Source organism: Pleurodeles waltl, chromosome 11 (genome assembly GCF_031143425.1).
Source record: "Pleurodeles waltl isolate 20211129_DDA chromosome 11, aPleWal1.hap1.20221129, whole genome shotgun sequence".
NCBI classification, from domain to species: domain Eukaryota; kingdom Metazoa; phylum Chordata; class Amphibia; order Caudata; family Salamandridae; genus Pleurodeles; species Pleurodeles waltl.
The window spans coordinates 34591857-34698293 of NC_090450.1; the positions used below are offsets into that span (position 1 = coordinate 34591857).

Sequence of the window (106437 nt, forward strand, 5' to 3'; positions counted from 1 at the left end):
AGTCCTGCGAGGCGCTGCACAGCCACCCCCCAGCAAATCAAGCCAATCCTGCGAGGCGCAGCACAGCCATCCCCCAGCAAAGCAAAGCTAGTCCTGCGATGCGCTACAAATCCACCACACAGCAAATCCAGTCCTGCGAGTCGCTGCACAGCCAGTGTCCTGCTCCTTAGGCGCATGACTGCTGTTCCTGCTTTCAGAACGCAGTTCTGTGACTGCTCTTGGGCACATAACACAGTCCATGCTTTTGGGGACACAGCCCCTGTTCCTGCTGCCAGAACGCAGTTCTGTTCCTGCTCTTGGGCATAGAACACAGCCCCTGCTCCTGGGGCTCATCTGCAGTCCCTGCTTTTGGGGCACAGCCCCTGTTCCTGCTTCTGGGCCGTAGGACAGACTCTTTGTTGCTGTGGGTGCTTCACCTGCCCGCGCCTACCTCTGCAGCACTTGTTCCTGCGGTGGCCGGTGACTTTAGTGTATGTCCCGGGGAGCTCTGCATCGAGCCATCCAGGTGTGCACAGGACGGAGGCGCCCAGCTCTCTAGAGGCAAGCCCCACAGCTGGACTGCACACATCCAGTGCACACTGCTCCAGTGCACAAGTCCAGGACTGCCTCCTCCTGGCCAGGCTGAGGGGGCGCCCCCGCTCTCTACAGTCCAGTACCACAGCGGGTCTGCACACACCCAGTGAGAACAGGGAGTACAAGTGCGCACTGCTCTAGTGGTCGGTGCACAAGTCCAGGACTGTCTCCTCCTGGGCAGGCTCAGGGGCGCCCCCGCTCTCCACAGACCAGTACCACAGCGGGTCTGCATACGTCCAGTGAGTGCAGGGAGCATAGGAGCACACTGCTCCAGTGATCGGTGCGGTGCACAAGTCCAGGACTGCCGCCTCCTGGGCAGGCTCAGGGGCGCCCCCGCTCTCCACAGACCAGTATCACAGCTGGTCTGCACACATCCAGTGAGCGCAGGGAGTACAAACGCACACTGCTGCAGTGATCTAAGTGCACAGCTCCGTGAACCCTGGGTCTCTATCAGCTGTAAACAGGACTGCCCCCTCCTGGGCAGGCTCAGGGGCGCCCCCGCTCTCCACAGACCAGTGCCACAGCGGGTCTGCATACGTCCAGTGAGTGCAGGGAGCATAGGAGCACACTGCTCCAGTGATCGGTGCGGTGCACAAGTCCAGGACTGCCTCCTCCTGGGCAGGCTCAGGCGCGCCCCCGCTCTCTACAGACCAGTATCACAGCTGGTCTGCACACATCCAGTGAGCGCAGGGAGTACAAACGCACACTGCTGCAGTGATCTAAGTGCACAGCTCCGTGAACCCTGGGTCTCTATCAGCTGTAAACAGGACTGCCCCCTCCTGGGCAGGCTCAGGGGCGCCCCCGCTCTCTACAGACCAGTACCACAGCTGGTCTGCACACATCCAGTGAATGCAGGGAGTATAAGTGCACACTGCTCCAGTGATCAGTGCACACGTCCAGGTCTGCCTCCTCCTGGCCAGGCTCAGGGCGGATGGGGCCCGGGGCACGACCCGCACGGTGTACACAGAGGATGGAGGAGGGAGGGCGACCCTGGGGGCTCTCCACCCGGATGCTGATGGGGATTCCCCTGCTGCTCGCCATGTGCTGGTACTGGGCGCTGCACGGAGGCGCGGAGGTAAGTGCAGTATTCTCACTGTAGAGTTTCTATGACGAACGAGGCGCCTTCGAAGCGCTTTCTAGACAATTGAGCAAACAGCTAGTCCTTTTTTGTGCTTGGTTGGTAGAATCTGTTTTCTTAGGTGTCTTTGTGGGATGTATTCTGGTGTCGTGCGTGAAGCAGAGAGATGCCAGGGGGCAGAGACACGTTTCCTTAGTGCTTGAAATACAAACAGTGCACGTACAGTGCGGCAATCCAGAGAAAGCCTAACCCCGCCTAACGTCGGTCCTCGTTATATGCTGAGAAATAGATACAATAAGAAACGTTCTAGTATCCTAAAACATATACAATCGAGTTGTACACTGCACAATTGCCATTCTGAAGCGTTGTAAATCACAGATGTCACTATTTCTCAGTCCAACAATATTAAGTTTGTGGCCTAATGCCACCCAGTTGAGTGGTTTTAGCACCAGGGATTGTTTCGGTTCCGAAAGCCCCCCACAAAGTATCCCATGAGGGAGGTGATGTACTGACCACATTCAGGGATAACGGGCCACCCGTGGGTTCCTGCGGGCGCTGCTGTTCGCAGTTGGATTACATCAGTCTTTCACACCTTCGTGAACTGGAGATTATCACAGCTGGTGAAAGAAGATGGAAATACCTAAATAATGGATCTTGTCTGTCAATAGATCCCAAGTTCACTGGGGGCACCAGATCTGGCCTGGCTGTGCCCTGGACTGGAACCACATTGTGGATGCTGGTGGCACTGAACAGCAGATGGGCATGTGGGATGACCTTAGTTGGAGAGGACGACAACTCTGGCAGAAGCAGTGGACTCAGGGGTGGACGCAGTGGGCTCAGGGGTGGAAGCAATGGTGGACTCGGGTGTGGAAGCAATGGACTCGGGTGTGGAAGCAGAGGACTCCGGTGTGGACTCAGGGGTGGAAGCAGTGGACTCGGGTGTGGAAGCAGTGGACTCGGGTGTGGAAGCAGTGGACTCAGGGGTGGAAGCAGTGGACTCAGGGGTGGAAGCAATTGTGGACTCAGGTGGAAGCAATGGTGGACTCGGGTGTGGAGGCAATGGTGGACTCGGGTGTGGAAGCAGTGGACTCAGGGGTGGAAGCAGTGGACTCGGGGGTGGAAGCAGTGGACTCGGGGGTGGAAGCAGTGGACTCGGGGGTGGAAGCAGTGGACTCGGGTGTGGAAGCATTGGACTCGGGTGTGGAAGCAGTGGACTCGGGTGTGGAAGCAGTGGACTCGGCTGTGGAAGCTGTCGACAGCAGTGGACTCAGGGGTGGAAGCAATGGTGGACTCGGGTGTGGAAGCAGTCGACGCAGTGGACTCAGGGGTGGAAGCAGTGGACTGAGGTGTGGAAGCAGTGGACTCAGGTGTGGAAGCAGTGGACTCAGGTGTGGAAGCAGTGGACTCGGGTGTGGAAGCAGTGGACTCGGGTGTGGAAGCAGTGGACTCGGGTGTGGAAGCAGTGGACTCGGGTGTGGAAGCAGTGGACTCAGGGGTGGAAGCAGTGGACTCGGGTGTGGAAGCAGTGGACAGCAGTGGGCTCAGGGGTGGAAGCAGTGAACTCAGGGGTGGAAGCAATGGTGGACTCGGGTGTGGAAGCAGTCGACGCAGTGGACTCGGGTGGAAGCAGTGGACTCAGGGATGGAAGCAGTGGACTCGGGTGTGGAAGCAGTGGACTCGGGTGTGGAAGCAGTGGACTCGGGTGTGGAAGCAGTGGACTCAGGGGTGGAAGCAGTGGACTCAGGGTTGGAAGCAGTGGACTCGGGTGTGGAAGCAGTGGACTCGGGTGTGGAAGCAGTGGAAAGCAGTGGGCTCCGGGGTGGAAGCAGTGGACTCAGGGGTGGAAGCAGTGGTGGACTCTGGTGTGGAAGCAATGGTGGACTCGGGTGTGGAAGCAGTGGGCTCAGGGGTGGAAGCAGCGGACTCAGGGGTGGAAGCAGCGGACTCAGGGGTGGAAGCAGCGGACTCAGGGGTGGAAGCAGCGGACTCAGGGGTGGAAGCAGCGGACTCGGGTGTGGAAGCAGTGGACTCGGGGGTGAAAGCAGTGAACTCGAGTGGAAGCAGTGGACTCGGGTGTGGAAGCAGTGGACTCAGGTGTGGAAGCAGTGGACTCAGGACTCGGGGGTGGAAGCAGTGGACTCGGGGGTGGAAGCAGTGGACTCGGGGGTGGAAGCAGTGGACTCGGGTGTAGAAGCAGTGGACTCGGGGGTGGAAGCAGTGAGTTGGGTGGAAGCAATGGTGGCCTCGGGTGTGGAAGCAATGGTGGACTCGGGTGTGGAAGCAGTGGACTCGGGTGTGGAAGCAGTGGACTCGGGTGTGGAAGCAGTGGACTCGGGTGTGGAAGCAGTGGACTCGGGTGTGGAAGCAGTGGACTCAGGGGTGGAAGCAGTGGACTCGGGTGTGGAAGCAGTGGACTCGGGTGTGGAAGCAGTGGACTCGGGTGTGGAAGCAGCGGACTCGGGGTGGAAGCAGCGGACTCGGGGTGGAAGCAGCGGACTCGGGTGTGGAAGCAGCGGACTCGGGTGTGGAAGCAGCGGACTCGGGTGTGGAAGCAGCGGACTTAGGGGTGGAAGCAGCGGACTCCGGTGTGGAAGCAGTGGACTCCGGTGTGGAAGCAGTGGACTCCGGTGTGGAAGCAGTGGACTCCGGTGTGGAAGCAGTGGACTCGGGTGTGGAAGCAGTGGACTCCGGTGTGGAAGCAATGGACTCAGGGGTGGAAGCAATGGTGGACTCGGGTGTGGAAGCAGTGGACTCAGGGATGGAAGCAGCGGACTCAGGTGTGGAAGCAATGGACTCAGGGGTGGACGCAGTGGACTCAGGGGTGGACGCAGTGGACTCAGGGGTGGACGCAGCGGACTCAGGGGTGGACGCAGCGGACTCAGGGGTGGACGCAGCGGACTCAGGGGTGGAAGCAGCGGACTCAGGGGTGGAAGCAGCGGACTCAGGGGTGGAAGCAGCGGACTCAGGGGTGGAAGCAGCGGACTCAGGGGTGGAAGCAGCGGACTCGGGGGTGGAAGCAGCGGACTCGGGGGTGGATGCAGTGGACTCAGGGGTGGAAGCAGTGGAATCAGGGGTGGATGCAGTGGAAGAAGCGGACTCAGGCGTGGAAGCAGTTGACGCAGTGGACTCAGGGGTGGGAGCAGTGGACTCAGGGGTGGAAGCAGTGGACTCAGGGGTGGAAGCAGTGAGCTCAGGGGTGGAAGCAATGGTGGCCTCGGGTGTGGAAGCAGTGGACTCGGGTGTGGAAGCAGTGGACTCCGGTGTGGAAGCAGTGGACTCCGGTGTGGAAGCAGTGGACTCCGGTGTGGAAGCAGTGGACTCCGGTGTGGAAGCAGTGGACTCGGGTGTGGAAGCAGTGGACTCCGGTGTGGAAGCAATGGACTCAGGGGTGGAAGCAATGGTGGACTCGGGTGTGGAAGCAGTGGACTCAGGGATGGAAGCAGCGGACTCAGGTGTGGAAGCAATGGACTCAGGGGTGGACGCAGTGGACTCAGGGGTGGACGCAGTGGACTCAGGGGTGGACGCAGCGGACTCAGGGGTGGACGCAGCGGACTCAGGGGTGGACGCAGCGGACTCAGGGGTGGAAGCAGCGGACTCAGGGGTGGAAGCAGCGGACTCAGGGGTGGAAGCAGCGGACTCGGGGGTGGAAGCAGCGGACTCGGGGTGGATGCAGTGGACTCAGGGGTGGAAGCAGTGGAATCAGGGGTGGATGCAGTGGAAGAAGCGGACTCAGGCGTGGAAGCAGTTGACGCAGTGGACTCAGGGGTGGGAGCAGTGGACTCAGGGGTGGAAGCAGTGGACTCAGGGGTGGAAGCAGTGAGCTCAGGGGTGGAAGCAATGGTGGCCTCGGGTGTGGAAGCAGTGGACTCGGGTGTGGAAGCAGTGGACTCGGGTGTGGAAGCAGTGGACTCGGGTGTGGAAGCAGTGGACTCGGGTGTGGAAGCAATGGACTCAGGGGTGGACGCAGTGGATTCAGGGGTGGACGCAGTGGGGACTCAGGGGTGGACGCAGTGGAAGCAGCGGACTCAGGTGTGGAAGCAGTCGACGCAGTGGACTCAGGGGTGGAAGCAGCGGACTCAGGTGTGGAAGCAGCGGACTCAGGCGTGGAAGCAGCGGACTCGGTGTGGAAGCAGTGGACAGCAGTGGGCTCAGGGGTGGAAGCAGTGGACTCGGGGGTGGAAGCAATGGTGGACTCGGGTGTGGAAGCAGTGGACTCGGGTGGAAGCAATGGTGGACTCGGGTGTGGAAGCAGCGGACTCGGGTGTGGAAGCAGCGGACTCAGGTGTGGAAGCAGCGGACTCGGGTGGAAGCAGCTGACTCGGGTGTGGAAGCAGCGGACTCGGGTGTGGAAGCAGCGGACTCGGGTGTGGAAGCAGCGGACTCGGGTGTGGAAGCAGCGGACTCGGGTGTGGAAGCAGCGGACTCGGGTGTGGAAGCAGCGGACTCAGGGGTGGAAGCAGCGGACTCAGGGGTGGAAGCAGCGGACTCCGGTGTGGAAGCAGCGGACTCGGGTGTGGAAGCAGCGGACTCGGGTGTGGAAGCAGTGGACAGCAGTGGGCTCAGGGGTGGAAGCAGTGGACTCAGGGGTGGAAACAGCGGGCTCATGGGTGGAAGCAGCGGACTCGGGGGTGGAAGCAGCGGACTCGGGGGTGGAAGCAGCGGACTCCGGTGTGGAAGCAGCGGACTCGGGTGTGGAAGCAGCGGACTCGGGTGTGGAAGCAGTGGACAGCAGTGGGCTCAGGGGTGGAAGCAGTGGACTCAGGGGTGGAAGCAATGGTGGACTCGGGTTTGGAAGCAGCGGGCTCAGGGATGGAAGCAGCGGGCTCATGGGTGGAAGCAGCGGGCTCAGGGGTGGAAGCAGCGGACTCAGGTGTGGAAGCAGCAGACTCAGGTGTGGACGCAGCAGACTCAGGTGTGGACGCAGCAGACTCAGGTGTGGACGCAGTGGACTCAGGGGTGGAAGCAGTGAACTCAGGGGTGGAAGCAGCGGACTCAGGGGTGGAAGCAGCGGACTCGGGTGTGGAAGCAGCGGACTCAGGGGTGGAAGCAGCGGACTCAGGGGTGGAAGCAGCGGACTCAGGGGTGGAAGCAGCGGACTCGGGTGTGGAAGCAGCGGACAGCAGTGGGCTCAGGGGTGGAAGCAGTGGACTCAGGGGTGGAAGCAATGGTGGACTCGGGTGTGGAAGCAGTGGACTCAGGGATGGAAGCAGCGGGCTCATGGGTGGAAGCAGCGGACTCAGGGGTGGAAGCAGCGGACTAGGGGGTGGAAGCAGCGGACTCGGGTGTGGAAGCAGCGGACTCGGGTGTGGAAGCAGCGGACTCGGGTGTGGAAGCAGCGGACTCGGGTGTGGAAGCAGCGGACTCGGGTGTGGAAGCAGCGGACTCGGGTGTGGAAGCAGCGGACTCGGGTGTGGAAGCAGCGGACTCGGGTGTGGAAGCAGCGGACTCAGGGGTGGATGCAGCGGACTCAGGGGTGGATGCAGCGGACTCAGGGGTGGAAGCAGCGGACTCCGGTGTGGAAGCAGCGGACTCGGGTGTGGAAGCAGCGGACTCGGGTGTGGAAGCAGTGGACAGCAGTGGGCTCAGGGGTGGAAGCAGTGGACTCAGGGGTGGAAACAGCGGGCTCATGGGTGGAAGCAGCGGACTCGGGGGTGGAAGCAGCGGACTCGGGGGTGGAAGCAGCGGACTCCGGTGTGGAAGCAGCGGACTCGGGTGTGGAAGCAGCGGACTCGGGTGTGGAAGCAGTGGACAGCAGTGGGCTCAGGGGTGGAAGCAGTGGACTCAGGGGTGGAAGCAATGGTGGACTCGGGTTTGGAAGCAGCGGGCTCAGGGATGGAAGCAGCGGGCTCATGGGTGGAAGCAGCGGGCTCAGGGGTGGAAGCAGCGGACTCAGGTGTGGAAGCAGCAGACTCAGGTGTGGACGCAGCAGACTCAGGTGTGGACGCAGCAGACTCAGGTGTGGACGCAGTGGACTCAGGGGTGGAAGCAGTGAACTCAGGGGTGGAAGCAGCGGACTCAGGGGTGGAAGCAGCGGACTCGGGTGTGGAAGCAGCGGACTCAGGGGTGGAAGCAGCGGACTCAGGGGTGGAAGCAGCGGACTCAGGGGTGGAAGCAGCGGACTCGGGTGTGGAAGCAGCGGACAGCAGTGGGCTCAGGGGTGGAAGCAGTGGACTCAGGGGTGGAAGCAATGGTGGACTCGGGTGTGGAAGCAGTGGACTCAGGGATGGAAGCAGCGGGCTCATGGGTGGAAGCAGCGGACTCAGGGGTGGAAGCAGCGGACTAGGGGGTGGAAGCAGCGGACTCGGGTGTGGAAGCAGCGGACTCGGGTGTGGAAGCAGCGGACTCGGGTGTGGAAGCAGCGGACTCGGGTGTGGAAGCAGCGGACTCGGGTGTGGAAGCAGCGGACTCGGGTGTGGAAGCAGCGGACTCGGGTGTGGAAGCAGCGGACTCGGGTGTGGAAGCAGCGGACTCAGGGGTGGATGCAGCGGACTCAGGGGTGGATGCAGCGGACTCAGGGGTGGATGCAGCGGACTCAGGGGTGGAAGCAGTGGACTCAGGGGTGGAAGCAGTGGACTCAGGGGTGGAAGGCCAATTAAGTCTTCAGATACCCTAGTGGCAGGAGAACGGCCCCAGATGGAGCAATAGGATTTCCATCACTATGGGCCTTGGCTCCACAAAAATGAGTGCAAGGACCTTGAAGGGAAAGGGGGATCGGGCTGCGAGTCGCTTTCAGCAGCGACATGCCCTGTACCCGATATGCCTCTTGTGGGAACATGTGATGCTTTATGCGGGTGCTCATGTGGTGCAACGCAAGACATTGTCTAGATTTACTCACCATCACAAAAACCTGCGGTAAATCTAACGCATCTTAGTACATCCAGCCTCTGGTGTTGTACACGTTCTTAACGGAGGCCAGGGCGATCTGAGCTGCTGCAGGGACTTGTGCCATGGCCTCTCACAGCAGTGGGAGGGTGGGGGAGTGATCTGTTCTCAGGAAGTGTCATCTCATGATGACCTGATTTCTACGGTCAAGCGGTGCGTCTGTACTTTGTATTGTTGACTATATGTTTACTTGACTGACTGTTTCCATACATTTCCTACAATTCACATTCCTCGATATTCACTGCTCGTGGTTCTGACTGTCCCTGACCCGCTACTGTTCTGCTCGGTCACTGCCTCGGTCTATGCCATCTCAACCATCCCTGAGCCCCCATCACTGCCTACATCTGCCAAACCATCACTCCTTTGCTGTCTTGAAATGATTCTGCTGTGCACCTCACCTCTGTTCTCTTTATGGTACCCTCACTCCATCCATGCCTACGACTAGCTGATCTCCGAGTGCAATGGCTACATTCAGTGGTGAGTCCCATCGCTCGCTGTGTCATGGAAACTTAAGATGCTCTTAAAAAAGGAGGCCCGATCAGGCCACCTTGGTTCTTGGGCTGAAGCAATGTGGACTATCAGGTCAGACTGTATCCTCCTTTCGTTGAGTTGCATATACTTGCTGCCTCTCTGTTATGCCCAAATAAGCACATAAGGATAGAGCAGAATGTGGCCCAGAGAGGTTACACGCGATTGACTGTTTCAAGCATTTTCAACCATCACCAGAGTCTCTGGTACAGGCTGGGCCTAGTCTGTCTCAACATCCATCAATCGCATATTGAACATTTGGATACAGCTACTACTGATTCTGTTTGTACATACCTAGAATTGTCAACAATACAAACAAATATATTCTATATCTAAATAACTCTTATTTCCAATTTTTTTCTTTACTGTTTTTTTTCTGTGTTGGTATCGTCTAGTGTTATCTTTTAGGTTGATATTTTGTAATTTACAGTAAATACGAAATAGGTACTTAAAACTGGAAATAAGAGTTATGTCTATTTAATAAATCTGTATCTATTCATGTGAAAATTGATTAATGAATGAGGCTGAGCTGAGGTTGCCTTGCATACAAATAACCAATTTGGGCTCACAGGACATTTTCCTGCCATATGCATTTATAATATATTTATTTATATTGTTGCCAATTCTAGGTATGTACACGCAGAATCAGTAGTAGCTATATCTACATTTTAAATATGCGATTGGTTTCCCTGGAGTAGCTACTTGGACCCTCGATATTAGTTGGTCAACATCCATCAATGACACAGTCTTGTTCCATGATTATCTTTGAAGCATAATTCCCCTCTTCTTGCTTCCTACTGCCTTTCTCTATGGTCATCACAATACTATGGTTTCTCATACATTACTATTGAATCCATCTACCTTCAGACCAGGTTCCCGGATGCTTCAAATATTCATAACTCTCAGATCACCTTCCATCACTAACTCATTATATGACCAGACCATTCAAGCTCTGGTGTAACCCATGACAGACCCTTCCATTTAACCATTTTTTGTTTAACTTTGTAAAGTGAGGCTATATATTTGGAAGACTAATTTGTTGAATGACGCAAACAAGCCATGCTTTAAAGAACAGTGTTTATCATCTTCTCAATCCATTACTCGATCACTTCTTCTGTTGCAGAAGAGAAGGACCACTGTCAATATGGAGCTTTTGGCGACATCAGATCACAAATCAGGACTTCTACCACCTAGAATGAAACGATATGCCATCAATCCCTTAGGATACAAGTGGCACCATCTAAACCTCACATACAAGTAAGTACGCATCCACCCTGGCGCAGGACACTGCAGTTAACTAGAGAAACATGCTGTACTTTCACCCATAAGCACTGTGGAGATCTCTCCAGAAGTGACAGCCCATGGGGGTCAATAGAAATGCCGCCCTAATTTGATCAAGTAACAGAACGAAGAGCACATCAAATGAAGAAACTGATCTAGTGCTGGAACTCGCAGCTTCTGAAATGAAATCCAGAGTTTTTACAATCCCTAAACTCCTTTACAGGAATGACAAATGCTACATTCCCATTTCTCAACACCACATCACCCGGGGAACTAGATCGACCAGGCTGCTACCGCACGTTTGACAACAAAGACACCATACCTCCAACAAGAACCCAGTTTCTGTAACTGTCCACAAGTCCCTGCACAAAAATACTCCTAGACCTGACCACCTTTCCTGCAACAAGCCCATTTCTGCAGATAGGCCAATGCCGCGCCCAACACGCCCAACACGCTCCAGTTCTGCACTTTTATCAAAGCATCACACTCTCCTCCACCCATTTGTTGCAGTTCAACTTCTGGACTACACTTTGTGTCACAGGCTATGCCTGCCGATATAGGACAATGACTTCTGATGCTCAGCCATACTTACTATCCCTGGGCCATGCGTTTAACAACTACGCCACGTAAAATGGAAATAAACAATTCTATCTTTCACTAATCCATAAAAACTGGACAACGAATCCAACCTGTAATTGAAATCTCATGAGTGAAGAACACACCCCTTTCCACAAGGGAGTGCCTTAAACTTGACCGCATTCCATGCAAAAAAGCCATTTAATCTTGCAGGAATGCCACACATTTCCTGCAGGGAGATCACATCTGCAGCCACAATATAGCATCTCCTACAGTTAGACCACGCATTCAACCACCACACCTGCTGCAACTTAACTATACCTCTGACATCAAGACCACACCTATTGGACACAGACAACTCTTTCTACTACTAGACAACATCTCACGTCCTTAGACGCGCCACCTGCTACTAGTTTACACTTGTGTCATTACGCAACCTCCTGACATTCAGCCACGCCTGGTGCTGCAGAGATCACAGCGCTTTCAACCATTCAAATTAAGGCTCAGCAAACAACTCCACCTGATACCAGACTGTGCCTACTACGCACTCGATCAAACCCTAAGCACGTGTTCTATTCCTACTGCCACTAGATAATGGATCATATCACCACACTAAACCCCTTGCGTGTAGAACACACCTCTATTAGACATGACATTCTTCTAGAGAACAGATTCAAATGGAACACAGCTCTAGACAATAACTTCTGTCACAGACCATGAGTACCACGTTCCGACCGCATTCCCGATTCACTAAACCACACCTTCATACACTGAATTTACATGATCCCTGATTCTATAGATCTTGCCTTTACGGCTCCTTGCCACCTGACCATACCTGTTGGCATTAGGCCAGACCTTCCACTACGAAACCAGCTTCATTGCCACTAGACCACACCAGCCCCTATACCATTAGTAACTACGACGTCATCATATCTACATCCACAAGACCTGGCAGGTCACTGGCCAATCTTATATTCTGGTTTCATTTTACCACATCGAATGCCACTCCATTGACTCACTACGACATGGAATCTTCAGCACAGACTTACTGCTACATTCTTCAGATATGTGAATAGTATAATTGTCCACTACACTGACCAGAGCCAACCATATCCCTTACTTTTACCATGATCGTGGCCCTCGCCCTATTTTGTATCCTAACCCTAAAACTAGACAATACCCATTGCCACTAAACCACAACAACAGCCAACCGACAACACGTACCATCACCTGAACACGCCTGATGGTACTGGACCATACCTATGGCTTACTAAACCAGGCTAATTGCCACCAGACGGCACCACCTGCCACTAAACAATACGTAATCTCACTGAGTCATTCTATCTACTAGACTATACTTAGTGCCTCTAGAACATATCTAACACATGTAGACCATACATGCCTACTGCAGCTAACAGTAGACATACCCAATGCCACTTGATCATACCTACTGCCACAAACACCACACCACCCACACTATACCATTCCTTACTACCACTAAAGCACAAGTACAGTCACTAGACCATAGCCACTGCCACTAGACCATATAAAGTGCCACTGAACCACCACAACTGCTAACAGGCTATAAAAACCATAACTATTGCCTATAGATGACACTTAAGGCCACTAGACCACATTCAGTGTCACAAGGTCATTCATGCTGCTACTTTATCCTACTTACTTCCACTAGATCAAACCTATTGCAATTAGACCATATCTTCTCAGACTAAACCACACTTATTGCCACTGGACCACATCCCCTGCCCCTACATCATATATACTACTACACTATACCAAGAGCCACTAGACCATCCCTACAGTCACTAGATCATATCCATTATAATACACCACACTAACTGCTAACAAACAGTATGTACTGTCCCTAGACCTTACCTATTGCCTCTAGATTATAATTACTGCCACTAGATCACATTCACTGCCACCAGACCATTCTTGTTGCCACACAACATTACACACTATCAGTTCCCCATATGCGCTGCTTCTAGATCGACGTTACTCAAAGTACGGCCCGCGGGCCGCCAGCGGCCCCACGGACCTACCTTGGCGGCCCGCGGACACGTACAGGAAACGCCATATAATAATGGCCGCAGTATATAAACATAGAAGAGGGCCGCGGGAGCATGCGCAATCGTGGCTTCTTTGCGCATGCTCCCGTGGCCCTCCTCTATGTTTACCTACGGCGGCCATTATTTATGGTGTTTCCATGACGATCCTGGAAGCCAAAGCCTCATAAAAGTCAGCGCTTGCAGCTAACTTTTACGGGGCTTTTTCGTCTGCTTCCTGTCACCGGCTCCACGTCTGCTGCCCGTCTGCCTGCCTGCCGTTCTACATTTGTGGCATCTTTACAGTGCTTTATTGAGGCAGGTAAGGCTCTTTGGTTATTTATTTATTTGTTTTTAATGTATTGTGTGTGTTACTGGGGTAGGGGTGAGAGCAGATTGCGCTGTGTGTGTGCGCTGTGTGTGTTTGTTACTGGGGTAGGGGTGAGAGCAGATGGCGCTGTGTGTTTGTTACTGGGGTAGGGGTGAGAGCAGATGGCGCTGTGTGTGTGCGCTGTGTGTGTGTTACTGGGGTAGGGGTGAGAGCAGATTGCGCTGTATGTGTGTGTTACTGGGGTAGGGGTGAGAGCAGGTGGCGCTGTGTGTGTGTGCACTGTGTGTGTTACTGGGGTAGGGGTGAGAGCAGATGGCGCTATGTGTGTTACTGGGGTAGGGGTGAGAGCAGATGGCGCTGTGTGCAGATGGCGCTGTGTGCAGATGGCGCTGTGTGTGTTACTTGAGTAGCGGTGAGAGCAGATGGCGCTGTGTGCAGATGGCGCTGTGTGTGTATGTAATGTTTTGAAAAAGGGGGCGCAGTGGTTGTGCCCCTATAAGCCCCGCCCCCCTCCACCCCCGCTGTCACTTCAGTGCGGCCCTCGGCCGCAAACCATACTGCAATTTTGGCCCCTGAGAAAAAGTTTGTGAGTACCCATGTTCTAGATCATACCCCTCGCCACTAGACCACACTAACAGGCAATTAATCCTGTCGATAGACCACACCCATTGACGCTAGATTATACTCACTGCCGCTAGGTCACATTCACTGGCACCAGATCATTCATATTGCCCATAGATCATACTTACTGCCACTAGATCATAGCTAGTTCCACTGAAACAGACATATTGCTGCTAGACTAAACATAAATCCACCTATATAAGACCAACTGTCATTATACCACACCGTCTGACACTAGACCACACTTGATGCCAATGGAGCATGCCACCACTCACTGGTCCACAGGACAAGGCAATGGGCCATTCCCACTCACTCTAGACAACACTGCAGTGTATCGGTCAACAGATCCTGCCATTGAATAAACGCTTGTACCTGTAAACTGAGACCTAGATTCACTACGATTTGATTTCACACCACGTTGTGCAGCAAGGAAATGAGTTGCATTGTGTTGCATGAAAGGGAGAGAGCAATCCCTAGTACACTTGTGTCGGCCTAGCAACAATGCAAGTGCCTTTGCATCATGCTGCAAGGGTGCCTTTGTTTTGGTCAGGACGGAATACCTACCTGCACAAAAACTATCCTTGGAGGCTTATTCCTCCAGGTATGTTTGCTGCAGAATACAGCACACACCACACGTGCAAAGAGGAAGCATTGAGGAGAAATAAAGATATTTATCCTTGTTGCGCCAGCCTTGGGTAGACATACCGTTTTTGGCGTGAACACATGCTTACAAATCTTTGTAAATAAGGGTTTGTGTCAAAATACATGTGTGGTTGCATGGGGACATCCATGTTCCACCCAAGTAACACCCACCACATTATTTCTATTTTTTACAAAGCCACGCAAATAGGGGTTTGTGTAAATTCCCTTGTGAATTCCAAACTAGATTTTGTTTCGGGCTGTGCTGAAAAAAGAGATAAATGGAAAACATGAGGCTGTGACGACTGCTAAAGCTGTCTCTGTGCTATACCTAACAAGCATTTACAATGCAACGGGTCTCGCGTTTGCTCATGTTTGAGCTGATCGCGTTGTAAACTCCTAACCCGACTTTTCACCTATCGGGCAAAAGTGCATTTATGTACATAACCCGAAAAAGTGAAATTAACTATGTTAAGCGCTCGACTTCTGCCAAGCGAGATCGTGATCGTAAATTAGAGAAAAAGAAGTCCACGAGCCCGATGGAAAACAGCGAGCCTCGCATGTTTTCTGTACTTGGTCGCTGCGCTCGAGGAGGGCTAGCCACCGGAAAAGGCAGGACGTATGCGTGCCTTCAACTAATGAAAGCAAGCAGATTTTATTAGGCAAGCCCACGAACCAATAAAAAACACTGATGTGAAGTTGACAGGGCTCCGAGCCCTTTTCTAAATACAAAAGCGTCTCGCTGCGATACGCATGCGCGAGCGCATGCAACGCAGGCTCGACCCTAAAAAGGTGGGGACCCTGGGCAAAATGTGGGGAGTGTCCATATAATTTAATTTAGGGTAGCTATGTCACAGGTATACAAAGCACTATGCCTAAGTGGGCACTCACAAGGGCTTTAGCCACCTTGCTGCAAAATCTGAAGAGGGCCCTCTAACATTTCACTGAAAATGCCTCCTGCACAGATGAAAAAAAGAACTGCCTCGAGCAAGGATGCCATAAGTGGTTCCCCCCGCCCACCCCCCACACTGCAAAGACAGCAGAGGCCCTTTTTATTATCCTTCTATGCACATATTTGCCAACCAGAGATCTGAAAGTTAGCACACCTGTTGTATTGGCTTCTAACTGAAAGTGCCTATTCAGCCACTGGTCAGTTAAGGCACTCGATACAACATAATTCATGCACTGTCACTCATCCTTATACTCATGCATCCATTCATCTACCCAGAACTCATCCCTACATTCACTTTCCTACCCGCCCTCTATGAAACACACATAGAAACTCAACAAGCACATGCAAGATACATTAAAAGATGAAAAGTAGAAAAAATAAAACATGCTGCTGCCTAAATATGGCAGGCATATGCTTGCAATAAAAAATACATTAAACATAGCAGTAGGCATCCGTCTTGCGATGGTGTTCTAAATTGTGTATTCTTGTTTTAAAGTTTCAATGTGGCTTTCAAGTTTAGAAGCAAAACATTTGCCATCTTGGAATGATAAAACACTGAAACACTGTGGAGAATATCATTTCAAGATGGCTACCAGTTTAGAACTAGTGGCCATGAGGGATGTGGCACAGTGCAGATGTAACGAACAGCAATGAACAGCCCCATAGTACTGTCTGAGAAGCTGGTGTAGAAAACAGAACATAAACAGGAAGGAAATAAGTGGAGAGATAAAAAGGGCCAAATGGAAAACTGTAGGACTACCCCGCTAGCCCTGGCACAAAAGCACACTCATTGTCAGAATGCTTTTGCTCCGCGGGCAACAGAGACAATGGCTTATATGGGCTCCCCCATTCCAATATGGAGTAATGGGTGGAAGCAGAATGTAAACGACACTAAAAAAAAGGGCCAATGACAGAAGAGCACAGATCCACAGGCCTTCTATGTATGTGTATGTATGAATATGTATGGGTGAGTTTGTTTTATTATAAGAGACTGGCAGACAACTAGATCTGTCAGGTTCTCCCGAGAGGGTCTAACAAGGAGTATCAGACTGCAAATTCTCTACCCCCAGGGTTTGTTAACGGAAGCGACTATGTAACACCAAAACCTAATCTGTGAAAGTCCATGTTAGAAAACAACTGCATACACGTGTTTACATTGTGTATTAGCAGTCCACTCTTGAAGACTTTTTGGCTTTAACATATGGCTTTTATAATAAATAAGTCATACTACAGCATTTGTTGGGACTTTTCATATTAAACAGAGCATACCTACTGCACCTTACATGTCTTTTGCCAATGAGCCAATCGCGTGTAGCCTTTAAAATTGGCTTGTTACTATAACAAACTTAAGCCTTCCCTCAAGGCAACCGTCAACCATAAAGGCATAACATTTTAACAATGGACCGAGTTATAGTTGATAAAACAATATTCGATCACTCTAAAAGTGCAAATCTTCTACCCCCAGGTGTTCTGAGATGGGTAACCAACACCAAACCCTTGCCTACTATGGTCATCTGTATCATGGGTCTGATAAGCGATGTACACTGATGTCAACTCCAAGCCCTTCTCGCCAGTCTCAGTGATATTAGAGGAACACAAATTCCACCAGAGACCTCAAGTCAGAAAAGGGGAAAAGAAAGAGACAAAGAGAAAAGCTGCCTCGAACTTGTCCTTTCAGACTGGAAATTTGGTTGCAGAGAGTCTCTTTCTCAGATTCTGGAGGCTGAGTAAAACCTTTGCGTAAGATAGAGAGTTTATGGCTAAGTGCTGAAAGGTATCTATTGAGTTCCTTAAAAAGTGTTCATTCACAAAGGGGTGGGAAATGAACAACATTTGGAGTCATTGCCTGTTCAAGTGAAACCATGAGATTTATGATTCTGGAATTTAAGATATGCCCCAAAATGGCTATTCAAATGTTGCATTTTTTATACGTTTTTGGAAGTGAATTACCACAGTGGGAGCTAAAAAAAACGTTGTTTAGAGTAATATATGCTCTCAATAGCCAAATCACAAGATTTTTAGTAGAAATCTATGAAAGTGGCTGATTTGATCCGTTTGAGGGCCTAAAAAGTCTTCATTTATTACAGGCTGTGAAATAAACATTTGGAATAATTTTCTGTTCTAGCCAAAACGTGTACTTTTACCCTGAAAATCATTGAAAGTGTACCTTAAGAAGTGTCTCAAAATTGCCAGAACTAGTTTATTTTCAAATACTGCCTCTTTTGAGTAGTTATTACTTTTGCATGTGGATCAGCACTTTTGGAGCTAAAACAACTGTGTTGACAGTCATTTTCATGCTCAGACGTCCATGAAAATGGCTTATTTGGTTAGTTTGAGGAGTTAAAAAGTGTTTATCCATGGCTACGTGAAAAATAAACATCTTGAGTTATTTTCTGTACAAGCAAAATGTATGATTTATGATGGAAATTGCTCATCAAGGACCTTTAGAATTCCTGAGAATAGGCAAAATTGTTTGTTTTCAAATGGTGCATATCTAAAGTATTTATAACTTTTGCCTGTGGATCAGCACTTTTGGAGCTAAAAGATCTGTCTTTACAGGCGTTTTCATATTCTGAATAGACCGAAACACAACATTTTGAAAAATATTTAAAAATCTAGGCAAATGGCTTACTTAGTCACTTTGAGGACTTAAAAAGTGTTCATTCATGACCAGGTGTAAAATAAACATTTAAAGCAGTGTTTCCTCAACCTTTTTACTTCTGTGGACCCACACTTTATCATTACTGGAACCCAGGGACCCCCACTGAATCATTATTGGAATCCGGGGACCACCCACGGAGTCATTACTGGAAGCCAGGGACTCAGGCCTAAACATTGCCAATGATTTGAAATGTAAATCAATACACAAAAAATATAGAAACATGCATTCCAATAAACACATACATATCTGATAACACATTGCATTTAATTTGCAAATAAATATATATGTTTGTTAAATTTAATGGGAAGCTTGAAGCTTTTCCAAATTCATTTAAAGCCACACATCATCCATACTATGTTCTGTTTGACGCACCTTTACTGCTCCCACAAATCAATCTGAGGGTACTAATTTAATTTTTAGCCTCCAACTTCAAATTCCTTGACATTTACAGTACGTTTTAACAATTTCAATTCTACATTTAGCCTCTTTAGTTATATACTCTTTATTAATCTGTTAATATTAGTTAATTTTCTAAGCAGTCATGGACCCCCTAAAGAGGTTTTGCGGACTTCCTGGGACCCCGGACCACAGTTTGGGAACCACGGATGTAAAGTAATTTTCTGTTCAAGCAAAAATGTCAGATTTTATTTTACGGAAATTGCTGAACTCTGAAAAAACGGAAGTCCTCATCCTCGGCAACACCCCGTCCGCCTGGGACGACTCCTGGTGGCCCACGGCCCTCGGCACCGCACCGACCCCCGCAGACCACGCCCGCAACCTCGGCTTCATCTTGGACCCTCTTCTCACCATGACCAAGCAAGTCAACGCCGTGCCCTCCGCCTGCTTCCTCACTCTCCGCATGCTCCGTAAGATCTTCCGCTGGATCCCCGCCGACACCAGAAAAACCGTGACCCACGCCCTCGTCACGAGCCGCCTGGACTACGGCAACACCCTCTACGCCGGGACCACAGCCAAACTCCAAAACCGCCTGCAACGCATCCAAAACGCCTCGGCCCGCCTCATCCTCAACGTACCCCGCAACAGCCACATCTCCGCACACCTGAGACACCTGCATTGGCTCCCAGTCAGCAAAAGGATCACCTTCCGTCTTCTCACCCACGCACACAAAGCCCTCCACAACAAGGGACCGGAATACCTCAACAGACGCCTCAGCTTCTACGTCCCCACCCGCCCCCTCCGCTCCGCTGGCCTCGCACTTGCTGCCGTCCCTCGCACCCGCCGCTCCACGGCGGGTGGGAGATCTTTCTCCTTCCTGGCGGCCAAGACCTGGAACTCCCTCCCCACCAGCCTTAGGACCACCCAGGACCACTCCGCTTTCCGGAGACTCCTAAAGACTTGGCTGTTCGAGCAGCGATAACCCCCCCTTACCCCCCTAGCGCCTTGAGACCCGCACGGGTGAGTAGCGCGCTTTATAAATGTTAATGATTTGATTTGATTTGATTGTAGACCTTAAGAAATTCTTGAAAACAGCCGAAAATTGTTTGTTTTGAAATGTTGCGTCTTACGATTATTTATGACTTTTGGATATTGATCATCATTGTTGGAGCTAAAATAACCAACATATCAACAAGTGTGACTTACTAGGCATTCATGCACTGGAGCATGACCCATCCTCCTAGAACCTGCTAGAAGCCATTACACCTGTCTCAAAATAGATTAAATTGTTATGTGTTTAGGGAAGGAAACTGAAGAGGTTATGCAGAATGCACTTGTAGAAAATACTAACACCCAGGGAACCGGGGTATGAAGTAAAATAAGAAAAGACCACGCGTGAAACAGATCACAGGGATGCTTTAACAGACGCACCAGGGCCAGGTAAAGTCTCAGAGTCTGACTCATGGTTAAAAATGGCTGCCATTGCTCATACCCTAGAAGTGAACTAGCTTAACCTGGATGTGTTCTGTAAGAGCACTCACCAAAACATCAGACCGCTCCTAGACATTTTCCAATGTGCCATGTTTTTGTGTTCCATAAGCACAACGATTGGTGTCTGGGAGACTGGAAAGCTGTCACAACCTCTCTTAGCCCATGCCGTACATATTGCTTGATAACATGATGATCAAAGTCTCGTCTTCTGAATCCCTTAAAATTGGCAATGTCTAAGATTCCATTTAACAAAATACCTGTCCACACTGTTTAAACGATGTAATACCAATCCACAGTTAAAGGTCTGTTGACTTTAACAGATGCTTTTCACCAATAAGTAAGGCCTACTCATTTTGTTGGGAATTTTCTTTGTATACATATCTGACCTGTGGCATTTGACATCTTCCCAATGAACCAACTAAGCCTAAAGCCTTGTCACCCTAACTAATGCAGGCCTACAGAAGTGACCACAAGCTTTCCCACAAGGCAACCATCGGAAGTAAAATTCTAACATTATGTACAAAATAACAGTTCGCAAAACAAAATACAACCCATTATAAGAGGGCCTGACAAAAAGTATCACATGCAAATCTTCTGTAGTGGTGTGTCAGATGGGGTAACCAACACTAAAATATTTGGTAATACATGAGATTCCACGTAACAGTACACGTCTACACCGTTTACCAAGTTTAATACCAATCCACCTTTAACGGCTATTAGCTTCAATTAATGCTTTTGACAACTAATGGGTCAGGCCTACTGCCTTCGTCATAACATTTAGTAATGAAGAGATCAGTCCTATGGCATCTGACTTTACAATTGGCCAACAAATACACAAGGCTCCCTAAGAAGGGTTATAGATTATTGCTGCGCACATCTTCTATACACAGGGTTTTCAGACGGGCAACAACTTCAAAACTCTTACTTACTAAGGTAGTTTGAAATTCCACATAAAATTTAGCGGGCTTCAGCAGAGTGTAACATGAATGCACCCTTAAACATATATTGGATTTAATATATGATTTCACAATGGATGTGTGTGGCTTACAGCCTACATTTTAACTTTTGATTATAAGTAGATCAGGTCTATAGTCCTGATCCTTGGCTTGCCTCCAATAGCAGCACAGTCTTGCAGGATTAAGCAGAACCTTTCTTACAAGGCGAAATGTGCAATACAGTTACGCTTTTCAGTGAAAGTACACAGCTTCTGCCCACTCAAAGGCTGTATTTGAAGAGAATCAACATTTGGGCAGAGCCAATGCCTTTACTCTCAGTAGTGCTTCTCAAATATATTGTTTGCTCTTGATCACCTAAGATCTGGGCAGACCTAATAACAGCATCTTTTTCAAGAAACACCTTCCCTTGTCTCCTCCAGTGTGTTTTGCAAGCTTTTGTTGCTGGATGTGATTGTAAGAGAAGGACAGCACAGAAAAAAATAGGATTGAATGGGACAAGGGGAGCTGAGGATGCAGATTGAACACATCAGAAGGAATAAAATGAAGTACAAAGATAAAAGGAAGATAACAGCAATAAAGGGTCACATGCAGGTGCCTATTGTAAGAAAAGGAATAGCATGGGAGAGCTATGTTTTTGATATAACAAAAGCAATAGGAAGAAAGACAATGTGTGGAAGGATGATTGCAGGCAAGACTTTGCTGGAAGATTCAATTTCAGAAGAGATGTAAGTATGGGTGGCTGAGAGACTAAGACTCACCATAGTACCTCCCTTCTGTGGCTGTCAGAGAATAGGTGACAAAGGATGGATATATGTGCAACACAGCTGAAGTGTCATGGACCAAGGATAGAATGAGCTTCACTGGGTGTGTTCATAGCTTATGTTTCCAATGCCACTCATTTTTGCCAGATGGTCCTACACAACCTGACACTGCTTGTCACCATACCTTAATGCTCCAAGCTATTTTGATCTTCTTTTGTTTCCAGGATCGTCCAGTACCCCAGCACTCTGAACAAAGACGACACAGACAAAGCTATTGCCATTGCCTTCAAGATGTGGAGCAACGCCTCGCCTCTAACCTTCAGGCATGTGCCGTCGCAGGAGGAGTCTGATCTCAAGATAGGTGAGCGAGGGCTCCAAAGTGCCAGGGCCCTAAGTATTTCTCTTGAGGCTAGGGCAGCTTGCATCACAAACTGCCAGCGCACTGCCAAATACCAGTGCAGAAGCTACATTCTACAAATGGGAAAGTTTGACCTGCATGTGCTGCTATTACTGTTTTTAAGGTACATAATTAAACTCATAAATTGTTAAACAATCTGCTACTATGCTGTGCTCAAAAACAGGTAGACAATGCCACCCTGTGGTGGACTGTCATAAATAAGTGCTGGTGTTAAGAATTAAGTCCCAGTGCCAATCACCGGCAAACACCAGTACAAATTAAACACTGACTAGCAGCTAAAAGGCAGCCCAGGAACACGTGTTGATACGAGTCCTTAATGTATCAAGTATAACTAGTGTGTCCAATCAACTCCAGGTGGAATCAAGGGGGGAGGGCAGCAAATTATATACATATCTGCAACAAATTTATGCCCATATATATATACTTTTTTAGCGCCGCATTTGCGTCATTTTGTTACGCAAAAGCAGTGCAAACTTACAAAATACAATTGCATTTTGTAAGTTTGCGCCAATTTTGCGTAAAAAAACTACGCAAATGCAGCGTAAAAAAGTATAAATATGGGCCTTAATATGTCTCTCTCAGGGCTATTTACCAGGTTGGATAGCTGATCTGTCCATCCAGCCTAAGTGCAAGCCCCTTCAGTCTCGGCCCACTTGCGGTTTTCCAAGTGTCCACATGAGACCAGTCCAGTTCTGAAGGGCTCTCCCTGGGTGTCCATGTATGGACAGCAGTTTTACCCATTGTTCTCTCGCCGTTCTCCTCTCTCTGGTTTAGAGGAGGCTTTAAATGAGGAATTGGCAGATGGAGGAAACTGGAGGGGGGGAGCAAAACTTACCTAGCTTTGTGAGGCCTTTGTTACTACGCTCTACTCTCCACCTCGTCACACCCTACAACATACAACACTGAACCACACCGCACTGCACTACGCACTAGTTTACAGAATAACAAACACTACCAAAGCCACAACATACCACATCACATGAAATGACACTTCACTGGTTCACTCTGTACCATACTACACAATTTAGTGCCTCATAACAACATACAACAGCAATTACCCTTCCTCACCACTCTACTTAGCACCACATCACACTGCTTCACAAGGCACATAACCACAATCCACTATACAACATCACATCAGACTACCCAATTCTATCTCGTCACAAACTATGCCATGTTTTACAACATCACACCATTCTAATAATACAACATACCACACCATAGCACACAACACAATGAAATATGTGCTAAACCTGACCAAATCACATTGTATCAATTCAGAACACATAACACAAAGAACATCCTCCATAACGATATCCAGGATTTGTGAAGAGCAGCAAATCACCCGTGAGGGTCTAAAGGCACTGAATTGTAGGGCCAGGGAAATTAAGTAATTTGCCCAGAATCTCAGGATGTTGAGCTGAGACGGGAACTTCGTTCCCCTCAGCTCCAAAGTTGGCAGGTCTGGCCCTTAAGCCACACCCTCTCATCACACAATAACCATCACCACATTATACCACCCGCATCACTGAGCACCACTGTGGAGCACATACCTTACATATCCCATCCATACTGCAACATATCAACAAGATCCTACATTATCAAACACCACTTCACACTATTAAATATCACGCCAGACAACATCACATTACATTGTACCACCTCATAGAACATCACACTACTTCACACCGTAACACACAACTTCAGCCCGACAACCATGGAACAGCTTGCAACACTACACAAGACTGTAAAACACCACAACATAGCACCTAATATTATACATACCATGCACCACATTACATCCAACCTCAGCACACACCACCATATTACTCCAAACCTTGAAAGCCAATGCTATATCACTCCTTACCACAATAAATCAAATAACACTACAACAATAAATCCATCGGTAGATTGGTAGAGCACTTGTCGCCCGTGAGGGTACCCAGGAGCTGGCAGGGTCCAGAGATTAGCCAAATAGCGAGGTCTTCAGGGACTTTCAGAACTCTGGAAGAGATGGGGAGCTCCAGAGGTGAAAGGTTAGCTAGTTCCATTTCCTCGCTTCTACACACCATACAACACACCCCTAGTCAAACTATATTACAGCGTGTCATTCCATCAGCACCACAACTCTCCACAACAAATTGCAGTGTCCAACAACTTTCACACTACAACACAACTCTGGGCCACATTGCATCATATCTCAGGATATCACATCACACAACGGCCTATGCCACCCAAATATATGACCCCATATCTTGAAACATCATGTCACTCTGCATCACACAAGCAACACATCACACTCTGAAAATAATCACTCTGCCACTTCACACCATACCACAATATCCACCAAAACACGACATGCCTACCCCATCCAATTCCAGTGCACACCACACCATCCCAGCAGATTGGTCTAGTACCATAATATTGTCTGACATAAAAAATCGAGTCCTAAATATTGTTTAGAAAAATATCACCCAACTGGAGTTAATAACAGAAAATCGAAACCCAAGGGGATTGTTTTTTTTGTTAGCGATGTACAGGACATAATATGTATGTCAGACAATACTTGTGTATACAGTTATCAGACAACCCACCCACACACCACTCCATATGATGTGGTAGGCAGACGTAGGAAGGTTGATGGTGTGCATCACACCAACATCACTGAGGTTTCTTAAAATTCAAAATGTTTAAATTGTTTTGAAGTCTACTTTCTGTTGTTGTTTACATACTTACAAGTGATTTAGAGTGACAATTCTCCTGATGAAGAGCTCAGTCCTGAAATGGCGAAACATTTTGAGAAGAGTTTAATATGAATATGACTCAATTTACAAACTTTCTCAAATCTTTTTCCAAGGAATGCTTCTGAAATTACAAAAAATCATCAAAAAACACATTTTGTAAAAAAAATTCAAACAGAGTTAGCCTTCTATTTAAGGTGTGTGGCACTGCTAAACAAACCACACACTCCTACTTTCACAATCAAATATATCCTGGAAGAGAGGATTGTTTCAGGAACAGCAACCTGCCAAGTATATAAAAACATCGGTGTGCAAGGCCAAAAAATAGAGTGATATCAGTGAAAAGTGTGCTTTAGTTTAGCAGCTCTTCTATCATCATCTGCCAGCACTAGGACCAAGTGAATCTCATTAGAATCACACTGCATATGACATACTCAGTACTCCAGGCTGAAGAACAAAATGTTCCACAATCTGTAGATCATTTTCTCTACATCCAGAAATCCTTACGTCACCTTCCTGCGGCCCACCACCCACCACTCCTTCCCCTGTAGTTATTCCATTGTTTTTCAGCTTTTGAATCATCCTGTCCCCCTTCTCTGATGTACCATCTCTATGTTACTTCTTTTCCGTATTGTCTCTCCTTTACTTCCCCTCCATGTTTTACCTCGAGTTATCTTTATTGCTTCTCTTTCTGCCATACTTTTCTCTATTTTACATTACTGTTTTATTCACTTCTTCAATCACTTTAACTCTTTGCTCCCTGTCCTAACTCTTCTTCGTCCTCTGTAGTGTCTTACCTATCTCTTACCTTTTCTCTGCTATCTAAAATCACTTCCTTTGACCTTAACTCTCCCTGGTACAAGAGCACATGGGCGGATGTCAGTAAATCCATAAGGAAGATGTAATGACAACATAACACAAAAAATAAAATGCATAGATGTACGAGAAATTATTGGGGGTTGACTGCTCTTAATTCGTGCTCAAGTACTCTAATTTCCTTACTGTAATCATGTATAGTTTATTACATGCAAAGTATAACGATCAGGGTCGTGTATTTAAGTTGATGTGTTTTAGCTTATCAGTCCTATATATGCTCCACTTGTTGCGGCCAGCAGGCTTGGTGCTGCTCATATAATAAACAATACGATAATGAACAAGTACTGGCAAAGTCAAAAGGTCTTGCTTGCATTTTCAGTTACAAGCCACATAAAGTGCCATCAGGTGTACTGGATATGGGCTCAGCACAGCTTGGTGGAAGTTGTTCAAATACTGCTGTGTGAACACCATCTTATTAGCAGCCCGGTGGCTTACTGTATTTGCAAGCGACTGTAAAGAACTGTCCCTGTAATGAAAAGAATTAGTGGAATGGGGCTGTGGTTTCCTAGGAATTCATTATTTTACCGTGGAGTGAAATAATATGTCTTGCAGTGAAAAAGATTGATTTTTGTTTAGTGCATGAATGAGATAAATAATTGACTGTGTCAAGAAGTGTGAAGATTGAGTGTACTTTTCAGTTGTAAAATAGTCCTGCATGCATATCAATAAAAGCACTTCTTGGGAAGTGGAAGGATACTCCTTTTAAGTTATCCAAGATAAGATTGACAGTGCCCCCCTGAAGGCAAAGGATGCAGAGACTCAACCAAAAAAGCACAGTGGTTCAAGACGTGGGCTTTTGTTTTGTGCTGGTGGTAAGATATTCGTGGTGGCCTGGTTCAGGGGTGGAGTGTTTGGGCTAGGGAATGGATGAGCAGCTGCAGGAGGGGGGCAGAACAGCTATGAGGCTCCAGTTTGTGGGGTGATTTATTTGGAGCAGTTTTGGATCCCATCTGGGAAACGGTTTCAGTTTAAGGGAGTCAGGAGGCTTGAAGACAGAATCTTGAGGAGGTGGTCGGTGGTATGTAGGGATTAAGCCAGGTGTGAAGCTTTTGAAAGAGTTGCACCAGGAGGTATGTGTGTGAGGTATGTAGGAGTCTCTGCCTGGAAGGTCTTGAAGACTCTGGTCAGCAGCTGTATAACACCTTGGGCCATATGTACCAACGCACTTTCCCATAGACACAGAATGGGTAAAACCCTTTGATACATCTGACCCCTTATTTTTAGCCTCTGGAGAGGTAGTGAAGGGTTTCTGTTATTAAGAGGTGCAACTACATATTCAGAAAGGCAGATGGGGTCATTGTTATATCAACCAGTTTTGCTTGTTATTTTCTCAACTCTTTTTCAGTGTGCTGTGGGCTAATCCTGCATATCGCCCACACATTGTACCTCGCTGTGGTGCCTACAAAGGTTTCCAGGCGCATACTGGGGTTGTATGTTGCATTTAAGGCTTCTCTCTATAGGGACTGTATAAAAGAGTTAGGACAAATATCCTCTATGATCTCCAATTCAAACTGAAGACTGAGGAACCTTAGAAGAACCCGGTCCTTCCTTGTTGACTACCACATGAACTAAAGCCCATGTTCTCACTGCCCATTTTGAACAAGGACCATAAATCGCAAGAATTTATGCACATTTTGGATAACCCTCACCAAGAGTGCTTGTTCTGCAGCGTCCCCTTTACTAATATCTTCAATGAATGATAAGTGAGTCAAGTGGGAAGGGTGCAACGCCCTGGTGTGTGATCTGAGGTGTGAGTGAAAGAAAATAGTCTAGCCCTGTCTCCAGCTGGCTGGTCTCAGTCCCTGCCAGTGGCTGAGATTAACTCAAGCTTTCCACCTGTCATGTTTTTTGTTTTTCTAATTGAGACCCCACCGCGTGAAGGGCATGCACAGATGTGGCTCCTGTACCTTTCTGTGCCATAGAACTCAAGCTGCACCTCACTGACGAGTTTGAATGAGGCGGATGTCAGGTCTGGGGTTGTTCGTGTCCTCGTCTAGGGGGAATTTGGCCTGGCAGTTCGGTGTGGACCGATGTTTATGGAGCAGGACCACAGCTAATTTGTGTGTGGCCATGGCTTTCTGGAGTACAATAAGAGGCAGAGCCTCTGGAATTATGCCATTGTGTGGCTGCTGTGTTTTTCCGCATAATTATAGATTTGCCACATAATCCACCATCTGCTGCTTAACCTGCAGATTTTAACAAAAAGATTGTTTCTAGCTCAAACGGTTCAAAAGTGACGAAGAATTCAGCAACACGTGCTGCAGCAGAGTGGAAATCCCATAGCAAAGGTTGACTGGTCACCCTTCTGTTATTTATTGCTGCATTTTGGATATTAAATTGGTTCTAATAAAGTGCAACCAATACCCACACAGTGCAAATATTACAAATGAATGAAGTAATGCTACCACAAAATGTGCTGCATTACGCAGCATAAATTGCCTTGTTTTGCCCCATAATTTACTCATCTCTGCCACATAATTGGGCCATCCCCTTCCGCATAAATCCAGTGGCGGACGGGAAGGTTGCCCTGAGCAAGTAATTATCAGTGGCTAAGAATGATTCAAACATTCAAAAATCCACTTTTTATTGTTCCTTGTCATACCAAGGTCATTCATTAATTTGACATCCAAGAAATGCTTAAATAACAGGCAGGGTCATTGAAACCAAAGCCGATGGAACTCAAACCTTCTGCCCAGGCCCCAATCTCGAGACCGGAAAATTCATACTAAAGTTACAAAATACAGGACTTTTGGGATATACTGCGGTCCCGTCGAACCTGCAAGTCTGCTATAGAGATGATGGCTCCAGATCAGACAGAGCTTCTTTCAAAGCCCCCCAGGCGCACACCCAGCCTCGCTGCGGGGGGGGGGGGGGGGGGGGGGGGGGCGGCCTCACATACCTCGGGAATGGATTCCAGAGATCCGCCCCGGAGCCGCCTCAACAGCAACTCTGCAATAACAGACCGCAGACACCTCCGGGCGCGGAGAGAGCTCCCACTGGCCAAACCGAACCTTCCAGGAAACAGCGAAACCGTCCTGCCTCCCTGACCTCGTGGGAACTGTGAAACCAGGCCTCCTGCGCCAACATCACAGTGCCTAGATACAGCGCTGGCTGCCCTTAGGCGCTAGAGTGCCAACATCGCACGCAATGCTGTTTCTGCCTACAGTTTTACATCCTCAGGTTGCATGTCCTCCTCCAAGGACATTCCTAAAGCAGTTCAAATCACAGGCCTTTGATTAATAAGTCCAATGGCTCCCCTCTCCTGCCTTTCCAGCTTACCTCCTCTCTCTGAGTATACTCTACTCTATGTCATGGACTCTAGCTTATCGCCTATTGTGGTATTTCTCTATACTGCCCGCATCTCATTTAATAGATCACAACATCTCCATCTTTGAAACCCTCTGCCCGCATCCTCATACCTCCTCCCAATGATCAACTGCTATTAATGCAATTACCACCAAGAAACTGGAATACATGCATGAATTATTTTTTTTACAGCACTGACCTTAACAAATGATAACTAAAAAACAATGGATTATCCACTAACCTTGGGTAGAGGAGTAGCACGCTACTGGCAGTAAAGCGCTACAGCGCCTAGTGACAGTTCCAAAACTATATACAATCAATTACAATTACAGTTTAATATCAACTCACTCGTGACAGTCATCCCAACTAACATGATTTCTTTAAGATTGTCAACCTTCTTCTTCAATTGCTTACCACTGGCTTTGTGGTTTGTAACTCACATTTGCTTGCTTGCTGTTTGCTCGCTCTATTTGTTTGAGGCTGTGCAGCTTCAGTTTTAAATGTGTGCAAATGAACTGTGCGGATATATCAGAATTAAAAAAAGCACACATGAAGCACATTTTTTGATAATTCAGAGGTGTGGTGGAAACAAATATTTCAATACAATCAATACAAATCAATGCATTGGGTGATGACATTTTCACATATTATATCTGCGCTGTGTACTTTTATCTGTGCAAATGTAATGGTCATTTCAATTGAAATGTGTTGTCTATAATGGCAGTGTGCTTGCACACCATGCGTACTCCACTTTACCCCACTTCCGCCTACTCTGCAGCACTCCACACTCCTTCACTGCACTCGGCTCACTCTCTTCCACGCCACTCCACTCTGCGCCACTCCACTCTGCGCTGCTCCACTCTGCGCCGCTCCACTCTGCGCCACTCTGCGCCACTCCACTCTGCGCCACTCCACTCTGCGCCGCGCCACTCTGTGCCGCGCCACTCTGCGCCGCTCCACTCTGCGCTGCTCCACTCTGCGCCACTCTTCCCTATGCCACTCCACTCTGCGCTGCTCCACTCTGCGCCACTCTTCCCTATGCCACTCCACTCTGCGCCACTCCACTCTGCGCCACTCCACTCTGCGCCGCTCCACTCTGCGCCACTCCACTCTGCGCCACTCCACTCTGCGTTACTCCACTCTGCGCCGCTCCACTCTGCGCCGCTCCACTCTGCGCCGCTTTTCCCTATGCCACTCTACTCTGCACTCCATGCCTGTCCTCTCTATGCCATGCTAAGCTACTCTGCTCTCTACGTTGCTCTCTACATTGCTCTACATTGCTCTACTCTACACCACTGTACTCTACCGTGCACCACTCCACTCTACTCTGAAATAACAATCTACTCTGTGCCACTGAACTCGGCACCACTCCACTCTTCTGTGCCTCTCTACTCTGCTCCGCTGCACATCTCTACTCTGCTCCGCTGCACTCTGCTCTTCATCACTGCACTGTACTTTGCATCGCTGCACTCTACGACAATGCACTCTACACCACTTTATTAAAAAACCCAATAAATTCTACCTCACTGCATTGAATGCCAATCTAATGCCACTACTGCACTCTATGCCCCTATACTCAACTCTGCAACACTTTATGCCATTGCACTCTATGCCATTGTACTCTGTCACCGCAGTCTACAACACTCTATTCTACTCTGCACCACGGTACTGTATGCCACCGCTCTCTATGCCACTCTACTCTGCACTACTGCTCTCCACGCCAATGCACTCTGCACCACTGCACCCTACCAAAGTCTACTCTGCAACACTGCACTCTCTGCCACTCTACTCTACGCCACTGCACTCTAGGCAACTACACTATACACCACTGCACTCTACCCTGCACCACTCCTCTACTCTGCATCACTCCACTCCATGCCATTCTTCTCTACACCACTGAACTCTATGCCACTGAACTCTACTCTGCACCATTCTTCTGCACTCTACGCCAATCCACTGAATGCCACTACACTTTACGCCACTCTACTATGCATCGCTCCACTCGACACCACTGCACTCTAAACTACTCTGTGCCACTGCACTCTAGGCAACTACACTATACACCACTGCACTCTACCCTGCACCACTCCTCTACTCTGCATCACTCCACTCCATGCCACTCTTCTCTACACAACTAAACTCTACTCTGCCCTACTCTATGGCAATCCGCTGTATGCCACTATACTCTATGCCACTCTACTATGCATCGCTCCACTCTACACCACTGCACTGTAAACTACTCTGCCCCACTGCACTCTACACTGAAACAATCTAGTCTATTCCAATCTGTGCCACTCCATTCTATGTCACTGCAGTCTACCCTGCGCCACTTGATCCCACGTCTTTCTGTTCTATGCTGCTGCACTCCATGTCACTGTACTCAATGCCAATGCTCTCTATACTACTTTACTCAAAACCAAGGCACTCTACGCACTGTACTCTATGCCAATCTACTCTGCACCACTGCACTGTATGCCACTATACTCTACTCTGCAACACTCTACTCAACACCATTTCACTCTGTCACTGTACTTTGCACCACTCTATGCCACTGCACTCTATACTACTGCACCCTACACCACTGTACAATATACCACTGCACTCTACAACATTCTTCTCTGCAACACTGCACTCTCTGACACTCTACACTGCACCACTCTATGCACCACTACACTCTACTCTGCACTACTCTATGCAAATTCACTCTACGCCATTACAATCTACGCCACTCCAGTGAAACACTGCACTCTATGCCACTGCACTCTACGGCTCTCTACTCTAACCTGCACTACTCTACTCTGTCAGTGCACTCTGTCCCATTCTACTATGCACCACTACACTCTACACCACTGCACTCTACACTACTCCAGTCTAGGCCACTCCACACTCTACGCTGCACAACCCCACTCTACATCACTGTACACTATGCCATTGTACGTTGCAACACTGCACTCTACACCAATACTTTATGCCACTGCACTCTACCCTGCACTACTCCACTCTACCCTGCAACAAGCTACTCTATGCCACTGCACTCTATGCCACTCTACTCCTCTACTCTACTCCGCACTACTCTACTACACTGTGCACTACAACACTACTCATGCCACTGCACTCTACCTCGCACCACTCCACTCTACCCTGCACCACTCCACACTATGCCCCTTCAGTGCACTCTGAAACAATCTACTCTACTCCACTCTGCACCACTGCACTCTATGCCTCTGCACTCTACACTGTGCCACTCTACTGCGCACCACTGTACTCTGTCACTGTGCTCTACCCCACTCTAGTCTAAACCACTGCCCTCTACGCCAATGCACACCACACCACTTTACTCAAAATGAATTAACTCTACGCCACTACACTATATGCCAACTCTCTGCACCACTGTACTTTATGCCACTATACTCCACTCTGCACCACTGCTCCCTGAACCACTCTACCGTACCTCACTCTACACTACGCCACTGCACTCTACAACACTGCACTCTAGGACACTCTACTCTGCAAGACTGCACTCTTTGGTATGGAACTCAGCACCACTCTTTACCTGCACGACTGCACTCTATGGCACTGCATACTACACCACTCTAAACCGTTGTGCTCCAAGTCACTGCACTCTGTCACTCAATTCTACCCTGCACCACTGTACTCTACACCACCACTCTGCGCCACTCTGCTCTATTCCACTGCACTCTACTCTTCACCACTCAACTTTACACCACTTTACTGCACACCTGCCCCTATGCACTCTATGCCACTACATTCTGCATCACTCCACGCCACTGTAATCTATTCTGCGCCACTGCACTCCATGCCACTGCACTCTACATTACTCTACACCTCTGCACTCTACCCTGCACCACTCCATTCTCCTGTGAATCACTTCATTTTACACCACTTCACTCAATGCCACTCTACAGGAGTGCACTGTACGCCAATGCACTCTACACCACTCTACTAAAAACCAATGCACTCTATGCCAGTGGTTCCCAACCTTTTGACTTCTGTGAACACCAATTTTATCATTACTGGAACCCACGAACCCCTACTGAATCATTATTGGAATCCAGGGCCCCCCCCCCCCCAAACTCACAGAGTCATTAGTGGAAGCCGAGGAATCAAGACTAAACATTGTTAGTGATTTCAACTGTAAAACAATACACACAAAATATAGAAACAAGCATTCCATCAAACACATACACATCTGATAACACATTGCATTTGATTTGCAAACAAAAATATGTTTTTAATTTAAATAGGAAGCTTGGAACTTTTCTAAATTCAATTGAAGCCACGCATCACCATACTACATTCTGTTTCATGCACCTGCGCTGCTCCCACGTATCAATCTAAAGATACTAATTTAATTTTTATCCTCCAACTTCAAATTCCTTGACATTTAGAGTTCGTTTTCAAATTTTCAATTGTACATTTAGCCTCTTTATTTATATACCCTTTATTAATCTGTTAATATTAGTTAATTTTCTAAGCAGTCACAGACCCCATGAGGAGGCTCTGCAGACCCCGCAGGGGTGCCACTGCACTCTATGCTAGTCTACTCTGCACCACTGTACTTTACACCACTTCACTCTAGGACCCTCTACTCGACTCTGAGGCACTCTACCATACCACACGCTATGATGCTCAAATCTATGACGCTCTACTCCATTAAACTAGACTCCAGTCTGACACTATATTGCACTTTGTCACTCCACTCTACAACACTCTACTCCACTTTATGCCACTCTACACTACCCCAGGTTACAGAGCTCTACGCAACTCCCTCTATGCCACTTTACTCCACTCAATTCTATGACACACTACTTTACTCCACTCTACGCCACACCACTCTATGACACTCTGGGCCACACCACTCTACTCTCCTACACTACTCTACGACAATCTACTCCATTCTATGACACTCTACAACTCTTTACTCAACTCGACACAACACCTACCAACACCTTCTATGTCACTCCATTCTGCTCTATACCACTCCACGACATTCTATGCCTCTCCACTCTACTGCACTCTATGCCCTTACACTCTGACATTCTACTTCCTACACAACACTCCACACAACTCTACACCATTCCACCCCACTCCATGAACCTCCACGCCAATCAACTCTACTCCTCACCACTCTACGCTTCTTCACGCCACTCCACGTTATAGCATTCCATGCCACTCTCCTTTACCCCACTAACTTTTAGCCATCTTGAGGAGCAGCCACGCAGGTGTACAACATGGCTGAAACATATTGGCAAAACCAACAGCTCTTGCATAGGTGAGATGTACTGGCTTTGCCAATGCTTGTTGAGCATCCCTCATACTCCAGAGTTCTCAAAATAACATTGGCGACAAGGTTGGTATACGAAACTGTGCATGTAGTTCATGTTGTTGAGCAGTAGTAATACACTACATACATTTGATACAAGATCACAGGTGGCTCGTGCAGGTCTACCATTGCGGGGGATGCATCAAATTATGTCTCAGCATCTTCCAAAGGTCTAAATCTTCTTGTAACTTTTCATCAGTCCTACTCAGTTTCACTTTCATCTCTTTTGATAATATCCATTCAGGAGTATCTCGAATGTAGTTTCCCATCTCATATCCCCTGATTCCCAGCCAGTTAATTGCAATATGTATATTTGGCAATGGTAGCGTGAACCGTACACATTTCCTTCCTCCTTTATATTTTGTTTTAATTGCATCTATGTTCACACAGCATGTCTACTGGCGGAGAGGTATCAGGATCGACACACACAGCTCTCTATATCTTCACACCACTCTTTCCCGTAATCTGTTCCAACCAAGTGACAATATGTAGCTTCCAGCTCGCTGCACTTAGGACAAAGAGCTGGTGGTCTGGGGTTAAGTCTGTGTAGTATTGCAGGGGTCATATATGTCCTATGGACGTAATTGAAATGCAGCAGTAGGATTCTAATGCTAAGTGTGTTTTTCTGTTGATTATCTGTAAACTCTAAATTACAATCTGTTACCCATTATGTGTGAGTGTGTAGGGGAGGAGTGTGGATATCCTTTCTTGTGGCCGTATAGTATTAAGTAATAATCTCTTATTTACTAACCGCGAAGGCTAGCAGTAGTAGGGTACTGGACACCTTTGGGGGCATCCTGTATATTGTCCTACAGTTGGCACGCGGTACCTCACATGATCTGGTATTGTAAGAATTGACCTGCAGCAATCTCAGACAGCTCTCTAGCTATATTGAATGAGGATAACGCATTAGTCTCCCACAGGTCACCCAGGGTAACACACTCTCTTCTTTTCCACCCCAACATTTCCATGTTACAATCTAAGGGCCAGATGTAGCAAAACTAGGTTTTGCGACTCGGAAATTGCGACTCCGAGCGACTCGCAATTTCCGAGTCGCAAAACCATATGCAGAAAGGTGTCTCAGACACCTTCTGCGAGTCGCTATGGGGTCGCAAAGACCCACCTCATTAATATTAATGAGGTGGGTCGCAATTTGCGCCCCCATAGCGACTCTGGGCACTCACAGGGATGGAGGCCTGCTGGGAACAGCAGACCTCCATGTCCGTGACTGCTTTTAAATAAAGCAGTTTTTTTTTCTCCAAGTGTAGCCCGTTTTCCTTAAAGAAAAACGAGCTGCACTTAGGAAAAAAAACTGAAACCTTTAGTTTCGGATTTTTTCAGGGCAGGTAGTGGTCCCTTGGACCACTGCCTGCCCTGAAAAAATAATTTTAGGTCAAGTCACAAAGGGGAAGGGGTCCCATGGGGACCCCTTCCCGTTTGCGAGTGGGTTACCATCCACTTCAAGTGGATGGTAACTGCGACTCCATTTGCGACCGCATACGCGGTCGCAAATGGAATTGCATACCACTGCGACTCGCAAATAGGAAGGAAACACCCCTTCCTATTTGCGACTCGGAAATGCATTTTGCGAGTCAGTTCCGACTCGCAAAATGCATTTCTGCATAGCAAACACGCGTTTGCGACTCGCAAATGGCGATTTTCTCCGTTTGCGAGTCGCAAACAGTTTGCTACATCTGGCCCTAAGTGGCCAAAGTCTGGAGGATGCCATAGTGGTGAGTCGCATGCATATGGTATTTGGTTGCTCCATCTGGACCTGTCACTTTTCCTTACCAAAGACCTATCACTCACTCACCAGCCGGGGTGTGTCACCGAATGATTTTGCATCCAGAAACAAGTATTTTGACAGCTCTTTGCCTTTTAATAACTCAACCAGCAGATTTTTATTGATACTGTCGTCTGGGTCGAATCAGTCGGCTACAACTTGCAGCTGGGCAGCCAGGTCGCGGATTTCCATAACTGATATACGCAGTCCCCCGCCTCATAAGTGCATGTGAGGGTACCCATTTTGACCCTACTTCTTCACTTGCCCCATACTAACATATTTAACAATGACTGTAGATGCAAGATGTGTTTTGGTGGTATCATGGATAGTCTGCATTAAAAGACGAAGAGGCACCTAGGTAACACCATCATATTTGCTGTTCTCCCAGACACGAATCTACTGTAGGATATTCAATTCATGCCACTGAGCTTCGGAGTTTTACCATTACTTCCAAATATCTAAACATATCTGGTACCCAAGGCACCTCTAATGCTGGCAGGTTCTGTCTCGGTATATCAGATAACCTGGCTAGTGGGTACACAAGTGATGCTTGTTTGTTAACACAGATGCCCCATCCTTTCCCAAAGTTGCCCAGGATGTCCATTCAGAGTGGCACATCGTCAGCTGTTTTTATTTTTTGGATACGGCAATTAGTCATCCGTGCAAAAAGAGACCAAATGTTTGTTCCCCTAGCTCCATTGCCCAATTGTCTAGAGAAGCTCTAAGGTGGCATGCCAGTGGTTCTTCTCCTTCAAAAAGCAATGGGGGGGCAACAAGCACCCCTGATGTGGGCCCCTTTCCAGCTCTCATTCTGCTCAGATAAACCTATTTGTTTTCACTCTGGCTAGTGGACTTTTGTACAGTAGTTTGATCATCTTAAGAAAGGCAGGTCCAATGTTCATAGCTGCTAATAGTGCAAACAAATAGTGCCAGGATATAGGGTCAAAGGCTTTTTCAGTGTCCAATGGCGCTAAAACCAGTTGTTCCTCATTCCTTATTTCACACAAAACATCTTAATCTTCTAATGGTAAGCCATGTCCGCCTACGAAGTATAAAACCACATTGGTCACCTGCCACCAGATTTCCAACAAAGCTTTGCAGTCTTTGAGATAGAGGTTTGCCCAATACCTTATTGTCTGTGTTCAAAAGTGAGAGCCGGAGACGATTTCCATAGTCCAGTGGGTCTTTCTCTGGTTTCGGAATGACTATAAGTAATACCCCTCTAATAGGATGTGATAAGGCACCATTGTGTATAGCTTCTTGGTATACGTGCACTAGTCTACTAGAAAATTGACTATTATATATTTGATAGCATTCTTTTGTGGTGGCTGGTGCTAGGGTTTGTCCACTTTTAATTCATCAATAGCTTCTGTTATTTCTTCCAGTGTAACTGGTGTCTACAATTGCTGCTTCCGCCTCTGGATTCACTTGTGCAGGCCCATTTCTGATGGTATTGGGTACAACAAGGTGTCACTATTATATGTAGCTTCTTGTATAAGAGTTTAGAATATATTTAAAAAGACTTCATTTATTCCTTCCTGGGTATCCATGAGGGTACCTTGTACGTTTCTAATGGCATTTATACATATTTATGCCTGTTCTGAACAGCTGGAGGTAAATCCAGGGAGGTAAAGGGCGTGCCCCACCCTATGTATAGTACACTCTACGTCTGTATGTGCACATCGTACAACTTCCCGAGTTGTTGGCAATATAGAGTCATATTATTTCATTAATTCTTTGTAGAGGTATTTTCAGAATACTCTGGGTTATTTATTTACTTTTGCATCACTGATGCTTCTCTTTATAACTGCAGGCACCTGTCTCTTCTTCAGAATGTCGTGGATCGCCAGTGAGTCAAGCAAATTGTTTGTTCTCTGATGTCGCCCGGAGCATCTAGCCAGTCCCGTGCCTTTGTTGGTTCGGTAAAAAGTGAGCTCTTCCCTCATGGATAATTTTAAATTCCGTAGGATAGACCGTCAAATAGTTCACATTCTATTCTCTACATTTCTTTTTCTCACCTTTAAAAGTGAAGTGGGGCTTTTGCACCTCTCACATATAGTCCAGAAACAGCATTACACGTGCATCATTGATCTGTAGTTAACCTGCCTGTCTTGCTGTGTGTAGTAGCACATTATGTTTCTATAACTGAGCAGATGAAATATGATCATCTCAGATGCGCACTGAGCAGTGGGGAGGCAGCCAGCATCCTATTTGCTCTTTCGATTGAGAAGCAGGGCAACAAGCCCTTGGATTTCAACGTTCCCGTTTTCCACTCTTCCAGATAGAGTTTCAGACACTTTCCCTCCATTTTCTCAGGCAGGACGATCAGGCACACATTGTTTCTGTGTGATCTTTCCTCTCCGTCCTCTACACAGACTTCCAGTATTTTAGTTCTGCCTTGTTTTTTTCTATGCTGATAAACATCTTTACGCATCTGTCATTTTTTGTTCCTTATGTGATACTCGTTCTGTGGCGTTTCGCAGATCCACTTAGTAGGTTCAAATCTACAGCTGCTGCATCTATTTTGTATTCTAATGAGGTCCTCGTTTCTTTTACTGTTTTAGGACCATCTGACAGCATTTGTTCCTGTTCTTAGTGTTCCATTGCTTTTTCTTGTTCTGTACATGCTAGCTGCCTGGAATATTTATTTATATTAGCCTGGGCTGCTGAGATTCTCACTACTTTACTTTTCATCATGTTGGCTTTGTATGGTTTGGTTAGGAGCTCCGTGTGAACAGTCATTCCTCTCACCATTTCATGAATTTTTGCCACACACGTGGTGATGTTTCACCATTTAATTTCCAATAATCTTCTAAATAGCAGATTTATGAAATATGATTCAAATGTATTGCAGCACAGATATTGTTTTTATGTTATCATATTTGTTGAAGGTCACTCCCTGAAGGTGGTAGTTGTTAAGGGTGATGAGATTTCTCCTTGATAGGCTGAAACCCCTATATAGATCTCTGTACAATGGAGGAATTTCCCTACTGCACCTGAGGGCATTTTACTGGGCCTCCCAACTTCAGACTATTAATGACTAGGTTCAAGCCCCAGCAGGTGACTCAGAGGACCAGCTGGACAGATGTGCCATGTTGAACCCACATGGGAACACTACTTCTATGATGGTAAAGACACAAGGTTCCTTCCTACCTCTGCCCAGCTGCACTGGTGGTCTGGGACAAGGCACACATACACAAGGGATGGAAAGGGAGGGTCACGACTGAAACCCTGCTATGGGTATATGCACTGCTCAAAGAGGTGCCCAGATGAAAATGTTTGCCTTGTTGACCTGATTGGGATCTCCAATATACAGGACGTCATAGAAGACAGAGCGGTCAGGTATTTGTGAGCCTACAAGTGGAATATGACCTTTTGCACACTCAATTTACAAATACACACAACTTAGGCATGCCTTCCATGCTGAAGGGATAGACTGGTGCAACCTACTTGAGTCAGTTCCCCCAGAGAATCTTCTGCTAAAGGAGCCATTGGGCAGGGGCACAGTTTCCACACTCTACAAGGTCATCATAAGCAATGTCCCTGACAACCTAGGGAGCCTGTGTCAGAGTTGTGAAGTGACCTGTGAGAGATTGAGGATGTGAACTGGGAGACTGCTTTGATGCATCCGAGGATGTGACCATAAGGGCGCAATTCTGCCTGATTGCGGTGAAAAGCCTACATTGGGTTATTTGGATAGGTCCAGGCTTCACAGATGGGGAAGATCCTCTCACCTGCCTGTTTTTGATGTTGGGCCAGAGGGCTTATTCTAGAACACTTTATGGGAGTTTACGGTGACCCAGAGCTACTGGGATATGATACTGCGGGAACTTGGCACCGTCCTTGGCAAAGAGACACCGCACAATCCCCAATTTATACTGCTCGGGCTCCCTGGGGACATTTGACCTCTGGAGAAAAAAGCTGGTATGGTGCACACTTAGGTTGATTGTGGTGAAGAGAGACATCACACACAACTGGGGGTCATCCACTGTACTAATAGTCAGTGGCTTGCAGGGATGGATGGGACTATGGGTGTGTAGAAAGTCATATATGCAGCTAGAGGTTGTCCCAGAAAATTTGATTGGGTCTGGGGTATGTGCAAAGAGCATTATAGATTGGAAGTTACTGGCCAGCTAAGTCCTGTGGACTGACACAAGACACAGAACACTAGTATCAAATACACTCAACCTCCCAACAGGAGTATTGGGATTAACATGGGGGAAGTACAGATGTGAACTAAATTCTGGAGGTTGGGGTGGAATCTCCAGGCTCCCACGAGAGGTTTCGATAACCCGGGTCTGTAACCTTAGCTAGACATCTTCTCAGTGTATTCATAATGTATGCTTTCAAGCCGTCAATGTACACGTGAGGTTGTAAGCTCGCATTGTATATTACATGGGAAAATGCCAATAAAAATACTTTAAAAAAAGTATGATGAGATCATTTGCCTCAGCTGCAGTTCATAGGTGACCCAGTCCAGGTGCATCCACAAGTGAGGATTGTATTGGGTACTTTTCTGTCCAAGTCGTTGGCCCCAGAGAAGAGAGCATGATCACATAGTTTCTCTATCACTGGTGTGTGCGCTCAATTCATTATATAATTTGAAGGCATCAGGCTCGGATGGTAGTATGGTAGTTTTACGTCTATCACACCCATAGGCACCTGCGAATGGGCCTCGATCCGCTCCCACTTTGGCCATGGACACACATGCAAGTGTCGCTACTGCTTCTGCCCCATGTATCTGGTCTAGTTATTAGCCATGGTCTGTATTAGTCCTGACTGGGGACTCTGCTTTCACAGCTTGGGACAGTTGTGTAAGCTTTTTTCCTGATGACCAATCTAGTCCGCAATATCTGCATGCCTCTCGATCTCAAGCACCTGTTTCAACTAGGGCGTGGTGGCTTTGCAGGCAATTTACCTCTCCAGTGCCACAACATAGTAGGCCATGGTGGTGGCATGTGTTCTTAGATTAATCGGTCAGCTTCCAGAGCCCAAGAAGTGTTGCTGGGCACTTTTCTGTGGATAGGATTGCTTCCTCTACTCTATCTGTGTAAGCTGCCCACACCTCATTTCAAAGATCACAACCTGTCCTTTAAAAGTCATATAATCTAATGTTCTGTAGGTCATCTATTAATGCCACGATCCATTGCATGTATTCATACATCCTCTCTCCCACTACATATCACACATAACTCCTTTTAATTTAAACTATCACATAGAAACTGGGTGAATGCATGGCATGGTTTCCATAAAAGCACCAGACTAATCCCCGGTGCTTAATTTGTAAAAACAAAAAAATTAGTGCTGGTGCCCAAAGCTCTGCTCAGAAACCCGCTGCTGATGCAATTAAATGCCGACATACCAATGCTGTGTAGTGTTACAACCACTTCATGCATTTTGAATCCACTACCAGACACTCACTGCCCCTTTATCTTATTTTTGCAGGTTCATGCTATCTCTCTTGGTGATGGTTTTTCCATCTTACTTTTCCTCTGTCTTTCCATTCAGTGTGTTTTCCCTTCTCTTCATCTCTGTTAATGTCCGATGCCGAAAAATAAGCGCCAGTCCCCATAAATAAATGCTGATGGACCCCACCGGCAACCAGCCACTCAAATTGAGCACTGCTAATCCCAATAACCAACAGTATCCAAAAAAAACAACTACTAACCCTGAGTCCTGGAGCAGAGTGATGCCCGGTGTACAGCACTATAGAATCTTGTCAGGACGAGTAAGTGCTATATAAATGCAACTGCAAAACAGTACAATATAGAACCCACACTGATATCGACACCATAACACTGGGTGGCTGAGCAGTCAATTGTAGTTCATACAGGATGCATAATAATTCACTTTTACTCACACAAGATAATAACTGCGACGGGCCATATCCATCACTCAGTACTGTATCAGTCCCTAGCAAATAAACCGCATACACTGAAAACGTTTTTTGACATCTCACAATTGTAATAGCATGTTCGATGGCATCTGTCGCTGTAGATACGCATGTTCTGCAATAGCTCGCCATCTGGTGTTGGGCCGGAGTGTTACAAGTTGTTTTTCTTCGAAGAAGTCTTTCGAGTCACGGGACCGAGTGACTCCTCCTTTTGTCTCCATTGCGCATGGGCGTCGACTCCATCTTCGATTGTTTTTTTTCCGCCATCGGGTTCGGACGTGTTCCTGTCGCTCCGAGTTTCGGAACGGAAAATTAGCTAATTTCGGAAGATTTTCGTCGGTATTGTTGCGTTCGGGATCGGCGTACTTAGATTCCACACCGCATCGAAGATCGAAGAGCTCCGGTGCCCTTCGGGGTAGTTTTTCGATCCTCCGTCGGGGCCTGGTCGGCCCGACCGCGTGCTGAAGAACGCCGATGGAACGGACCCCGTTCCGTTTCTGCCCCAAATGCCACAATAAATACCCCTACACAGACCAACACTTGGTCTGCAACCTGTGCCTGTCACCTGAGCACAGCGAAGACACCTGCGAGGCCTGTCGTGCGTTCCGGTCCCGAAAAACACTCCGAGACCGTCGAGCCAGAAGACTTCAGATGGCGTCTGCACCGACAGCCCAACGGGAGTTCGAGGAACAGGAAGAGGAAGGTACCTTCTCGATCCAAGACTCAGACTCCGAAGGATTCGACGATACACAAACCGTGAGTAAGACGTCGAAATCCACTCAGAGGAACATTTACAAGGCCCAGGGGACGCCACTGCCACCAGGCCATGGCTCGACCCATAAATTCGGTGACCGACCGTCGGCACCGAAAAAGGCCCAAACAGTGCCGAGATCGTCCGACTCCGGTCGAGACACCGGCACGCAGCCTTCTCGGGACCGAGAAAGTGCTGGAGACAAGCCTCGACACCGAGATGCCGGTGTGGACACGGCTCGACGCCGAGACAGCGGCACCGAAACAGATCGACGCCGAGAGGTTTCGGCCCCGAAAAGGAAAAAAGTCACCTCGGAGCCGAAAAAACACGCAGACAAAGTTTCTATGCCGAAACAAACTGCAAGCGACCCAGCTTCAGGCTCTTATACAGAAGAGCACTCGCTAACCTCCCAAATGCAAAAGCATAGGTTTGAGGAAGAGCTACAAGCAACTGATGTGGACCATACGCAAAAGCGTATCTTCATTCAGCAGGGGACAGGAAAAATAAGCACCCTTCCCCCCATTAGGAGAAAGAGAAGGTTGGAGTTCCAGACGGAACAAACACCACAACCAAAAGTGGTGAAAAGAGTTACCCCACCACCCTCTCCTCCGCCCGTGATTAACGTTTCACCAGCACAAACACCATCACACTCCCCAGCTCACACCACCATGAGCCAGGGTGACCAAGATCAGGACGCATGGGACCTATACGACGCCCCAGTGTCAGATAACAGTCCGGATGCATACCCTACAAAGCCATCTCCACCAGAAGACAGCACCGCGTACTCTCAAGTGGTGGCTAGAGCAGCACAATTTCACAACGTAAGCCTCCACTCAGAACAGGTCGAGGATGATTTCTTATTCAACACACTCTCCTCCACCCACAGCTCATACCAAAGCCTGCCTATGCTCCCTGGTATGCTCCGGCACGCAAAAGACATCTTTAAGGAGCCGGTCAAAAGTAGAGCAATCACACCAAGGGTGGAAAAAAAGTATAAGGCGCCTCCTACGGACCCGGTTTTCATCACTACACAGCTGCCACCAGACTCTGTCGTTGTAGGAGCAGCTAGGAAAAGGGCAAACTCTCACACATCTGGAGATGCACCACCCCCAGATAAAGAAAGCCGCAAGTTCGATGCAGCTGGTAAAAGAGTCGCAGCACAAGCTGCAAACCAGTGGCGCATCGCGAACTCCCAGGCACTACTTGCGCGCTATGACAGAGCCCACTGGGACGAGATGCAACATCTCATTGAACATCTGCCCAAGGACTTACAAAATAGGGCAAAACAAGTGGTTGAGGAGGGACAGACCATCTCCAACAACCAGATACGCTCCTCCATGGACGCTGCAGATACAGCTGCACGGACAATTAATACATCTGTAACTATCAGAAGGCATGCATGGCTCCGAACGTCTGGATTTAAACCAGAGATTCAACAAGCAGTTCTCAATATGCCTTTTAATGAAAAAGAACTGTTCGGTCCAGAAGTGGACACAGCGATTGAGAAACTCAAGAAAGATACGGACACTGCCAAAGCCATGGGCGCACTCTACTCCCCGCAGAGCAGAGGGAATTACAGCACATTCCGTAAAACGCCCTTTCGAGGGGGGTTTCGGGGTCAAAGCACACAAGCCAGCACCTCACAAGCCACACCGTCCAGTTACCAGGGACAGTATAGAGGAGGTTTTCGGGGACAATATAGAGGAGGGCAATTCCCTAGAAATAGAGGAAGATTTCAAAGTCCCAAAACCCCTACTACTAAACAGTGACTCACATGTCACTCACCCCCTCCACACAACACCAGTGGGGGGAAGAATAGGTCATTATTACAAAGCATGGGAGAAAATCACTACAGACACTTGGGTTCTAGCAATTATCCAACATGGTTATTGCATAGAATTTCTACAATTCCCTCCAAACATACCACCAAAAGCACAAAATTTAACAACACACCATTCCAATCTCCTGGAGATAGAAGTGCAGGCACTATTGCAAAAGAATGCAATCGAATTAGTGCCAAACACACAAATAAACACAGGAGTTTACTCACTGTACTTTCTGATACCAAAGAAGGACAAAACACTGAGACCAATCCTAGACCTCAGAGTAGTGAACACTTTCATCAAATCAGACCACTTCCACATGGTCACACTACAAGAAGTATTGCCATTGCTAAAACTACACAACTACATGGCAACTTTAGACCTCAAGGATGCTTATTTCCATATACCAATACACCCATCGCACAGGAAATACCTAAGGTTTGTATTCAAAGGAATACATTACCAATTCAAGGTACTGCCTTTCGGATTAACAACCGCACCAAGAGTCTTTACCAAATGTCTAGCGGTAGTCGCTGCACACATAAGAAGGCAGCAAATACATGTGTTCCCATATTTGGACGACTGGCTAATCAAGGCCCATTCGTTCATACAGTGCTCAAATCACACAAATCAGATCATACAAACCCTCTTCAAACTCGGGTTCACCGTCAACTTTACAAAATCCAACATTCTGCCGCGCAAGGTACAACAATACCTAGGAGCCATAATAGACACATCAAAGGGAGTAGCCACTCCAAGTCCACAAAGAATTCAAAATTTCAACACCATCATACAACGCATGTATCCAACACAAAGGATACAGGCAAAGATGGTATTACAACTCCTAGGCATGATGTCTTCATGCATAGCCATTGTCCCAAACGCAAGACTGCACATGAGGCCCTTACAACAATGCCTAGCATCACAGTGGTCTCAAGCACAGGGTCACCTTCTAGATCTGGTGTTAATAGACCGCCAAACTTACCTCTCGCTTCTGTGGTGGAACAACATAAATTTAAACAAGGGGCGGCCTTTCCAAGACCCAGTGCCACAATACGTAATAACAACAGATGCTTCCATGACAGGGTGGGGAGCACACCTCGATCAACACAGCATACAAGGACAATGGAACGTACATCAAACAAACCTGCATATCAATCAACTAGAACTTCTAGCAGTTTTTCAAGCACTAAAAGCTTTCCAACCAATAATAGTTCACAAATACATTCTCGTCAAAACAGACAACATGACAACAATGTATTATCTAAACAAGCAGGGGGGGACGCACTCCACGCAGTTAAGCCTGCTAGCACAAAAAATTTGGCATTGGGCAATTCACAACCAAATTCGCCTAATAGCACAGTTTATACCAGGGATCCAAAATCAACTCGCAGACAATCTCTCTCGAGATCATCAACAGGTCCACGAATGGGAAATTCACCCCCAAATTCTGAACACTTATTTCAAACTCTGGGGAACACCTCAGATAGACTTGTTTGCGACAAGGGAGAACGCAAAATGCCAAAACTTCGCATCCAGATACCCACACAAACAATCCCAAGGCAATGCCCTATGGATGAACTGGTCAGGGATATTTGCTTACGCTTTTCCTCCTCTCCCTCTCCTTCCTTACCTGGTAAACAAACTCAGTCAAAGCAAACTCAAACTCATATTGATAGCACCAACTTGGGCAAGGCAACCCTGGTACACAACGCTGCTAGACCTATCAGTGGTACCCTGCATCAAATTGCCCAACAGGCCAGATCTGTTGACACAGCACAACCAAAAGATCAGACACCCAGATCCAGCATCGCTGAATCTAGCAATCTGGCTCCTGAAATCCTAGAATTCGGGCACTTACAACTTACCCAAGAATGTATGGAAGTCATAAAACAAGCCAGAAGGCCATCCACCAGGCACTGCTATGCAAGTAAATGGAAGAGGTTTGTTTGCTACTGCCATATTAATCAAATACAACCATTACACACAACTCCAGAACATGTAGTGGGTTACTTGCTTCACTTACAAAAATCTAACCTAGCTTTCTCTTCCATTAAAATACACCTTGCAGCAATATCCGCATACCTGCAGACTACCTATTCAACTTCCCTATATAAAATACCAGTCATTAAAGCATTCATGGAGGGCCTTAGGAGAATTATACCACCAAGAACAATACCTGTTCCTTCATGGAACCTAAATGTTGTCCTAACTAGACTTATGGGTCCACCTTTTGAACCCATGCACTCCTGCGACATACAGTTCCTAACCTGGAAGGTGGCATTTCTCATCGCCATTACTTCCCTAAGAAGAGTAAGCGAGATTCAGGCGTTTACAATACAGGAACCTTTTATACAACTACACAAAAATAAAGTCGTCCTAAGGACCAATCCTAAATTTTTACCAAAGGTTTTTTCACCGTTCCATCTAAATCAAACAGTGGAACTTCCAGTGTTCTTTCCACAGCCAGATACCGTAGCTGAAAGGGCACTACATACATTAGATGTCAAAAGAGCATTGATGTATTACATTGACAGAACAAAAAACATCAGAAAGACTAAACAACTCTTTATTGCATTTCAAAAACCTCATGCAGGAAACCCAATTTCAAAACAAGGTATAGCCAGATGGATAGTTAAATGCATCCAAATCTGCTACCTTAAAGCTAAACGACAGCTGCCCATTACACCAAGGGCACACTCAACCAGAAAGAAAGGTGCTACCATGGCCTTTCTAGGAAACATCCCAATGCAAGAAATATGTAAGGCAGCCACATGGTCTACGCCTCACACATTCACCAAGCACTACTGTGTAGACGTGTTATCCGCACAACAAGCCACAGTAGGTCAAGCTGTATTAAGAACATTATTTCAGACTACTTCCACTCCTACAGGCTGATCCACCGCTTTTGGGGAAATAACTGCTTACTAGTCTATGCAGAACATGCGTATCTACAGCGACAGATGCCATCGAACTGAAAATGTCACTTACCCAGTGTACATCTGTTCGTGGCATCAGTCGCAGTAGATTCGCATGTGCCCACCCGCCTCCCCGGGAGCCTGTAGCAGTTTGGAAGTTACCTTCAATTATTTATATATGTGTCATCTCAACCTTAAATAGGTGCATACTTAGTCACTCCATTGCATGGGCACTATTACTACAATTCAACTCCTACCTCACCCTCTGCGGGGAAAAACAATCGAAGATGGAGTCGACGCCCATGCGCAATGGAGACAAAAGGAGGAGTCACTCGGTCCCGTGACTCGAAAGACTTCTTCGAAGAAAAACAACTTGTAACACTCCGGCCCAACACCAGATGGCGAGCTATTGCAGAACATGCGAATCTACTGCGACTGATGCCACGAACAGATGTACACTGGGTAAGTGACATTTTCATTATATAGCGCTTACTACCCATGACGAGGCATCGAAGCGCTTTTCGGTGAGTAGCACGCTACTCCGGAACCCAGGACAATCAAGCACACAATTACTAGCAAAGTCTATTTCAGTGGAACCCTCCACAATTTCTCTCTTTAGCATATGACTCAAGATCATGATTTTTAAACAAAATGTCTCGGAATTGAGAGCCCAGTGCAGTAACAAGCTAAGTGGGCTATGGATATACGAAATACCATAAAAACCTGCAGAGCTGCTGAAAGCTGCCAGCTTACTGAAAACCATGACCTGTGCACCTCCCTGTCACACTTGTTCATCCGTCACACTGCTAAGCACTGCGTCCCATAACACGATAACCACACATTGATGGTCCTCACGCACAACATGGAAACACTTCCAACACAGGATCAAAACAAGGACAGCATCCTTCTAACCACACGCCCTACATGCTGTAGCGTGCTACCCATATAGCAAAGCGCCTCAGCGCTCTACATTGGGGTAGTAAGCACTATATAAATGTTGTACTACAATACAATACTGTGTGTCCTTGGCGGGGGTGTTATGGTAGGAAAGAGGACTCCCGGGAGGGCAGATAAGGCTCCTTCTGTGGGCTCCGACAGCATGCGGAGTGGGGGTCGAGGGTGGGGCGCAGGAAGCTGGGGCCCTTCATCCTTTGCCAACACAGCCCTCCCAAACTGTGAACGATGTGAGAGGCAGGAAGGAAAGGATCAGAAAAAACACTCGTCAGCAGGTGTGAGCCACATGTGCAACTGCACACTCAGCAAAGCCCAGAGCACGAGGCGGAAACTGGCTTTAGAATGACATGGAGAGCTGCTGGTATCATACCTCGACGGGGTAAGGGAGAGCTGCTGGTATCATACCTCCATGGGGCAAGGGAGAGCTGCTGGTACCGGCCTTCCAAGGGGTAAGGGAGAGCTGCTGGTACCGGCCTTCCATGGGGCAAGGGAGAGCTGCTGGTCCCCGCCCTCCATGGGGTAAGGGAGCCCTGCTGGTATCATCCCTCCATGGGGTAAGGGAGAGCTGCTGGTATCATCCCTCCATGGGGTGAGGGAGAGCTGCTGGTATCATCCCTCCATGGGGTGAGGGAGAGCTGCTGGTACCGACCCTCCATGGGGTGAGGGAGAGCTGCTGGTATCGGCCCTCCATGGGGCAAGGGAGAGCTGCTGGTACCGGCCCTCCATGGGGCAAGGGGAGAGCTGCTGGTACCGGCCCTCCATGGGGCAAGGGAAAGCTGCTGGTCCCCGCCCTCCATGGGGTAAGGGAGAGCTGCTGGTACTGGCCCTCCATGGGGTAAGGGAGCCCTGCTGGTACCGGCCCTCCATGGGGTAACGGTGAGCTGCTGGTACCGACCCTCCATGGGGTAAGGGAGTGCTGCTTGGTACCAGCCCTCCATGAGGTTAGGGAAAGCCCTCCATGGGGTAAGGGAGAGCTGCTGGTACCGTCCCTCCAGGGGGTAAGGGAGTGCTGCTGGTACCGGCCCTCCATGGGGCAAGGGAGAGCTGCTGGTACCGGCCCTCCATGGGGCAAGGGAGAGCTGCTGGTATCGGCCCTCCATGGGGCAAGGGAGAGCTGCTGGTACCGGCCCTCCATGGGGCAAGGGAGAGCTGCTGGTATCGGCCCTCCATGGGGTAAGGGAGAGCTGCTGGTACCGGCCTTCCATGGGGTAAGGGAGTGCTGCTGGTAAGGGCCCTCCATGGGGTAAGGGAGAGCTGCTGGTACCGGCCTTCCATAGGGTAAGGGAGAGCTTCTGGTACCGGCCCTCCAAGGGGCAAGGGAGAGCTTCTGGTATCGGCCCTCCATACCGTAAGGGAGAGCTGCTTGTACCATCCCTCCATGGGGTAAGGAAGAGCTGCTGGTACCATCCCTCCATGGGGTAAGGGAGTGCTGCTGGTACCATCCCTCCATGAAGTAAGGGAGTGCTGCTAGTACCATCCCTCCATGGGGTAAGGGAGAGCTGCTGGTACCAGCACTCTATGGGGTAAGGGAGACCTGCTGGTACCGGCCCTCCATGGGGTAAGGGAAAGCTGCTGGTACCGGCATTCCATGGGGTAAGGGAGAGCTGCTGGTACCCGCCTTCCCCAGGACACAGAGAGCTGATGGTACCGGGTTTCCATGACGAGGATGCTGTTATGAGAAGCCTTCCCGAGGACAATAGAGCTGCTGGGTACCCTCATTCCCCAGGTTAGGGAGATCTGCTCGTAACCTAATTCACCAGGCAGGGAGAGCTGATGGTACCCACATGCCCCAGGACAGGAGAGATGCTGGTACCCTCATTCCCCAGGCAGAAAGAGCTGCGGGTACCCCCATGCTTCAGGACAGGAGAGATGCTGGTACCCTCATTCCCCAGGCAGGGAGAGCTGCTGGTACCCACATGCCCCAGGAAAGGAGAGATGCTGGTACCCTAATTCCCCACGCAAGGAGAGCTGCTGGTACCCACATACCTCAGGACAGGAGAGATGCTGGTACCCTCATTCCCCAGGCAGGGAGACCGGGGGGGCACCCACATACCTCAGGACAGGAGAGATGCTGGTACCCTCATTCCCCAGGACAGGAGGGCTGCTGGTACCCTCATTCCCCAGGACAGGGAGAGCTGCTAGTACCCACATGCCCCAGGACAGGAGGGCTGCTGGTAACCTCATTCCACAGGGCCAGAGAGCTGCAGATATTTGTCTTTTTTGCAAGAGGTAGTAAGAATAAGGGGCGACCCTATATGCCAATGAATCAAGTGCAATTTTAAAGGGCCTATTTATGGAAAAGTGGCGCATCATTCATGATGCACACTTTTCTAGCGCCACATTGCATCCCCCTAACAACACCATGTGTGCGCCATAATTACAATACTGCACAACATGGTGGTCGTGTCCACTTTAGCATCATAATTTATAGCGCTAGTGTGCCGCTTTGCTGGTTTAGCACCATACATTATGGTGCTAATGCAGCGAAGCACAGGGAGGCCCATTGTTTTCAATAGGAGCGTCATCTTAACACTTTCCTTTGGCAGGCATTAATAATGATGCTAAAAATGGCGCAGTAAAATCTAGCAAATTTCACTGCGTCTTTTTTCTAGACCTCCCTACATGGGAACGCCTCCCTTGCATACATGATGCCTGGTGCAGGCATAATGTGGCACAAGGGATTACAAAGTGTCTCCATGCTTACATTGCACCACTTTGTAAATATGGTGCATGGGCAGTGCCACTTTAACACCATGTTTGCTTAAAAACAATTACGCAAATGTGCCCCATGGCATATTTATGATGCCCCTAGTGCCACCTTGCGCCACATTTGCGTCATTTCTTTATTTTTTTTTACACAAATGTGGTGTTAAGGTGGCATTGCCCATGCGCCATATTTACAAAGTGGTGCCATTCAAGCATTGCGCTATTTTTTAAACCCTTGCGCCACATTATACCTGCATCTCTTTGCAAAGAGGTAACCTTGGTGCTGGCTTTTCCTAGGACAAGGATACCCACAGGTACAGAGCATCTTGAGGACAGGGGCAACTGGTGGTACTACCCTACCCAAGAACAATGAAGAGCTGAAGTTACTGGCCTTTCTCAAGAGCGGTGGCTTTTATTGTTGATGATCCTCAGATCGGGACAGCTGCTGTTTCCAGGTTTCCCTAGGACAGGGAACTGCTCTTACTGGACTTCCTTGGGACATGCAGAGCTGCTGGCACTGGACTTGCCAGTAAAGGTAAGAGCTTCTGGTACAGGCCTTCCATGGGACAGAGAGAACAGCTTGTACTGAGCATCCCCAGCACAGGGAAATCAGCTGGTACCTTCAAGAGGGAGCAACCAGCATGGCTAAAAGGATAAAGACCGAAGTCAAGGTAATATTACTGCACTTCTTTGTTAAGTCACTAAGAGGTAAAGCCCTGGCCCAAATACAGCTCACAGGATGGGTTGGTAGAAAGACACCGACACTACTACCAGACTACGGCAGAGCCTGCGGATATTTAGAAATCTCAACCAGGGTGAGAATGCTGGAGTAGATTCCACTGGTTGTTTTTGCTCCGGATATATTACTTCCTACACAAACTGGAGAATTTTCCATCACAACTAAACTCTGACACATGCCCTTAAACAGAAAGACCTGCAGCCTTCATGGGCAATGCCAAACTCTTCTGGTTCCTATTCACTTCATCAGGTGTTGAAAAGGTGCATTAGTAAAAATCCCTCTTGGACTCTGAAATAAGAGCTAACAATCCTTGTTCTTCTGATACAGGCTTCTACACCTTCAACCACACCGACTGCTGGTTCTCACCTCTGCACCCATGCTTTGACGGCTTAGATGGAGAGCTGGCCCATGCCTTCCTTCCCCCGCGAGGAGACATCCACTTCGACAACCATGAGTTCTGGATCCTGGGACGTTCCCGCTTCAGTTGGAAACAAGGTAATTAGGATCTCTTTGTTGCTCTCTGGGACAGAATTTGAATGCATTTTTTAGGTGCTTCCAGTAACAAAACCTGCCTTTCGCACAAGAAATATAAACATCACATTAAAAAAAAGGAAATGTGTAGACATTAGGAGGTCCAAATCATTTCTCTTACTGCAATCCGTTAATTTGAGAAGCCTCCTCGCCTCAACTGAGGGTGGGCAGGTCTTGGTCTGATCTGTCATGACAATTGCTTTTCACACAAGAAATATCAACAGAGCATAAAATAAAATCAAAAGTGCACACATTCGGAGGTCCAGATCATTTTACTTGCTGTAACAGGACTTTGATGATCTTGCAAAAAAGGTGAGTCTGCTCATCTCATTTGAAGTTGGGCAGATTTGTAATTAAAGGTGCAGTGAGGCTGTCCTTGATGACTCATCAAGGCGCATGGCTTCTGTTGATCTGATAGGTTCTTGCTGACGCTCCAAGGCCGTCTGAACTTCTTTTTATAGATTCTTTTCTCTTACGTCTCAGGTTTTGATGAACGACCTTGCTGTGCATTTTGTTAGCTCCTCTGAGATATCATTGAGCGGGAAGAAGACACGTTCTCGGGGACAAGGCAGGCAATCACTGATCGAACCAGAGTTGAGCTATACTCCCTTCAGTTCTCTACATAGTTTTGTCAGCCTTTCAAGCCACACAAAGGGTTCTCCCTCAGCAGTAAACCAGCCTGTCATAGGTTCGCCCCATGCTTAACTTCCACGTCTCAGTTTCCATAAAGTCCCAATAGCGGGAGCATCCCTACAATTAGTTCACTAGAACAGAATTTTAGTATCATTATTTTCCCCATGGTTTTATCCTGACTAGTATTGATTCCCAGAGAGTTTATCTAACCTACCATTTGTTTCCGGAGACTACAGCGAAGCTGCAGTTGGTAAGCCCAAGATTTGGCATAAAGTGAACTTTGTTCCTCAAAAGGATGACTGGGACTGTCATTCCCCAGGGTAGATAGACTACCATCGCTTCCTGCAGGGTTTAACTAGACTACCTTTGGTTGCCTCACTGCTGCACTGGGCTATTCTGAGTTCTCCTGAAGTAGAGACAGATTACATGGGATGCATTCATGGATTGCCGGTTTTAGCTAGATTACTCGTGGTATCTCTAGGTTTTATTTACATTACCATTAGGTGGGGTTACTGTAAGGAAATGCCTCCTTGGCATGGTTGCCCCCTGACTTTTTGCCTTTGCTGATGCTATGTTTACAATTGAAAGTGTGCTGAGGCCTGCTAACCAGGCCCCAGCACCAGTGTTCTTTCCCTAACCTGTACTTTTGTATCCACAATTGGCAGACCCTGGCATCCAGATAAGTCCCTTGTAACTGGTACTTCTAGTACCAAGGGCCCTGATGCCAAGGAAGGCCTCTAAGGGCTGCAGCATGTCTTATGCCACCCTGGAGACCTCTCACTCAGCACAGACACACTGCTTGCCAGCTTGTGTGTGCTAGTGAGGACAAAACGAGTAAGTCGACATAGCACTCCCCTCAGGGTGCCATGCCAGCCTCTCACTGCCTATGCAGTATAGGTAAGACACCCCTCTAGCAGGCCTTACAGCCCTAAGGCAGGGTGCACTATACCATAGGTGAGGGTACCAGTGCATGAGCATGGTACCCCTACAGTGTCTAAACAAAACCTTAGACATTGTAAGTGCAGGGTAGCCATAAGAGTATATGGTCTGGGAGTTTGTCAAACACGAACTCCACAGCACCATAATGGCTACACTGAAAACTGGGAAGTTTGGTATCAAACTTCTCAGCACAATAAATGCACACTGATGCCAGTGTACATTTTATTGAGAAATACACCACAGAGGGCACCTTAGAGGTGCCCCCTGAAACTTAACCGACTATCTGTGTAGGCTGACTAGTTTTAGCAGCCTGCCACAAACCAAGACATGTTGCTGGCCCCATGGGGAGAGTGCCTTTGTCACTCTGAGGCCAGTAACAAAGCCTGCACTGGGTGGAGATGCTAACACCTCTCCCAGGCAGGAATTGTCACACCTGGCGGTGAGCCTCAAAGGCTCACCTCCTTTGTGCCAACCCAGCAGGACACTCCAGCTAGTGGAGTTGCCCGCCCCCTCCGGCCAGGCCCCACTTTTGGCGGCAAGGCCGGAGAAAATAATGAGAAAAACAAGGAGGAGTCACTGGCCAGTCAGGACAGCCCCTAAGGTGTCCTGAGCTGAAGTGACTCTAACTTTTAGAAATCCTCCATCTTGCAGATGGAGGATTCCCCCAATAGGGTTAGGATTGTGACCCCCTCCCCTTGGGAGGAGGCACAAAGAGGGTGTACCCACCCTCAGGGCTAGTAGCCATTGGCTACTAACCCCCCAGACCTAAACACGCCCTTAAATTTAGTATTTAAGGGCTACCCTGAACCCTAGAAAATTAGATTCCTGCAACTACAAGAAGAAGGACTGCCTAGCTGAAAAACCCCTGCAGAGGAAGACCAGAAGACGACAACTGCCTTGGCTCCAGAAACTCACCGGCCTGTCTCCTGCCTTCCAAAGATCCTGCTCCAGCGACGCCTTCCAAAGGGACCAGCGACCTCGACATCCTCTGAGGACTGCCCCTGCTTCGAAAAGACAAGAAACTCCTGAGGACAGCGGACCTGCTCCAAGAAAAGCTGCAACTTTGTTTCCAGCAGCTTTAAAGAACACTGCAAGCTCCCCGCAAGAAGCGTGAGACTTGCAACACTGCACCCGGCGACCCCGACTCGGCTGGTGGCGATCCAATACCTCAGGAGGGACCCCAGGACTACTCTAAGACTGTGAGTACAAAAACCTGTCCCCCCTGAGCCCCCACAGCGCCGCCTGCAGAGGGAATCCCGAGGCTTCCCCTGACCGCGACTCTTTGAATCCTAAGTCCCGACACCTGGGAGAGACCCTGCACCCGCAGCCCCCAGGACCTGAAGGACCGGACTTTCACTGGAGGAGTGACCCCCAGGAGTCCCTCTCCCTTGACCAAGTGGAGGTTTCCCCGAGGAACCCCCCCCTTGCCTGCCTGTAGCGCTGAAGAGATCCCGAGATCTCCCATTGACTTCCATTACAAACCCGACGCTTGTTTCTACACTGCACCCGGCCGCCCCCGCGCTGCTGAGGGTGAAATTTCTGTGTGGACTTGTGTCCCCCCCGGTGCCCTACAAAACCCCCCTGGTCTGCCCTCCGAAGACGCGGGTACTTACCTGCAAGCAGACCGGAACCGGGGCACCCCCTTCTCTCCATTCTAGCCTATGTGTTTTGGGCACCACTTTGAACTCTGCACCTGACCGGCCCTGAGCTGCTGGTGTGGTGACTTTGGGGTTGCTCTGAACCCCCAACGGTGGGCTACCTTGGACCAAGAACTAAGCCCTGTAAGTGTCTTACTTACCTGGTTAACCTAACAAATACTTACCTCCCCCTAGGAACTGTGAAAATTGCACTGTGTCCACTTTTAAAACAGCTATTTGTCAATAACTTGAAAAGTATACATGCAATTTTGATGATTTGAAGTTCCTAAAGTACTTACCTGCAATACCTTTCGAATGAGATATTACATGTAGAATTTGAACCTGTGGTTCTTAAAATAAACTAAGAAAAGATATTTTTCTATACAAAAACCTATTGGCTGGATTTGTCTCTGAGTGTGTGCACCTCATTTATTGTCTATGTGTATGTACAACAAATGCTTAACACTACTCCTTGGATAAGCCTACTGCTCGACCACACTACCACAAAATAGAGCATTAGTATTATCTATTTTTACCACTATTTTACCTCTAAGGGGAACCCTTGGACTCTGTGCATGCTATTCCTTACTTTGAAATAGCACATACAGAGCCAACTTCCTACATTGGTGGATCAGCGGTGGGGTACAAGACTTTGCATTTGCTGGACTACTCAGCCAATACCTGATCACACGACAAATTCCAAAATTGTCATTAGAAATTGAATTTTGCAATTTGAAAAGTTTTCTAAATTCTTAAAAGACCTGCTAGGGCCTTGTGTTAGATCCTGTTTAGCATTTCTTTTAGAGTTTAAAAGTTTGTAAAAGTTTGAATTAGATTCTAGAACCAGTTGTAGATTCTTAAAAAGTATTCCAACTTTTAGAAGCAAAATGTCTAGCACAGATGTGACTGTGGTGGAACTCGACACCACACCTTACCTCCATCTTAAGATGAGGGAGCTAAGGTCACTCTGTAAAATAAAGAAAATAACAATGGGCCCCAAACCTACCAAAATACAGCTCCAGGAGCTTTTGGCAGAGTTTGAAAAGGCCAACCCCTCTGAGGGTGGCAACTCAGAGGAAGAGGATAGTGACTTGGAGGAAAATTCCCCCCTACCAGTCCTATCTAGGGAGAACAGGGTCCCTCAAACCCTGACTCCTAAAATAATAGTCAGAGATGCTGGTTCCCTCACAGGAGAGACCAACACCTCTGAAATCACTGAGGATAGCCCCAGTGAAGAGGACATCCAGTTAGCCAGGATGGCCAAAAGATTGGCTTTGGAAAGACAGATCCTAGCCATAGAGAGGGAAAGACAAGAGATGGGCCTAGGACCCATCAATGGTGGCAGCAACATAAATAGGGTCAGAGATTCTCCTGACATGTTGAAAATCCCTAAAGGGATTGTAACTAAATATGAAGATGGTGATGACATCACCAAATGGTTCACAGCTTTTGAGAGGGCTTGTGTAACCAGAAAAGTGAACAGATCTCACTGGGGTGCTCTCCTTTGGGAAATGTTCACAGGAAAGTGTAGGGATAGACTCCTCACACTCTCTGGACAAGATGCAGAATCTTATGACCTCATGAAGGGTACCCTGATTGAGGGCTTTGGATTCTCCACTGAGGAGTATAGGATTAGATTCAGGGGGGCTCAAAAATCCTCGAGCCAGACCTGGGTTGACTTTGTAGACTACTCAGTGAAAACACTAGATGGTTGGATTCAAGGCAGTGGTGTAAGTAATTATGATGGGCTGTACAATTTATTTGTGAAAGAACACCTATTGAGTAATTGTTTCAATGATAAACTGCATCAGCATCTGGTAGACCTAGGACCAATTTCTCCCCAAGAATTGGGAAAGAAGGCGGACCATTGGGTCAAGACAAGGGTGTCCAAGACTTCAACAGGGGGTGACCAAAAGAAAGGGGTCACAAAGACTCCCCAGGGGAAGGGTGATGAGACAACCAAAACTAAAAATAGTAAAGAGTCTTCTACAGGCCCCCAAAAACCTGCACAGGAGGGTGGGCCCAGAGCCTCTTCACAAAACAATGGGTACAAGGGTAAAAACTTTGATCCCAAAAAGGCCTGGTGTCATAGCTGTAAACAGCATGGACACCAAACTGGAGACAAGGCCTGTCCCAAGAAAGGTTCCACTCCAAACTCCCATCCAGGTAACACTGGTATGGCTAGTCTCCAAGTGGGATCAACAGTGTGCCCAGAGCAAATCAGGGTCCACACTGAAGCTACTCTAGTTTCTGAGGGTGGGGTGGATTTAGCCACACTAGCTGTCTGGCCGCCTAACATGCAAAAATACAGACAGCAACTCTTAATTAATGGGACTAGAATAGAGGGCCTGAGGGATACAGGTGCCAGTGTCACCATGGTGACAGAGAAACTGGTTTCCCCTGGCCAATACCTGACTGGAAAAACTTACACAGTCACCAACGCTGACAATCAGAGAAAAGTACATCCCATGGCAATGGTTACTTTAGAATGGGGAGGGGTCAATGGCCTGAAACAGGTGGTGGTCTCCTCAAATATCCCAGTGGACTGTCTGCTTGGAAATGACCTGGAGTCCTCAGCATGGGCTGAGGTAGAACTAAAAACCCATGCAGCAATGCTGGGTATCCCTGAACTGGTGTGTGTGAAAACAAGAGCACAGTGCAAGGCACAGGGTGAACAAGTAGAGCTGGAGTCTGGAAGAATGGCCCAGCCTACCAAGAGGAAAGGAAAGTCAGTTGGGAAACCAACTGCAACACAGCAAAAGAAAGGGAACCTCTCTTCTCAGGAAGAAGTTCTGCCCTCTGAGGGAACTGAGCCTTTGGAGCTTGAACCTTATCAGGTTGAGCTCTTAGGCCCAGGGGGACCCTCAAGGGAGGAGCTGTGTAAGGGACAAGAAACCTGTCCCTCTCTTGAAGGCCTTAGGCAGCAAGCTGCTGAAGAGTCCAAAGGCAAGAAAAATGGAACGCATAGGGTCTATTGGGAAGATGGACTCCTGTACACTGAGGCCAGAGACCCCAAACCTGGTGCCACTAGGAGAGTGGTAGTGCCTCAGCTGTTCAGGAAGTTCATCCTAACATTGGCCCATGACATTCCCCTTGCTGGACATTTGGGACAAACCAAGACGTGGGAGAGGTTAGTCAACCACTTCTACTGGCCCAATATGTCCAACATGGTTAAGGAGTTTTGCCTCTCCTGCCCCACCTGTCAAGCCAGTGGTAAGACAGGTGGGCATCCAAAGGCCCCCCTCATTCCACTTCCAGTGGTGGGGGTGCCCTTTGAAAGAGTGGGTGTGGACATAGTTGGTCCACTAGAACCTCCCACAGCCTCAGGAAATATGTATATCCTGGTAGAAGTGGATCATGCTACCAGGTATCCTGAAGCTATTCCCCTTAGGTCGACTACTGCCCCTGCAGTAGCCAAGGCCCTCATTGGTATCTTTACCAGAGTGGGTTTCCCTAAGGAGGTGGTGTCTGACAGAGGTACCAACTTCATGTCAGCATACCTAAAGCACATGTGGAATGAGTGTGGAGTGACTTATAAATTCACTACACCATACCATCCCCAAACTAATGGCTTGGTTGAGAGATTCAACAAGACATTAAAAGGCATGATCATGGGGCTCCCAGAAAAGCTCAAAAGGAGATGGGATGTCCTCTTGCCATGTCTGCTTTTCGCTTACAGAGAGGTGCCACAGAAGGGAGTAGGATTCTCACCCTTTGAACTTCTGTTTGGTCATCCTGTAAGGGGACCACTTGCCCTTGTTAAAGAAGGCTGGGAGAGACCTCTCCATGAGCCTAAACAGGACATAGTGGACTATGTACTTGGCCTTCGCTCCAGAATGGCCGAGTACATGGAAAAGGCAACCAAAAACCTTGAGGCCAGCCAACAGCTCCAGAAGTTTTGGTATGACCAAAAGGCTGCACTGGTGGAGTTCCAACCAGGGCAGAAAGTCTGGGTTCTGGAGCCTGTGGCTCCCAGGGCACTCCAGGACAAATGGAGTGGCCCTTACCCAGTACTAGAAAGGAAGAGTCAGGTCACCTACCTGGTGGACCTGGGCACAAGCAGGAGCCCCAAGAGGGTGATCCATGTGAACCGCCTTAAGCTCTTCCATGACAGGGCTGATGTGAATCTGTTGATGGTAACAGATGAGGATCAGGAGGCAGAGAGTGAACCTCTCCCTGATCTTCTGTCATCAGACCCAAAAGATGGCACAGTAGATGGAGTGATCTACTCAGACACCCTCTCTGGCCAACAGCAAGCTGATTGTAGGAGAGTCCTACAACAGTTTCCTGAACTCTTCTCCTTGACCCCTGGTCAGACACACCTGTGTACCCATGATGTGGACACAGGAGACAGCATGCCTGTCAAGAACAAAATCTTTAGACAATCTGACCATGTCAAAGAAAGCATCAAGGTGGAAGTCCACAAGATGCTGGAATTGGGAGTAATTGAGCGCTCTGACAGCCCCTGGGCTAGCCCAGTGGTCTTAGTCCCCAAACCTCACACCAAAGATGGAAAGAAAGAGATGAGGTTTTGTGTGGACTACAGAGGGCTCAATTCTGTCACCAAGACAGATGCCCATCCAATTCCAAGAGCTGATGAGCTCATTGATAAATTAGGTGCTGCCAAATTTCTAAGTACCTTTGACTTGACAGCAGGGTACTGGCAAATAAAAATGGCACCTGGAGCAAAAGAAAAGACAGCATTCTCCACACCTGATGGGCATTATCAGTTTACTGTTATGCCCTTTGGTTTAAAGAATGCCCCTGCCACCTTCCAAAGGTTGGTGAATCAAGTCCTTGCTGGCTTGGAGTCCTTTAGCACAGCTTATCTTGATGATATTGCTGTCTTTAGCTCCACCTGGCAGGATCACCTGGTCCACCTGAGGAAGGTTTTGAAGGCTCTGCAATCTGCAGGCCTCTCTATCAAGGCATCCAAATGCCAGATAGGGCAGGGAACTGTGGTTTACTTGGGACACCTTGTAGGTGGAGGCCAAGTTCAGCCACTCCAACCCAAGATCCAGACTATTCTGGACTGGGTAGCTCCAAAAACCCAGACTCAAGTCAGGGCATTCCTTGGCTTGACTGGGTATTACAGGAGGTTTGTGAAGGGATATGGATCCATTGTGACAGCCCTCACTGAACTCACCTCCAAGAAAATGCCCAAGAAAGTGAACTGGACTGTGGAATGCCAACAGGCCTTTGACACCCTGAAACAGGCAATGTGCTCAGCACCAGTTCTAAAAGCTCCAGATTATTCTAAGCAGTTCATTGTGCAGACTGATGCCTCTGAACATGGGATAGGGGCAGTTTTGTCCCAAACAAATGATGATGGCCTTGACCAGCCTGTTGCTTTCATTAGCAGGAGGTTACTCCCCAGGGAGCAGCGTTGGAGTGCCATTGAGAGGGAGGCCTTTGCTGTGGTTTGGTCCCTGAAGAAGCTGAGACCATACCTCTTTGGGACTCACTTCCTAGTTCAAACTGACCACAGACCTCTCAAATGGCTGATGCAAATGAAAGGTGAAAATCCTAAACTGTTGAGGTGGTCCATCTCCCTACAGGGAATGGACTTTATAGTGGAACACAGACCTGGGACTGCCCATGCCAATGCAGATGGCCTTTCCAGGTTCTTCCACTTAGAAAATGAAGACTCTCTTGGGAAAGGTTAGTCTCATCCTCTTTCGTTTGGGGGGGGTTGTGTAAGGAAATGCCTCCTTGGCATGGTTGCCCCCTGACTTTTTGCCTTTGCTGATGCTATGTTTACAATTGAAAGTGTGCTGAGGCCTGCTAACCAGGCCCCAGCACCAGTGTTCTTTCCCTAACCTGTACTTTTGTATCCACAATTGGCAGACCCTGGCATCCAGATAAGTCCCTTGTAACTGGTACTTCTAGTACCAAGGGCCCTGATGCCAAGGAAGGCCTCTAAGGGCTGCAGCATGTCTTATGCCACCCTGGAGACCTCTCACTCAGCACAGACACACTGCTTGCCAGCTTGTGTGTGCTAGTGAGGACAAAACGAGTAAGTCGACATAGCACTCCCCTCAGGGTGCCATGCCAGCCTCTCACTGCCTATGCAGTATAGGTAAGACACCCCTCTAGCAGGCCTTACAGCCCTAAGGCAGGGTGCACTATACCATAGGTGAGGGTACCAGTGCATGAGCATGGTACCCCTACAGTGTCTAAACAAAACCTTAGACATTGTAAGTGCAGGGTAGCCATAAGAGTATATGGTCTGGGAGTTTGTCAAACACGAACTCCACAGCACCATAATGGCTACACTGAAAACTGGGAAGTTTGGTATCAAACTTCTCAGCACAATAAATGCACACTGATGCCAGTGTACATTTTATTGAGAAATACACCACAGAGGGCACCTTAGAGGTGCCCCCTGAAACTTAACCGACTATCTGTGTAGGCTGACTAGTTTTAGCAGCCTGCCACAAACCGAGACATGTTGCTGGCCCCATGGGGAGAGTGCCTTTGTCACTCTGAGGCCAGTAACAAAGCCTGCACTGGGTGGAGATGCTAACACCTCTCCCAGGCAGGAATTGTCACACCTGGCGGTGAGCCTCAAAGGCTCACCTCCTTTGTGCCAACCCAGCAGGACACTCCAGCTAGTGGAGTTGCCCGCCCCCTCCGGCCAGGCCCCACTTTTGGCGGCAAGGCCGGAGAAAATAATGAGAAAAACAAGGAGGAGTCACTGGCCAGTCAGGACAGCCCCTAAGGTGTCCTGAGCTGAAGTGACTCTAACTTTTAGAAATCCTCCATCTTGCAGATGGAGGATTCCCCCAATAGGGTTAGGATTGTGACCCCCTCCCCTTGGGAGGAGGCACAAAGAGGGTGTACCCACCCTCAGGGCTAGTAGCCATTGGCTACTAACCCCCCAGACCTAAACACGCCCTTAAATTTAGTATTTAAGGGCTACCCTGAACCCTAGAAAATTAGATTCCTGCAACTACAAGAAGAAGGACTGCCTAGCTGAAAAACCCCTGCAGAGGAAGACCAGAAGACGACAACTGCCTTGGCTCCAGAAACTCACCGGCCTGTCTCCTGCCTTCCAAAGATCCTGCTCCAGCGACGCCTTCCAAAGGGACCAGCGACCTCGACATCCTCTGAGGACTGCCCCTGCTTCGAAAAGACAAGAAACTCCCGAGGACAGCGGACCTGCTCCAAGAAAAGCTGCAACTTTGTTTCCAGCAGCTTTAAAGAACCCTGCAAGCTCCCCGCAAGAAGCGTGAGACTTGCAACACTGCACCCGGCGACCCCGACTCGGCTGGTGGCGATCCAATACCTCAGGAGGGACCCCAGGACTACTCTAAGACTGTGAGTACAAAAACCTGTCCCCCCTGAGCCCCAACAGCGCCGCCTGCAGAGGGAATCCCGAGGCTTCCCCTGACCGCGACTCTTTGAATCCTAAGTCCCGACACCTGGGAGAGACCCTGCACCCGCAGCCCCCAGGACCTGAAGGACCGGACTTTCACTGGAGGAGTGACCCCCAGGAGTCCCTCTCCCTTGACCAAGTGGAGGTTTCCCCGAGGAACCCCCCCCTTGCCTGCCTGTAGCGCTGAAGAGATCCCGAGATCTCCCATTGACTTCCATTACAAACCCGACGCTTGTTTCTACACTGCACCCGGCCGCCCCCGCGCTGCTGAGGGTGAAATTTCTGTGTGGACTTGTGTCCCCCCCGGTGCCCTACAAAACCCCCCTGGTCTGCCCTCCGAAGACGCGGGTACTTACCTGCAAGCAGACCGGAACCGGGGCACCCCCTTCTCTCCATTCTAGCCTATGTGTTTTGGGCACCACTTTGAACTCTGCACCTGACCGGCCCTGAGCTGCTGGTGTGGTGACTTTGGGGTTGCTCTGAACCCCCAACGGTGGGCTACCTTGGACCAAGAACTAAGCCCTGTAAGTGTCTTACTTACCTGGTTAACCTAACAAATACTTACCTCCCCCTAGGAGCTGTGAAAATTGCACTAAGTGTCCACTTTTAAAACAGCTATTTGTCAATAACTTGAAAAGTATACATGCAATTTTGATGATTTGAAGTTCCTAAAGTACTTACCTGCAATACCTTTCGAATGAGATATTACATGTAGAATTTGAACCTGTGGTTCTTAAAATAAACTAAGAAAAGATATTTTTCTATACAAAAACCTATTGGCTGGATTTGTCTCTGAGTGTGTGCACCTCATTTATTGTCTATGTGTATGTACAACAAATGCTTAACACTACTCCTTGGATAAGCCTACTGCTCGACCACACTACCACAAAATAGAGCATTAGTATTATCTATTTTTACCACTATTTTACCTCTAAGGGGAACCCTTGGACTCTGTGCATGCTATTCCTTACTTTGAAATAGCACATACAGAGCCAACTTCCTACAGTTACCTATACCAGTATTTGTTCTTCCAGGGTGTAGCTAGATTGAAAGTTCAGTTGAACTACATTTGGTTCTCAAAGGATTTTACTGAGCTTTTGTAGGACCACAAGGTTTAGCTCCACTGTCACTGGTTCCAACAGGTTTGCTTAGATGATATTTAATGGTGGCCTAGCTCACACCAGAGTGATCTAGTTTCCCAAAAGTTATGGGTAGATCGCTATTTGTGTCCAAGGGTGTAGTTGCATATGGGTGTTTCAGCGTTGATTTCAGTACTTTTGGTTTATCTGGGACTCGGTTGAACTTTCTCTGCTTCTCCCCCTACTAAGTTGGGCTCCCACAAGTTACCCAGGACTTGGGCTCTGTCAGTGTCACCACTGTTGAGCTAGTCTACTTCATGGTGAACTGGGATACCACAAAACCCCTTTGTTGATCTGAGTGTCGGTATGGACATAGGCCATGGCTAGGCTTCCAAATTCTCCCTCTATGTTTGATGGGTTGCCAAGTATCGTAGGGAAGTAAAACACGGCCGTCATTCCCTTCCCATCGGATGTTCATTTTGTGTTGTATTTCTGTATTAGGAATCTTGCCAGAGGCTCTAGATCAGTAGTTCCCAACCTTTTGACTTCTGTGGACCCCCACTTTATCATAACTGGAATCCGGGGACCCCCACTGAATTATTATTTGAATCCGGGGACCCACTAGTGAGTCATTACTTAAGGCTGGGGACCTAATCGGTTAATATTATTTAATTTTCTAAGCTGTCGCGGACCCCGCCAGGAGGGACCATAGGTTGGAAACAACTGCTCTAGATTAATGTAGCCAGCCAGCATTTCGCTGGGGCTAAAATGGGATCATTGGATATGTCCTGGGACTGAGATAAATTGCCTGGGATTCTCCCAGATTAGACAGGTTGTTTTAGGTTTCCCAGTACTGATATCACCTGTCATCTGGTTCCTTGGGATTGGTTACTTGTCAGTGTTTTCACCTGACAAGGAGGTTTACCAAAGTATTTAAGGGATGAACTACATTGGCCATGTTTTTTTTATTTCAGGCATGGGCTCCCATATGATCCTGTGGGAAGAAGTAGTCTGCCACGTGTTCCTTGATATTTCAAAAGACTATCAATATTTTTAAAGGCTTAGCCAGGTAGATATGCAAAAAAATGTTGTTCACTGAAACAGACTGTTGTGGAGACTGTAGCAGTTGCCCTGTAACAGACTTTCATATGCTGTTGCAACAGATTAACCTGGGGGTTACAGGTTTAAGGATCATGTACTGCTGTTCTCTCTACTTGAAGTAGGCTGACGTTTGATTGAACGGTCAGGATTGCGAAGCAACAGGTGCCTGCTGAATGTTGTGGTCTTCCATAGATTTTACCTGGTTTTGGTAGATTGTTAGGGTTTTCTTGGTTTGTTAGTTTATTTGGTTGGGTGGCCTTTATGGTGCAGGCTTCAATGAGGTACCAGAGAGTTTAGAAGGACTAGGATGTGATCACTGTTAACCAGCTTGCCATAGACGTGTTGTCCAGGTTGCTATGATCCTCCAGAGAGATCTCAGTTGTGGAGATCCTATGTACTGTAGACATTTCAGTGTCTCCACTACTCTCTGCAGGAAAAGGCTCTGGCTTGAGATTGTGTCAAGGCACACAACCCCCCGGTTCGGGTGAATGTCTGCTGAGGATATTATGGTTTGCTGTATGATTCCTAAGGTGGGGAAAGGGTCAGGGCGGACTCACTCTGGCTGATAGCTTGCACTGGTTGAAATATAGTCTGTGAAAGAGGACATCTGGATATCACATGGGTGGGAAATTTACCAAGACCATCAAGAGTTTCTAGTACACAATGTTTCTTATGCTTTCCAGCTTACCTTGAAGTCCACTCTCTGTTATCTATGCGAGGGGCACATCCCATGACTAACCCAAAACCTTCGAGTCATTTTTCTAAATCACCTTTACAGAGGCCCAAGCCTGAATTCCTGCCCACAAGAAGCATGAAGGGCTGCCCAGTGCAGAAAACTCTCCATGTCCATGGGAGCATTGCCCTTCCCAGTTTGTATCCAGCACTGTCATGCCATGATATATAAAATCTGAAGGTGATGCTAAATATTCAGTGATCAGTTGTTTTAGCTTCACATACAGTTGAATCTCACATTTTGTCTCTTTGATTCTGAGTTCCATCTATTTTGTATTTTTCTTCCTTGACCTTTGTCTTCCATCTCTTTTTTCTACTCTATCTTTGTTACTCTTACCTTTTTCTCTTTAGTTTTCTCTGCACTTGTTCCTACCTTACCACCTCCTCTCCCCTCCCCTATCTCCAGCTCACTCATCTCTTCTCCCTACAGTGATCCTCCATCTGTACCATCTTCTTTTCCTCGCTGTCTCTGCCCTGCACTACCTTCCACATTATTTCTCTTTTTCTCTTCCAGGTGTTTGGTATAATGACTTGGTGCAGGTGGCGGCCCATGAGATTGGACATGCCTTGGGGCTATGGCATTCCCGCGACCCCAGAGCGCTGATGCACCCTAATGCCACCTACACAAGGACCCGCCACATCACCCAGGATGACATCTGGGGGATTCAGCGTCTCTACGGTAAATCTTAGATTCCTGATAAATCTAAACTTTTTGGGCATTCTGAGAATCGGATGAATGACATAACTAGCTTTTTCAGTCTCCAACAAGAATGGATCTGTCTTTGCTTTGCCAATAAGGCTTCCAGGAACAAAAAATCAAAATGTCATTCTCAAAAAGATTAATTAAATCTTTTGGGATCTCTGGTGAAAAGATGAATATGGAGTGATGCATGTGATCTACTTATCTTTCAGTAGAGCCTTACCTCTGTTTTGTAACGAAACATTGTACGCAAGAAAAACAGCTTAGGAAAGTGGTGAGGTTGGTAAATTGGGTTAAGGACTATGACAGAGTGCTCTAAATGAGGCACATACTGGAAAATAGATGGCAAGAACCAGCTAGGGTCAGAGCTTTCCACAGATTACCTAATTTAGGCATTGGTGAAGGACATGCCGTAAGGCGTGAGCATCTGAGTCATTACCTGCGCTGACCCAGCACGAGTTTCCCCACTCTGTTTGCAGTTTTTTTCTGGTGAAGTCGTTCATACCTCCAAGGCAAGAAGCCGCATTGGTGAAGGAAAAAAAAGGATCACAGGTTCAAGATGCCATAGTCAGATGGTGGACCTGTCCGCTCTTTATATGGTCTCCAAAGACATAACTCCCAAAGTCCAAGTTTGCTTTCAGAAAATAAGAATATAATGTCTGTCACATACTATGAGGTTTTTACCCTGTGTATGGGGCATTTCAGATTTTTTTTATTCCTGTACGGGACCACCATGGTGTACATGGCAGACCTGGACAGTAAAAAGCAGTGGACACACAATGCTTCTGACTTCTGCGTCAATCAACACATGCACAGTACAACTAAAAACCAGGGGTAGGTAAGTTATGACAACCTATATTTCAAACGTCCTAACGTGGAATCAGCAGCTGAAGTTCAAGATAGCAAAATGGAAAGTTGTGGCATCTATAGTAGACAAATCCTGAATAACAGTACAGGGCAGGAAATGCTAATTTAATAGCTATCAAAAAGAAGGTTGTGTGACCTGTTGTATGTGATTAACCTCAATTGACTAAACAATGCAACATATTAATTCTGAATATGGCACTACAATGTGCCAGCATTGTTTTGAATAAGGTGTGTGCTGCAGAGCCTGTTACAAACACAAATGTTCTAAATGTCAGCTCCAAGAGATTACCCTTTCTCAGAGTGGATATTGTGTGGCAAGTCCTTTGAACTAGCAGTCCCAACTTCTCTGAAGGTGTAAAGTAGGTGCAATCTTGGACTTTGCAGACCAATCTGAGATGAGATCTAACTGGTTGGTGGTAACTCGGTATTACAAATTTAACTTCATAACCTGTCATCTCAGACCAGATGTACATTTACACTCCACATTTGATGTTAGTAGCACTTTCCTAGATGTTAAATTTAAGGTTTCGACATATTCACACAGTTGGAGCATATCCTGCAGCGCAGGGTGCTTAGAAGATACATGAAAGGTTGTGCTTTAGGTGTAGATGGGTAAAATATTTCCTTCTCTCCTGCATCCCATATCTTTTTTCTGTACAGTTGCAGAGGAGCCCAACTCATTGTTAGCTTATTATAGTGACAGTTATGGCCAGCGATCAAAACACAAAAATCCAGAGAAAAAAGGAGAGGACCATGAGAAAAGTATATATTTTCCTACACTGCCCAAACCAGGATTTTAATTGGTCTGGCCTGAAGAATCTAGCAAAGCCATTTGTCTTTGGGATAGGTGCCAGCTTGGTGTTCCACTGTAAATCCTATGCCATGTAGGGTGATGGACCAACAGTTTGAAATTCTTCCCAGCATTATAACAACCTCCGGCACCTTGTTGTCCACTTGGACAATGAAATGAGTCACAAGGGCTTGGTCCTTGTTTTCTCCAAGACCACACAACCACCAAAGCCTTCTTTTCGACTGTGATACTACAATGTTCCTTGGGTATCAAACATCTAGAAACTATTATAGTGGGCTGTGTTCCCATTCTTTCCTTAGCTGTGTCAGAACTATTGCCCATGAAATGTCCATGCACTATGAATAACTTGTAGCACTGGGACTAAGCAGAGTGCTTCCTTCAGAAGTCAAATCCTTTCTAGCACTCAGCTAATAAGCTTGGATTGTTCCTGAAGGTTGATTTTGTTAAGGGCACCAAAATGCTTAGGTGCCATCTCATGAGCCTCCAGTAATATCCAGTGATATCAATAAAGGCCCTCACCTTGGTGTGGATCTTCAGACATTCCCTGCCAAAAGTAGCCTGGGTTGTTGGCTATATATGCTCTATATGACTTCTGTCAACCCAAGGTGAACATCTACCATGGACCTGTGCCTTATGTGGTACTCATTTGCCTTATCAGAGCCCAAAGCATTTCCTCTAGATCAATGGTACTCAAAGTACGGCCCGCGGGCCGCCAGCGGCCCCACAGACCTAGCTTGGCGGCCCGCGAGACGCACACCAAACGCCATATCATAATGGCAGCCGTATGTAAACATAGAAGAGGGCCGCGGGAGCATGCTCCCGCGGCCCTCCTCTATGTTTACATATGGCGGCCATTGTTTATTGCGTTGCCCTGACGATCCTGGAAGCCAAAGCCCCATAAAAGTCAGCGCTTGCAGCTAACTTTTACAGGGCTTTGGTCGTCTGCTTGCTGTCACCGGCTCCACGTCTGCTGCCCGCCTGCCTGCCTGCTGTTCCAGATTTGTGGCATCTTTACAGTGCTTTGAGTCAGGTAAGGCTCTTTGGTTATTTATTTATTTGTTTTTAATGTAGTGTGTGTTACTGGGGTAGGCGTGAGAGCAGATTGCGCTGTGTGTGTGCGCTGTGTGTGTGTGTTACTGGGGTAGGGGTGAGAGCAGATGGCGCTGTGTGTGTGCGCGCTGTGTGTGTTACTGGGGTAGGGGTGAGAGCAGATGGCGCTGTATGTGTGCGCGCTGTGTGTGTTACTGGGGTAGGGGTGAGGGCAGATGGCGCTGTGTGTGTGTGTTACTGGGGTGGGGTGAGAGCAGATGGCGCTGTGTGCAGATGGCGCAGTGTGTGTTACTGGGGTAGGGGTGAGAGCAGATGGCACTGTGTGTGTTACTGGGGTAGGGGTGGGAGTAGATGGCGCTGTATGCAGATGGCGCTGTGTGTGTTACTGGGGTAGAGGTGAGAGCAGATGGCGCTGTGTGTGTGTGCGCTGTGTGTGTTACTGGGGTAGGGGTGAGAGCAGATGGCGCTGTGTGTGTGCGCGCTGTGTGTGTTACTGGGGTGGGGTGAGAGCAGATGGCGCTGTGTGCAGATGGCGCAGTGTGTGTTACTGGGGTAGGGGTGAGAGCAGATGGCGCTGTGTGTGTTACTGGGGTAGGGGTGGGAGCAGATGGCGCTGTATGCAGATGGCGCTGTGTGTGTTACTGGGGTAGGAGTGAGAGCAGATGGCGCTGTGTGTGTGCGCGCTGTGTGTGTTACTGGCGTAGGGGTGAGAGCAGATGGCGCTGTATGTGTGCGCGCTGTGTGTGTTACTGGGGTAGGGGTGAGAGCAGATGGCGCTGTGTGTGTTACTGGCGTAGGGGTGAGAGCAGATGGCGCTGTGTGCAGATGGCGCTGTGTGTGTTACTGGGGTAGGGGTGAGAGCAGATGGCGCTGTGTGTGTTACTGGGGTAGGGGTGAGAGCAGATGGCGCTGTGTGTGTTACTGGGGTAGGGGTGAGAGCAGATGGCGCTGTGTGCAGATGGCGCTGTGTGTGTTACTGGGGTAGGGGTGGGAGCAGATGGCGCTGTGTGCAGATGGCGCAGTGTGTGTTACTGGGGTAGGGGTGAGAGCAGATGGCGCTGTGTGCAGATGGCGATAGGGGTGAGAGCAGATGGCGCTGTGTGTGATAGACCGGACCCTGCAAGGGTAAGAACTGTGCTGCTGTATCTTTGTCTTGTAATGCTTAGGCACCAAGTTAGACCTTTGTTTGTGCAACCTCTAAACAATAATGCTTACTTTTATAACCCATACCCACTAACCCAGTACAGCCAGAGAGAAACCACCCACCCATGAAAACTACCAAAAATCAGATGACAATCCCAATATAAATCAAACCATTTGTGAAGTGTCCAGTGGGGTACACTTTGTGTGATGGGCAAACACCTTCAGCTTACTCCTCCTCCCAGGGGTGCGGATGATAAATGGCTGCTGCATCTAATTAAATGTCTCTTGTGATTAGGATAGGGATATACTCTGGAACATTCCCATTTGGCTCTTGTGATTAGTGTAGGAATATACTACTAGAGCTGGGCTGTTGAAAATGTCTTACAATAATACACTTTTTTTTATCTGGCCCCTGGCATTTCGCGCACATTTGATTTCTATTGCTGTGTGACCCAGCATGCTGAAAAAAAACAGTTTCTAAAAAGAGGCCGGTATACCATTCATTGGCCTCATTATCACTCTAGTATTCCTAGCAGGTTGCAAGCATAATTGCAAAAAATACTTTTTATAACATGGTCCTCTGGGAATCGGCAAAGGCCAGCATGTGTGTTGCCAATTGTTAGATCACGGTATGCTTTGTTTCCTTTTACACATCACTTTATATTATTTTGCTGTTGTGCACAGAGGTCTGTAGCGAGACGCAGTGTTGGTCCATTGGTCGTGAGGTGGTGTCGGTCCATCGGTCGCTCGTGAAGTGTTGTCGGTCGTGAAGTGGTGTCGGTCCTTTGGCTGTGAGGGGAAAATCTGATTCCTGACCCTTGAAAATCATTGCACAAACTTGCTGAGACCAATGGCCTACAGTCCAGTTACCAAGCCTTGCAAACGACCCAGATCCATACAGAATGAACACAGATCATTCCAGGCAGCATGGGAAGAAGAGTACTTGTTTGTTGAATGGCCAAAGGAGAAAGCTACCTGTTTGCTTTGCAAAGAGAAAGTAAATGTTCTTAAGAGATATAACCTGGAACGGCACTACAAAACTCGACACGCAAGTTATAGTGAGAACTTCCCATTGCACTCACAACTGCGTTCAGCAAAAGTGGCATTGTTAAAGCAAACACTTCTTTCCCAGCAGAAGCTCTTCCTTTGCCAAATGAAGGAATCTGAGGCTGTTACAGAAGCATCATTCAAAATATGCTACCTGCTTGCCAAACATAAGAAGCCATTCACGGAGGCAGAGCTGGTGAAGAAATGTTTCCTTTCAGCAGCTGAAATTTTGTTTGAGAACTATAGCAACAAATCCAGCATTTTAAAAGAAATTGGTGCCTTACAGCTATCGGATTCCACTTGTGCACGCAGAATAGAGGCAATGGGTGAAAATATCCAGGAGCAGGTGATCAAAGCTGTCAGAGAGTCACCGTTCTTCAGCATTGCCATGGATGAGTCCACAGATATAGGCGATGTGGCCCAGTTATTAGTTTGGGTGAGGTATTTGGACCAATCACTTCATCCCAAAGAAGAGCTCCTGTGCCTTCTACCACTGCACGGGCACACAAGAGGAGAAGATATTCTGGACAGTATCTGCAACTACTTCGAAACACATCACATACCACTGGACAGTCTTGTTAGCATCACAACAGATGGCGCGCCTGCTATGGTAGGCCATGACAGAGGCTTTGTATCTTTGCTTAAAAAGAAGCTCACTGGACAGCCTGTAATAGACTACCACTGCATTATTCATCAGGAAGTTCTGTGTGCAAAATTAAAGCATGGTGAACTGAATAACGTCCTAAAACTTGCAGTGAAAATTGTTAATTTTATTCGTGCCAAAGCCCTTAACCATAGACTTTTTAAGGCTATGCTGCAGGATTCTGAAGCTGAATATACAGACCTCTTGATGCACACTGAAGTGCGATGGCTAAGCAAAGAGAAAGTTCTGGAGCGGTTCATTGCTTTGCTTCCTGAAATTGAACACTTTACAAACAGCAGAGGTCAAACATTCCCAGAACTAAAGGATGTGAAATGGCTTTTAATGGTCCATTTTCTTTCAGATCTATTTTCACACTTCAATGCACTTAATTTGATGCTGCAAGGCAAACAACAGCTTGTGTGGTCCATGATGAATGGTATTTACTCATTTGAAAGTAAGCTTGTGCTATTCAAAGAACAACTGGATGTTGCTGACTTCACCCACTTTCCAAAACTGTTGGCTGTGACTCAGAGGTTTCCAAATGCACAAGAAATGCTGCCAACGCTAAATCTTGGTGCATGTCTTGAGGAAATTTCTGGGGAGATCAAAAGGCGATTTTCTCAATTCAGAACCCTCACCCCCCTATTCAGGCTGGTTGAAAACCCCTGGATGGTGAGTGCACGAAATCTTGATGCTGTTGAACTTATTGGCGTGAAAAGACCGCAAGCACAAATGGAGCTGATAGACATGCAGCATAACTCAGCTCTTGAAGCATCTTTTTTGGGGCAGGCACCAGAAGAATTCTGGAACACTGTGCCTTCTGACAAATTTCCTGTTCTTTTTACAGTGGCCCAGAAAATAATTTGTATGTTTGGGTCAACATATGTTTGCGAAAGTTCGTTTTCCACTATGGGACTTTTGAAGAGTAAATTCAGAAATAAGCTAACAGACTTACATCTGGATCAGCTCTTAAGGCTTGCCGTTTCAGACATAATACCATATTACAGAACACTAATAAGAGACATGAAGTGCAAAATAAGTTCGTAGTATGTCTTCCTTTGACATACCTATTTTCCAGACTCAGAGAAAACTGTGCTGCATTGGGCCTGTGTTGAATATCCTGTTCACAAGAATTACCATGCCATGCCTCTTAAGATTACTATTGTCTGATAATAAAAATGTTTTTCAAAATGTCCCCTTTGTAGGTTTGTAGTTATACCTGGATTCAAAATACAGCATTGTTTAGCATTGTTTTGAAAAAGGGGGTGGGGTGGTTGTTCCCCCTCTAAGCCCCGCCCCCTCTAAGCCCCGTCCCCCGCTGTCACTTCAGTGCGGCCCTCGGCCGCAAACCATACTGCAATTTTGGCCCCCGAGAAAAAGTTTGTGAGTACCCATGCTCTAGATGCAGCAAGTGATCCTCCCAGTTGGAGTTGCAAATTACAATGTCATCCAGGGAGGCAAAACTAAAGGGTCACCTGCATAGACAAGAATGACGGCCTATTGCCCAAATAGGACTTGGTAAAGAACGTCAGGAAGATGTCTATGGCAATATTCAAAACAAGGGCATCACTTTGAATTGAAAGTGGCCTGTTGGGGACTAGTCTCTTTTGCTCTGAACTTCCAGGTATTTTGTAATCAAATTAAAGTTACCCAAAAACATGGCAGCCTCCAAAGAGCTTATCAGCTCAATGGACTGGCTGAACCTCAGTCTTGGCAACTACGGTGGTATCACTGTGGTACACCAAGAACCTCATCCCTGAGAAACCCCTTCCCAGCTCATGCCCAACCTCTGGGTAGCATTTGGCACCACAACTGTTAGAAGGACTGCTGGGGGCTCATTCCTCTCTGAGGCTCCGCATTTTCAACATTTCCTCTTTCATGCTGGCCCTCGCCTTGTTCAACAGTTTGTCTGTTATTTGTGATAGAGGAAGTGTCTTAGAACTGTAAGTGTTAGCAGCCCTTGACTAGGGGTGAACTTATAAATGAAAAGACGTAATTGATCTGGAAGGTGATAAGGTGCGGTCTTTAATGGTTATGGGATATTGAGACGTCAATTGAACGTTGTACGCTGATGAGTAAAGACTTTAATTATGAGTTTCGTGTGGGGTGTGTTCTTACACATGCTACCGGGCTGGGGAGGGCGCGACAACACACATGCTGCTGCTAGTGTTTATGTCATGAACACACGTCAGTCAGTCAGTCTAGGTACCTAGGAGTACAATCAGAGAACTGGCAAACAGCTTTTTTGAAATGGATTACTAGTCTGAACTATGTACCCCACTAATCAATTTTAAACTAAATACAACCTCTACGTGCTGTCTTGGTGTGTCGTCTGTACCATGAATACAGCCCCATTTAAAATAACTAGCTGATAGCATGAAAATGCATAACAGTCGCAAGTCCCTATATTGCCTGTAGGTTAAATCTTGTTAAATCAGTTGCCCGCAGATTTATATTTCACTTTTTAAAAAAAACTTAACATAGCGAAGTGGAAGCATGCCCCTGGTGAAGCACCTGTGATGGATTTGGGAGCAGGAACTGGCTGGTCATTAGTTGGCTGTGTTTTGTGGTCATGGCACTGGCAGGATTGCCTTTCAGTGGTTGCACAAGGTACAGAAGGAGGTGTTAGGCACCTGAGTGGTAGGGACATGTTGGCTTCTCAGTGGCTGTGTGAGATAGAATGGCAAGGGTTGAGGATCAATGATCATGTGAGATGGCGGTCCTGGGTATAGTCCAAGATTTTATGGCCGTGCAAGGATCATTGTTATTTTGCTATCTGCTGCAGGCTGTCTGGACCGAAAGAGGCAGTGTGGGTCCTGGTCTGAGCTCGGCTTCTGCGACACGCGACGACTTTTCATGAAGAAACACTGCCTAAAGACATGTGATTTCTGCTCCGGTGAGTGACTTGTGAGTCAGTGCTGCATGCTCACGGCTCTCCCTTTTCACACCCAACCCTCTCCCCCAGCAGCGTGCATTCCCAGTTCATGGTGTCCCCTCTAAGTTTTCTTCTGCTCTTTCCCAACATTTCTCGATTATTTCTATATTCCTGTCTAGGGTTCTCTAACAGGTCTGTGCTCTTCTCTCTATCTTGCACAACTCATCTTTCTCTAACCCCTCTCACTCCATATATGTATGCTAGGATATTTTTAATGCTCAAAATTTCAAACATATTTTTAAACCAGGATATTTCAAAAGCCTAAAGGTCTCTCCATGGCTTGTATGCTGTCAATACTGAGATATTTCTAATTCTGAAATTTACCCCCAAGGTGGCCCTGTCCATCCAAGTTTTACTAAACTGAGTCCAGAACTAAAACCAACAGATTACAATGTGAAAGGCCAGGTTTCAGTTACTATATTTTTGGGGGCCTTTCAACGTTGCCAGAAGATAGTTTTGTAGTTCAAGATAAAGCTATTCCTGTAGTCTAAATGGAATGAAATAGAAGCTGTTACACCAGGATACTTTGGTGAAATCACTGCCACGCATTATAAATCCTGTTCCTTTCATTCCATTCCACAATTCCTATAGGAAGGGCAAACATGAAAACTATTTTTTTATTTTTAAAGCAATGGCTCACCAATTTCTGATTTGTAGAGGAATATCTAAGAAATTAAAGTTGTGAGTGGAGGCAACTAAGGCAGGCACCCACTGGATCGGATCAAAACTTTCTGGACCTAAGATCTGGCAGTTCAAACAACAATTGGTACCTCTAGTTTTGAGTCATCTTTATCCAACTCTGTCACATTTTAAACTAAACTAAAAAAAAACACCGGATTTGGTCCAGAATGCTAATTCATTAAAATCTTTGCCAACTCGAAACAGTCCATAAAAAGTAATTCAAAGGGTTGAGTCAACCAACTTCTGTGGCATTCCCCTTCAGTCCTCACCCTTGGGACATGTTTAGTTCCTGTGTGTGACCTGTGACCTAGGAATCCATGATGATCATCACTTCTTTCTAATATTTCAGGTCTCCTCCATGGTCGAAAATTGCTTTTTTTAACTTAGAAACATTTGCAGAATCTCCGCTTTCCTTGTTACCCAGGTGCCTGGGCTTTTCAAAATCCTTTACAGGGTATTCTAACTTCTAAACAGAATCAATGAATACAGAACATGTCCACCAGTCTCTTTACACAAGCTGGTAAAAGAGATCATATTACCCCTTCCCTTTGAGCCCTCATCTAGATACCAACCAGCAAAGGTTTGCAATTGGAGACCATAAACAACCATCACCTACAGTGCCTTTTACAAAGAAGGAACCACCTTTCACAGCTCTAAATTCAAGCTTACTCTGCTGACTCCATCATGTTCTCAGTCTCTAAAGATCCAGCAATACTTCCTCAATTTTGAGAGCATGACATGGCATGACTCTCCAGGAGCACCACGCAGAGGGCAAAATAGAACACTCGAAGGTACAAGGAAAAAGTATAATAGTCTGGCTTCTAACCGTTAAAAAAGAGGCACACCTGCAGGTGGTATAGGTCTTTTGAAGATGTATATAGGGCAGGTGGTGGTTTATTCATAGCTGCTGATAGACCCTGCATAGTCAAGAAAGAGAGACTGTGCCTTAGTATATAATCAAAAAGAGATGCGGAAAAGGATGGCTTAAAATGCCAAAGGGATCTATTGATGTATGTAGTTGTTCCGTCTCAGCCCATTCTAAAAACTCATAAAGGAAAGAATTGAGACAGACTAAACATTGACAGTATCTGATGGATCAAGGGAGATTTTCTTTAGGCATGGTGTAGTTTTGGATATTTGAAGTAAACGGAAGCAAGCAAAGAAACATAAATTAAGCTCTTCTATACCTCACCCCACTTTCTGCTTATCACCCTTTCCATATATCTGCCTACTCACCTCATCTCTGTACTGTCATTTTGTACTCCTACTCAACTTGCTTCTTTCATGCCTCCTTCTTCTTCATTTTCGTGTGGTTGAACTTCATACCTTCTATCTCCACTATTTTTTATTTGACCTTTTTTGTTAAATAAATAATTTTAACCAGTTTCAAGGATATGATCTTTGCATTTTATTGAGACCGAAAAGCCCGTAGGACTCATTTCACTCTTGTTTTTATAGTATTGACTGAATTTCTACTGAACTGTGACATTTTTCTCCCCACATAATTTCTACTGAAGAACTTGGTATTCTCTATGTTTTTGTTTTGATTTGGTTAGGCATGGTATTCTATTACTCATACTGCCCTATCAAGTACACAGTGTACCTCATACTCCAATGTACCTCAGAGTCTAGATGTTGGACTCCTTCAGTGGTATTCATGCAGACCTGTATCCATGAGGAAAATATGTAGGATGCTTTCCTGGACGAACACACACATATTCTGCAGGCATTGCACATTTAAGCCCTCCTCCTGAACTCTAGTGCAATTCAGATAAAAAAGGCTCTATGAACCAGGTTGCCAAGTCTGATATGCCTGAAGCTGCCTTGACACGGGCAAAGTGTGTGAAAGAATATGGCAGTAAGAGTAGGACAAAATTGCCTGTGTCGAGCTCTTCTCACAAGAAGTCTCTAGGAACCAGGCATGGGCAAAATTCGAATGTTTTGTTACACCCACATAATTCTGCGTAATTTGTGGCATTTCACATTTCTTTTGTAAAATTCCCAAAATTATGCCACATTGTGTAATTTCAAGTTTGGGTACAAATCTTAATGCAGGAGTGAAGAAGCAACACGAACTAACAGAAGGTGAGTGGCTGTTGTTCACGCCACTTGTGTTTTTTTTGCGCTTTCTTAGAGCAAAATGCATCACTGTGTCTAGCATGGATACAAGTATGCATTTCCCAACAAGATATACTGCTAGACCAGATTTGCATTTCATGCAATTTTTCCGAAATGTTTGATAATTACACTGAAGGAACCTGTACACATTTTGCATACCACTTAAAATCCTTTCACTATAATCACACCTTGCAACCCCTGAGCCATAAATAAGGAAGAACACTGACTAGCTCCCTACAAAGGATGAGACGTGTCAAAAATATGCACCCACATGAGGGATGGACACATGGCATGGACATGCCGGCTTGGTACCAGGCATACACAGCTCTGTTGGAGCTAAGAAAGCCATCTGCACTCAGCAACTAGTGATGATGGTACAAACTGCTATGGAAAAATGATTATATTATTTGTAGCTATTACAGAAGGCTTGAAAGACCACGTTAACCGCACTTTTCAGTTATTGAATTTGCTGCCAGTTTGTAAAAGTCTTATTTTTAAACCATCCACTGTCAAATGAAAAGCACTCTTTCAAAATATAACAGGCTTCCAGGCCACCAACTTTAACTGTTGCTCTCAATGACAGGTTTAAATTCTGCTAACCTGACATTATTTACAGTTATTAAAACCCTTCAGTGACAAGTCATTCTCACTGGCTGCAAGTAAAATTGTCCACCTTGTCCGTGTCCACCTTGGTATAGGAGCTATCCTTTTGCTGGTATATTTACTAATATTTTACACTCTGTTTGCATCACAAAAGTGATGCAAATCGATGCAAAATCTTTTTTTACCTCTTTACTTTCCAGTGAAAACTTGTCTTGCTCTGGAAGATACACTAAAAGTAATGCAAAGCAGCGCGTAGCTGTGCTTTGCGTTGTTTAGCACCAAGGGGGCGTTACATGGGTGGTACATGGCGTTCCCAGGCAACCACCCATGCTTTTTGACACTAAACCCGATCTACTACATTAGTAGACAAGGTTTAGCGCCAAAAATGAATGCCACTGAAAAGACGATGTTAAAAGGAGAAAGGTTTTTATTGCACATACAACATAGGTAAAGTTCTAAAGTGTGTCTACGCATTGTATTTTGTACTGGAAGGGTGCCCTTCCGGTACAAAACCTATGCTAGACTCATGCACACTCCCTAGTACTATGGCGCAAGGTGTGTGCGTGGCGCTCAGCAGCTAAAATCAATGCCGCCTCTGGGGAGAGGGGAGGAGAAAGTCATATTTCTGTAATTATGGCGATCTCCTGCTCTCTCCTCATGCAGCGCAGCACATATATTTTGGCCACTGTGCTGCATGGGAATCTGGTAATCTGGGCCTTGGTTGTTTAGCCTTTATATCTATCCTCTGTGTACTTCTGTCTCGGCAGTTATAACTGTTTACTTGAAAAGAGCCTAGACACCTTGATGAATAATGGACTCTAAAAATTAACTATAACATTATGCGAGTGAACTTCTGCACTATGAGCCAGTCACCGTAAATCTAATTTTATCCTTTGTGTGGACTTCAATTACTTTAATTTCTTCATCTTTCACTACATTACAGAAGGAAACTTTTTAGTTTCTTGAATCTGAAATAAGCTACACAATGTGATACTTCTGAGCCCTTCCGTCTCCAAGATTATAAAATGAGGTTACCGTGGTTACTTAGCCCTGCATTAAAGAAGATTGAGCTGATTATACTGCCCTGTATTTAATTGCAGACAGCATCGCTCTGCTACCTTTATCTTTTGCTGGATTACAGAACAATGATTGTATTACTGTCCATTTGGTCTCCTAAACAAATGACTCTTGACTTGCATTACAAAACATGCTTAGTTTATCGTGCATTGGATTACAGTAACAGAACAAATTGACTGCTTTAGCCAGTATTAGATAAAGGTACTCCCATTACTTAACTCTGTGTTAGAATACTGGAGGCTCTTTTTTATCCTGTACGTGTGCACAGAAGGTTACTATGGTTATTTTCTCCTGTTTTAGAGTTCACAAAATTACTCTGATGTTTTGACACTTTAGATTAAACAAAGCAAGTGCAGAACATTGCTTTGATTACTTTACCCCATATTCAATTAAAGAATGATATTAATCTGATTACCTCATCCTGAATGTCAATGTACGACATACATTTAATTACACTGCCTTTAAGTAAATTACAGATTACGAATATTTTGATTGATTACTCCAGTAATTAGATTACAGTTGGTAACGTCTCTTTTTACTTTTTACATTACACAATGCGAATACTATGATATTACTGGATGGTTGAGTGAAGGGCAGTGAAGTGAAGGATTATCAAGGGCTTTACAATTTTATGGCAAGAGAGCACATGTTCAGTCTTTGGGCCTGATTTAGAACTCGGCAGACGGGTTACCCTGTCACAATGGTGATGGATAGCTTGTCTGCTGAAATCTAAATTCCACAGAATATAATGGAATTTAGCTTTCAGGGGTCAGTATACAGGGAGTGCAGAATTATTAGGCAAATGAGTATTTTGACCACATCATCCTCTTTATGCATGTTGTCTTACTCCAAGCTGTATAGGCTCGAAAGCCTACTACCAATTAAGCATATTAGGTGATGTGCATCTCTGTAATGAGAAGGGGTGTGGTCTAATGACATCAACACCCTATATCAGGTGTGCATAATTATTAGGCAACTTCCTTTCCTTTGGCAAAATGTGTCAAAAGAAGGACTTGACAGGCTCAGAAAAGTCAAAAATAGTGAGATATCTTGCAGAGGGATGCAGCACTCTTAAAATTGCAAAGCTTCTGAAGCGTGATCATCGAACAATCAAGCGTTTCATTCAAAATAGTCAACAGGGTCGCAAGAAGCGTGTGGAAAAACCAAGGCGCAAAATAACTGCCCATGAACTGAGAAAAGTCAAGCGTGCAGCTGCCACGATGCCACTTGCCACCACTTTGGCCATATTTCAGAGCTGCAACATCACTGGAGTGCCCAAAAGCACAAGGTGTGCAATACTCAGAGACATGGCCAAGGTAAGAAAGGCTGAAAGACGACCACCACTGAACAAGACACACAAGCTGAAACGTCAAGACTGGGCCAAGAAATATCTCAAGACTGATTTTTCTAAGGTTTTATGGACTGATGAAATGAGAGTGAGTCTTGATGGGCCAGATGGATGGGCCCGTGGCTGGATTGGTAAAGGGCAGAGAGCTCCAGTCCGACTCAGACGCCAGCAAGGTGGAGGTGGAGTACTGGTTTGGGCTGGTATCATCAAAGATGAGCTTGTGGGGCCTTTTCGGGTTGAGGATGGAGTCAAGCTCAACTCCCAGTCCTACTGCCAGTTCCTGGAAGACACCTTCTTCAAGCAGTGGTACAGGAAGAAGTCTGCATCCTTCAAGAAAAACATGATTTTCATGCAGGACAATGCTCCATCACACGCGTCCAAGTACTCCACAGCGTGGCTGGCAAGAAAGGGTATAAAAGAAGGAAATCTAATGACATGGCCTCCTTGTTCACCTGATCTGAACCCCATTGAGAACCTGTGGTCCATCATCAAATGTGAGATTTACAAGGAGGGAAAACAGTACACCTCTCTGAACAGTGTCTGGGAGGCTGTGGTTGCTGCTGCACGCAATGTTGATGGTGAACAGATCAAAACACTGACAGAATCCATGGATGGCAGGCTTTTGAGTGTCCTTGCAAAGAAAGGTGGCTATATTGGTCACTGATTTGTTTTTGTTTTGTTTTTGAATGTCAGAAATGTATATTTGTGAATGTTGAGATGTTATATTGGTTTCACTGGTAATGATAAATAATTGAAATGGGTATATATTTTTTTTTTGTTAAGTTGCCTAATAATTATGCACAGTGATAGTCACCTGCACACACAGTTATCCCCCTAACATAGCTAAAACTAAAAACAAACTAAAAACTACTTCCAAAAATATTCAGTTTTGATATTAATGAGTTTTTTGGGTTCATTGAGAACATGGTTGTTGTTCAATAATAAAATTAATCCTCAAAAATACAACTTGCCTAATAATTCTGCACTCCCTGTATATCCATCACCGCTGTGACAGAGTTACCCCTCCGCAAAGTTCTAAATCAGACCTTTGTTTTCCAGAGCTGTGCCAATACCTAGATTGATGGTAAGTTTACTGACCCCTGGGAGCTTGCTAAGGATGCACACCTGGGAATGACCTCAAGAAGAGTAGTGCAGGCTCCCACCTGGAAGAGTGAGGGAGAGGTCAGGGAAGACACGAACAAGTCCCAGAATATGGTCGGGGGGAAAAGGTCCCCTTGCCTCTTCTGGTGGGTGGAGGCCCAGGGTGCCCAATTTCTAACCCCGGTGCTTTGATTGCTCCAAGCTAAGACACAGGCAGTGACTCGTGCTGCATGCACTGTGCCAGGGGTCACCTTCCTGCACCTAGCCTGGGACTGCCCGGGGGGTGATTCATCCCCCCATGGGACCCGAGAGGGTGTTATCTACCCAGGTGATGAGTCCTGGACATCAAGTCGCATAGTGTGGAGCAACAGGCGTTGTACTTGATGTCTGAGCACAGCTTAAACCACTGGTTGCTGCCTCTCTCATAAGGTGAAATACTTGCAGAGTGGCTGCTAATTCCCTGTCCTTCTCCTATTTAAGATTAATGTGATGCACTGTGGAATGATGTATACTGCTGAACTCACTTTGACATGCACGCTGTCCTTTGGTGTATGTTGTTCTCACTGCAAAAATCAATAAAAATAATTTAAAAAAAGTTAGGACACAAGCAGGGGGACTCTGACTGTCCTTAGAAAACGCTCACTGGTAGGAATTCTACAGGAGTGGCTAATGTGATCTTAGGGTGAAATAGCCCAAGAAGAAGGTCCTAGACCATGCCATGATCTCCTTTAGCTTGGAGACAGACCCAAAGGGTTAGCTGGTGATCCCGGAGGGTGGAAATTGTCACTTCAACCAGGTAAAGATGAATGGGATCCCTTTAATTGCTTTGAGGGACACCAAGTCTCAGTAGAACATGGTAATGAAAAGGCTGGCTTCTTTAGAGCATTACTATGGCCAGATGTGTACAGTAACTAAGGTTTCAGGGTCAGGATTTTTTTTTCTGCCCCATGGCCCCGGTATCCCTGGAGTGGGGTGGGGTGGGTACCTGACCCAGGGGATGGTCATCGTTAGTTCCCATGTGCCCCCACACTGTATTCTTTAGAATGAGTTGCCCCTGGTGTCATGACAGCTGGAGGAGCAGCCATCTAGGATGCTCTGACAGTTCAGTTTTTTGTTGATACCACTCCCACACAGAGAGTACAGGAGTCCAAAAAGAGGGGGACGGTGAGGGAGGACTCACCCCTGTCTCCTGTTCAGCCTCAGCGTACAGACCCTGGGCTGAAACCCCAATCTCAGGTTACCTCCCCGGGAATGGTGGGAGGTAGAGTGGACATAGCATGCCTAACACCAGGGGATGCCGGTCCCTATTCTGAGAAGCCTCAGAGGTCCGTGAGCCCTGGGCTCTTGACACTGACAGCTGTCAGTGGCCTCTGTTGGTTGTTTGGCTTATGGGCAGAATTTTCCCTGGGTTGGGGACAGAAGTCTGATCCAAGCTGCAGAATGGGGCACATCATCTTGCTGCCCATGGTGGTAGTGTCTGCCTACTGGGATGTATCTGTGAGCAAGTTAAGGTTAGGTGAATAACAGATGGAGTCACAAGTGAGGAGAATGGTTCCCCATGAGTAAGATCAGTGTCTCAGGGGAGTGTAGACAGAGGGACAAAACGGAGCTCAGAGAGGTGTATAACTGACAAATGCTCCTGCATAACGGTGCCTTTGTTCATCTTCTATTGCTTAAGCAGGAAAGCCTATCAAGGTACTGATTAGTCCAACCTGGCTTTTGGCTGGAATGGGTTCATGTTGGACTTTTCCCTCTCTGTGGGATCATCCCCAAACTGTTTGCCGTAACCCTTGTGCTTTCTGAACACGTTTTTGATGGCTTTTACGACTCTACACACTTTACCATTGCTAACCAGTACTAAACTGCCTGTGCTCTCATCCTTAAACATGATACAATTGGCTTAGACCAAATTGATACATTTAATTTAATTGTAAGTCCCTAGTAAAATGGTACTATATGTAAATGCTAGGAGTGGGCCTGCATCACCTATTGCGCCACCCACTTAAGAACTCTTTTTTACATGTCTCAGTCCTGCCATTGCAGGCTGTGGGCGCAGTTTAATCTACCATGTCAACGTAGCAAAATAAACCTTTTGCCAAGCTTAAACCTTCCTTTTCAATTCATATGTCACCCCTAGGGTAGGCCCTAAACAGCCCAAAGGGGAGGGTGTAATGTATTTAAAAAGTTGGACATGTACTTTTAAGTTTTACATGTCCTGGTAGTGGAAAAATTCTCAAATTTGTTTTTCACTACTGCAAGGCCTACCTCTCCCAAAGGATAACATTGGGTTACCTTATTACATTTAATAAGTGATACCGTTCAATTAGAAGAAGGAAGGTATGTAGTTTAAAACCCTTTTTAATGGTGATGCTGGATTTTAAGTCAATTCTGAAAATTACACTTTTAGAAAGTTTGTAGTTTCTTCTCCCAACTATTTGTAACTGGCACCCTGTATCCTGGGTCATATGACTAGGTGTAACTGATAGTTGGACTTTGTGTACTGCTACAAGGCATCAAAACAAAGACGGTGTATGTGTTGGCATGATGGGCCATCTCTAATTTTATAAGGGTGCAGAGCTGTCACCTACTGTTCTTCCGCATCACAAAGAACTCTTTCTCAGCACACACACAAAGGGTTTCACACTAGTCTTTTGCGCCTCTAGACAAGCTAAGGCCACAGCAGGGAGGCAAAAATGTCCAGACACCTCTGGGGATTGAACCCTCTAGAAGTTTCTCCCACTTCAAAGAGGGCATCAGGTATAAATAATGGACCTTTACACCCAACTCTTCAGTAGCCAGCTGGACCTGAGAAAAACCAGAAGAAGGACAGCTGTGCTGCAAGAAGCAACTGGTACTCTGCGAAGTGAGAAGGACTGGACTGGCATCTTAAACCCAGGATCACCAGAGTGACTCCAATGGCTATTTGGCTGGCCTCCTGATCCGAGCCACAAGGGCAGAAAAGGCTCCAACTGTCTTGAACCCTGCACCTGGACTCTGCATGCTATGAGTCAGTCATGCACCCCATAAGTGGTGCCACCACAGTCCTGGACCCTTGGAAGTGGGACTGAAGGTGCTCTGCCAGCCCAGCTGTGGCCATCTGGGCAGAAATGACACAGCATGACTTATTTCCTTGTAGCTCCACTTCAGAACTGCTGCTGTGCGACGCTTCCCGGGAACAGGACCTCACAGCTCTTCAGAACCTCCGCTGCATGACACCTCCTCGACACAGGACCTTGCATCGCAGCCCCGCAGCTCCCCAGAATTGCTGCTGTGCAATGCATCCTCGACACAGGCCCACGCATCACAACCCGCAGCTTATCGGAACGACCACTGCATGACGCTTCCTCAATGCAGGACCTCGCAACACTCCGCAACCAGGAATTACTGTAGATTGTATATTGTTCAGCAGGTTTATCTTGGTCACTGTATCCGGCCCACGTTCCATCACGGTTGGCCTGAACTTGTGACTTTGTCCTGGTCTGGCGTGACCAGATAACTACAGTTGGTGCTTCGTGTATTTAAGCACTATTTTTACTTAAATCTTTAAAAATGTATAACTCTGGTTCTACTGATTGGAATCTTTGCTTTTTTGGTGTCAAATAATTTACTTGCTTTTGCTAAATTGGTGCGCGATTTTGCTGGTGTTGTGTTTTCATTTTATTTCTATTTTTGTGCTGCATAAATACTTTACACATTGCATCTAAGTTACGCCTGGCTGCTTTTGTGCCAAGCTACCAGAGGGTTAAGCAAGGTTAATTTGGGGTTTGCTTGTGTTTCACCCTGACATAGATTGTGGTTGCAGCTTGAGTAGGGTTTCACCTGCCCCAACCAGTAACGCAATTTCCTACACTTCTGCTTAAACAAATGATAAAACTCTAAATTTTGTGATACTTTGTTTGCAAAAATACTGCACCATCCTTCCCCATGAAAGATTGTTTTGCAATATTAAAGTATAGCTACTATTTCAACATAGCTGTTTAGTATAGGGTATTAAACCCATCACATGGAAGCAATGTATCTTCTTTCAAGTAAACCAGATTGCCATTTTTGCACCTATTGACACCTGCAACAAGCAGAAAGCTTTAACTGTGGCTGCTTAATGCTTTACTACTACTTCTTCAATACTACTGCAATAGCTTTTCAACTAGTTGCTACTTGTAAGGAAATGCCTCCTTGGCATGGTTACCCCCTGACTTTTTGCCTTTGCTGATGCTATGTTTTGAATTGAAAGTGTGCTGAGGCCTGCTAACCAGGCCCCAGCACCAGTGTTCTTTCCCTAACCTGTACTTTTGTTTTCGCAATTGGCACACCCTGGCATCCAGGTAAGTCCCTTGTAACTGGTACCCCTGGTACCAAGGGCCCTGATGCCAGGGAAGGTCTCTAAGGGCTGCAGCATATCTTATGCCACCCTGGGGACCCCTCACTCAGCACAGACACACTGCTTGCCAGCTTGTGTGTGCTAGTGAGGACAAAACAAGTAAGTCGACATGGCACTCCCCTCAGGGTGCCATGCCAACCTCACACTGCCTATGCAGTATAGATAAGTCACCCCTCTAGCAGGCCTTACAGCCCTAAGGCAGGGTGCACTATACCATAGGTGAGGGCACCAGTGCATGAGCACTGTGCCCCTACAGTGTCTAAGCAAAACCTTAGACATTGTAAGTGCAGGGTAGCCATGAGAGTATATGGTCTGGGAGTCTGTCAAACACGAACTCCACAGCACCATAATGGCTACACTGAAAACTGGGAAGTTTGGTATCAAACTTCTCAGCATAATAAATGCACACTGATGCCAGTGTACATTTTATTGTAAAATACACCCCAGAGGGCACCTTAGAGGTGCCCCCTGAAACCTTAACCAACTACATGTGTAGGCTGACTGGTTCCAGCAGCCTGCCACACTCGAGACATGTTGCTGGCCACATGGGGAGAGTGCCTTTGTCACTCTGTGGCTAGTAACAAAGCCTGCACTGGGTGGAGATGCTATCACCTCCCCCTTGCAGGAGCTGTAACACCTGGCGGTGAGCCTCAAAGGCTCACCCCTTTTGTTCCAGCGCCACAGGGCATTCCAGCTAGTGGAGTTGCCCGCCCCCTCCGGCCACAGCCCCACTTTTGGGGCAAGGCTGGAGGAGATAATGAGAAAAACAAGGAGGAGTCACTGACCAGTCAGGACAGCCCCTAAGGCAACCTGAGCTGAAGTGACTCTGACTTTTAGGAATCCTCCATCTTGCAGATGGAGGATCCCCCCAATAGGGATAGGAATGTGAACCCCTCCCCTTGGGAGGAGGCACAAAGAGGATGTAGCCACCCTCAGGGCTAGTAGCCATTGGCTACTGCTCTCCCTGACCTAAACACACCCCTAAATCCTGTATTTAGGGGCTCCCCTGAACCTAGGAAATCAGATTCCTGCAACTTAAGAAGAAGAGGACTGCTGAGCTGAAAAACCCTGCAGAGAAGACGAAGACACCAACTGCTTTGGCCCCAGCCCTACTGGCCTGTCTCCCTCCTTCGGAAGAAAACTGCTCCAGCAACGCTTTCCCCAGGACCAGCGACCTCTAAATCCTCAGAGGACTGCCCTGCTTCAAAAAGACCAAGAAACTCCCGAGAACAGCGGCCCTGTTCAACAAAGACTGCAACTTTGTTTCCAGAGGAGCAGCTTTAAAGACCCCTGCAATCCCCGCCAAAAGCGTGAGACTTGCAACACTGCACCCGGCGACCCCGACTCGACTGGTGGAGAACCAACGCGACAGGGAAGACCCCCCCGGCGACTCGAAGACTGTAAGTAACCAAAGTTGTCCCCCCTGAGCCCCCACAGCGACGCCTGCAGAGGGAATCCCGAGGCTCCCCCTGACCGCGACTGTCTGAATCCAAAATCCCGATGCCTGGAAACGACCCTGCACCCGCAGCCACCAGGACCTGAAGGATCGGATCTCCAGTACAGGAGTGACCCCCAGGAGGCCCTCTCCCTTGCCCAGGTGGTGGCTACCCCAAGGAGCCCCCCCTTGCCTGCCTCAATCGCTGAAGAGACCCCTTGGTCTCCCATTGAAACCTATTGAAAACCCGACGCGTGTTTGCACACTGCACCCGGCCGCCCCTGTGCTGCTGAGGGTGTACTTTCTGTGCTGACTTGTGTCCCCCCCCCCCGGTGCCCTACAAAACCCCCCTGGTCTGCCCTCCGAAGACGCGGGTACCTACCTGCTGGCAGACTGGAACCAGGGCACCCCCTTCTCCATTGAAGCCTATGCGTTTTGGGCACCACTTTGAACTCTGCACCTGACCGGCCCTGAGCTGCTGGTGTGGTAACTTTGGGGTTGCTCTGAACCCCCAACGGTGGGCTACCTTGGACCCCAATTTGAACCCCGTAGGTGGTTTACTTACCTGCAAGAACTAACATTAACTTACCTCCCCCAGGAACTGTGAAAATTGCACTGTGTCCACTTTTAAAATAGCTATATGTGTTTTATGTAAAAAGTATATATGCTATTGTGATTATTCAAAGTTCCTAAAGTACTTACCTGCAATACCTTTCAAATGAGATATTACATGTAGAATTTGAACCTGTGGTTCTTAAAAATAAACTAAGAAAATATATTTTTCTATACAAAAACCTATTGGCCTGGAGTTGTCTTTGAGTGTGTGTTCCTCATTTATTGCCTGTGTGTATGTACAACAAAGGCTTAACACTACTCCTTTGATAAGCCTACTGCTCGACCACACTACCACAAAATAGAGCATTAGTATTATCTCTTTTTGCCACTATCTTACCTCTAAGGGGAACCCTTGGACTCTGTGCATACTATTCCTTACTTCGAAATAGTGCATACAGAGCCAACTTCCTACACTACTATTCCAACACATAAATAAACATTGGTCAATCCATTAGGTCTGGCGTTGGTATGCTGCTGTAGTGGTTAATATTTTATTATTGTTTTCTTGCAAGCACAGAGCACAAAAATAAAAAATAAAAAGAAATATGTTACCTAAATGTAACATTCACTGAAGCAGATGTTGCACTAGTGATGTTTTTAAAGAACAAGCATTTCAGTTGTGTCATGCATTGTATTACTATTATTTATGAAGTAGGCAATAATAAATCACTACCGCATTAAGTAATCGAATCGCAGGCAGCTACAATCTTACAATGTGATATAAACTTGAAAAACGAGTGCAGGCAAAATAAAAAGGCAGTATCTAATGCTAATATAAAAAAGCAAGGAAAATAAAAAAGAACACTTTAACAAGATTTGTACCTAATGACCAAAGAACTATCTTTAGGCAGATGTAAAAAAATGCGCACAGGCTTGTACAGTCACTCAAACTATTGTACTAAAAATATGGACGCTGAAATTATTGAGATACAGCAATATCATGGATAGAATACGGAGGTACATAATATATAAAAAGGTAAGTGCATATAGAGGAAGTACTGATTTACTATTCTTAAATGCACATCTATGAACCTTACAGACGTTGATCGTCAAGGTACATATGTAGAGTTAGTTATAGAAAATCAAAGCTTACTTTCCTTTGAATATCTTGTCCTGAGATATAGGCCCTCATTCTGACCTTGGCGGGCGGCGGAGGCCGCCCGCCAAAGTCCCGCCGTCAGGTTACCGTTCCGCGGTCGAAAGACCGCGGCGGTAATTCTGACTTTCCCGCTGGGCTGGCGGGCGGTCGCCTTCAGACCGCCCGCCAGCCCAGCGGGAAAGAGGCTTCCACGATGAAGCCGGCTCGGAATCGAGCCGGCGGAGTGGAAGCTGTGCGACGGGTGCAGTTGCACCCGTCGCGTATTTCACTGTCTGCGCAGCAGACAGTGAAATACATGTAGGGGCCCTCTTACGGGGGCCCCTGCAATGCCCATGCCAGTGGCATGGGCACTGCAGGGGCCCCCAGGGGCCCCGCGACCCCCCCTACCGCCATCCGGATCCCGGCGGTCGGACCGCCGGGATCTGGATGGCGGTAGGGGGGGTCGGAATCCCCGCGGCGGTGCAGCAAGCTGCGCCGCCGTGGAGGATTCAATGGGGCGGCGGTACACTGGCGGGAGCCCGCCAGTGGTGCCGGTCCGACCGCGGCTTTACCGCCGCGGTCGGAATCCCCATTGGAGCACCGCCGGCCTGTCGGCGGTGCTCCCGCGGTCCTCCGCCCTGGCGGTCTTTGACCGCCAGGGTCAGAATGAGGGCCATAGTGTCCATGACACTTGGTGCCATTGAGAGTCCTACCTCAATATATAAGTGAAGGAACTCAGCTGACCCACTGGGCCATGCTGTATGCTTTGGTGGGTGAGACAAAATGGCAATGACAATTTAACAGCTCAATATATGCATAATATGTAGGATTTTCTTTGGGAAAAACAACAGTCTAAACTGTCTCAAATCGATGCCTAGAAAGAATGTTGTGATAATACTCTGAATAAGGGCGCAATTGAGTCTGGAATGGGTGTACCCCTACCAGCTTAATAAACTGGAAAAAAATTAATAAGCAAAAAGATACCAAGATTATTACAATAGGTTATGGAGAACCAAAGATATGGATTTTAACATTTTAAGGCAAAAACTGTAAAGAAAAAGTAAAGCGCCAATCAAATGTCACTATTCACGGCTGCCCTTCAACTCGGCGTGATTTCACCAAGTGGGCTGTCACAGTTAAATCTTTACCATTGGTCTTAGTCCAGCAGGGCAAAGTCCAAGGCTGTGGCCAGTGAGGGTCTCTCAAAGTCAGATACATCGTCACCTAGGTTCTTCTGACACCTTTGGTTTTGACTGCTACACCTAACAGTGGAACAAACTTGGATTTTGTAGCTGCTGATACATATGATGGCTTACCTCAGTTGAAGGTTTTACTTCATTTTTATAAGTAAACTTCCTCCAGTAGGGCAATGCTGTAAGCTGTAGCTGAGGAGGGCTCATGAGGCCAGATATCTTTGCTGCAAGGTCCTTCTGAACTAGTTTTTAGAATAGCAAAATGCTCCAACAGGGATCAACCACGTTTTGTTGCCTGGTGCCTGACAAACAGGAGGTCAATCACTAATCCCTTGGAGAGCAGTTCCACTCCCTGGGTTCCCATAGGATTCAGGAGGCCATGAGTTCGCTTTTTCAAGACATTGTTAAGAGCTGTCTTCTTGCAGGACTTTTCCTTTAAATTGTGTCTTCTCATGGCCAGCAATCTTGTGAAGAGGTGGTGTCAGATTTATCCTGTGCAATAGCCAATGACTGGAGAATTGTACAACCCAATCCTATTTTCATGCAATTCTACCTCCCTCCTCCTATTTGTCTTATTGTACAAATACCTACGAGCCCTTGCTTCAGGATGGCAGAAAGCATCTGCCATGTGCCACCCTACCCTATTTAGATGGGCTCTCTTTCCATCTGACAGGGTCAAACTGTTTTTCTCCTCTCCTGTGACTGGCACCTGGCTGTTTTGGAGTCTCCATGAAATGAACAGGAGAAGCCCTTCCTGGTATCTTCATGTGAAGAGGTAGTGCTAAAACTGCCCTTTGTTCTGCTAATGGTTCTTGCCCTCTCCTAGATGGCTAGCTAATCCCTGGCAAATAGTAAGCAAGCTGGTTTTAAGTCAGCTGTGGCCCAGGCCCAAAGTACATTTTTATAAAATTAATTTGAATTCATTTTTGAGAGCACACTAACTTCAACATGGAGTGTGCCAGTGTTTATATATTGGCACACTGCCCTGTGACACAGAGCAGAGTCATAATATAGGGCAAAACAGGTTCCAGAAAAACAAGTGGTTACCATGAAGAAAAGGTACGTTTGCTATAAATTGCAACACAGTAAATGCCCGAATTGCTTCTGCTCTATACAATTTAGAAGCCAGATTGAAGTCAGCTTCTTGTGTCATTTAAAAGAGCATGGCACACCAAGCAGGAACAGCAAACCTCAACCAGCCAGAAGAGAATGCATCTTCAGCAGACAAAATATCCAAGAACAAAATGGTGGCAGGACTGTACTGGAAACAAAAAATAGCCCCGGAAAACGTTTTATCCCCGCCTAACATTGCTTCTAGCAAGTAAAAGCCCTAAGCAGGCCTTACTATCATCAAGGAGTTTTAGGAGTGGTCTCCAGAGTAAAAATTTTGGAATAATTTAGGCCAAACAGGATATATAGGAATTACCCTGTGAAGTAACTGAAATGCAACACTTAGATCTTTTAGCAACTTGTTAATAAACTGTAAGGAAATGCCTCCTTGGCATGGTTGCCCCCTGACTTTTTGCCTTTGCTGATGCTATGTTTACAATTGAAAGTGTGCTGAGGCCTGCTAACCAGGCCCCAGCACCAGTGTTCTTTCCCTAAACCTGTACTTTTGTATCCACAATTGGCAGACCCTGGCATCCAGATAAGTCCCTTGTAACTGGTACTTCTAGTACCAAGGGCCCTGATGCCAAGGAAGGTCTCTAAGGGCTGCAGCATGTCTTATGCCACCCTGGAGACCTCTCACTCAGCACAGACACACTGCTTGCCAGCTTGTGTGTGCTAGTGAGGACAAAACGAGTAAGTCGACATGGCACTCCCCTCAGGGTGCCATGCCAGCCTCTCACTGCCTATGCAGTATAGGTAAGACACCCCTCTAGCAGGCCTTACAGCCCTAAGGCAGGGTGCACTATACCATAGGTGAGGGTACCAGTGCATGAGCATGGTACCCCTACAGTGTCTAAACAAAACCTTAGACATTGTAAGTGCAGGGTAGCCATGAGAGTATATGGTCTGGGAGTCTGTCAAACACGAACTCCACAGCACCATAATGGCTACACTGAAAACTGGGAAGTTTGGTATCAAACTTCTCAGCACAATAAATGCACACTGATGCCAGTGTACATTTTATTGTAAAATACACCACAGAGGGCACCTTAGAGATGCCCCCTGAAACTTAACCGACTATCTGTGTAGGCTGACTAGTTGTAGCAGCCTGCCACAAACCGAGACATGTTGCTGGCCCCATGGGGAGAGTGCCTTTGTCACTCTGAGGCCAGTAACAAAGCCTGCACTGGGTGGAGATGCTAACACCTCTCCCAGGCAGGAATTGTCACACCTGGCGGTGAGCCTCAAAGGCTCACCTCCTTTGTGCCAACCCAGCAGGACACTCCAGCTAGTGGAGTTGCCCGCCCCCTCCGGCCAGGCCCCACTTTTGGCGGCAAGGCCGGAGAAAATAATGAGAATAACAAGGAGGAGTCACTGGCCAGTCAGGACAGCCCCTAAGGTGTCCTGAGCTGAGGTGACTCTAACTTTTAGAAATCCTCCATCTTGCAGATGGAGGATTCCCCCAATAGGGTTAGGATTGTGACCCCCTCCCCTTGGGAGGAGGCACAAAGAGGGTGTACCCACCCTCAGGGCTAGTAGCCATTGGCTACTAACCCCCCAGACCTAAACACGCCCGTAAATTTAGTATTTAAGGGCTACCCTGAACCCTAGAAAATTAGATTCCTGCAACTACAAGAAGAAGGACTGCCTAGCTGAAAAACCCCTGCAGAGGAAGACCAGAAGACGACAACTGCCTTGGCTCCAGAAACTCACCGGCCTGTCTCCTGCCTTCCAAAGATCCTGCTCCAGCGACGCCTTCCAAAGGGACCAGCGACCTCGACATCCTCTGAGGACTGCCCCTGCTTCGAAAAGACAAGAAACTCCCGAGGACAGCGGACCTGCTCCAAGAAAAACTGCAACTTTGTTTCCAGCAGCTTTAAAGAACCCTGCAAGCTCCCCGCAAGAAGCGTGAGACTTGCAACACTGCACCCGGCGACCCCGACTCGGCTGGAGGCGATCCAACACCTCAGGAGGGACCCCAGGACTACTCTGATACTGTGAGTACCAAAACCTGTCCCACCTGAGCCCCCACAGCGCCGCCTGCAAAGGGAATCCCGAGGCTTCCCCTGACCGCGACTCTTTGAATCCTAAGTCCCGACACCTGGGAGAGACCCTGCACCCGCAGCCCCCAGGACCTGAAGGACCGGACTTTCACTGGAGGAGTGACCCCCAGGAGTCCCTCTCCCTTGACCAAGTGGAGGTTTCCCCGAGGAACCCCCCCCTTGCCTGCCTGCAGCGCTGAAGAGATCCCTAGATCTCCCATTGACTTCCATTACAAACCCGACGCTTGTTTCTACACTGCACCCGGCCGCCCCCGCGCTGCTGAGGGTGAAATTTCTGTGTGGGCTTGTGTCCCCCCCGGTGCCCTACAAAAACCCCCTGGTCTGCCCTCCGAAGACGCGGGTACCTACCTGCAAGCAGACCGGAACCGGGGCACCCCCTTCTCTCCATTCTAGCCTATGTGTTTTGGGCACCACTTTGAACTCTGCACCTGACCGGCCCTGAGCTGCTGGTGTGGTGACTTTGGGGTTGCTCTGAACCCCCAACGGTGGGCTACCTTGGACCAAGAACTAAGCCCTGTAAGTGTCTTACTTACCTGGTTAACCTAACAAATACTTACCTCCCCTAGGAACTGTGAAAATTGCACTAAGTGTCCACTTTTAAAACAGCTATTTGCGAATAACTTGAAAAGTATACATGCAATTTTGATGATTTGAAGTTCCTAAAGTACTTACCTGCAATACCTTTCGAATGAGATATTACATGTAGAATTTGAACCTGTGGTTCTTAAAATAAACTAAGAAAAGATATTTTTCTATACAAAACCTATTGGCTGGATTTGTCTCTGAGTGTGTGTACCTCATTTATTGTCTATGTGTATGTACAACAAATGCTTAACACTACTCCTTGGATAAGCCTACTGCTCGACCACACTACCACAAAATAGAGCATTAGTATTATCTATTTTTACCACTATTTTACCTCTAAGGGGAACCCTTGGACTCTGTGCATGCTATTCCTTACTTTGAAATAGCACATACAGAGCCAACTTCCTACATAAACCATATACAAATATATTGGCTACAAAATTATGTATTACCGGAAGTTCTGATTCCAATACTTCAGAGCCTGTCACAGTACCTAGAAGCACTATTTCTCCATTGCAGCGAATCATGCATGTGCCTATGTGGATATTCTGCTCTCAATACAAAACACTTGGTATGCAACAAAATATATATTTTTGCTACAGAAGAAATGGTAGGTCACTATGACAGGGGCAAGTCATTTATTATCCTCAGGTTATAGAGCTTATAAGGGCATTGCATGGAAAGCATCTATGTCTGTTTCACATTCCCCTGTATGAAGAAATACATTTGTATGGCAATTTACACACAGCCCCTGTATGTAACATGCATGTACGTCCTTTTACATATTGCCTTACATATATAAAGCATATATGCCATGATAGTTCCACATTTCTGTCTCTAAAGCAGACAACTGCTGTGTCTATTTCCAAATTACCCTGTATGTAATGGAAGACACATACGATTACATTTTCCATATTACTTTATGTGTAAATAAAAGTGTGCCTTACATACTGGGTAATATGTAAAATATTTACATATATTGTGCTGTATGTGTAAAGCATATATGCATGCAATACTATTAACACTTATCCTTAATGCCGAACCCATTCCCACACTGCCCAGGGCATCTGCCATCCCACTGCATCCAGCAATAAACCCCCTGCCCCTGTGACCGAATCCCAAATTCATAGCAAACATCTGATAGTACGCAGGACCAGCAATGAATTTTAGTTTCAGTGCCTGCTTGGATTGGTGGGAGCAGTGAAGCAGAAGAGTAAGTAGGTATGCTAAGCCCCACTGCACCATTTTGATAACTCATCTGTGTACTGGTTGGATACACCATTTACAAAAGTGTATGTGTTGCTGATATTACAACAGGAATGGAGATAACAAGGGCCAGTGTGGACCTGCTGCAAACTAACCTCCATGTCTCTTGTCCTGCATGGGGTTTGTCCAATTTATCCAGTTGGCCAGCCTCGTCTTTTCAACTCAGTGCCATGAACACCTTTAATATCATACAAAGATTGAACTCCTGGAGGCAGACAAATACCCCAAGAAGCTGGAATTCTCTGTGACCCCTGAAAATCCCAAGAAGGGGAATTCTGTCCGAGGCGTGCTGTCAGTATACAGGAGGGAGAGGAAAATAGGCTAAACTAATAGGGGAACAGATTTCCTGTACATTTCAAGGATTTGGTTGCCTCCTGGCTGTTTGATGTACTATCTCAAATTGCACAGACGTGTTATTCTTCTCTTTTAAATCTTTCTTTACACTTTTACCTTTTGCACTTTCTATTGGGTGTACTACCACTCTGAACTCTACGTTTTTTTTCTTATCACAGAGGTTGTGGAGTCCCAGCCCTCATCCGCGCCCCCGAAAATCAAAGTGCAGACCAGATATGTTCCTAAGGGATACTCTGTGACGTTCCGATGTGGACTTGCCTCCTCTGGACCCCTCTTGAGAGTCAGGTGAGAAAAGAAAGAGCTCTACATGCAGGGAAGGATTCAGGAGAACCTTAGTGCTTGATAGTAGGTCTTTGGAGAAGAATATCTGATCAACAGAAGGAATGAGGGAAGGCAGTTTGTCCTTAGACTGAAATCTTCATCACCCTCCCAGGGTCTGCCAGGTGTGTATGAAGATGATCTTATAGTTCTCGACAAAATATTCATGATGCCTTCCTCCAGCAAAGGAAGCTATCTCAGCCTTTGGACAATGAACATTTCTAACTTCTTCAAAGAGTGCAGACAACCACAGCATAACTTGGAGGTTAGTAGTTATTGCATCACTTGGAGATCAAAACCTCTCCAGCCATACGTAAGAAGCAAATGAGGCAGACTGCAGCAATCACCCGTTCCTAGAAAAGGACATCCACCAGGATGTTACAGTCAAGCAATTGGTCAAGGAGCAGTACCATGTTCTGCACAGTGGTTATTTTTAGTATTTGACAGACCAAATACAATTTAGGTGTTATCCGTGTACATATAGAAACAGGCTCCCAGATGCTGGAGAATGGCATTCTATGTAGAAGTTTAACAGTGGAGACAGAACAGAACACTGAGGGATGCCACAGCACTGGTTTTTGGGAGCAGATGAGAATGAAGGCAAAGTAACCTGCTGACGATTGGTGAGGAGAAATATGATCCAGTTAATAACAGTGTTTTTGAGACACACCTTAGATAATGTTTTTATTAAGATGGGATGATCTATGGTTTTTGAAGCAACCAAGAGATCTAATGCTAGCAGAGCCCCAATATCCCCACTGTCTGTTACGTAGTGCAAATCACTCATAACTGATAGAACAGCTTGTTCTGCACTGTGGACTGGTCTGACTACCTGAAATGGATCTAATTGTTTCTTTCCAAACATTGTTGATGTTTTTGGAACACTAGTTTTTCAATTCATCCTCCCAGGGCAGGCAAGAGGGAAAAGTTACAAAAAGGGCGTCCCCTTTGTGATTTTAAACATCTCCAACGGTTGAGACTCGTAGATAGAATAAAAATGCTTCCTGAATTTGGCTACCCATGGATCGAGACGGGACCCCGCAGTGAGGTAGCAGTTTCCCACGAGGGAGTCAACAGTTTTGCGTCTATGAGTGTTAAGGGCGTGAAACTAGACAGCTTTAATCAATTGATTTTCTGAAGACAGATTGTCAGGATTGGGAAAGATTTCTGTGAGAATATTGCCATAGATTGTTTTCATTTTGCTGAAAAAATGACTATAGATAATCACAAATTTGTTGAGGGTGATGAAATACAGCTTGGAAAGATACTGGGGACTGCAGTTCAGATACTATGTGGTATGTACTTTGCAAATAGTTCTTTGACATGATCTGGGGCTTGGGAGGCACGGTTTGTTAAATATTTTTTCTGAGTCTCACTAAATTTTACCTTGTAAGTAGCCAGTAGGATGAAACAGTAGGATTGTTTGGTAGGACAGTAGTCTTTGAGCTAGTGTCTCTCTGTTTGCCATACTCATAACTTAGATTGTTTTAGTTCTTCTGAGAACCAAGGTTTCTGTTTTTGTTACCAATATTCAGCAGTAGCTATGACTCTTTGACTTTATCTCCCGAAAGTCAAAGTTACATAGTTAAATTTTCACATGAGCAAGACAAGAACTGTCAAAATGTGGATACATTTTGTCTATTCTTGGTGCTCATTTTATAATATAGGTGGCGAAGGGGCTATGGGACAAAGCAATGTGGTAAGGCCTATTTAGAGTGGCATTGTGCCCCTTCCTGCACAAAAACAATCCTACGTACAACACAAAGGCACCCTTGCACCATGGTGCAAGTGTGCCTGTGTGGGTGCTATGCTGCTAAAATGGCACCAGTGCAAGGGAAAAGGACAGGTATGTGCCATACTGGATAAATATGGTGATGTGCTGTCCTACGCCACACAAGTCATAAATATGCCTCTAAGTTCTTGAGGATCAGGGTTTGGGAACCCAAAAGTGGCACATGCTTCCCACTTTCACTCTGCTAACCCTTTGCCTTTTCCTCTTTGCAGCTGGTACAAAGATGGTGAGCTGCTGTCTCGGACCGTCCCTGGTCACTTCACCCTCAAAAGTAGAGACCTTATTATCATCGCCAATGAAATGAATGAGGGAAGGTACACATGCCTCATCCGACGCCAGACAAAAGTCCTCAAAGTAAATGCCTGGGAGATTAGGCTTCAGGCGAACCAAACAAACTGATTAGTTCATCTCAGACCTTAGAATGGAGACCTTCCCCTCTTCATCCAGTGCATACCGACCTAGGTCCCCTTCTTCTTTGACCTTGAAAATCGAAGCGTGAGAGATCAGACTTGGACTTGACAGTTGCAAATGATGGCACGAACTAAGCTTCATCCAAGGAATCAAGCATTGAGACAAGACAGTATTTCATTAAAAAAGCAAATTTCATTGAATCATCAAACTTTTATTTAAAGGCGAAGACTGCTGCCATCCCATGAACTGAAATGGGGAATTCTGTTGGTGTAGACCTTTATTTGATCTCTCTTACACCCTTTACGATTATAATCTGTCCCCATGTGTGACATGGTTGATCTCTGGACTAGAGCATTCCATTAGTCCTGTTCCATGGTACTTACAATGGCTGGGACTGGAAGCGAAAAATAACATAATGTCCACAAGTGTCATAAGAAAGTTAAACTTTTGCAGAGGTATTAGAGGTCATTCAGCTATCACGTTCAGAACACCAACATTTTGTTCGAAACAGGTTCTGTTTGAGTGCTTTGTTGCTGCTCCTTTGGTCCATAATGATATTCAAGCAAATTTGCAGTCGCAAATTATTTTTTGCATCTTCTCCAAAGGAACTTAAGGCCTCATTTAGATTTCGGCAAACGGGTTATTCTGTCACAATGGTGACGGAGAGTCCCATCCTCCGAAATATAAATCCCATTATATCCTATGGGATTTATATTTCGGCAGATGGGCTATCCGTAATAGTTGTGACAGACTAACCTGTCAGCTGAACTCTAAATTAGGCCCTTAGTCTTTCTCTATTAGGAGTTTTTCCCATGCTAAAAGAACTGTGGTTTGTTTTAATTCTTACTTTTGCGATTTCTCAGTTTTACCTGTTGTCTGTATTCTAATGTTTTAAATTGGAAGTGAATTGACACCTCCAGACGTGATGACCAACAATACTGTAAAGATAATAGATGATGTTGGACATGGGACTAGTGCTTGGCAGCACAGTTCGAGGCCATTCCAAATTGCAAAGTACACCAAAGAAAAACTCAGATGCTGATAAAAAAGATATATTAGACTTTGCTCACAACAGGCCACGTAAAGTATCTAGGCAATGCTCCAGTATAGGAATTTCTTTACATAATTGTAATTTCCATACTCTAGGAACATATATTATATAAAAACTTTTTTTTTCTGTTTTGTTTTTTAAGAATCGTGAGCCGTGCTACTTACTGAGATTTAGTAGCCAACACATTAAAAATAGAGGATTATTTTTGAGAGTCTGACCAGCTATCAGAAGGAATTGTGAAGGATTTTGGAGGGGTGGTGCTACAGGTAAACTCCAGTTTGCTGTCTACCCATCAATTATTTGATAATCAATCCATATGAAGCTTCTCTCATCTAAAAAAACAATTTAGCATCCCTCCAGTGAAGTTCTTCAAATTTTTATTTGCCATTGTTCATGCATTTTTTTCTTTTATTTCCTATTAGTGAATGAAGATCCTTGGGTAACTAAATGGTCAAACTGGAACTTTAGTCTTGTTGCATTATTTCTGTGGTCTATCGAGTGCAGCATAATTTAAACTTATTTAACTTCTACTTTACCTCAATCTTGTCACAGGAATGGGATGGCCAGCAGAACAACAGCCTGTCGGCCAGCTTATTAAGACAAGCTGATGATCTGCCCTAGTCCACATGTTTGTCATGTATCCTAGCCTAGTGGGATTCTGGGACGATAGTGTCTAGGGTAATGTATAGGTCATAACCTGAAGCCGTAAAAGTTTTTTTTCTAACCAATTATATTGTTTTACAAATAAACAGATTGCGTTGGACATAGTCATGTTTCATTTACATCAGTACTGTAACTCATGAATAATATCACAATCATCAGTATACTTTCATTAGATCCTTACTCTATCACAAGTAGCATAGTGCACCTACTTAATCCAGTATGACTGCCTCAGCACTCACAATAATGACTATCTGGGTCCCCAATCGCAGCCTTACATCATTTATATGGAACTAGTAATGCCACTATCTTCAGTTGGGGACTATGAAGCTGGGTTTATAGTGTACTGACTGAGTTATATCATGATTGCTCGTAACCGCCTTAGGCCCCTTAGCTAAGGTCATCCTCCACCATGGTGTGCCCCCTCTGCAATCAGTAATTGGATTGCCTGTTTTATACATTGTCTCCTGTGAACGGGGACACGGCCGTGTCCCACTCCTGGGCAAAGTTAGGGTTTCTCACTCCAAACTTAGCTTCCATTTTTTGCAGTGTACCCTCAGATTCAGTGCAGTTGAGCACTTCACATCTCCATGTGAGAGGCTTGTTTTTGCATGGTTAGCCCCCACTTTTTACCTGGAAAATGGTGTGGTTTCAAACTGTAAGTGCCCTAGGCCCCTGCTAAACAGGTTACCAGAGCCAGATCTCTTTCCCCAAAACTGAACTATGTTTGGTACATCAGCCACCTATCTAAGTTCCTATTAAATGGTACCCCAGGTACCTAGGGCATGAGTACTGAAGATGGCCCCCCAGAGCTGCAGCACCAATTGTGCCACTCTGAAAGACCCCCACACCAGCCTCATGTAGACTGCCAGTGCAAGTGCATGACCTGGTGTATTCAAATTTTGCAAACTAGACGTGTCAGTCACCAAGCGTGCCCTGTCCACTAACACTGCATGCACTATAGGTAAGTCACCCCTCTGACAGGCCTTACAGGCTTAAGGCAGGGTGTTCTATAGTGCAAGTGAGGGCATATGTTTGCATGAGCAACTATGCCCCTACTGTGTCCTTACAAGACCTTAAGGCATAGTAAGTGTAGAGGGGAGCCATAGCAAATACATGTGCTGGACACTGGTCATTACAAGTTCCCCAGCTACATGATGGCTACTCTGAACCCTGGGTTGTTTGGTATCAATCAACTCAGGGTATTAACTCTTCACTGGTACCAGTGCTGGATTTATTATAAAATTTACCCAGGGGCCACCTCAGAGGTTCCCCTGCAAAACCTACACCACCCTGGCATGTTTGCTGGCTGGTCCTAACCAGCCTGACACCCCCCCCAGACACGATCTGGATCCTTGGAGTGAGAGCTCCTGCTCTCTAAGACTAGAAGACAAAGCCTTTCCTGGGAAGAGGTGTCACACATCCTCCCCCAGTAATGTGCCCTGCTCCGGCAGGAAGCTTAAAAGACCACGCCGCCTTTGAAGCACTGCTCTAGCCATTTGCTGCTAGAAGCAGATGGCCACCCCCCCAAGTCCAGACCCTAGTTTTGGCGGGAGGAATGCCGAGAAAACTAACAAAGGATAGGGGGAGTGACCATCCTCAGTCTGCACCACCCCTCAGGTATGGCAGACGAGGTGACCACTCCATTTAATTTCACTCTATCTTGCATGGCAGGAAAATAGCCTACCAGGGTTAGGGAGTGTCCCCTTCCCACAGGAAGTGGTCACATAGTGGGTGTAGCCACCCAAAGGTAAGTGGCCCATGTGCCACTACCAGGGTACTCCCTCTAACACCCACTAAATACAGTATTTAGTGGACATCCCTAGACCTGCAGATCGGATTCGACGGTCAGAAGAAGACCAGGGACAAAGAAGACCCGAGGCACGAGAATAGTAACTCTGCTGCAGGAAGAAAAAGGCATTAAACTCTGCCTGCCTCACCCAGAACTTGACAATCGCCGTTGAAGGGTCGACTGGACAACAGATGGACTCTAAGAAACCCCAGAGGACCTCCTGACTCTTACAAGGTGTGAGATCTCCCTTTGAGCAAAGGCATCACTCCCTTTGAGCGCAGGCATCACTCCCTTTGAGTGAAGGCATCACTCCCTGCATACAAGAAACCAGTGAAGTGCAGTTCACTGACCGGCCTCTGACCATCGAACCGGAAACAGAACCCCAATCAAATTCCAGCGACGGACCAGGAGGACAAACCCTGCCACTGTGCCAAGGTTGATGGTCCTGCGACCTCCAGTAGCTGAGACGTGCCATAGTCCGGGGTACTGGACCCCCACCGTCGGAGTCTCAGTAGAAAAGTCCACTCTGGACTCTCCGAGGACCAGAAGCAAGCACCAGACGAGGGACTTCAGGACACCCAAGAACCACATCCCCAGAGTGGCCTTGCTGAACTGCAAACCACCGTCAAAGTGACCTGCACCTGGCTCCAAAGGCTTTGTGTCGCAAAACCCTTGGCTGCCATTTCTGCTTGCACCTGGCCTCCCTGGCCCCTGCATCGGAGAATCAGCTGTGCTGAAGGGGTCCCTAACTCCTTGCGACCTCGATTGTCCAAAGGGTCCCACTGGACTTACCTCTAAGTCCACTTGTGCAGTGTGTTTTCAGGTGGTCCTCTTATCCACAGCGCACCAGCTCCAAGACTTTCAGTCTCTATTACCGCCGAAACAAGGAGCCGCCCGAACTTCTCCGGCTGGCTCACAGGATATCTCGATGACCTTAGAAATAAAAGGTGACACTTGTGAGAGCACTGTCTGATTTTATATGCAATTTTAACGTTTTCTCCTATTGATTTCTATGGTGCGTAATTTAACACGAAAAGTCTATTTTTGCTAAAATTAGAAAAATCAGAACTTGAAAAGTATTTACCCAAACATGATGGTCTTGGTCTTAAAAATTATATAAAAATCGGAAGTATTTTTGTAAATTGGTCTTTAGTTATTCTTTCAAGTGTGTGTCCTTTTTTATTGATACTGTGCGCACAACAGATGCTTAGCACATCTCCTGGATTAGCCTAACTGCTCGCCCACACTACCACTAAAAGAGCATTAAGTGGTCTATTCCCCCCCCCCCCCCCTCCCAGATATCAAGGTGGGGTTGCTTGGACTCTCTGCACATAGTACATCGTTTTTGGACACTATATAGAGAGACAGCCTCCTACAATCCATCTGAGTAGGCAGGGAGAATCTCTTGTTTTCCAGTCCATTGGTTATCGCTGTTTGGCCAATGCTAATAAGAGATCAATAAATCTACGACTACTGGTAATGTTTTTATACTTGCCATGTGGGTTGAGACCCAAAGGCTGACCTCTGATGTGCTATCTATTTGCTTATCAGAGGATGTGGTGACTAGGTGCACAACACTCTAACAATATACCTTTAAGCTCAGAGAGTCCAATCCATTTCATATAAATTTACATATCTGAACCCCCCCGGCATCTAGGGCACTGTGTCAATGTGAAGCTGTTAAAGGTTAGAATTATGCTTGGACCGACTGAGAGTATCAATCCTGGTCAGGATGTTTTCCGCTATGATAGTGGTAAGGCTCATTATAGTTCGGAACTGGAAGGGCCCTGAAACAAGTACTTGAAATCAAGAATGTGGTAGATGTACTTTTTTGAATGCTCACTGACAGAGACGATAAAGGGGTGCTCCTAATTCTTCTACATCATACCAATTAATTTTGACTTGAGTGTTGATATATAGGGAGATTACCTAACAGACCTAAGTTGAGGTTGGCATGGCACAGGATACACATTGTTAATGTATTGGGCATCTTTTCTCTTAGCGATGACCAGGGCAGGCGACAACTTGTCATTTCAACCTAGCCTCAAAACTGATCTCTTGTCCAAAGACTCGTCTGCTTTGATATAAAGTGTTCAATATATATATATATATATATAACATTTGTTGGTCTGTTTGAAAAACAAAACAAAATGTGCCATTTTCAAACTTTGATTCTTTATATCACGACAACTACATGTGTCCTAATTTGTGAAGTTCATAGTGTAATTCAGCTTATCTTCTGGCTTCTGAACTCACCTAGACAGAACTATGCATGTCAACCATCTGGTGCGCAAACCTGCTCACCATTTCCACTGCTAAAGAAGACAACCGTTTCCTCAAAATTTATCTTCTCTGGATATGGGCAAGTTGAATGAAAACATAGCTGTTATATGTACAGCAATAAAAGATACAGTCATGAAACAAAATTAAAAGAAATGGCTAACATTTCATTTTATTTTCAAATCTGTTTATTTGAGACTAATCAAAGATTTATCAACTCAGGACAAATAGATTTATAGGATAACCAAAGCCTCCATGCACAGCAAAATAGAAATCACCAACAAATGTTGACTTGGTACTGACTCATTATAAACTTATTCTTATTTATAATTAAAATAAAGCAACAGATCCAAAGGAGTCCATAAAGAGGGGACCACGGGGGCAGAGTATCAAAGTAAGAAAACTGCCACTGTCCACTGCTAACAACCAAATTCCAATTACCTGTCTTCCAGGGGAGAGTCCACAGTCATCTACGTCTAACCCCTCTCACTCTACAACGCCAGGAAGATATCAGATGAAAGAGAAAAAACTGTTCATTTATGCAAGTGTCAGAGTCAATGTTCCAGCAAAGCCCTAGTGGATTCCAACTGGGAAGATGTGTATCTTTTCACCTAATGTTCCACACTGAGCTGCACTGTGAATCCCACCGATGCCATTAAGGCTCCAACTACCATCTCCTGCAAGTGTGTCACGATACATGTCGGGGAACAACTAAACTTACATTTCTCCACAGATCACTTTATTTTAGCTCCCAGAACTTTAACCTGCCAATATAAAGATTTAATGTGCTTATGTGTGACACCCATAGCTACATCATATCTACATTCTTTGAGAAAAGCTGAAATGTATTGTTCCTTAATTGATACAGGTTTCCAACCTCGGGCACCAGAAGTTCTCTGCAACAACTGATACTTGTGAATTGACGCCAAAGCACCCTGAGATGCTCCCCGTGTATTTAGTGGATGTATTTTATACTTGCTTCCAGTTTGGAAATACTGTTGATTGCACCAAACTTAACTGTTATTGGATCTTATATACCAGTACTGGAATTACTTTTTTGGACTTACTCAAATATAACCCCATCACACAGTTCTTGCTGCTCCTCCATCACTCCCTTCAGTGTTTGAAGGGCCCTTCAATTTCCATTCCAAACACTTCTCTGCAGCCTTGATAATAACAGTTATATCTGTCTATCCGTTGGGCATCACACTGACATAGCGCAAGAGAGCCTTTTCCAAGGGGATAGGTCTATACACTCCAAAAGTCTAGAATTGGCTGCAGCTGTCCCTTGTATGGTACCCCTGGTGACTTCCAACAAGTTTTCAGACTGTCAGTTGGCAAATCTAGGAGTTGTGTAGCTGGAGAACTCGATATGGAAACAGGTCCAATGACATCCGCAGTGTCCAATGGTAACATTGGTTAATTTATTCCCCAACACATGTAGTTGCGAGGTGGAAAATATATGCGTATCACTATACCATTATATGATTGAAGGCTGGGAATGATTTATTCCATAACAAAAGCATGGAGATGGTGTTGAGAATAGATTAAATAGATTACACTATTTGCAGATCCTGACTGAATTTGGGGAATATTGATGTCTTTACAGTTCATATGGTATGTGCCATCAGCATTTTCATATATAGACGTTGAACTGTGTGAGTCGCTGCATATAATTTATGTTACTCAGGCAACACTCTTGGTAATTAATTGAGATACGATTGACCTTTGTCTCAGGCTGGAATTCATAATGTGAGGGATGGGAAGTGGAGTAGATATACATTTGAATGTTAGTCCTGTTGCACTGGTCTCTTGTTGGCATATGACTAGAAGGTGTTCTTATCAAATTCAATGGCAACG

The 106437-nt window shown here is 46.8% G+C and overlaps 1 protein-coding gene across 1 annotated transcript; it reads left to right on the plus strand.

Moving 5' to 3' along the window:
• Positions 1-1244: 1244 nt before the first annotated feature.
• On the plus strand, positions 1245-100609 carry LOC138265322 (matrix metalloproteinase-23-like). The gene is made up of 8 exons (XM_069212944.1): positions 1245-1648; positions 10185-10318; positions 22015-22151; positions 52370-52537; positions 66587-66751; positions 75119-75229; positions 96432-96558; positions 98596-100609. Exons 1-8 carry the CDS (start codon positions 1505-1507, stop codon positions 98780-98782), a joined length of 1173 nt encoding a protein of 390 aa, XP_069069045.1. The 5' UTR covers positions 1245-1504; the 3' UTR covers positions 98783-100609.
• The last annotated feature ends 5828 nt before the right edge of the window (positions 100610-106437 follow it).

Coding starts and splice junctions, on each gene's coding strand:
- LOC138265322 (XM_069212944.1), top strand. CDS start 1,505: ATGGGGCCCGGGGCACGACCCGCACGGTGTACACAGAGGATGGAGGAG. Junction 1,649..10,184: donor CGCTGCACGGAGGCGCGGAG/GTAAGTGCAGTA, acceptor CTTCTGTTGCAG/AAGAGAAGGACCACTGTCAA. Junction 96,559..98,595: donor GGACCCCTCTTGAGAGTCAG/GTGAGAAAAGAA, acceptor TCCTCTTTGCAG/CTGGTACAAAGATGGTGAGC.